General features: G+C 42.8%; 1 protein-coding gene across 2 annotated transcripts; it reads right to left on the bottom strand.

Annotated features, from left to right (window-relative positions):
* Window positions 1–58,381: 58,381 nt before the first annotated feature.
* DNAAF9 (dynein axonemal assembly factor 9) lies at window positions 58,382–137,574 on the bottom strand. 2 transcript variants are annotated; one of them, XM_030007953.2, is made up of 37 exons: window positions 137,432–137,572; window positions 126,797–126,876; window positions 120,230–120,349; window positions 119,259–119,383; window positions 115,538–115,634; window positions 114,144–114,250; window positions 111,625–111,702; window positions 109,288–109,386; window positions 108,610–108,665; window positions 107,354–107,489; window positions 105,639–105,720; window positions 104,568–104,604; window positions 101,902–101,989; window positions 101,410–101,486; window positions 101,077–101,121; window positions 100,570–100,615; window positions 100,117–100,228; window positions 99,143–99,213; window positions 98,315–98,365; window positions 97,403–97,490; window positions 93,629–93,732; window positions 90,034–90,180; window positions 86,121–86,209; window positions 85,792–85,890; window positions 85,409–85,526; window positions 83,468–83,556; window positions 81,997–82,155; window positions 77,197–77,322; window positions 75,146–75,183; window positions 70,043–70,178; window positions 69,631–69,717; window positions 68,402–68,508; window positions 67,612–67,686; window positions 67,249–67,451; window positions 65,432–65,497; window positions 64,690–64,783; window positions 58,382–63,131 (listed from the first exon to the last, which is right to left on the bottom strand). In XM_030007953.2, the coding sequence occupies exons 1-37, from the start codon at window positions 137,515–137,517 to the stop codon at window positions 63,019–63,021; spliced, it is 3,531 nt and encodes a 1,176-aa protein (XP_029863813.1). In that variant the 5' UTR covers window positions 137,518–137,572; the 3' UTR covers window positions 58,382–63,018. The 2 variants fall into 2 exon arrangements, 1 of the variants encoding a protein (XP_029863813.1); XR_003922563.2 differs by lacking the exons at window positions 58,382–63,131; window positions 64,690–64,783; window positions 65,432–65,497 and adding an exon at window positions 67,922–67,964 and having other exon boundaries at window positions 67,409–67,451; window positions 137,432–137,574.
* Between the last annotated feature and the right edge of the window lie 6,605 nt (window positions 137,575–144,179).

Here is a 144,179-nt window from a genome sequence, read left to right as displayed (position 1 = left end):
CAAAGTCTGCTGGAGTTGTCCGTCTTCTCCATCGCAATTGAGGCATGAAGCATGTCCCCTGGGAAGAAGCCTGGGCAAGCATGGAATGATTGCACACCAGGCAAGGGCTAAGTTACGGAAGTCTGGAGTTACATTCTGCCCTGCCACAGAGAGGAAAATTTATGCTCTCCAGTCACCACAGCATTTCTGCTCAGGCTGCTGAGAGAGGGGAATGGAGGAGAAATCGGGGAGAAAGCATCAGGAAAGGGAAGGAGGTCCTGGAGGAGTTTGTTTTCCCAAAGCTATTCACCACATTCAACACTTCCCCTGAAGCAGCATTGCTCCTAAGAGCTATTTAAATCACTGTGCTGAGAACTGGGACTTCTCCTCTGTCATGTGCTGCTATAAACCCACTGTCAATACTTAATAAATAATGGAGATGTATACTGAAGGCATTCCTGCCATTAATCACTAGGAAACCCACATCCCCAGTAAGTGCATTGATAGCACATCTACAATCCAATTTCTGTTTCGAGATGCTTTACAAAAAAAGTCAGACTATAAGGTTTCTTATTTTTCTGGCTTCTGCATGACTGGCTGGATTAGGGGATGCTTAAGAGACCGCTGCAAAATCACTTTCATCAGCTACTGTTCCGTTGGTTTGAGAATCTATTTTCCAGACTCCAAAGCAAAATTACAGTCATTCAATATTAAAGTATTTGCAGAGTGGCATTAAGCAGGGGTGCTGCTGTATTATTTACCATGGCAACTCAGGATGCGAATTTATCTTTTCCCTAAATGTGGAAGAGCCAAGACACTCGGAAATACTCTGCCCTTAATGTGACAAAATGCATTTGTGTTGCACAAAGCATTTTACCTAATCAGAGAAGCCTCCCTGTCATGCCAGGACAGACAGAGCAGGGGATGGCCTGGAGGAATCAGGCCAATTCATCCATTATCTTCCCTCTAGGACTAGGTGGAGAGGCCTCGAGGAGGATCTGGGTATCTTCTGCAGAATAACACGGGTCACTTCTGCAAGGAACCTCGCCCTGGCTTTTGCTTCAAACTAGGTCATTTTGAGTATTTCGCAGTGGGTGTTTTCATACTCGTGATGTTTTTATGAATTCTCCTCAGCTCAGGTACGTCCTGAAACAACACGCTCCAATGCCTAAATTTCCTTTCATTTGATTTAGCTCTGTCACCTTTCAGTTGCATCAAGTGACCTGTTGCTTTCCGTGACTGCTGTCATCACTTGTGGTGCACAGCAGGACATGTGCATATAGAAATGCTGACAACCTTGCTGAAGGAGGCAGTAATGTCCCTATTCTACTGAGGTGACACAAGGTGAAACGATTAATTCAGGTTTGTATGAGGGAACTTTGGAATAGCCTCTGAGTCCCAGGCTGGTGGGTAACTACCCCTGTGGTGTCTAAATATAATTTACCATCGGCCCATGCATTTTTTTGGACCCAACAAGCTTCCCACTACTTTTTTGTCCTAAGCAGTCTTAATATCTATCTCCAGCATCTTCCCATAATGAGCTTTTCCCTACTCATTCTGGCTGTGTCCATGTTACAGGACAGGAGCACGTGCCAGACATGTTGCAAGTGTCCTTTAGAGTACACCCTAGGTCCTTCCCCCAGTAAATCCCGCTGGAGGAGGAACTGCAGTGCACTGCATCTCATCCCATACCTGCATACCCAGATCTCCCCTAGAAACTCAACTGGGCAAGGCCCTGCCTCCTGACATGGAGTCAAAGCATGACCAAGATGCACTGAGGAGCCTGGGGACATTCATGGACCACTGCTGCCCCATAGGGTCAATTCGGTTTCTGTTCACCCCTCCCAAGGAAGGAGGTCAGGACAGCCTGTTCTGCGGGAAAGAAACACATTTTGCAGAAATGGCATGATAATATCTGATTATTAGCAGAGATCTTGTCCACTCTAAACATCTGGTGTGGTTTGTGTAGCGTTCTCCTTCCCTTGGCCACTGGTGTCTGAGGATTAGGCTGACATGCTATTCTTAGCCTAGTTCAACATTTACTTTGGATTTGCATTGTCATTCAATGCATAGAAAGATGTGTCCACAGCCCAACAGTTCATGGCACTGAACCTTGCACATTCCTCTGACAAAGCCTGTGGCATTTTCTCAGCCCTCCCTTGCTGGTTCAGCTCAACATCTTCTGCTGCTCTGTGGTCCAACCACCACCACCACTATCTTGCAGCCTTCTGACCAGAAGCAAGACACACAGGAGCTGCCAAATCACATCAGCTTCTTCAAATCTTGGACTTTCCCTTCAGCCAGGGCCAACCACAGGTCCCTGACTGAAAGGTGGTCCTTTGCCACTCCTGCAAAGTCAGTGGAGTTCCTTGCGGTCATGAAAACCCTGGGCTAATTACACACTCTTGTGAAACTCTTCATCTCTTGTCCGTCAACATAAAACTCAGTCTCCTAGGAGTTATTCAACTGTTTCCCTATTGCCTGTTGTCCAGCATTAACCCAACACCTTATTCCTTCCCCAATGTCTTCAAAATTTTGAGACGGGGTGGGGGGAAGAGCCTGGGGTTTACTTGTTCTGCACACACACATGGGGTCTGGAGGGTGGGTGAGGGATGAATTTGGGCAGGTAAGTGCCAAACAATTCAAGAGACCATTGGCATTCTCCTGGCTTTGGAGCAACTCTTCAGGAGAGGGAAGAAGTAGAGTTGGTGTAGTAAGAAGGCCTGCTGTGGATGAGACTAACGGCTGTAGGGCCAAGCAGAAAGGACAACCCCTGCCTCAAGGGTGCAGGACTGCTCGCTCCAGCTCTGCAGAACGGAGAATGTGGGGGGCACCATGTCCACAGCGTTTCAGCAGCATTCAACCCACCCGTTCTCCCTGTATCCCGTCCCATGCTGGCCATGTCAAATGCAGACCCTTTCCCAGCTCCCTCCTTTTCCCGCTCTCCCTTACCTTAGCGTCCTGCGACAAACAGCCCTGCCTGTTCCTCATCACTTCTTCAGCCTCCACATTCATCTCTCATCCAGCCTCTCTCCTCTTCTCTGAGGGCCTTTGCCTCAAATCTCTTCACCTGCCTCTCTTCTCTTCACTGTAACATCTGTCACTTTGATGCCACAGCCTCTCTCAAACCCTTTTCCTCTTGCCCCTCCTCTCATCTTCTCTGGATCTCGACTCAGCTCTTCTCTCTCATTCCTCTTCATTTAACGAGCAGCCCTCCTTCTACTCTGCTTTTCACCATTTCACTCAAGAGCTTATCCCCTCTCCATCTCCAGCCATCTCCATCAGAGTCCCTCTTGGTCACACCTGGGCACGTTAATGACCTCTCCCCCACCACACACCTGATCCCTTGGCTCCTTTGACGTCCTCAAGCACCACAATCGTCTGCACAACCAGCCCTGGCTCACAGCCCATATCCATCTCTCTGCTATTGCCATCATTCCACCCACATGGCCTTAATCCTGCCACCAGGCTGGCTTTCTTCTCAGCAAATCCATCTTCCTTCCTCCAGCTCTTCCACGTTCCTCACTAGACTGCTCCGCTTCCAAAATTTCTTTTTCACAAGTCACACCCCAGCCCCACGCTTCTTTACCAGCCAAAATAGCAACCACCTTTGCACTGCTCCTTCTCTGCTGCCTCGTCTCTGCTGCACACCCACCTCATCCATGCCCTTTTCAGTCTCAGCTGGAGCGTTCCTGCTGACAAGCAACACAAAGCCCTTTTACATCACTCCATGTGGTGGCCAGGAGGGACTTGCTTGGGAGAAAGGCAACAAAGTCCTTCTCTATGGGATCTACATACACATGGCCCTCACGGCACTGCCAAGCGAGTGATCTGAATGGAGATGCCCCTCGCTGAATTACAACAGCACTACCAACCCCAACCCACAATGTGTAATGTAGTATAAATGTAATCGTCTCTGCAGAATGAAAGGCACGTTGCCAGGCCGCACACAGCTTGGCCCTGGACAATAAAGACATAATTATGGCTTCAGTGGGTTTGCTTTGCTTTGAGGTTTCCACCAGTGGTGAAATGTTGTTCCATCCTAACCTTAGGGAAGCAGATGATCTCATGAGCTGAAACTGCACAGGCCACGCTTACCAGAAAGCCTATCAAAATGGGAGAGCTGGTAGCTCCAGTCCCCTTCCAGTGGGCTGGAAGAAGACAGTCTGTGATACGCCTTGGCCTCTGGAGAAGCCGGCTCTGTCCTGGATTTGTTTGCAAAGGTGCAGACTTCTGGCTGTGGGTTTTGATTTTCCTCTAACCGGGAAAGTCAACTTCCACCCCGCACGGGAATAAAACCAGAGGATCGCTGCGGTTCGCCAGCAGCGTCGGTGCAAGGTACCGCTTCGATCCTGCGTGCGTTCCCATAACAGTGGTCCCCCGGCGCATGACAGCGCTGTGTTCCCATCAGACGACATCTCCGTTAAGCAGCAGGTCCACGCTCACGCTGGGCTCAGCAACCAGCTCTTGTCTCCGATTTCCCAGTACAGCTCCCTTCGGGTTTCCGCGCCCGGGTTTCCGTTCTGCAAAAATCACCGCAGATGGGAAGAAAACACACTCAGGATGCACCGGGAGTCAACCTTCATCTCCCAGCTTAGACAAAGACTCACGGCTCGTATTCAAACCCAGCTGACAAGTGTAGGATGAGGAATGGCACTGCAAAGCTATTTCCCGTTGGAAGGAGAGGGGGAAACCAGGCGGTAGCGGGGCTGGCACGCACGCCTCTGTCCACTCGAGATCTTTCCAGCCACCACTCACATCAGCAGCCCGTTCACCACCTCATGGTGGTGGTGTTAAAAAGCCACCTTCTAAACCTCATCCAAAACATACTCCTCCCCAGTTCATACCACCAGTGCTTGTGCAGACAGTCTGTTATCTTCCATAACTCTTCTTCTTCCCTGTTACTCAACCCAAACACACCCCCTCAGTTCAACCAAGCTCTCTAAAAACAATGTGTTAGGCAGGGCAAAATGTGGATTAGCAAATTAAACAGGGCCAAGGCCTCTTCACCGGCCCTGAAGACAAGTGAAGCAGCATGGCTTGTGATCATAGTCTTCCCCTTTACTCCAAAATAGGATAGTTTTTTCTGTATTTCCTACAGGTGACAGCTCCTGACTCTTGCTGTCCCCTGCAATGTTTCCAGGCTTTGTTAGGGAGAGTGCTAGTTGGCACAGACCGGACCAAAACCAATTGGGGAGATGAAACCATTTGGATGATAATTTGGCAGTTTTTTAATCCATTCTCCACCCTATTTTATTATGCCATTACGTCTACTTAGTGGCACAGCGCGCCCTGTAGACCAGCCAGCTGCTGGGATCTCCCTCATGGCTTTCTGTTGGCCAGCAGACTCTCATCTTTTTTTTGTGTGTGTGTGTGTGTGGTTTTTGGGGTTTGGGGTTTTTTTGTAGAATAGGCTTCCTTTAATGTCATCCTATTACTTCCTCTCTGTGACTCTTTCCACTTCAGTTCATCTTCCTTGAACATGGGCAGGAGGAAGAAAAAGGAGGAAGCTAAAGTTGATGAATCTGTCTAGATGAAATTTCTCCAGGGTGTTGCCAACTACCTGGCTTGGCCTGGTCAGCTATCATTATCACTTATTTGCTGGTAATTATTTATGATGAATTGCTACTCTCTGCAGACCTTCCAAGGTTTCAGTGAGTCTTGACCTTTTTTCCCTGTGCCTTCCCTTAGGTTTGCAAAGGGAGGAGGTATGAACCGATGGCTTGGAGTGCTGTGAATTATACCGTTTGTCTCTGTCACAGGCCAGGCTAAGTTTTTCACTGTCTCAACATGCCATGGGATTCAGCTGAGCTTGACTTCACCATATCACTGACACATTCTGCTTTCCATCTCTGCAGCTGCTGTGACCAGCCTGCAGTGGCCTCTTGTTCTCCCTGTGGGGAAAACTGGAGAAATTAGTTGGATTACATTGCCTGATCCCTAAGGTATTGCATGGAGCCAGGGTTTGGAGTCCAGTTTCCTCTGCCATGCAAGGATCCTGAAAAGCAGGACAGTGAGACATGCTGCATGACAAAAGTCATGGTTTTGCAACCCAGTCCAGGCAACTCCAGTTTGTTTCTAGGCTCTACATTCATTTTCAACTCTGCCCTAAAAGACATGTTTTGTTGTAAAGCTTTTTTCTTTATACGACATTCGGGGATTTTTAAGAGACTACAATTAAAGCCAGCTTTTACCAACAACAAACTATTTCCAACAGCACGTTCATATAGTCAGGCAAACATTCCCCAGCTCCAGTGCTCCTCTCTGGCTGCTTAAATTTACTCTGAAAACAATGTATTTGTCATGGTAAACAATTCCCAAGCTCTTCCCTTTCCACAGATCTGAGTACTGAAAAAAACCCAAAATAACAGCATCAAAACCCCCAAACACAAAGTGGGCTGAACAGAACGTTTTAAGACCATCAGTCTAATGAGTACATTTCCTAACAAGAAAATACTTTTTTTCTTTTTTTTTTTTTTTTTTTTTTTTCCACAAACCCAAACTTCACATCTAAACTACCTAGGTTGGTGAGGAAGAAACCATGGTAACTGCACATTTTAATTGGATGTTTGTTGGCTAGAAAGAATGGGAAAGATTGCATAATTGGTGTTTGGGACATGGTTTGGAGAGCCGAAGGATTCTGCTAAAGGGGAATATGATATAGCACATCTGGCACTGGGGCGTATCTCCTTTATGTAACACAAAATCAGAGGGTGTCAGGAGCTCCGTAGAGCTCCTGCAAAACAGCACAATGCATGATAAGTCAGCCATCCCTCACTGCTGCATCAGCGAGCCGAACCTGGGACCAGACTAGGAAACAAACCCCAGCATTTTCTTTGAGGTCCTCCCCTCTCCTTTGAGCCCTGATCACTTTCCAGCAAGGAGGAACGGTGCACTGGGCAGCCCCAGCACTCAAAACGCAGCTTTTTTGGAAGTTGGATCTAACTGTGGCCAACAGACCTCAGTTTTCCCACCTGCGCAAGATGAACCGTCAAGCTTTGGGCTGGCTTAGTGCTCTGCCCTTGCTTCCTCTAAATTTCTTCTTTTCCCTCTGTTTCCCTCTCAAATTTCAGGCTTCAGCCCCTGTTTCTCAGATCTGGCCCCTGAATAATGTCTCATTGCCCATTTGGCTAAAATACAGCATTTACCCATCACTGTAACACTTCTGCTACAATTCTGCTTTTTGTACACCACCATCTCATTTACAGCTCACACCAGTAAACAGGGAATTGGCTTCAGCTTGGTCTTCACCTCTAAGTTGTGTCTAAACATTGTAGATTAACTGTGCATAAAAGATCTTAAAGATTATGTCTGCAGTGCTGGTTGGGCCATAAGTCCACGTGCATGTACTGGGAAGCTGGTATCAGTCTGTACCACTGCTGGAGTTCTGCACAGAAGACCTTCCAACCTAAAAGGGCATCTGGGACTTATTTAGGCAGTGAGCAGGTGAAGTCCAGCAACAACAGCTCCTATTACTCATCATCTGGATGCCGTGTCCCTTCTTCCCATAGCTGATGACAAACCCACAAGGAGGAACAAGAGTGCTTCCAAGCAGGGCTCTGCCGCTGGAACAGGCAGCACAGCAAGGGTGGCTTTAGCGCACCATGCCAAATAACACACAGCGGGAGATGGCAGCATGCGCAGCTCATAATGGATGAATGTGATTCATCCAAGCCGACCCTAGATATCCACGCAGATCTCCTCAGAGCTACAGCCTTTCATCTCCACCTTCACAACTCGACCTGCCGTTTGGGCTCTCAGGGTCTTTACTGCAACGTTTAGGTTGGACAAACACAACCTACTGTTGCTGATAGACCCAGAAAAGGTAGAGAGAAGGCCAAAATGGAACGAGGGTTACACGAGTCAACAGACACCTCCAGGATCATGAATGGAACTGAGGAAGAGGAGCAGGTCGCGCCAAGAAGATGAACTACAGCACACCCCCGGCCTTGACACGAGAATCGAGGCCGTTCTTGTCCCAGGGTATCTCGCAGGTGCTCAGCCACCCTTTAACCCGCTCGTGACTCTCCCGCGGCACTCGCTGTGCTCATGGAGCCGTCGGAAACGAGCTGGTGTGCTCGTAGCCAAGCCTTGCGTGTTTGGGGAGTGAGCAAGCCCTGCTAAGTGGAATCTGGCTGTGCTGTTTGTGTTGCTAAAGAGCAGCACATGGGCATGGATTCACTCGTCTCCGCCAGTTGGTGAGGAAAGGCTGGAACCCAGCTGCATTTCGAAACACGAGACGTAAACAATGATTTGCCAACGAGAGTAAAAGTAACTGCCTCTCAGCAGACGCTATAAACAGTCTTGCACATTGTATCCAGAACCGTAGGGCCATTAGCCTTGCTATCAATATCCCAATAATGTAAACCGGGAGAAATCACTGCTAAACTCCTCTCCTCCACGGCTGTCCTTGTACATCCTCTCCTTGTAAAGGCCGCTCTTCTCTTCCTTGCCATCGGCAGAAATTTCCTTTTTCTGCTTTTTCTGGTGCCTGGGGTTGGCTCCTCCAATGCAGTTAAAAACTCATTGCAAGGTCTTATTAGATAAAAACTGAAACTGAACCGAGCAGAGGCACCCGATATCTGTCGGTGGAGGATCTGTCCTGTATCGGAGGGGAGGGGGCTGAACCTTTCCACAGTACAGCAGGTTTTAAGACAAATGCTAGCCATGCAAGCGTGGCCAGGTGCCTCCTGGCTTTCCTGCAGCACTCAGACTGAAATCCCCACACTGCAGCCTTATTTATTCTTGGACTTGGCTGTATGGGACAGATAGGCTTCCCAAGACTCAACAATCTGTCCATGAGGGTGACAGCACAAGAGGGGATTTCACAATCAGGCGCTCGCCTCCGTGCCAAGCCCACGTGCTGAAACTAAGGATGACCCTGGGCTAAAGGGAGTTGCTGACTAGCTCTGATTCCTGAAAGCTCCCCTTCTGTTGGCCTTTCCACCTCCTTTGAACCCTAGATCTTCCCATCCAAGTGTAGAAGCATCCTCCCTGCTCCTCACTTCTGCCTCCTTGTCAGTCTTTCTGCTTCATTTCATTACTTATCCTCGGCATCTGGCCCCGTGCTTGGAGGCAGGGTGCTGACAGCCACGGGTGGGGGAGCAAAGAGGCAAGGGCTGCAGACAGGGAGAAGTTCGGCTGATGGGAGACCACCGGCACGGTGCACCTCAAGGGATGCTGCTGTCCATCTTCCGCTCCCTCTTTAGTAGGTTCTCCGCCAGAGCTGGTGCGTTTCCAAGCAGAGAGCACATGAAAGCGAGGGCTGCAGATGCATTTAGGAGACAGAGGAGCAAAGACCAAATTTCTATTAAAGCAACTTAGTACAGAAAGACACAAGTCAGTAAATCCCAGAGCTCCAAGCAGCTCCAAAAGGGGTGGGTAAAGCTTGCACAGGTTTACTTATGACCAAGTGTATCCCATCTTCAAAAAAGTTTGGTTTTAATTCTTTACAGCAGGGCTTCAATTAAAGAAGAAAGAAAAGTAAACAACAAAGCAGAAATGGCTGAGGATTATCATCCAAGCAGGAGACCTGCACAAATGTTTCTCCACACTACAAGATGTAATGCTTTCTTTTACCTAGCTTAGAGGACAAAATAGATTACAGAGAAAAGCCGCCTATTTCCCATGAGAATAAGGCACTTACCCCTTGCTGAAATCCCATGGGTTTTGGTTGTGTCAGTCCCCCTGTGGCTCCTTTAAAGTCCTGTTTACCAACGCAACATTAATGTTGCATCAACTCTGAAAGTATAGGCCCTTTTCTTGCAATTCGGAACTCCAAATGAAGCTAACACAACCGCTGCACTCACAAATGATACCCCAGGGAGATATGGGCTGCATCTACATGGGATGAAAAGAGAGGCCTTGGAGGCCGTTTGTGTGATAAAGAAAATTTCTGTCCACATTACCTGGTCTATCCTACAGACCTGGCTTGAAACAGCCATTTCATTCCCAGAAAGCTCTTGGGATGCCTGTGGAAGGTGCGGAGAAGGCTGACAGTGAGGGCCACGTACATGAGAGTGGCCTACAGAGATGGTTCTTCACATCTGAGCCACGTATCTCCTTGCCACAGGATCGTGAGGATGCTGACAGCTTATGTGGGCTCATAGGGAGACCAGACAAATTAACAGAGGAGAAATTAACTGAGAATTGCTAAATGCACAGAGGCCACATTCAGCTGGGGAAGTGTCTACGACAACATGCCTGGGGGCTGGGAGGACCTTGCTTGGACATGAAGCAGCAGGCTTTGCTCTTCCACCCTTCTCTAGGATCCTGCTTTTGGCCGTGGTCAGACACAAGGCATGGGGTTAGACGGGTGTCCTGTCTGACCCAGCGCTGCCCCTCTTACGCTCCTGTGTGACCTAGTCTTGCCCCCGTTCAGATGGCTCAGGCAGGATAAACGAAAGTACAAATCTGCTTGGGCTTTGCTTCTACAGAGGACTTCAGAGATAATAACGTATGTAACGAACAGCAAGACAGAGGGAGGGCTTGGGACTGCGTTTAGCCAGTAGCACAAACACAGCCCCTGGGATTACGGTAGTGAGAGGCGTCAGAGACAAAAGGCTGGTGCAAAAACCATCAGTCTTAGGCTGTTGGTCGGGGAGCAATGCGTTTGTCAACTGGGTGAAGGCAGGAGCAGGCTCGGTGCAGAGCACTCTTTGCCTGATGGATATTTTGCAGTCAGCAGCGGCTGGGCCAGGGAGAAGAGTAAAGCAAGAGGCTGCTTTGGAAAACGGTGGAGGTTGCCGTCAGAACCCATACCCAAAGAGAACTCGGCTCGCTTGGAGGGTTACCTCTGTGTCCACATCCCAAGGCTCCCTGTGCCTGCTCCCCTGTCCCGACCCACCCCCTGTCCCTGTTCTCCCCGCTGCTGTCTCCCACCACAGCCACGGTCCTGACTTTGGGCAGTGGGGTTTGGTCTGCAAATCAGGAGGAGCCTTTAAAAAAACAATTGATGATGTATGCGAAAATTGCGTTTTCAGACCTCCGCTTCTTGAAGTGAGGATGACATCAGTGGCCCCAGGTCACCAACCTGGTCCCACCTTCCTACCTGAGCTTCCCCACCTCGCACACACAAAGCCTTGCCAGCTTTTTTGGTCATAGCATCACATTGGGCACTGGGACTTAACAGGTCAACCCCCAAATCCTTTTCAGTCACTGCTTCCCAGACAGCATTCCCCACCGTACAAACACGGCTCACCTGATGTTTTCCTGGATGTCCAACATCACAACAACTGACGGTGTGGAAATAAACACATTTCGACCATGAGCCTGTATTTCAGTGGCTTTTCTGAGGTCTCTGAGGCCACTCTTCTGCACAGTACCACGTGCTGCTTTGTAGGACACCAACCTCTTTGTTGAAGAAACTTGTTTCACTCCCTTTGTAGCATGCACCTTCTCGGGCTGGCACAGGAACCCGTTGGGAATAGTAGGACCACTATACAGACACTATGGAAGTCCAAAGTGTCTCATGTTTATTATATATTTCTTCTGATTCTTTCCTTCTAGGGTAGAAGTAAAGGAGGGAGAACAAGATAGAGATATGCTCTTTGAGTGGAAGAATTTGAAGAATTAAGGGTTGGTTAGAAAAACCAGAAATGGCACTTGTTATTTTTATACCTGAGCTCAGATAATTCTCTGTACATACAGAGCACGTGCTCACAATTCCTTCCCCTTCCACGTGTTTTCTCTTTGCTCACCCCTTAGCAGATGTACCTTCTTCTCAGCAAGGGCTCAGCAAAGGGTTTTCAGTCCCCAAAACATGCAACCAGAAAGAGATTTCCCCAAAGCCACATCTGTTCACAGTGAAGCCCTTGTGTCTCCTGCTGACAGCAGGCTTGTATTGCCAAACCCTGGGAGATGCTGCCCATTTTCAATGAAACCCACCCTGACCCTTGGGCTGAGCTCATTTTGGTACCCCAGAAGAGTGAAAGGATTGCGCAAAGACTGAGGATCAGGGAAAATCCATTCATTTATTTCTCCATCTGAAGTATTCAAACCCTGTGGCAGCCGGGGGTGCAGGACCTCACAGGAAAGGGAGAACTTCGAGTTCCACTTGCTGGAATTTTTCATCGTTTGTTCACAGAGAAAAAAAAACAAAATAAAAATTGTTATTTTCTTGCAAGTGTTCAGCCTGAATAATCACAGTTTGGGTGTATGTGCAAGCCTTTCTGTCCCGGGTGGAGGCCACGGGGGCATCCTGCCCTGGATTTTCTTTTTTTTTTTCCTTTAGAAATATCCATTGCTTTGTGATATCTGGGAGTAGCAATAGTGCTTGCCCTCGGTGGAGGGGTACAGAACCCGGGGGCTGCTTGCCTCGTAGCAGGGATGTTGCAGAAACTCTCTGTCCTCCACCTCCCGTTGACAGCAGGTACCCAGGAGAGTGCTAACACCCTGCTGATAGTGGCACAAATTCATCAGCGGTCTGTTAATTAACTGACAACCAGCCAAATTCATTCCCTTATCTCGCAGTACACAAATGAGGCTGGTGAAGCAATTCTGCCTGGGAGTGGGCTTCATTAATGCAACGTTAAGAAGCCAGCCCTGGAAAGAAAGCATCCAAGGTAATAGAAAATATAAATTCTTAGTGGTGTCTGCATCCTTTGCACCTGGGGTGACACAATACACCTCAGCTTGTGTCTGAGAGATTTTATAGAACGAAAGACCAGAGATTTAGCAAAGTTCCTCTGTCCTGGGGACCCTCACAAACATGTCAGCATGGAGAAAATGCCAATTAAAGAAAATTCAGTGCTCTGAGAAATTTAGCAAGGCTTCCCTAACTCTCATCTCACCTTTAGCAAGGGGTTTCTGACCCTATAAATTGGGTCATTCCCCAGCGAACATTTTACTTGCATTTGACACACACACATTCAGTATTTTCTTCTCTTTCTGGGTTTGTGGTGCCTTGTGGGAAAGTTTATCTTGGGCCTTAATGTAAGTCTTGCATCAGAAAGACAGATGCAACATGCAGCTATGTCACATTGAAATGCTGTGGGGATGCAGAAAAGCATAAAACTACAGTGCACATTTTATAGGCATTATGTTCTTTTATAATGGGTATCAATAAAACCTGCAGGGGTTTTAAATTCCTCATTCAGAGGAGAGACTGGATGAAATATCTGAAGAATTGGATGATACAATTAATTCTCCTAAGCAACAAAACGGGAATTGGTTCATGTGGAAAAACACCAAGGATACAGAGAAGGCTGAATTCGGATAAAGTCAGTGACACTGGATGGGCTGGGCTGTGAATTTCTCTGCCTGTAACCTCACAATATTCTGATCCTTGGCTGTTTCTGCTCTGTTTTTTCCTTGTTGAGCCCCCAGTTAGGGCTAACGGGCCACAGAGTCAACCCTGGGGGCTTGTGCATACCTTACAAGCTGCAGATGCGTTGTGCTGGCCACCTCCCATCTCACGTCCTGCCAATACGTAATGGCTCGCTGGTCCTTGCACGGTTTAGGGGCTGGATTTTTTTTTTGGGTTTTTTTTTTTTTTTTTTGAGTTATGAAGTCATCTTTAAAATGTTCATATGCCAAGATATTTGCCAAGACTTAGCCTGGAGCAGTTCTTCCCAGCAGCTGCAGCTTTAGTGCTTACGATGCAGGGGAGAGATTAATCTCTGGCATCGCGTTAATGCAATCAGCAAGTGACACCGTGGGTCTGGACCTGGGCCCTCAAAGACTTTGCTCTTGAAAGATCTCTGAAAAGATGGATATCCTGTGGCTCATTGTCAGATCTGCTGTGCAAAGCCAGGGTAGAAGTCTGCTGAGGAGGAAGGTGATTTCCACAGCAGGTTGAGGGATTCACAAGCTAATCACAAGATTAAGGTTTATCATGACATTTCTTCCTTGCATGCAGTTCATCAGACCTACGGCTGCCCACCAGCACCTGCTCTCCCTCCTGAGCACGAGGGATTCGAAGTGGCTACATTGGATCTTCTTTCCACACCGTGGACATCAAAAACCAGGTAGGATGAACCCCAGTTGTTGTGGTAGGAAATCAGTTGCTGCTCATACAAACATTTGTTACCCGACAGCAGGAGCTGCCGCAGTTGCTTTCCTCCTCCCTTAATTCATTGCCGTAAAACAGTGTTTTCCTAGAAAAGTGAAATAGGAGACATCTGTCTGACAACCTCACTGATCTGTTTGCTGACGTCATGCCTGGCATCTTATTTATTCAGTAATGTCCTGAAAAAGAGGATTTTTTTGGAGTCTCTGGAGATGAGTAAACACCAAGCTGAGGACAGGGTGTAGCCAACACCAGGTTTTGATAGAAGGGGAACTGATGGATGGGTATAAAGTTTCCAATGGAGTTGAAAGGTGAGACATTGGGCCCCTTTTTAAAAAAAAAAAAAGGTATTTTCAGTAATAGTTTTGACTAAAGGGAGAGCAGGGAACTGATGATTGCTGTGGGTACAGAGATAAAGAGTCTGCAGAGGGAAGAACTGGAAATTATCATAAAAGACAAAATGCCTTAGCCTGGGAGCTAAAAAGGGTGGAATTTAATAAGGTATGAGAGTGTGTACTGAGGGCATCAAACAAAAAGTTTGACTAAAAGGGAAAAAAATACAGTTTGGAAATAAAGGAAGAGGAGAAAATGTGGAGATATGGGATATTTATAACCTAGGTAATTGAGGCATTTGTGGAAAATGTCATCCTAGGATGTACTGGGCAAGGAGTTTTAGTGCTGGTAAGGAAACTTTGAAGCCGTTGTATCAGACTTGTGAGACTACAACTGGCGCATCCTGAATAGTTCTGATTATACTTATTTTAAAAGCCTGAACCCGAACTGTCATGCTTGGAGGAAAGAGATGCTGGAGTGGTACTAGAGTGAGCAGGAAAGGTAAAATCTAAGTTTGCAGCAAAGCTAGGGGACTTGGAGGAGCCGAAACATGTCCTCCCTCCATCCCAGGGTGCCTAGCATCCAGGTACGTGCTGCTGCAAGAGAAGCGCGCTGGCTGGGAAAGGCTGCAAGGCATCCATGCTCCCAGCCTGGATGGCCGTGGGTCATCCCAAACTTCCCAAACAAGGACTTAGAAAAGACTCTTTTTTCCCCCAAACCATGCAGGGAAGCAGTTCTGTGTCAGCTAGGGTGAAAGCTTGTTTAGCTGGGGGCAGGCGGGCGTGCAGTGTGCTGGCAGGATGGGAACCTGCTCAAGGGTAGAATATAGGCAGGAATTTAATTGGCAGGAATTTAATTGGGATCTTACACTGGGAGGACTGAGGATCCTCAGCTGCCCCTCCAAGCTCAGTGACTGCGGCATGACCTGAGCTGCTTTCAGCTATGGCATGATGCCTTTAAGTTTGTTCAGCACATTTATCTGTGACAGCAGGGTCTCATCCAGACCTATGTAATCCAAAGGTTCCTATGTCAGGGCACGGGTATGGGATTGCTCCCTGCTGCCTTGAATTGCAAAGCTGTAACTTTGGCATGTTGCCTCCGTTACCTGCCTTGGTCACGGATCTCAGGGCAGTTACGGCTTCTTTTTAGGACTTCATCTACTCTGCAGATGGTTTGCAGGGATAGCTCCCGTGACCAGGCTTTGCAAGGATGTGTCGTGGAGACCTGTCCTCATTCCCATACAAACAGCACCGTTTCTAGCTGCTGTGTCTTCTCTCCGCCACAACAAGGCTTTTTCCTCTGTCCCGTAAGGGTATGATTTTTGCAAACCGATGAAATGGAATTGCAGCCCACACCTCGGCGCCTCAACAAGGTGCTGGTAACAAAGGTTAGGCAGTACCAAACTCTGCGGTTTAGGCTCCAGGCAGGGCTTTTCTCCAGCTCAGGTGTGATCTACTGAAGAGGATGCGTTCTGGGAGAAAGACATCTCCCAGCATGCAACAACTGGGGAAGGGTCAGCAAGAAGCCAGACCTTTGAGAAGAGGTAACACTGCACAAGCTGAGCTTTTGCAGGAGAGGAGCTGCCAGATCATCCCAACTCACGAAACAGACAGAAACTGGAGACCGCTCAGTTTTTTTCCTCCTGCCGTGAAAGACAGATGCGCAAAAGGGGAACCCTGTGAAACCCCCTGAGAAGAACAGGTCAAAGCTTAAATAATCTGTCTGGGTAGCAGTTCCCACAGGCAGAACCACAGCAGAGGACTCCACAGGAAAAGCAACAAGATAGCTCCCTAGGAGTGGCAGGGAAGAGAGATTACAGATATTTCCTCTGTTTGTTACTCAAACAATATAAAGAGACTGGGTTTCACTCCTAGCAGCAACGCACAACTGCCCTCTATTTATGCGCAGCGTGCACCCCGCTGTCCTCGGGTTCCTGGCTGTCCCATGGGGACACCACCGAGCAGACATGAAGATGACTCTAGTGGTTGCACGATGACTTGTGACCATTGCTGATTCAGCAGAGGGGGACACCAAGCCCTCCAGTGATAACAGCTACCCCGCAGGCACCAGCACTTGTGGGCTAAGCATCCTACAGCAAACCTGTCCACGTCTGTCAGACCTGGAGGAGCTGTCAACCCCCCCACGCTCAAGGGAGGTAGGAAAACTCACCTCCTACAGAGAAGAGTTCTCCAGCTGGCTTCCCAGCTTCTCCCAGAACTTCCAGCCAAGTAAAACATGTCTGTGCTGCTTCCTCCTACCTTTTTTTTTTTCACCCAATCTGTGGTGCCAAAAACCCTCCGACCCTTGCTGCCCACATCCCCGGCACAAGCAGGTAGAAACTATCACAGGTTGGAGTAGATCAGGAATCCCTCAAATAATTTTTGTCAGAAAACCTCAACTTGTCAAAAAAAAAAAAAAAAAAAAGCTGGGAAAGCGTGGTGCTGAGCGGAAAGGTCATCAGGCTGTGGGACTGTTTGTGATCCGTGCCAGAGGTCCACCCTCGCTCTCCCAACCCAACCCACGGCCACGTCTGATGGCTGGAGCAGTCGCTGGGCACCAAGGTTCAAGCCCCATCTCCAGAGCAGAAGTCCAGGTCCACCTTAACAAACACAACTAAATTACTGTTTCAGCACAGTATCTACTGTATTATCCTCTTTTAGACATTTTCCACAGCTGTGGAAACCAATAAGGTTGAGGTTCTGCTTGTCACCTTAGGGACCGCATGCAAGGCTTGGAGATCCACTGGCATACTTAATTCAGGAATACCCTTACAGTCTCCATTCATTTGCTTACCCATAGGGAATAATGCTGCTTTGTACATACATTGCTCTTGTTTTAATCCCTGACTATGTTTAAACTTAAACCGGGATTTTTTTAAAGTAGGGATTGTCCTGTTTTTGAATATTTAGAAAGCTCATGCTCCATAGCAGGAACTGCAGTTCCCACAAGCCGGTGATTAAACACGGGTGAAGGTTTGGACTAAGTCACACCTGGATTGTTTCTTTGCCTGTAAAATGGGCATAAAACGGATTGTCCTATCCATCTCCTGGGGGTCTGCAGAGGAGGTGCGTTTACTTCACTGCAAACAGAGTTTCCCTGTTGGCTGCAGGTTTATCAGGACTGCAGCTGCTCAGAAAAATGAAGTTTTGGCAAGACTGAAATTTTCTCTCGGAAATCAATTTGCCAGGAAAAAAAAAAAAAAAGGAAAAGAAAAAGAAAAAAAGAAAAAAAGAGAAAAAAAATTGCACCTAATGGTCTGCCTGGGAAAACAGCTGGGTGCTAACTTCATCTAGGATTTCTCCTGCCTGCCTGCCAGTCCAGCTCCATATTTTTCTGCTTTTATTTTAGCCTGTGATCATTTTTCCACAATATTGAAAGCAGCTACTGCTCTAATGAAACATCTTATCTGCTTGTCTGATGTGTGTCTTGTTGCTAGAAGGGAATTGTTTGACATTTTGAATTACATGGTACAAGAAACTGTTTTACTCAATACTAATTAGAGTAGCAGCTGGTTTGGGGGGGGGGGTTAAGATAACACTAAGAGTAATTTAAAAGAAAAAGAGAGGCTGATCTCTCTTAGAGAAGCTCAACATGCAGTTTTTTAAATAGCTGAGAAAGAGGATTTCTGAACTTTAATTTCAGGATTCCTGTTTTCCTAAGAGTTGGTAATTCTGAATCACTGTTTTCCAGAGAATTGGACTTTGAGCAAAAAGGAATTTCCGAGTTTTGCCTGGTGGTAATTGTAATGCATGGGCACTGCTATTAATTTTCATGTACTCCAAGGATCCTACAGATTACAGTGGGGTTTAATGGGTCCATGGAGATCCATGAAGAACAAGACTTGTGATTACAGAGCTGCTTGTTACACCAGCAACAATAATTAGTCCAATGAAAATAGTCGTGGAGTGTGTATATTGGATCCCTAGCTGGTGCCAGCTGGAATCAGACTACTGCTTTCAAGCACCAAGTAGACACCTAGTTCTTCTAAAGGGGGCAAAACCCCTGGAAAACCTAAGCAGCATCCACACATCCCCACAAACCCTGCAGGACCCAAGAGGAGAAGAACAAGGCACTGCAATAAACTGAACCTTATTGTATGTATGAATAGTAAAAGCACCCCTCTGCGCCGCTTTTTGGCCAGGAGTTCTCTGTCCCAGATCTCCTGGACGCTGATGAGACCATCAGGAGAACATTACTTTGGACACATCTCAGTCCTACAGTGTCAGCAGCGTGTGTGTTGTCCTTGGTCACCAAACCAGGAGAGGAGCAAGTCTCTGGTTTCGGAGCAAACAGCCCCACAACTGCTAAGCAGAACCAGCCAGCCATGGCTTTTGCTCTTCTCCTTTGCCCAGATACAGCATCAGCAAACCACACGCTGCTAAGAAATCACTCTATTTCCTTACTCTATTCCCCAGAAGGGTTTGACCGAGATGATGTTTACCTTGAACAACCCATACTACAGACTCTACCTCTGCCTTATTGCTGGAGAACAGAGACAAGACACTTCATTACCCACCCACTCCAGATGGAAGTGAATTTTTGAGCCAAAAAAGCCGGTCCATTTGCGGTGGTGTATCACGCATGCAGATGAAGCCAGCTTGTCTTCTCCCTTCCTACACCTCTCCAATGCATGGCATCCAAGGTCCCTTCTCTGTTATTTTGGGACCACCAGGCCACCGAGGAAACTGTAAGTCAAAATTACAGTCCAAGAACAGCCAATGCCTGCCATGTCGATGGCCAAGCTCCTGAGAAAGATGAATTAATAACCTCTTGGAGAAGGGCTGGCTACTTATCTCAGAGCTTTCTCCTGCCTGGTGGTTGTGCCAGGGACTGGAAGCTGTCTATTTTTCTTGCAAAGTCACCTCTGAGCCCAATCAAGGCCTAAAATCCAGACTTGCTGGTTTTCAAGCACAATCTTGTATTAAAATATCGTCTACTTTCTCCCTCCCTTTCAATCTGCAAAGATAGATCATTTGTTCTTCCCACACACTCCATCCTTGCAAAGCAGGGATGAATAAAAATAAACAGCAGCACATTTCTTGGAGTGCATCTCTTGTAACAGCCTGCCCTGTCTGCTCTGACTCAGACGTGACCCACGGCGGATGAAAAGGAGACAAGAACCAGTGCAAAACCAGAAGACACGACATAGTCAACATTGCTAGTGCAAGCTGGGAAGTGTATTTATCATTACACACCTGGTGGCATCGTGTGGCCTCTTCTACTGGCAGATTTGCTGCTGGTGGTATGAACAGTTTTGTCTTGCAGACCGTCACAGCCCAACACCATGTCTGGAAACCTGCTGTGGGGTCCACATGGACCCCATGGACTCTCTGCCTTTGTTTGGCAAACAGACCTCAAGAACTCGGAGGTTTGGTCCGTAATTTTCCCCACCTTTTCCCTGGGACTTGTGTTTGGAAATTTTCCCAGTGCTGAGAGCCTTACTAGATACCCAGAACATCTCATATCTTTTGGGGTACTGTGTGATCATGAAGTCTTTCATGGTGCACCAGCTCCTGACTGGGACCTGCAACCGGAGATGAAGGACGGTCGTTCTCCCTGGCAGAGAACCTTAACATGTTCCAATGCATCAGCTGAGCCATGGGGACTTTTTACATCACCAGGCAAACAACCACAGCCAAAAACGACCCTACTGCTGTGTATATTACCAGACCATCAGGAAATCCGATGGTCCATCGTGTGCTCTGTACGGTAAAACATGCTATAGGGTAGCAAAGCATGGAAAGGCACCAGGGAGCGTGTATGCTGTAATCCTTAGCTGTGCTTCCCCTCTACTCCAGCCTCCTCTAAACAAAAAGGTCACTTACATTGTTCCTTCACTTTGTCTGCAGCAGTCTGACAGATTCAGCGTGATGATACCAGGCCAGCTCAGTGATGTCAATTAAATACTTGTCCAAGCTTCAAAGATTTTAGTGTTAGATTGGTGCCAGGAGGCGGGCTTCAAGAGGGGATGGCTCTTAGCAGTGTTATTAGGAGCTCATCAAACACAACGCCGTCGTGGTGAGATGCCAGCGCCGTGAGTTCAGAAAGCACAATGTGCCCAGTCTCTGCGGGATGTTTTGTGCTTTTGATCAAAAAAAAAGAGAAAGATTTGACTCATTTCTGGTTCAAGTATTCATCTGAAAGAAATAACAAAACAAAACAAAACAAAGAAAAGGAAAGGAAACTATGATGGAAGGGAACTGTCAAAAGCTCTGTGTTCTTCCTCAGTCTGCGAAAAATAACTATTCATTAAGGGAAAGCACTTGAAAAAGGTCATCAAAGACAGTGATGCATAAGATGAGGCAACTTGGTGACAGACGTGTCTGATGCATTATTTCCCGTATTGTTCCTTAAGACGTACCTTTGCACTACAACAGCTCCCTGTTGCAGATGGGTGAGCTCTACCAAAGAGGAGCTCACTCCCACCGAGAGGTCTTTTCACAACACTGTAAATCTGTTCCCTGCGCTGCAGCAGCGGGGAAAGGTCCCACCTGAGACTGGATCCCATGTGCCAAGCGGTCAAAGGCACAGGCAGAGCGGGCGGTTGTGAGCTCAAGTCCCCGCAAGCGTGCAGCAAGAGGAGCTGAGGAACATGGGCATTTTCACCCGTGCTCCTCATTTGATTAGGAGACACCAAACCTCTGTTGGTTTATGTTACAGCCTCAGATGAGAAAGCAGGAATTCCAGTTTTCAATTTCTTCTTTCTGGTCTCCTAATTTCTCCACAAATACTGTAAAAAAGCCTTTAAAACACAGTGTTAGAGAGACCTCCAAATCAGAAAACATCACCTGTTTGTCTCTTTTTTTGTTCGTTTTTCAAACCTCATGCTTTCAAAGGCCACCCCAGAACACAAATCCTTCCCTAGCTGGGATTGCTGTAAACTTCTTGGACATGAACAGCATCACTTAGACACTAACCCCAACCCAGCAGGTGTTGTACGAACAGAACAAGGTGGCCCTGAACCCCAAAGAGCGCACATTTTGGCCAACGGCTTTTAAATCAAGCAGATGGATGGGTAACCAGTGTCCAGCGGCTGTCCCTTGTAGACTGGAAAATTGCAGACTCCAAGTAAATCAAGGTTTTTAGCTGCAAGAACAACACAGTGTTAGTTTCTGAGAGCCTGGGGTGAACTCAACCCCTCTTGGATGCTTTGATTTGAGTTGGGGTTCCTTCCTGAAAGACATACTGTCGTTCAAACGCAGCTCACTGCTGGCTGCAAAACCAGCTGTGGATTTCCCTGCCTGCTCTGGGCTTAGGATCTGCCAGGCTAGGAAGGCTGTGGCTTGAAAAGCCAAGCCAGACCTACATTAGGTAAAGGTGCTTGTCTGGAGGATTTTAAAATACTGCCTTTGCTTTATTTCCATGTATTTGTCCCCTCTTTCCAGGGAAATAAACTGGAAAAGCAGCTCGCTGCCAATATCTGAAGAGTGAGCAATTCTCTCTTGTCTCTTAAATTCTGGATTCCTGCTGAGTGCTTTATAAAAAAAAAAACAAACCAAAAAACAAAAATAACCCAAAAACCAGCTCCTGGCTTTTGAGCCAAGAGACTCCCTGAGTCTGGAAGGCTTCACAAGTAAAATAAAAGATTACAATGAAAATTACTTTCTCAACCACACTCTGCATGAGAAGGCTGCAGAATTGCTGCCACGATCCGTACGCCTTGGTCGGGAGCCCACGGCCGGTCCCTCTCAGAGGCACCACGTTCGACTCCAGTCCTGCAAATCCCAAGTCGCTCGTGACTCTGCAGGGATGAAGCAAACAGCATGAGACCAGCCCCAGTTTAGAGAGAGATACTTGTCCGTCTGAAATTTCTCCTTGCTCTGCAATTTTAGCAATGCCGTGGCTCAGGGACGGGTATAGCCTGGGGGCTGCATCCAACGCAACGGGGCAGTTCTATCCGCTCTCCACCATGCCATGCAACCCGGGTAGGGACAGCACAACTATATCTGCCTTGACCTGATCTGCAAACACCCACCTACAGCTACAACTGAATATAGAAATTGACCCTTCCTGCCGTACGTGGATGATTAGGATCAAATCTGTAGCAGCCTTAGCTGGTGTGGGCAGGTTTTCTTAACATAGCTGGAGCCTGGACCCCCTCCCAGTTGGCATTTCAAAGCAATGCCCTCCCCTGCCCACCAGCTCATCAAGGCCCTTGTCCCTGCATGGGGTTACTGACACAGCCTCTCATCTGGACTCGTCTGATGCAAATTTGCCTTCATTGCACATGCAAAATACCTCTCTGCAAGAGTATTTTTAGCTCCTTGCCTTGGTCAGGTCAACTCTTTCTGTGTCCTGATTCTCTTTGCATTGTTTCCCCCTGTGGAAGGAGGGAATAAGTGATTTGCCTTTGTTATCTAAGGCCTCTATGCCCCCTCCTGTCTCAACTCTGATCCCAACTCCATCTCCAGGCTCACCTGGTTCACCCTCTACTAGCTGCTGAATTTCCAAGAAAGCAATCTTGTGCTATTTTCCTTGCCTGTCTGCATTCTGAGAAAAGCCCCCAAATACAATCACAGCAACGCCTCAGCCCTCTGCTTCAAACCCTCCCTGCAAGCTCGCCTTTTCCTGCAACACCTCAAAAAACCTTTTGCCTCTGTTCGATGGTCAATAGAGCTGCCCAGCCAAGGCGACTCGTATTGGCTCATGTCCTGGTTTCAGCTGGGATGGAGTTAATTGTCTTCCTAGTAGCTGGTACAGTGCTATGTTTTTGAGCTAGGTATGAGAAGAATGTTGATAACACCGATGTTTTCAGTTGTTGCTAAGTAGTGTTTAGTCTAAAGTCAAGGATTTTTCAGCTTCTGATGCCCAGCCAGCGAGAAGGCTGGAGGGGCACAAGAAGTTGGGAGGGGACACAGCCAGGGCAGCTGACCCAAACTGGTCAATGGGGTATTCCATACCATGTGATGTCATGCCCAGTATATAAACTGGGGGGAGTGGGGGCGGGAGGATCGCTGCTCAGGCACTAACTGGATGTCGATCGGCGGGTGGTGAGCAGTTGCACTGTGCATCATTTGTATATTCCAATCCTTTTATCATTACTGCTGTCACTTTATTAGTGTTATTGCTATCATTATTAGTTTCTTCTCTTTATGTTCTATTAAACCGTTCTTATCTCAACCCACAAGTTTTACTCCTTTTTTTCCCCGATTTTTCTCCCCCATCCCACTGGGTGGGGGGAGTGAGTGAGTGGCTGCGTGGTGCTTAGCTGCTGGCTGGGGTTAAACCACGACAGCTCGTCACTTTTTTGGTGAATCCCTTGGTCTGTCTGATGTGGTTTTTTTCCTTCTATTTCAATTGCAAAAGCTTTAGTTCACCCCTCAGGCATCATCTAGCAAGAGTCCCACAGCAAGGACGGTGACAACTCGCTGCGTACCAGAGACCAAAGTTCAACCTCACCTTATCTGTCTCGTTGGTGAGCATGGATGAGCCAAATCTGTTTCTGTAGCCACTGGAAGGACATGGCCAGCACCCAGGTGAGATGTCACTGATTTCCCAGACTGAAGAACCAGGGTCCCACTGACAGTGGGCACCACCATGGCCAGACTGCTGTCCATAGGTCTACCTAGAGGCTTGAACTCATACCTTGGCTCCAAAACTACATTAGCCAGGGGGGTGTAATGCCTTTTACAGTGTTTCAGTAGGTCTCTGGACTGGGTAGAGACCAGCGCAGGGTGACAAATAGCAAACCAGACCCATTAGTGACCACACGTAACGGGAAACATCTTTGAGCATCTCGTGTTCTCTCCCCAAAGACCCTGGACTTTCCTTTGCCAGCCTCCCGCTGCCAAAACCCCCTCGCTGTGAAAATTTCGTTTTGAAACCATTTTCTGTAGGTTAGGAAGGTCTCGTTGCTGGGACCCAAATGACACGTTGTGCTCTCCAGCAGCCGGGTGTGGTGTCCGCTGCATCCGAACCAGAGCCAGCCCCGCACCCAGAGGGGAGCTGGGGAGAACCTGCAGCAGCGGGAGGCTGCGGTTTCTGAACCCCAGGTAAAGGGAGCGAACCGGGGGGGGCTAAGATCTGGGGGGAGTTTAAATGAAATGTTTCTCCTCTTTTCCAAAGTAATAATTTTCTCCTTTTTTTTTCCCCTCCCCGCTTTCAGCCAAAAACTGGGAAAAATTCTTCCAAAAATACATTTCCATTCAGTTGGCAAATATGTTTCCTCCCTTATTATTTCCTGTCTGTTTGATGAAGAAAATTTTCAATACTTGGAGACAGAGTTAAGATGAGTGAACAGAAACAAGGGATATGATGCCACTTAGTGGAACATAGTTAGATAATAATAAAGAACAATACTCCAACATCTGTGTTTCAAATTTTTGGTCACCTCTATGAGACAGTGTTCTTAATCCTGATGTGCACTGGGGACTCCCCAGGGTACCAAGCTAAAGACGAGGGCTGCAAAGCAGCCTGTGCTGTGCAAAGCCGGAATAAAAAGTTCCCCTTCCAACCCTGCAGATGCAGCCCGATGGCACAGGGAATTTTGCAGAAGAGTGGGAAAATCAGGGACGCAATAAGTTCAGGACAGGTGCAGATGATTGCAAAGGTGGCGTGAATTGCTTCCACGAGCATCTCGCAAGACAGTAAGATCTTTCCAAGCAGTACTAACGAGCAGAGGGGGAGAGAGGACAACCCCACCAGAGCACAATTCTGCTCTTGGCTTTCCCCAGATCCCTACCAGGGCAAAGCCAGGATGGTGAAATTCAAAGCGCTATAAGGACGCAGTGAAAGCTACCCAGAAAAAAAAAAAAAAAAAAAAAAAAAAACCAAAAAAAAACCCCAAACAAGGCAGGAGCAACCTTGCAGAAATCCCCAAACTGATAGGCTGCACTACCTCCCGCAGGCAGCTGCCCTCCCCAGGCAGGGGGGACAGACTCGAGCCAGACAAGCAGAGCCAGCCACTGCTACCCTGCCAAAGCCTGGCCGCTGATAAGGGAAAGCCTCTTATCTCTCCCTATCCCTCCTGTAAATACACCCTAGCCCCTACGCTCTGCAGAAGTGCCAGGCCTGCAGAGGCTTTGGTTGGCAGCAGCAACATTAGCACGTTCGCCGGCGCTTTACAGTATTTTTAGCCCTCCTGACATTAGCAAAGTGGGGGGAAAAAAAAAAAAAAAAAATAAAGGCGGTCCTGATTTGGCACGTGTATAAAAGGGATGGGGGCTGCCGGGAGCTGCCTGCCTTTTGCAAACGGTGGGGAGCCACGGCTGTGTTGCGAGCAGGGTGAGTAGGAATATGCCCCTTTTTCAAAGGCTTTGCCGGCTCTGCCGTTAGCCCCCGCGCACGCTGCTCTGGGTCTCTCCAGGGACGCCGCACAGGCCCACCGGAGAACATTTCCCTTGGAAATTTCTCTGCATTTATTCCCTCAGTTCCATCCATTTCCTTGCCTGTACCACAGCAGGACAAAAAGTGCCACATTCCCCACGTGGAGTGGCCAGGGTCCAGCGTGGCTCTGCTTTGGTGACCTCTTTATGGTTCTTCCCCATCTCCTGACCACCTCCACCTTCCTCACCCCAAACCCTCCGCACCCCAACAGCTCTTTTGCCAACTCAGCACTCCCCACGGCATTTCCCTTTCCCTCTCCACCCCCCTGCCAGGCCAGTTACCACGGGAAGGATGCTACAGAGATGTCAGACCGTCTCTCTCTGCTCGTCTTGTGGAGATCTTCCACTCGACCCGTTATACCCCTAAGCTGCTGCCATTACAGCTCATAAAGGCAAAGCAATTTCTGTACTCCCAACACTGAAACCGCACAGAGACGCTGGCGATAATGTTGCCCGGGGTACTTGAAAATTCCATTTATCTGTTCGGAGCGTGGTCAGGGCAAACCGAAATGCCTGCCTGGGAATGTGAGTCAAGAGCCTGCTGATAGCACAACCGTCCCGGGGAAGGCATGGGGTGATTCTCCTGTTCGAACCCCAGCAGCAGCCAGTCCTTCTCCCACCCCTCCCTGAGTCCTCTGCAACGGCATCTCCGGGCTGAAATATCCCCTCCGGAGCTGGCATTTCATGGATTAATGTGTTATCACCTCCTGGGCACCACGGGACATGGGAAAGGGGCTGGCCACCCTGCAGGTGCGAGCGGAGGTTGTACTAAGATCAATGCTCTCAAAGATCCGTCCTCTCCAACCATGGATTAAATTTGTGGGGAAAGTAAGAAAGCAGCAGTCCCCTGTTATCCTCTTCTGTCACTGTCGGCGAGCAGTGATTTAGGGATTTCTGAGGTAGGGGTTTTGTACGAAGCATCGTGTTTAAGGCATGGGGAGAGGCAACTGTTTAGGCTAATATCAAAGCGGTGCTTTTGCTTAAATTTCTTTTGAAGCCATAAATACAGAAGTGACATGGAATTGAAATGAAACGTTTGGTCTGAACCCAAGAAAAAGTGCTCAGATTAAAAAATAAAACCAGACAATATAAAACCAGGCGGGGATTTTCACATTTCCAGGCACCTGGAGAGAACCTGTTTTTTCTGAGACTGTGGCTAAGCGCTGAGGGGGCATCTTCCACCCCAGTCCCAAGCTACTCCCCTCCCAAATGCCATGTGGGAAGGCAGCACAGAGACTTATGCTCAGAAGGCACAGCTGTGGAAAAATTGGGCTTAGAGCCCCCCAGTACCTCCGACGCAGGGTACGCTTTGCAGAAGCAAGCCCTGCCAAAGCACGCGGAGAAAGCCTGGGGCTCCTGGCATCTGCTGGGATTTATTTTTTTGAGTTACCACGCTCCAGTTCACGTCAGGTAATGACCGCGAAGGATTCAGAAGCGGCCTCTTGTTGCTCACTTAGAAAGTGGCAGGCAAAATCCCTCTCTGCCTGTGACAGCGGGTGTCTGCGCCTGGGGATGGGAGAGCAGCCCAGCAGCGACCGCAGCTCACACGCACAAGGACAACTTGAACGTGTCAACAGCTGGGCACGAACAATTCGTCTCTTCAGGCTCAGATGTGGTCCGGGAGTAAATAGAGAACGTACGGCTTCGGCGGGCCGTGCAAAAACCCCGTGGCTTGGGCTCCGGTATGGCTGTCCTGCAAAGAAAAACATCCCCTGCAGTCAGGACCTATCTAGGGAACATCCTCCCATTGGGGCATCCTCTGGTTATCTGAGCATCCAGCGCTGGATTAACTCATTGGTGCCGTTTGCATCCTCTCCATGTTTGTACGTGCATGGGTATGTTAATAAGAAAAAAAAAATTCGGCAAGGCTGGAGCGGTCACGATCTGTTATCCCTTCTGGACAAGGCTGTCCTACCTCCGCAAGCCTCAGTCCCAAGCAGGGAGGGGAAAACCAGGGTAGCAGAGAGAGGGATGAGTGACATTCCACTTTCCTGGAAGAGCGAGGCCAGTGCCCCAGTGCGGCTGTTGAAAACCCAGTCTGCCTCCGCATGAGGGAGGCTGGATGAATACGGAGAGTGACATTTCTGGGCTACGCTAAGTGGCTCACAGCAGGCTCTGCTGTTTGCATTGCACAAATAGTCATTTTATGATTAAAAACAACAACAGCAAATAGAAGCTAAACCAAGATAAAACTAGTGAGCGCTGTGCAGATGTTGAGGGCATGCAAGAGCTGGCTGTACCCACAGCTTTAACCCCAAAGCCTCATCAGTCCTGGACTGCACCTCTCCTTCCACTTTTTCACGTATTTTCTCCTGTGGACTTCTCACTGAACACACCTACATTTCAAGTGCAAAGCAATAATAATAAGAACGACGTTTTTCTGCAGATCCTGAATGGCAGAAGTGAACCTGAGCAAAACAAAAACATCCTGGGTGGGAGGTGGGGGTCCTCCTAAAGAAAAGATTTTCTGGCAGATGTACCTCTCTGGAGCACCAAAACGCTAATTATATTAATTCTTTATTCTTCTTGATTCCTGGCTCTGGGGGCAAGGAGAAATGCTATGTGATTAGTTCCTCGTTTCATGTAGGGAATCTGAGGCACCCACCCATTCCCTGCACCCACTTGCAGACCCTTCCAACACATGTAAATGTCTCCTTGCCATTTCTTTGTGAAAGGAATAACCCTGATTTTTCCATTCCTTTCCAGTGCAGAGATGTAACTGCTGATAGCCCACCACTGGATCTTCAACTATCCAGAGAAAAAAAAAACATTATTTGCACTTAGAAACAGGCCAAGGGCTTCTCTGTGGCATTGCCATCCCAACTTACTTCTGGAAATAAGAAAAAAATCAGTACTTTTGGCTAAACCCAGCTGACCAAATCCTGATTTGCTGTAATTAACCATATAGACAAGCAGGCTCCGAAGTAATCGGAGCAGAGCACATTCTTCTTTTGAAAAAAATCAGCTGTCTTTCCACCTGCAGACCTCCGTGGTTTCTTCACCCCCTTACCCACTGCACAGATGAAGACCAGCTATGACAGAGGCAAGTCATCCAAATCTCAGCCTATCAAAGGAAACGAGACGATTCCCTCTCATCGCTCCAGGAATGGCAACCAGCGTGAAAAACAAACTGCCCAAAGCACGTCGAGACGGGCCCATCCCAGGAACAACGGAGAAAATGCAATGCCATGCCAGGCAGAAAACATCTTGCCTGGCTGGAGGGAAGCTCAGATGTCAGACGTCTGTAATGGCAATTTTCCCCTGGGACACATTTCTGGAGAGATCAGCTGGAAGACCTCAGAGAAATTCCCTCACCGAGTCACCAATACGAACAGGAACAAGGAGGGGATGGTAGAGAAAGTCTTGGCTACACAAAAAGTAAAAGATGAGCCCAAGGATTCCCCCTCCAAGGCGGTTTTCACATTTTGGGCCAACAAAGTTAACAGCAGCAGCAAAACGACTGCCTTCCAAAAGCTACTGCAGAAGTCGCCTGTGACCGCGGGAAGCTGCTCTCCAGCCCTCCTTCCCAAGGAAGGGCTTAGCAGCCTGGAAGAAGAGAAGCAGGCTAAAAATCCCCAGAGAAAGACCAGGAGAGATCTCTTCTCTGACTCGAAGGTTTTCAGCCACGTAGATACCCACGTCCTACACGTGAGCCAGCAGGTAGGTCCTGGTGTCCTTCAGTAGGAGCAGAGATGGTGCCATCACCAGATCCACATCCTAACATTCGGCTGACAAGATGGTGCCTTACAGCAAAACTAGGAGATCTCACAAGGCCCTGGGCTGTGAATTTGTCCTAACCATGGCCAAAGATTGCTGTGCTACCTCTGAAGATCTGCTGCCCACCCAAGGCCAGCACCGGTGCGTAGCTACAATATTGCAGCGCTTGCTGCAGCTCACCATGCAAAACTGGGAAGAAGGGCTGGTTTCATCATGGGATAGGATTTTTTTCAGGGTCCCAAACAGGATTGCAGTGGGGTTGAGGGATCCTGGGAAACCTTCCAGGAAGGGTGCAAGGGGGAGAAGAAGGGACTCAGACCACAGGATGCCCGGAGGCAGCACAGGCTGTGTTTAGTTAGCCTAGGAGCTGGTGAACCAGCATGCTGCTGCATACAAATCACGCAGAGCCAGCAATAACCACCCAGTCTGGCTGTGTCCACTAACCCCTTCATATCTGTGGCAGACCAAGTCCTGCTTTTCCTCAAGCAGGAGGCATTGGTTGTGTCCTCTTTTCAGGATATCTGCTGTTATATGATGCTCCCACTTACTGGAAGCTCGAGAGCCCAGAAGGGGAGCGCTGAATTTTGTAATTCCTTCCTGTTACCTGAACCACGCACTGGCAGTGTAATCTCTCCCCCAGGGTCAACACAATTTGCCTAAGCAGCGAAAGCTGAACCAACGCAGCGTTTGCAGCTTATACAGCAACTCCTTAGTGAGAGCGAAGAGGCACAAGGAATAATTGTGCTCTCCGTTACTGTTGAAACCTGTAATTTGTACCTAGCCTGAGGCTAATCTCCCTTGGGAAGAAGGATGCTTGAGGATTTCAGAGTCTACCTAGTCTATTAAAAAGAGAAGAGAGGAGGAGGGAGTTGGAAGACAGGAAAAAGAGAGTAATAAACAACCAAAAATACCTCCAAGGCAGCGAGGAGTCGTGAGAACAACTTGTTTCCCTGTTTATTCAAAGTGCTAGCTGCACTAAAACCTGGTGCGCTTCGTCTCTTCCCCTTAGCTGTGAATTGCTGCTGTCAAAAGCAGTAGCAGAGCAGTTTACTGACCACCTATGAGTAGGGTATTGCGCCCCTGGTGACGGCTCCTGCTTGGCCACCGGTGCTGTGGGGATACAGGATTGTCCCTTCTCCCCATGCATCAAGCCCTGCGGCCGGTCCCCAGGGAGAAGGTGGTGGATGGGAGAGCCCCAGGCAGTGCAGGCACAAAGCCAAACCTGTTTCCTGGCCATTTAGGAGTAGCCTGTGGACTGCTTGCATGTATCCACCTTAATCGTGTGAAAAAGTCTTGGCAGGATCATTGCCTGGGTGGTTTTGGAGAAAACAGCTCCATCCTTCAACTCCAAACACTCAGGTGGAGCCAGCAGCTACTGCAACACAAGATGCTCCGACCCATTTCTTCGGGGTCCTCAGGCATAGTCCGGACCGGGATTACTTGGGAACATTGCAACACTCAGTCTCGGACCTACTTTTTACCATCTCTGACTGAAACAAAGAATAGCATGGACTTGGGCTCAATTTGCACCAAGATGTGCCAACAGGGAAGCAGGTAGCTAGATATTTAATGGCTGAGTATTATTTTTTTTCCTTGGGAATAATTAACATTATTTGTTTGCCTAGAAGCTACATACTCATAACAACCTCATGACAGAAATGCAAGAGACCAGCAGGAGCACCATCATTTTGAAATAGGTGCTCTCCTAGCTGCACTATCATTTTTAAACCCACATCCCCAGGAAAATCTTTGGCCGTTACAAAAACAACATTTCCCACAAGCAAAAAGAAAGAAATTTCCATATATGTGAAACTATCTTACAGATGGTTGGGGCAGGAAAGTAATTGAGGAATGAAATAGCAGGGGCAGGACATTGCAGAAACGAGCTGGACTAAATTTAACCCAGCGAAAGAAAAGCCTGCTGCTAAAAATGTTTGTGCTATCACAAAGGAGGGAAGAGCCCACAAATGTGAATGCGTGAATGGGAGGAAAGGGGCAGAAAGACTTTCTTTGGGGTCAGGTATGGATTAAAAAGTTAGTGAAATTTTAGTGCTAAGGGCAAAAACCTTCTCTCCGCTCATTTTGGTGCACGGGTTTGAGTGAGGTTTCACATCCTCAAAATGAGCATCTGAGCCACAAGTCTGGTCCTCTTCCGCATAAATACACTGAGATGTTAATCGGTGCGGGGCTGGAAACCCGCTGTCCCTAGGTCAGTGTTGCAGAATAGCATCACTGGAGAGACCCACCTCTAGGACAAGACCTTCTGGGCCAGCGGACACGATGGACTGGACAGAATGGGCACCAGTACATCCCAACCAGCTGCTCCACAGGAATGGGAAATGCCACCTCTGTTTCCTCCAGGTTGCAACTCCAGCCCTCGGGCTTTTATAAAACCATGCCTAAGAAAATGGGGAAAACACTCTGCTCTACCACAAACAGTATTTTTGCGTTTTAACTTCTGCGGGGCGGGGGGGGGGAAATGCACCTTTGAGGTTTTTGTGGTGTACATTTTCTTTCCAGTGAGCCTGCCATGTGGAGCGGGCACCCACCCACGCAGCGGTGACACCCAGATTCCCTTTAACTCACCCATCCTCTCCATTGCAGCTGAAGTCTGGGCACGCCAGGTTGTCCGTCCAGGCCATCGTTCCCTTGATCACTGCCAAATCCCAGAGCAAACTGGAGACGATGCGGGCAATATGGTTCTGGCTCTGCCACAACATCGGTAAGTCTGGTCCCACTGTTTTGCGGAGCCGTGAAAAGCCCTTTCTTCATATGCCACCTCCTGGATTTAGGCTCTTCGTGCCCTGCAGAATAGAGACTCCGCAGTATTCCTGCTGCAGTCATGAATTGAATTCCCTCTTGAATTCAGGAAAGTGCCTGGAGTAGGAATTGGTTCCCACCACGGGACCCTCCATCCTGGAAAAGACACCTGCTTCACTGGTACGTGGGTACCAGACCCCCAGAGACCCCGCTAAAGCCCATCTGCCTCCCATGCACTCAGCTTCAACGCATTGCAGGCTGTTTCCCTGATAATGCAAATTCGGTGAGGCTGAGCTACGCTTGGCAGCAGTCATCTGGGGACACAGGAATCTCAGCACAATGCACTCGCTTCGTGCTACTTTACCCTACTACATCCATGTGTGCGAGACAATATGATTGTCACTGTACCTCACTTGAATGGCGCAACGGCTTTTTACATGCACTGGGAACCCAACTCCCCCAAGGCTTTGGCAATTCTTTGCTCGTATGGGAAATTGTCAAACTCTTGAATAATGATGGACAGAAGAGCTGTCATGGCTTCCAGGGTGGGTAGGCAGAGAAATAGGGTTGGGCAGGAGAAGGAATGGGATCGTTATGGAAATAATAAGCCCTTACATTGGCCTGAATTTCATGGTATTCTCCCTTTCCTAGAATATGATGTGGACGGCTTCTTGGGGCTGTCTCAGAAGATCCACATGCCAGAGCAGGTCCTGCAAACAGGAAGAGCTGTGTGTTCTGGTTATGCCCATTTGTGCCAGGAAATGTGCAGGTAAAACTCACCTTGGGCTTTCTTCTTCTGTGCTCTTGCAGATGTGAAGTGGGGACATACATCTGGCACAGGGCTTGCCACACAACCACCATCATTTACCCACCACATCCCCAGGCACAGCAGCTGCCTCCTTCCTCCTCTACTTGGATGGAGGAGTATGTATGGTTCAGACAAATTAACCAGAACCGGAGATCTGAGGGATGAGGGCTGGGAGTAGCTGTGGAGAAAGCGGGGGGGGGGCTGGATAAAAGCTGAATTTGGCCAACAGCTTCCACGAGTGGGGCCCTGGCTTTAGGAAGGAGGAGGTTGTACTTACCATGCAGGTTGGGTTGCTCTCCAAGAAAGCAAGCACAAAGCAGTGTTTGGTCTGCGGTTATCTCCCCTGCTCGCTCTCCCTGGACAGGGAGGCAGGTTTGAGCTGCGTGGAGGTCCCAGGGCTTGGCCGATGCCCAGGATCCCGCGGAGGCCGGTGGTGCCAGCAGCAGAAGAGCAGCCACATGTGGAACGCGGTGGAGCTGGAAGGACAGTGGTGCCTCCTGGATGCTTGCTGGGGTGCAGGGACCGTGGATGAAGAGAGCAGGTTGTTCGTGCCCAGGTGAGACACCCCTGCCCCTGCCATCATTGGAAACGTGGTCCCCAACACAAATGGACAAGGCTTAGCCTGATTTTGGATACACCCCAGAATGGCCATCCCAACCCTTCCAATATACTCCTTAAAGTCTGGGTTCACCTGGCCTTGGGCCCCTATTTTTGGGTACAATCCCAGAGGCTACTTGCAGAAGGTCCAGAGAGCTATTCTGCTCATCCTCAACTACGGCAGGTGCTCAGGGACCTCATGCAAACACGCATCACCTACGTGTAAACATCTACGTGAAGTGCCTTATTCCCTTAGCTGGGGCAGTAACTTTTCAGATGACAACTCCCCCCCGCAACTTGTTTTCCATCTGCAATCAGCGTCACTTACGAAGTAACAAATCCTCATTATCACAGCAACTTTGCTCTTATTTGGTTCCATACGTAATTACTTGAGATTTCTCAGCCCATGCTAAGCAAATAATGACTCTCATGAAAGTTATTTGTAAAATTTAATAATTTCCATTAACTGTCTTATGGGATTGCATTTTTAATTTTTTTTTCCTCTAATAATGCATAATGAAATAATTGTGGAATTTCTAATTGGTAATTATCTTGCTGAGAACAGTTTAAGACACCAGTGAGTGTGGGTTGTTTTTAGCTGAGCATAGGGAAAAGAGGAGAAGGAAAATGAAACATCACCTAGAGCAACAGGCAGAGATAATAGCTTCTTGTTGGTCCAACACAGTGTCCTCAAAACCTTCAGGTCAACAGATGCAACAGGGTTTCACAGGATGACCCCAATACAAGGCTGAGCACGCATCTGCAGGTTGACCCACTCAGCAAACACCAAAGCAGGCGTGATATTTGGAAAGTCAGGTTAGGCACATTCAAATTGGAACCAAGATGCATTTTGTTTCTTAAATCATATGAAAATTCTTGGAAGAGCTTTAAACCAAGATCAGACATCATACTGAAATATATCCTCAAGTAACAGGCCTTGGTAGAGGAGTCACTCAGTAGAATTAACTCCTCTGCAGCTCATAGGGTCATCTTAACCGGCTGCTGGAAAAGGTCTGTTACAAGGCCGGGGACAGCAGTTTCAGCTCTGGGCATCTCTACAGGAAAGAGAGAGAGAAAATAAGGGCAGCAGAAAATGAAATGCCAAATGAGGGCTCGGTCCTCCCTTACTGAAGCTGGTGCAGCTCTGCTGGTGTGGAGGAAGCTCCCTTCCCTTAGAGTCGTGCGTCGTGACCACTCGGGATGCTAAGGGTGTTCTTGCTCCTTCCGTGGTGTCTTCTCCTCTCACCTTGCAGGCATGATGATTTTTTCTTCCTTACTGACCCTGAGCACTTCATTGAGACCCACTGGCCAGAGGACCCCCAATGGCAGCTTCTGCAGCCCCCCATCTTGCGGGAAGACTTTGAGCAGAGAGTTTTTAAAACTTCAGAGTTTTTCAGACTTCAGCTCTGCCTCCTTTCTCCAAACACTTCCCTCCTCAAAACAGGTAAATGCAAAGCAAGGGCTAAATTCTGGGAATATATAAAAGCTCACTTACTTGCTTTTGAGAAATAAGTCCGGGTTGAGAAAAACATTTCTCCTTCAAAAATGGCCCATCTGTCTATTTTTATGCACGTGTTTAACATCTAGTGGAGCAGAGGCACACATTTAAGCAATTTCTGAAATAACAGCCATTGTGTGATACTGTGATTAGTAAACTGGGAATTAGGATTCATAAATTATAGTTAATTGAGCCGAATCACTTAAGCCCTTTTGTGCCTGGCTTTTCCCATCTTAATTCACCAACGGTAGCAAAGTAGCTTCAACGTACCTGAGACACAATCCTCATTGTGTTCTTATAAGCTGGGGAGGGAGACTCCCAGATAAAACATGGCCTGAGATGTTCATGTCCCATTTTTTGAAAATGAAGGGAGGGGGGTGGAGTTGGTTTTCCTTGATTGTAGTTTTATGATGATTTTTTCAGGTTGGATACAACATCATCTTCTTTTTACCTGGACACCCTTTGTACACCCAGTCCCATGGATGGTCCCAAGAGTATATGGATTTTTCCTGCAAGTTATTTTATCAGGACAGCAAGCTAGGAGATAAAACAATCTCAGATTGAGGGGAGCCGTCAGGCTTACAGAAAATGAATATGACAGACAAGGCACACTGTAAAGCCTTTGATTGAGAGAGGTTATTACTTACCCAGAAATCAAACTCCTCCAGTATTTCCAGGATGCTGGGGCTTTACCAAGATGGGCTATCGTGGACCTTTTAGGCAGTAAGTGGTCTGTGCAAATCAAATTAAACTGGGAACAGCTGAAAGGTTGATGCTGATTTTTATGCAGCATTATGGGGACTTTGCCACGTAGGTGCTGTGTGACCTTGGGTAGAGGTAGACCAAGTCCCCTCCCCAGGATGCTCTGAGGTTCTGCGGTGGAGAAGCACTATGAGATCTTTGGAGACTTGGAGAAACCCCTTTCAGGTTCAGGCCACCAGGGAGGGTCCAAGGCATAAACCGAAACCCCACCATGTTTGCGGTGTCAGAGGAAAACCAGGAGATCAGTAGTCCTACCAGTCCCTTCATCTGTGTGCCAAGGCGATAAATTGCAAAACATAGACTCATACCAAATATCATTAGGGGTGGTACAGAAGCTCAAAGGGAAGAATGGGGAAAAATAAGTATTTCATTATTCTCCCCCACACACCCCGCTTTTGATAGCCAAAAGACATAGAGATGGAGCTCAGAAGCAGCTCAGGGCTTTGGATCCTCGCTGGCCACTAGCTGCCATGAGCCAAAATGGACCTGGGGAGAGATGTTAGGGAAGCAAACGTGCCTGGCACATTCCAGCTACATCACTCCTTTGCACCCCCTTGGCTGGAGGAACTCCTGTCCCTCAACCACAAAACTCACTGGGTGACCTGGGCTACCAGGCACAGTTTTCTTTTTTCCTCCAAAACTGAGATGAAACTAGATTTTTCCATTAGAACAGGAAAAAAAAATGCCACCTTTTCCCCCCTTCTGTGAATTTCTCATCTTGTGGAGGGAAAGAACTGTATTCCTGGACCTAACCTAAACAGTTTTACTACTGCAATTAGCCTCAACAGCCAGCCTCATATCAGAATTGTGCTTAAAACACCAAATTGCAAACCCAGATTGTGAACCAAACCAGATGTCTGCTTTTGTTGATGCAAAACTTTGGTTATATTGATCTAGTTTGATGGAAGTAAGCCATCAACTTACAGGGTACACTTAAGCATCTAAGGCAATCTCAGTGCAAAAACGCTCGAGATCTTCGGTGCAAAATCAGCCTATTTTCCCCCTTTGGCTACTGTGGATCAATTCCTGCTCTATTATATTTGAGCAGCTCCCATCTGCTTAAAAAGCTTAAAAGCTTTCAGCCAAGATTCCTCCCACAAATCAGTACCTGATGGAAGCTGAAGGTAGGACACCTTGCAAAGGGACCTGATTTTCAGGAAATACCTGGCACCCAGCCTTTTTAATTGCTAACATTGCCCAGGCCGTTAGGGCTGGTAACCGCAGCGAAGAAGGGTATTCAGTCTTATGGAATTAAGACTTTTTTTTTTTTTTTTTTTTTTTTAATAGAAAGGCAGTCATTGGTGGCATGCTGTAGATACAATAGCTAGGGTGGGAGAGGGGAAGGGAAGCCTTTTAAACAAGGCTTTCAGAAATTAGAAACATGCCTGCACTTTAATGGTGGTTTTTTCCCCCAAACAATTAACGCAACATACGTTGACCTCCTGCAGCACTGAGCGTGCTGACATGGGAACACATCCCCAGCTTCACCTGGCCTCCCTGGAAACCGGGAATCTCTAGCGCATGGCTTGAATTAACTCAATAAAACAAACAAATGTTTGTTTTAAACGTAGCCATTAATTATCTCCTTGGGTCTCCTTCCCAAACCGAAATGCATTGCTGGCTTCCCTATCTCATCATCGCTGGCTCTGCTGCATACAATGTTCTGTTCTTTTCTTTCTTCCTAAAGATCCTAATATGATGCAGCCGGCCAGGCCAGCAGCTTCGGAAACTAGCATAGAGCGAATTTAATAACAAGCAAACCTGCAGTTAATAAAGTCTGTCATCAGTAATGTCTCCGCTGAACACTTGCCAGGAGAGAATTGTTTGCACTTACTGTGTGAGCCAAGTCACAGCTTTAACAGGCAAGGCACAAATAAAACCCAGCCTTCCCATTCTTTTCACATCTCTGTTTCAACCTACCAACAAAAACTGTGGGGCAAACAATGAAAAAATCCAGATTCAAACAGGGGAAAAAAAAAAAGTCATCCCCCCCCATTATTCATTAGATTATGAAACACATTTCATAATCTAATAATTAGCAAGGGACAATTTTTTCAGCATGAATCTGGAGTCTTTTGTCATTTTATGTTAGCACCCAAAACAAACGAACATTGTGCACAGCACGCGTGCTGATACCAACCGTAGGCTCCCGCAATGCCATTGCTTGGTATTCTCTCCACCAAAAACGTGGTGAGGATAGGGCGATACAGAGCAGCCGCACTCTGGACGTGAGACAAGCCATCCTGGGGCACTTAGGGACCCTGGGTAACGAAGAGCAGGCTTAATTTCCACAGACCTTGAGGATGGCGGGTTTAAGCACGCATCTCAGTACATCTATGTGCCGGTGCCAGGCTCTGTGAAGAACTCTGGGATCCTTCAAGGGCAAAAGGACTCAAAGTCTTGTTCTCTGTGGCCATTTTTCTCATGCTTTCATCTATACCTGGAGAAAAAAAAAGGTGTAAAATACCATTAAACCGGGGTTTTCTAGCCAGGCTGCCCCAGTACCTGTGGCTTCACATGGGGTGATGTAGCTCACCTCGTGCTGAAAGCAGCCTGCTGGTTAGACAGTCCCGTCTTCTTCAGGTCCAAGACTTCAGCGCTTGCAAAACCTTGCCCTGTCTCCACTGCAAAAAAATCAACCAACTACCCCTTCTGCCTGGGGGAGCAGGTTGGATGGTGGTCCTGAGCAGGAGATTGCTTATGTCCACCCGAGGAACAAAAGTCATTGGGAAAGAGCCCCAGCCCTTACCCACCAACCATGGTACCACCACCAGGTACCTATACCAACGCACGTCTCCTTTGGACCTCCTGCTCTCCCCTCCTCCCTGGTTAGCACACACTCTAAGCCACAGGCTTGTGGATTTTTGTGATTTGGTGAGGCCAAAATTTAGAAAAAATATTTTAATAATAGTAATAATGGGAAAAATTAAATTCATTCCTAAAATGCGGCAGTGATGTGGGATCTCCTACCAGCCAGGCTGGGACATTTTGATCCTCCAGGCTGCTTTGTTGGTTTGACACCACAGTATAAGACCTGCAGCTTAGAGGAATGAGTCCACCTCAAGAACCTATGCAAGAATTACCCCATCTGGGACAACATTAGCTTAGTTTTAGGTGTCTCAGGGCCCAAAGGATAACTATTTGTACCTGTCCCCTTCATCTCCAGATCTAGTGGTATCATCATTTCTCTTTCAGCAAGGGGAGAAAAATGGTAAAAGGTGAGGAAGAGTCTTGCTCAGGTCCTTCAACAGGTAGAAGCAAAAAGAGAAGGAGAATCAGGTTTCTGTTTCCCGTGCAGGTGATTTGGTTCAACACTGCAAAAGTGAATGTGTTACGCTGCAGATGAAGAGGTTGTAAAAGGTATTTTGTTCACCCTTCTACAGCCCATGGGGAGGTATCAGTGATGCTGGGGAGCACCCACCCAACAGAGTTCACCTACCAGCTCTCCAAACTCCAGGGCTCCAAAAACGGAGAGGATGTAGGCGCAGTTCACGGAATGATGACGGTGTCCGAGAACAACACGACCATCAAGGTGACTCCCCCAACCGAGGGCTTGTTCGACCTCATGATCTTCGCGCGCCACGCCGACTCTCAGGACCCTTACAACTGGGTGTGCTCCTATCAGATCCAATGCCTGGAGCCACGCAATGGAGAGAAACTGCCTGAAAACCCTTTTAATTTCTGGGGCCTTCACCAAAAGGTGAGAGATTTTGGCATCAGGGAGAGCAGCCACAAAGGGGAGCTGCTTGTTGCTCCACAGGGAGCTTTGCTCTTGACTCTCCAGACATCCCGACCCTTGCTTGCCACGTATGAGCTGGTTAATAAAGATTTAGACGCCGCTCTGAGCAAGAAATGCCTTGCTGCTCAAGCTGAGGAGGAGAAACTGAGTTTCCACGTGCTCTGCCCTTTCCAAGGTTACTACCGGCTCTCCGTGTTTGTGAAAGATTTAGGAGGCATCACGTTCAGGAACGCCGCCAATTTCCTCATTCGTTGTTTGAGGCCCGTCAACCAGAACGAGCTCTTCCCCTCGGGACTGAGCCTGCACTGCGGGAGCGGGATCAGTTCCAGCAGCCATGGCCTCTCCAACCCCAGCCACTCGGCCCCCGTCATCACCACCAAGCTGGGGAAGTGCAACATCACCTTCCACACGCCCGCCGACCTCGAGGTGACCGCCAGCTTGAGTAAGGACAAAGTCATCCGCACCACGTACCCCCTGGAGAGGTACCTCCTGGTCACCCACCTGAGGACTAAAGTCAGCGTGTGCGTTGCGCTCCCCGAGTCGGGCACCTACAAAGTGGGGCTTTTTGGGAGAAGCAAGGACCACAAGGACTTCGTCCATATTTGTGACTACGTTATACGCTGCTTCTCCGATCCCAGCTGGCCTCCTTTCCCCAGGGTGTACAGCCTGTGGAGGAGAGGGTGCGTGTTGCTAGAGCCACGCACGGGGACGCTCCGAGAGCGGAGCTGGGTCCGGTTCAGGGTCAAGGTGCCGAAAGCCTACCAAGCTGTTGTCCTCGGGCAAGAGAAGACGGTGTTGCAGCAGACCCCAAACGCGGTCTGGGAAGGGGATGTGTTCACCGGGGCCGTGGGGACGCAGGTCAAACTGGCGGCCAAGTTCAGCCAGCGCTGCTCCTCCCTGGAGGTCATCCTGGCGTTCGAGGTGGAGGGTGGCTCACCTGCCTCCCTGGGGCGTTCGGGGTAAACCACAGAAGGGCTGGATGTGCTGGGAAGGATTAAAAAAGCCAGGGAAGGAAGCAAACGCTCTCAAAACTGGAGGATGTTGAGGAGACAAGGAGAAAACTCCCAGAACTTTATGGCATGTCGGGGGGAGTCTGGGTGTTACCCGCAGAGCTTTTCTTCCCGGAGGATATCCAGATACTTGCTGGGGCCTCCTATCCCACTCGGAGATGTTGCCGCCGTTTAAATCAGCACCAACACATGGAAGGCTCCTAATATTTTGCTTCTGTCAGAGGAAACCATTGTTCAGCTTCTCTACAGGAAGGATGTCTCACTGCTTATTACCAGCTTGAATAATTGTTTGGAATGTTTTATTTGACATGTATTCAAGAACTTGGAAACCCACATAGTTTCTTTCTCTTGAGAGGATAACAACAACAACAACAACAATAACAACACACAAAAAAAGCCCAAACTGGAGCCAACAGCTTCAGATGGTAGGAAGATTTTTAAAACATAAATATATAGTAAAGCAAGTAAGACCTCCTTGCAGAGGGACTCTGTGCTTGGGCAGAGGAAAGGGGAAAGGAAGTAAAGAGATGCTGTACTTCATCATCTTTGTCTTTAAAATATCTTCCAGGTCTTCATTATCAAGAATAACACGTAGATATATACTTAAGAGCATTGAGGTCTTGAAACAAAGAGAGGGAACAGGTAAAGAAGCAGCTCAGTAGCCAAAGCATCACTGAGCAGAAAGCACAGGCAGCTCTGCTCTTAAACACGCCGCAAGGCACCACAAACACCAACTTGCTGAAAACAAACTCGATTTTCATACTTAGGTAGGCTACAGGATACACAGCGGAAATACTTCTCCATGCCTGTACTGGATTGGTGCTTGAAATGGGGATTCTGGTTGCAATTATGAAGAACAAGAACTGTGGGTTATTTTTGGATGCTGCGCAAAAGATAGTGGGGGAACACTGTCTGCTTTCTTCAGGTTTGGCAATTTAAATTTGACTTGTAGCAAAAGTTCAAGTAGATTTGAACCTTTTCCGGGCCTGGAAATCAGTTAATGTCTCAGGATCCACATTTCACACCAAACTTGCTGGAACCGCACTGATGCGTTGGAAGTTTACCCCGAAGAACAAATGACAAGGACTACTTTGAACTAAGGGAAGCACTTGCAATGATAGACGCAGGCTGAACTCTTGCCTGTGGTGCTAGAGAACAATTTAAGAAGTACAGATCCCTAGATCTTTCTCTTCTGACCCATGGTCTGGCTACTCCATATTGGGCCATCTACTTGGATAGATAAGGGAAAGAGAAGGGCCATCCACTTGGATGGGTAAGGGAAAGAGAAGCACAGTGTGACTCAGCTCCCTTGTGTGTCTTTCAGAATAACCATAGACAAAAAAAAAACCTGTTTCCCCTGAGGCTGAGCAGACAATCCAGGGCCCAGCCCCAAAAGTCAGAGCCTGGAAAGCTGCTGGTAGTCGGTGTTGTCCTCTGAAGTCCCCCTACCAGCTGAGGACCTTTGCACGTACCTTCCACAACCAACGATCTTCTGACCACGCTGTGCCCCCTGAGTAATGAGGATGCTGCTGTGCAACTCTCCGGACCTCCTCGGTGCTTCCCAACCTGTGCATTGACCACAGACAGCACCGGTACTGAGATGAGCTCTGCAGACCCAGAAGGCTCCCAAAGACTGTATTTTTGTTTATGTTTTGTGGAAGCAGTTTGGCTTGGCAAACAAAAATGACTGACAAGTGAAACGACTCTCAGTTCCCACTGCTATCTTCCTCTCCATGTCCTTTTCCCTTCCAGTCAGTTTTGCTGTTAACTTTTCTCAGCTGCGCCGCTCTGACCCTCTTGAGCCATTCTACGTATCTGTGTGTACACACACGTTGTTAGCTGAAACTGTGCCATCTTTGCCCAAATTTAAGCAGGCAGGTCATGATCACATGCCTCCAGGGAAAATCCAGATTCCAGCTCAGTGATTAATTCCTCTTTATCCATCATAATGAGGTCCACATTAGAGTTACCTTGAATTGGGGTCCAAACAACTTATGTCAGAATATAATTACCTGGAGGTGCTGAGAACTTTAATGATACTCCCACGGGGGATTTTTTACTTCAAGGATCTGAAGTCAATCTATTCATATTTCCTCTCTGTGCACACTCGGGTATAGCATGTAACCCATTTTAAATGTCATTCTTATTTAGATTTACATACCTCAAAGCCTGTGCCCAGAGCTCTAGGAGTCTTTGCAATAAACACGAGCACCAAGTCTCCAAAAATAACAGCCCTGGGGCAAGTGTCACTCATGAAAAAACAATGATAAGCAAAAGAACAAACCCGTATGTCTCTCCTCCTCTCACCCCCTCTGCCCAGCAGGATTAAATTAGGTAAAGATAGATTACAACACATACCTGAAGCTATAAAACACACCTAGTTCTGAGCAAACTTGGTTCAAAAAGTTATTAGGAGGCTTCCAGGCAGGCATTGAGCTGTGGATTGCCAAAAACTCAACAGGAGTGTGGTGGGTTGACCCTGGCTGGAGGCCAGGTGCCCACCAACACCGCTCCATCACTCCCCTCCTCAGCTGGACAGGGGAGAGAAAACATAATGAAAGGCTCGTGGGTCGAGATAAGGACAGGGAGAGATCACTCACCAATTACCTTCATGGGCAAATCAGACTTGACTTGGGGAAATTAATTTAATTTATTGCCAATCAAATCAGAGTAGGATAAGAAAAAAATAAAACCAAATCTTAGAACACCTTCCCCCCACCCCTCCCTTCTTCCTGGGCTCAACTTTACTCCTGATTTCTCTACCTTGCTCCCCGAGCAGCGCAGGGGGACGGGGAATGGGGGTTGGGGTCAGTTCATCACACGTTGTCTCTGCCGCTCCTTCCTCCTCAGGGGGAGGACTCCTCACTCTTCCCCTGCTCCAGCGTGGGGTCCTTCCCACAGGAGACAGTCCTCCATGAACTGCTCCAACGTGTGTCCTTCCCACAGGCTGCAGTTCTTCACGAACTGCTCCTGCGTGGGTCCCTTCCCCGGGCTGCAGTCCTTCAGGCACAGCCTGCTCCAGCGTGGGTCCCCCGCGGGGTCACAAGTCCAGCCAGCAAACCTGCTCCAGCGTGGGCTCCTCTCTCCACGGGGCCGCAGGTCCTGCCGGGAGCCTGCTCCAGCATGGGCTTCCCACGGGGTCCCAGCCTCCTTCGGGCATCCCCCTGCTCCGGCGTGGGGTCCTCCCCGGGCTGCAGGTGGAGATCTGCTCCCCCGGGGACCTCCCTGGGCTGCAGGGGGACAGCCTGCCTCACCAGGGTCTTCCCCACGGGCTGCAGGGGAATCTCTGCTCTGGCGCCTGGAGCATCTCCTCCCCTCCTTCTGCACGGACCTGGGGGGCTGCAGGGCTGTTTCTTTCACATGTTCTCACTCCTCTCTCCAGCTGCTGTTGCTGTTGCACAGTTGTTTTTTCCCCCTTCTTAAATACGTTCTCCAGAGGCACTACCACTGTCGCTGATGGTCTCAGCCTTGGCCAGCGGGAGGTCCATCTTGGAGCCGGCTGGCATTGGCTCTGTCAGACATGAGGGAAGTTTCTAGCAGCTTCTGACAGAAGCCACCCCCGTAGCCCCCCCCGCTACCAAAACCTTGCCACGCAAACCCAATACAAGGACGCTGCACTCAACTCTATGAGCCGTCTTGGTTGAGAGACTCCCTTAAAACCAAAGTCAAAGCAGGTAAGACCAGGAATGGCCGAACCAGAAACCTGCGTGCTAAAAATGCAAGCCTTTCCTAAGTATGGTAAGACAGCAGTCACCAGCTGGACTGAGCTTTTATCCTCCTCTGTGGACCCATACACGATGTCCACCAAACGTTGTGCCCAGACTCCTTGGCTTTACGTATTTCCCTGTGCTGTGCCTGTGTTTATCTTGTCATTAAATTATGTTAATACTTGTTTAGGCTGAATTTATCCAATGAGGCTGTACCATTGAGGTGTCCGTGCAAATCATGTTTTCTTCAGCTTCTTCTTGTGCTTCGTCACTTCAGTGCTATTAAAACCCGAGATGGCCATCCTTTCCAACCTGTATGTGAACTTCACTGAGTGTGTTGGGTGGGGAGCGAGGGTCTTGGAGTTTGCAGAAACAAACAGAGATGTGTAGTTAGCTGTCAGACTGCAGCAAATGAACAGCAGGAAAATAGGACATGAGTTAAAGTCTTCCCACTTGCACGCTACAGTTGGGATGAGTTGTATGCTCAGAGTACAGCCCTGTCCATATCTGTCCATGGATTTTCTACACCAGGAGGTCATGCCAAGGCTGCGGTACTGCAAGCCGGCATGGCAATACAATGAGGCTTCTTCCACCTTTGGAGCAGATCATGGCTGCATACGTACACCTACATGTGCACTGCATGTCTGTGCACATCACGAACCAGCCTGGCTCAGCTCCGGCATGGACATCCTTGCATCCTGTGCTGCTTTTACAGCTTCGGTATCAAGGGTAGAATCCAGCTGCAGGGTATCTTCACTGGGGTAGGATTCACTGGCTGTGAAATACATGACCAGATTAAATGCCTGCACAGGATCAAATAAGTCCCACAACGAGTATGAGAATAGCACAAAACGTGCTGTACTTTGGTCAATCAGGTCAGAGAATATGCCAGGGAAAACAGGCCTTACGTTGCCCGTATGTCTTCAAAATATGGAAAGATGAAAATAATAATCTACTTCAAGTAAAAAAATCAAGTAGATTTCAGATTTTTCCTCCTTGGCCTGACAATTGGGATTTCATGGCAAAGATGCAAGAAAAAAATGGGTATAGACAAGAAGAATATATGTAAGAAGTGTATTTCTCAAAGCAGAGCTAAGCTCTTTCATACCGTCACAAGAGACATGTGAAGTGAGACCAATCTTGTTCAGCAAGTCCCTGGGGATCTGGCTGGGAAGACGAGTGGGAGGGAGGAAGGGTTAAAAATATGTTTCAGAGAAAGCTTGGCTGCAGCTTGTGTCTCTGCAGGCTGGTGTACAAGAGGGACTGGAGATAAACAGACTTCTGCTGGAGGTACCGTTCCTCCTTTCCAGACTGGCAACGTAATACTGATAACGCAGAAAAGATGAGTCTGGAAAATCCCTGAAGAGGAGTACAAGGATATAGCACAAGCGACTCCGGTGGTGGAAGTCTCCCTTTGCACAGAAAAAGGGAGGAATTGATGAGCAGGCATTTCTGCACACGGCAGGAGAGAGACCTTCCAGAGCTGAAGGCTGGTGGGAAAGCCGCAAAGGGCATTTCTATAACAACAGAACCGAGAGATTAGCTCCTGGGTAGGCTAAGCACTGGGCAAACATATCTCCCAAATCCCACATTATTAAGGATTTAAGCTACAAACCCATTTTACAAAGCTATCCAACCATGGACACCTCGTTAGCATTTTCGTGACTGCAGCCAAAGATGTTTCATCTCTAGGAGCTGCAAAAACAAATCGCCACGGGACGTAAGTTGGGCAAGAACAAAAGAGAAAAGGAACAACTTCCCATTGTATCAAAGAGCCGACCTCCTTAGGAGACACTCACTAAGAGCACTGGAGTGATGAGAAAACCATGACATCACATTTACAGCATTTTGCTTGCTTTACCAAATTCTTCACTGCCCTGGCTCTGCTGTTTTCCGTCTGTGGGTACACTGCGTACTCAGTACATACACAAGAAAAGGACTTCTGCTATCAACCGCTCTGTTTACCGTGAATAAAAGCGTGGTAACCAAGGTTACTTGGGTTTTGCTCCTGTGATTTTTGTTCCCAGAGAAAGCGATATCCCCCCTCCCTCTTTTGGTGGTGCTCTGACAGCATATCCTCGGATGGAGCAGGACTCCATTGTACCAAACCCTGAGCGCGGGAAGACGGGGGCCCCCCAACAGAGCTTGCAGCCAAGAAATAAGCAGGTACCCTGGGGTGAGATGCTCCAGAGGTTGGCAGCCTTTACATGGTGGCCAGTGCCTCCTGGGCACTTACCTCCAGGACAAGATCAGCTGTCCCCTAGATGCTGCTGCAACATCTCCAGGAACGCGGCCACAGCCCTGGAAGATCCTCTCAACTCTTCCCAGGACCTGCGTTTGCAGAAGGACTCCTCGGCTGTTACGGCCGTATCGCTAACTAGCTTTTTGTCTCGAGGGGTTTTTGATGCAATAGCTGTCTTGGATCAGACCAAGGGTCCACCAAGGCCAGACAGGAGCCAGAACCAGTGCTAGTGGAAAGACCACAGCCATATGGTGATGGTCACCTCGCCTTACCCTTCTAGCTTCCAGCAACCTGCAGTCCCCACCCTGGCAGACACCAAGTTTGCCTCTCCGTTATCCTTACTGGCTCTTGGTGGAACGTTTCTTCTGCAACTTTTGTGTAACATGGCGAGGAGTTCCTGAGTTGAACTGCAGATTGCTCAAAGGAGATCCCAAAGAGGTTCCTGGTAGCTAAACCCAGCCCTGCTGGGAAATCCTGCACTGCTTCTGCAGGTCAACCACAGTGGGGTCTTCTGATCTCAAGGGAGTCCCCGCTGCAAGGAACACCAAGAACTGACTTAGTCCTTGCATGTAATGATGGATTAACAGCAATGCTGACTATCTGGCTGAAGGAGAGCGTGTTGTGTTCTCGTTACTTGGCATGACGATGAGCTTGGCTAGTAACGGTGCTCAGCTCCGCACAGCTGAATGCGATCTAGCGGTAAGGACCAAGCACCCCTGAACCTCATGGGTGGCAGATCTCAAGCAGCAACAAGGGAGCCAGGGGTGAACAAAGCTCCTCGTTAGACTTTTTAACCCTGAAGGACCCATTCTAACCTTAGACTCCAAGGACACCCAAGCATATGTCCAGTTTCCCCTTTCCAAGAGCTGAGACAGGACATAAGGGAACATCCAGCTTCTGTACACAGACCTTTCATTCACCTATGCTTTATAAACACAGCAGAAAGGATTTTGGTTGTTTTATCGTAGCTGTTAGGCTTTTCTTCTCCAGAAATGCTCCTTTCCTTAGAGCACTTGGTCCCTGTGGTCAAGGTGGCACCACAAGATAGGACAGCCAAGCTCGGGGTCCATTTTCAGGGCATGTTATTGTCACAGTCCCAGCTCCTGTGTAATATAGAAGTTCAGTTTTTATTTCAGTATCTCTTTACTAGAAATGTGCTTAATCTGTTCTTTTTTTTTTTTTTTTTTTTTTCCCCCTAAGCATTCCCCAAAGACAGTCTGAATTGAACATTTCAGGTATCACAAAACTGGAACAAAACATAGCTCAGATCCCAAAAATAGCTGCCATCAAAGAGGCAACACAGAAGCAAGGAAACAGCTGGGCACTTTGTTTTCTTTCTCTGCCTTCTTTTTATCTTCACTTGGGAGGAGAACAGAGTAACCTCTGCTCCTTGCCTTGCAATACTCTGCTAATCTGGGGGAAGGGCTCCATGCAGGGATCTGCAGCCCCACGTGAACTTCAGACGCGTGCTGGGGTCTCTTGAGCACTTTGACCTGGATTTATCATACTGAATCAAAGCTACCACCTTCTTTACATCATCTGTAGGGTCAACTAAAAAGCAGGATCTGGTAAAAGGGCTTTGGTGCTCAGAGTGTTCTTTAGCTGAGCTTTTCCTTCCCAGCCAGAGAGGAGATTCTCTCAACAGCCTTTCCCCATTATTTTGCTTTCTTTCCTGCTTTCCTCCTATGGGAGGGAGATCTACAGCAGCATTCACACTAAGAGGATATTTCTAACACAGCAGAAGTGATCAGAGCCACCTCTCTGTGGCATGGCTGTTTTAACACATCCACATAAAGAAGGATGAATCTTCACGTGCACTGCAGATGAGGGGAAGCAGAGAGGGAAGGATGAACCCAGAAGGTGGCAAAGCCATCCGAGCTAAGGGCAGCCTTCAGCAGCCCTGGTGCTACCAGGCAAGCCATGCAAACCGGGCATGATACAGCAGCAAAAAGCTGGTGATGAAGCAAAGGTGCAAACAGCTCAGCACCAGGGTTGTGCTTTGAATCAGCAACCATCATTTCCCCCAAACCCCAGCAGCTTTTTTTTCTGAACAGAGTTCACCAGCTCCCTTTTCTTCCATTGGAAATGAAAGAGGAAATCTGGCTGCATATGATACGTAATTAATTGAAAGACTCTGACTTACAAAAGAAAAAAAAAAAAGAAAAAAAGCCAATTCAATTAAGTTACAAAAATTAATCTGTGGCATGATGCCCTAGTTGACAGGTTGAGGCCAGCTTTCTGTAAGCTTAAGTCCTGTGTAGGTATCAGTTAACCCTTCAAGGGCTGACCGACAGCTTCAAGGCTTACCGCAATGCACTAAGGAATGCCTTCCCCAGGTAAAGCTAAGAGCATCCTTCACGTTTACTGAGCTTCCCTTTCGCCTTCAAGCATGGCCACTTCCAGCAACCCCCGTACTTCATGGCAACAGGCTTTGGCAGCAACGGTTAGGAAGAAGAACATGGGTAGGGACAGCATTGCATGGACATCTGCTTTCCAGAGCAGAAAAACAGGGAATTAAACAGTTACAAAACCTCTCAAATATCCAGATCACAAAGAAAATACGATTTGCTCCTCACCATTCTGTAAGTAGGATACAAGTGTAGCTTGCTAGCCTGGACAGCAACGGGAAAGGTGCCGGGAGAAGACCCACGAAGACGACCATGGGCCCCAAAACCAGCATCTTCACGGCTCAGCCTTTGAAGGTTGCCTGCAACAGTGCACAAATCGTGCTTGAAATGTCAGATGGACAGGACTACAGAAGGCAAAAAAGGGATGAGAGCACCTCCGTGGCGAGCAAGAGACACTTGGCAAGCTTGCTGCAGACAATCAGAAATGTTCGCTTACAACAAAGAAGTTGACCCAGGGCAGGGGAAAATGCCTTCCTGGCCCACTCCAGTGGCTGTCTTCCCCCGCGGCAGGCTTTGCCAAAGGAATCCTCTGGGCTGCTTTTTGCACACATTAAACTTTGATTGAAAACGATCATTATTTTCCTACCCTCACCAGCTGCCAAAAAAAGCGGCAGATGGGTGAACTCAGCGCTGTCTGTGAGCCAGCTGAATCAGAAGCTCTCCGAGAAATGAACTCCTCCATGCATCCCAGAGGGACCAGCAAGTTCAGGACAGAGCTTAGTGTATCCTGGATGACATTGATGTGTCCCTCCTCTGTTACCATGTCCCACAGCATCGGGTACTGGGCTGCCATCTAGCACTGGAAGGAAGGAAACTTGCAGTTCGAGTCTGGTTGAAGCAGGGAGAAGGAAACCCCATGGCTCTAGCCACATGAAAAGACATTCACCCTGCTTCCCAGTGCCGTAATCCCTTCCGAGATATCAACACCCTGGGCTTGCAAGGTTTCTGGTTTCCCTTCCTCCTACTGGAGATGAGCTCTGCCCTTCACCGCTACTTTGGGACGGCATGTCCATCCCAACAAGGCACCGCCAAGGCAGGCTCCCACCAGGCTGATGCTGCCCACCTCAGTGCTTCTAGCAGTGGATCCTGACGTTTTTCTTCCCCACACCTAGCGAACCAGCCCCACTGGGTTTTCCTGCAAGGGGAATCGAGGCAGAGATTTTCCTTGCTGGGGTGCTTTGATCTGGGCTTGGCCTCATGCTAGCATCATTGCAAGGTGCTGGGTAGAGGCAGTTATGTAGACAGTCATGTCCATGGGTTGAGCTTTAAAGGTCCCTTCCAACCCAAACCAGGTAAGACCATGAAAACACTGGTCCCCCGTATCTCACGTTACTCCGACAAATCTTAGCAATTAGCCATACCTGACCCACCGTGGCCAATCTGCCCCTCTTCACTCCAGGAATGTTGCTCTCATCTATTGTCCACTTTTGGCAGATCTGCACCAACGACGTTCTCACATCTGGAGCACATTTCCACTTCATTAGGGAACGAAAAAATAGTTTGCTCGTTCATGCTGAAGTCGGCGGGAAGCAGGAGCATGGAGCTCCTCGGCGTCCCCAGCAAAACCTGACATACAGCCCCATCGCTGGGGGCTCAGAGGGGTCACACCACCCTCTCCCAACCTACACGGGTGATATTGCCCCAGCGCTGATCTATGGGTGTTTGTCGAGGAGCGGCATGAACGGTTTGTTATTAGTTCGCAGGAGCTGGGCTGCTGTGTGCGGTGGGGACTCAAATTGCTTGGCTGTACCAAAAAGCCCCCCTCCTCCTCCTCCTCCTGGGGTTTCCATTCAGCTCTACCGTTCAAGAGGGAGGTGAGTCAGACACCAAGAGAAGCTTTTTAGGGAGGAATAAGGCAATACTCTGTTCAGGTGGAGAAAATTCCACACTTGGATGCCCCAAGGAGCATCTCTTGGAGCAGACCTTCTCTTGGGGCAATGGGGCTAAACCAGATGACTTTTCATGGGTCTTCCCATCCTTCTCTTCATCCCTTCTCCTCTCACTCTACACTGCTTTAAGCCCTTTAACGACCACTTAGCTTGGGAGAAGAGGCTGAAAGGACTCAAGAGCCGAAGCAATGCCCACCACTGCCTGCAAGATGGGCAAGATGACAGACAACCCCCAGGGATGGTGGGAAGGAGCACACCACGCTTCTTTCTGTGCCCACCCCATCTTCTCACATTCCCCACAGCATCCCATGCACTGGTGCTGGCTTGTTCCTTTGCTTTGACCTCTTTGTGAGCCGTCGTGTTCCCAGGAAAGTTTATTATTAGAGCTTGCACCCACCTAACCTAACCAAACAAACAGCCGCTAGCGGAAAGGGACACCCTTCCCAAACCAAGCCAAACCTAAAATGTTTGTGTTTCATTTGCTTTGCAGCAGCGATTTTAATCTGCACAGATCAAGCAAGCCCAGCCATCCCTTCCCTGTTTCCCTCTCCCATTTTAGGGAGAGGAATTTAGGGATTTTAGTTATTTCTCCGGTCTTGCAGCCAAAGAGAGAAGAAAGCCGTAGGCCTCTGCTTTGAGAAGAGAAATCTCCTATCAGTCCCACTCCGTCATGACCCTGTCCCACTGCCAGGGCAAAGGTCCTTGGGCAGGGGGACAACATTGCCTTTTAGCAGATAAATTTTAGGGAAGAAAAAAAAAAAAAAAGCCTAATTCAAGGAGCTTTTTAACCTCATCTCCTGAAGAAATAAAGCTGCAGGGACTGCAGGGAATCACAGAATGGTTTGGGTTGGAAGGGACCTTTAAAGGTCACCTAGTCCAAGCCCCCTGCAATGAGCAGGGACATCTTCAACTCGATCAGGTTGCTCAGAGCCCCGTCCAACCTGACCTGGAATATTTCCAGGGATGGGGCATCGACCACCTCTCTGGGCAGCCTGTGCCAGTGCCTCACCACCCTCATCACAAAAAATTTCTTCCTTAAAGAAAGGGAGGGGTTTGTATTTTTGCCACTCTGCATTAATACCTTCCGAGCTCCTGGCCAACCTGAACCTGCAGAAGAAAGAGATCCGAGCCGTGCCCACCACTGGGGACGCAACGCTAAACAGCAGACAGCCCGAGCCAGACACCCTTACATCCCTGCCGCAGGCGTGGGAGGATGCGAAGATGTTTCCCTCTGAGCAGGATGGCTGCTGCCTCCTCTCTCTGCTGGGCTCAGGACCAGCCAAATCCAGGAACAGCAAGCAATTTCTTCATTTTCTTCCTAAAATTGAAAGCAGAAGTCTTCTGTTCTCCCCAAGGCAACTTCTAATAGCATCTGTAGTCACGACTGCACATGAAAATGTGTGTGAGGTAGATGCGTGTCATCCTGGTGGACCGCTCAGGATGGAATACACCGAATAGGGGCAGGCCACCTCTGACAGTGCAAGGCGTATAAGAGGCACTGTAATTTGTAATTCTGTCTTTGTGTACTTCTTCGTGCCAACAAAGGGAGAAGGGATGTGTCTGCTGGTACAGGATGAACTTCAGCCCTTATCTCAAGAGGTTCCACAGGGAAATACAACTAAATTCTCTATTGTTGCACAGGAAACACATCTTTCAACAGTCTTCGGCATCAAACCTGCCTCCGGGACCTTCCCCGTCTCCTGGTGACAACCCTTCTGACCTCGAGCAAAGCTCTTCCTCCCCATTTCCCCACGACGTGGCGAAGCCTGCAAATATCCCCAGAGCATCGGGAAGGCAGCCATCCCCAACCCAGCGCCACAGCCAGGAGAGCGCGCGAAGCCTCCGCGTCCTACGCTGGGTTTTAGGGAAGAGGAGGCTGATGTAGGGGGTGGGCACGTGGGGTTAGGACCTGCTTTCCTTCCCGTGCTCGTACAGTCCAAGCTCCAGCAACAGGACACCGAGCACATCCCGCAGGTTGGCAACCCTTTGACTTCAAAGACAACCTGGACAAACCCACCCAACTTCTCATTTGATGCACGCGAGCCACCTTAGATATTCTGCATCTCTCTCCAGAAGATCCTGCAACCCATCCTTACCTTATATCCCCCGTAGCCTCCCCTCTTTGCCAGCTCCTCAGTTATTTTTGATCCGGGGCTTCACAAAGCAAGCAGAGGCGCAAGGGAAGACCGTGGACAAAACCAGCTCTTAGGCTGACAAGATAAAGAGTTAAAGCAGGCAAAGCAAAAGCTTTGGAAGAAAAGCAGTTATGTAATAAATCAGATATTAGAAGGCAGGAAGGTGCGCTATATAGAGGAATCAAAGTCCGGAACAGGATGTATATAAAGCAAATATTGAACTAACTTTGATAACACAGAAAAATAGAAGATTTTTGGTGGGGTTAACTGAAGGCTCAATTTTAACTATTATAAATTTCCTGTTTTACTCGTGTCGGGCGGTTTTACAGTGATCTATACAATACATTGTGTGCCTAATGATTTCCTAGCCATGAATGGGTCACTCAGATTTTACTTTCCATGCTTTTTTTTGTCTGTCCTGGAGCAATAAAGCTATTGAAATCCTCCAGGCCTTGCCCATTGGGTGTTTTCTTTCCTACCAAGACATCAAACTACCCCGAAGGTTTATTTTAAGCAAATTCAATAGGAGGGATCACACAAGCACCTTGTTGAAAGTGTACAATGGGAGCCGAACCCAGGGCTATTCAATTAACAAGTGCTCCATTTTCATGCAATTCCTGTTGTGAATTCATTACTTTAATTAGGCTAGCAATTTATGAAGCTAACAAGGCACCATTTGTCTGCGGACACGTAGGTGAAGAAATTCCAGATCAATTCACATTGGAAGGCAGAGGAGCTCATGACAAGCTAAGCAGAACTGGAAACCTCTCTCTACAGATACTACCAGACTCGCCAAAATGAAAGAGATAACCGAGAGCAAGGAACAAGACTAAAAACCCTGACCGAAGGGATATGTTCAGATTTATTTAGGAAAACCTAACTCATCTCTCTTTGGAAATGAAATTCTTGGGCATCCTTATGATCTACTCCCCTTCAAAGAATTTTAAGCTTTACATTAGTTGAGGGGTTTGCTCTTCAGCAACTCCTATTAGTAAGGGAGCACGATGTTCCCGCTGGTCATTTGAGACCTTCCTCCCAGCATCTAATCCGTGTTTATCCTTGGCCACTACATGCCCCCTTTGTTGTCAGGCCAAAGCAAGGCTCATTTTTAGTGTCCCTGGATGAGACAGGATTTCCATCCACCCTGGTCACTCTTGCTTAGACGTTTTTGGAGTATTTCTTTCCTGAGCACTAGTGACCAGAAAAGCACAAGCAACCAAACCCAGTGATCTACAAGTGTCTGGGTCACCCCCTACCACATTGGAAATACTGGTACCATTCACATGCCAGAACCTATTTGCATTTTTCAGAGATGCTTTTGCACCAGCCTCACATCCAGCTTTTCTTTCTCGGTTCTTTGAGTGGCAAGAGCTCAAATCCCTCCAGCAATATCTTCATTATGTGATTTTCAGTGCTACCCCTGGGTCCTCTACTTCATTCGCTACCATTACTTGACCCTCCTCTGTCTATAAAAGTCCTCTCTACTTCACATCCTTAGTGAATTTACTGCATAAAATCTCTTATGACGAAGATAATTTTCATTAAAGTATTCACTGTGCATGTTCCTCATGAGCTCCACCATGAAACCTTTCTTCAGCCCAATTCTCCTTGGAACACTGACCATCACCATCAAACCTTCAGATAATTCCTAACTGACCTTGTGACTCTTCCCACAACCCCCTTGGTCTCCAAATTAAGAGTTTCCTATCTTGACAACCTACCAAATATACTGCCCGAGTCCAGGTAGATGAGATCTTCCACGTTTCCTTTGCCTAGAAAAGGAATTATTGAAGGAGCAACTCAAGTTGATAGGGAACAGTCCGAATGATAAAGGGGACAAACCAGCCAACCTCATGAGGTCCTTCCCAACCGAGATTTTGCAGCTCCTAAGACACCCACCTGTGCATCCCTTCCATCCATGCCTGCAGGCAGCAAGAAGTTATTTCAGACCAGAAAAAAAAACCAAACCAAACCAAATTAAATTTTAAGGTTTTTAAGGCAGAAAAGACCTTGAGAGTCTCAGCTTGATCATGCCTGACCTGCCACAACAGAAATTTTACCCGTTACGTTCCCTGCGTCAGCACTGAAGTGCAGGCATAAGACACGTTACGTAAATGAACGTCTCTCAGCCGGGCAGATTTGGAAGCAGCTGAAGCCCAGGAGCCTGGGGCTCAGCGTCTGGCATCCACCCTATGGGTTAGACAACTCAAGCTCTGCCTGCAGATCCCACCAGTTGAGATGACCCATCTGAAAGAGAAAACAAAAGGACAGAGGTTGAAGTGGGGAGATGCACAGCAATGCCCAGAGATCCTCCTTTGATGAGGAGGAAAGAAAAGAGTCCTCGAGTTTAAGGGGACTGGAGCAAGGATTTGGGGGTGAATGGGACCCATACCTTTGAAGCTAAATGGCAGAGAAAAAAGAGTAAATATACATTAGCTGGAAGGTTTGATTCTGCTCCACAGTAAGTAGAGAATGAGGGAGAGGAGAAGAATAAGCCACTTAAGTGAAAAAGGATTCATCTCCACAGCCCCTTACAGGAGTTGGATCACAGAAGAGACCTTCTTTGACCTTTATATTTTGTTTCTAAAAAAGGAGACCGTAAAAACAAGCAGCTTACAAGTGTGCTCACAATAGTTCAAACACATTGCACGCTCTCCCTCTAAAGTTTTGGCTGCTAAAAATAGACCGACATTTCAACAGCCTCAGCCTGAAGAAGAGAGCTGTAGATTAGGGCTCAACGCGAGGGCAATGGGGCTGGGCAGCGAGTGGGAACTGCAGCGGGTGAGATACAGCACTGAGTCAGCACCGCCGGTTTTCCTAGAGGATGGGCAAGGGTTTTAAAATCGGGAGCAGATAAAACAATCTCACCTTGCCTACTCTCCTGCTCAAAGCTTTTATTGCTCTTTATTTTTTGCTAACGTGCCAACGCAAGGATATTTCCTCTGATCCTATAACACAGAAATTTCCCCCACTCTTTTCTTGTAAGATTTGTTGATGCAGCTTTATACTTTCACAAGCAACTTCAACCCAGAGGGCTTTCAGGAGCTGCGTTAGCGCATGTTCACAAAACCGAGGCCACCAGGAGCAGAATCAAACCTGAGTCTGCACGGAGGAAGCACCACTGGCCCGTCGGGTGATTTAAAGCTTATCAGTTACGACCACCACTTTCAGAAAGTTTTAAGCTAAGTATTTTTGAGATGGAGAAAAAATGATTTTCCCTTATTTTTGCCATGGAAAAATAATCCAATAGGATGGAGCACCGCAGGATTACAATACAGGAGGCAAAAGCAGTAGGAAAAAAGGCACGTGTCATATGGAAGAGTCATTGGAAGCACAGAATTGGGAGGATCAGTAGCTAGCAGAGCACGTAAAGAGACAATACGGTGCTTGCTTTAAAAGCTTCCCCACCAATACTCTTATGGTATGTTGCAAGTGTATACAAGTAATAAAACTGTAAAGACAGAAATCGGTATCTAGAATAAAAAAAACTTGCCCTGTATTTGCAGGTGATGTTTCCTCCTTTAAGTCCTTCAGACAACTCTGTTGTCATATGCCTTCGCTAAGCCCAGGGCTGATATTTGCAACACGAAGCACGAGAGCAACAGATTTGAGCTCTCGACTTTGTCAAGCACCCCGCACAGCTGACTGCACCTCTAGGATACAGCCAAACGTGTGCCTACTAGCACATGGAGGCACAAGAAACCGGTCATTTGGGGTTTTGTGGAGGAGAGCATCCTGAATTCAGGCCAAAATAATTGCTGAACACAACGTCGTGTTCATGGAGGGGGCGATAGTTAAGCCAGTGGTCTCCAACACCAGATGTTCCAGTAAGTCCAGTAAAAGACGCCTCACTTCTAGAAAAATATCCCAATACTTCTGTATTGGAGTAGTTTCTAGAAATTCCTAAATCACAAACAGCTTGTCACTGGTCACAGAGTTTTTCTCTTTACACTCAAGCTAAAGAGCTGTCATGAACAGAGCTCTAGAGGGGTACTCCTCCTGGCCAGAGCTCCAAAGCACTTACACATCCTGAGCTGACAGTCTAATTCCTGTAGCCTTTCTGTAAAGTATTTCTTTGCAAAGAACATCTCTTAAAATCCTAGGAAGATGATGACCTTCACATTTCAATCATCAACCACAAATTGATCTCAGGTTAAATCTTGAAAATCCAAAGTGAATGGAAGACGCAGAAACCAGTGCACAAAGGCAGAGAGCAGTTACACACCAGAGAAACTTGAAAGATAATCCAGGCAGGCTTAAAAAAAAAAAAAAAAAAAGTAATAAAGAAGTTGCTTTTCTTTCATCGACCTTCAGCAATTTAGCTGCATATGATGAGCATCTTAAGAATAACCACATGGTAAGACATGAATTAAGCCACGAGCTGAGACTCCAGATTTCCCTACTCAAGCACCCAAGGGATGGTGGAAACCCTTCTAGCTGCTTGGCCAGCGTAAGATCTAGCCCAAAGGCTGGTTTTGAGAACACGTGCCCATGTGTGAGCAGTAACAGGATCTGAACGCTCTTGGCAAAGCTGACACGTGAACGATTTTGTGGGGTCTGTAGTTTAATACTGAAGCGATAACTGGCTGCTTCTCTGAGATGAGCAGTATATAATGATAGGGAAGTTGTTTAGTGTTGCATTGACGGCATGTAACACAAAGTCAAAGGAAACTGCATGTACTCAGCAGTTCAAGAGCAGCTGATGCAGCCCAAGTGCATTTACAAGTGGAAGAGTCCACGCTTTCCAAAACTCGCAGCGCAGCAAGGGAAGATTCCTGGATTTCAATCAAAAGTCCATGCATCTGAGGCTGCTATTTCTTGTGTGCATACCTGGAGTATGCAATACAGGCTGAATTTAACATGCTGTTTCTATGTAAACAGTTCATAAACATCAATCGAGCACAAACCTTCCTGCAAAAAAAAAAAAAAAAAAAAAAAAGCAAAAGCATTGTCCAACTGAGACAGAAATGTGCAAACTGATCTGACTCATGCACAGCCTCCCACTCAGCAACCAAAGCAGAAAAAAAGAGGGTAAGGTGGGATTGCCCTCCCAATGGCAGCTTGATTTTAGATCAACAGAAGTTGATCTTGAAACTGCATCCTCCTTTATATGAATACAAGGAGTAGGATTTAGCTCCTGCATTTCTGTATATGCAACTATCAACTTACCCGTAAATACAACTGCTGAAGGACAGAGATGGCAGGTGGGAAGCCGATCAAGGTCCTTCATCCTACAACTGGTTTTAAGTTTTACCCAGTTAGAAATCCGCACAAGAAGATCTAAACCTAAAATAACAGCTTAATCCCCGTCAATTTCCTTAAATCTTACACATTTTTGTTTGAATATAAACTAGTCACCTTTCTGCCAGTTTAGAAAACTAACAAATTTTAAAAGAAAACTGCTCAAAGCTTAAAAAATCAAGTTTAGGAAATAGTGAGTTTATTAAAGAAGTCAAAGACAGACAGCAGATGGATACTGTTTATTGGTTCTTTCCATCACATCTGAGTTACAGGTGTAAAAGTCACACAAACTGCAGATATAAACATGTAAAACAATACAAAAATAAATGGAAAGGTAATTTTTTATTTACTGAATCAAGTTGTGTAATAAATACAATAGGCAAAAAGCTTCAATCACACAATTCAGTTTAACTGAAGTTACAGTAGTGTTTGTAAATACAAGTTTTTAACTTAAAGTTGCAAATATTAAAGCATTGAGAACTAGTATGAAAGTGAATTTTGGCACATTGTAAAGTGAGAAGTGTTACATTAGTATCTGACCGTTGTGTAAAAATGATGTAATTTCTCACTAGCTTTCTGAGGTACATTTTTAAACAATCTAAAATTAGATCAACAATGCGGTTCTAACAACTCACAGTTTACAATTCACTATACTAGTTACAATTTTTCCCTTTTAAGAATACCAAAGTATTCCAGAGCTTAAATCTGTGCAAATTCAGAAAAGTTTCAATTAAAAAACAGTAATTAAAAAAAACTTATTAGGGAACTTTTACATGCAACTTAAATCCTCCCTGCAATCAGTTTTGTTAATTGCAAAGTGTAAAATTGGACTAATAACAAATTGCACAGCTTAATATAAAATACTCCGAGATTGCAGCGTGGTTCAAGTTGCAAATGTTCCTCTCCTAAGTTTATCACATTTTTCTCCCTATAACTTCAGTAACTTCTGACCACACTCATTCTCGGTGAGGAAAAAAAAAAAAACCACCACCACAAGCTGCTAACATGAAGGTCAGCAAAGCACGTAAACCCCTTGAGGACTCTCAGCACTTCTTCACAATATCAGAAATGCCTGGACACAAAGTTACTGTTTCCAATTTTCAAAATACAGTAAAAGATAAAGGAACAGTGTAATGGCACTTTTTCTGTATCCAAACATTTGCGGTTTAGAAATGGTGCTTTTTTTTTTTTTTTTTTTTTTTTTTTTTTTTAAAGTTTTACAGTAGCTAAAAAAATTTTCAAAACTAGATCCTTAGCAGTATCTCCATCCTCACCTTGACTTCAAAAGTGAGGAACCAGATTACCCTACAGACGGGGTTTGATACAGTATAAATATCTCTGACCAGAGTACAAAAGTTATGCTCTTCTAAAAAAAAAAAAAGTGCTGCTGATTGTTAGAAGTAACTCCAAAATAATCAGCAACTGCTATTAAACTATCAGCAGCATCAGGCATTTACACATTTTAGTCCTCAAAGAGTTTTCTTTTAAACAGTTTAACCATTTGTGCTAATATTCTTCACTAGGTTAATTTTAAGTCCTTTCACCAAAACCGTTTTTCCTTTAAAAAAAGAGGGTGCAAGCAATACAACCCATGACATCCATTTATTTTATGCTTCATAAATAAATGGTGCCATCTGCAAGGCACTACTATGTTTAAAGGATACCATTGTCACAGTTTCACTATTTCAGTATTTTTTCTGTTTTAAAGTCACAGTTAAAAACTAAAAAAAAAAAAAAAAAAAAAAAAATTGAGGTAATCAATTTATTTCAATACCAAAATATATTAATTGAAATAGTACCAGTATGGTGAAAGGTCTTCATAATACACAGCTGTTACCATATAGCATGCAGTACGGTATATAAGTATACTAGGCCTTTGTTCTGAGCTCTTCTGCTTCAGTTTTTAAGGAACAGCTCAATTTGCACAGTAGCACACCAATTTTGAATGCTTATTTCCTTTTTGTTCACAGGGCATCGCACTTGTAATTACAACTCGCTATGCCAACCCCAGATGAATTAGCCCCATCAACATTTATTTTCAAGAGCTGCACAAATTGGAGTTCTTAAAAAGAGTTCAGCAGAGCAAAATAAGCTACAGTATCTTCATCTATCGTTCAATCAATTGCACTTAAAGCTACTCTGTTATTGACTTACAAGTTGAGACAAAGCATCACCAAAGTGCCTGCTGTCCCAACCACTGGTATTTCTTCTGACATTACATAGTCATACCACTATTCTAGAAATATGGCTTTGCAGATTAGATAACTCGTACTGAAAAGGAGCACACTGGGTTTACACTAAGTTTATTGGCAAAGAACTATAATTTGTTAAGAATTCTCTAATGCCCCTTTTTATTGCAGTGTTACGACCAGAATTTTGTACTCTAATAATCCTGGTCTGATAAATTGTTTCATGCAACCAACTGTACTTAGTTTGTAAACACCCGCTAGCCCCTCAAATCCACTGCTAGCTACGTTTGCTCTACCAGGCACTACAGTATATTAAGACTAAAGTATAGCCATGCATAGATAAACTCACGAGCCTTATCATGATGCTCTATACCTGTAATATGGGTTACCCCAGAAAGCCTAGAAACACAAACTAATCGCTGGCTTTTATTGTACTTGAACAGGATACAAGTAGTTTATAAACTCTCGTGGTGTGCAAAAAAAATTTCTTAAATTCAAACAGCTTCTTAAATCTAGTAGGAAAGCTAGTAACGAAACCTTATCAACATCTATATCCCAATCTGCAGCACCTGGAATTCCACCTCTGCACTGTATAACCACCACAGCACAGGCACTGAACCAGCTAGTAGCAACATGTACTGAAAGTCTACCTAAAAGGTGTTTCATTTTTTGACAGGCTTACTGAAATTTCAGCCATTTCATTTTCCAAAGGTAAAAAACATATTTCTTAAGTAAGGCATAAAACTGTATCTAGCCTTAGGTTTGATGGCAGGAGTTAAATCTCATTTTCCTGCCACAGAAAGAGACTGCATGGACACGTTACAAGTATTTTAAGTGTACTGTAAGAAATTATTCATTCCGTTTCTTACTGTGTTACATATATCTGACCAAAACCAAAAGTTGCAGTTGTATTAAAAGACGGAGCTGTTCCTAAGGCAAAGGAATATGAAAATAAAAAATTCCTCCTGAACTGTTTTCACTTGTCTAAATTCTGAACACACAGCATGCTACAATAATCTGCTTATTCAAATAAGCTTGAATAATTACGTCTAAGTAGCTGCTAGGGTACCTTATAATCCTTCAGTCAGTGACCTATGAATTCTCACTTAAAATTGTACTGAATTAAGTTAAAGGACAAGTTGCCAGAATTCCTATTATAGTATGATTTGGTAACTATAAAGGTTTTGTTGCAAGTACTTAAAACCTGGTGTATCAGTTTAGTGAAATGTTACGGCATGCAAATTTTTCTGAAAGCTTCACAAAAAAAGTTCTTTTGGATTTCACATGTATCTCTTGGTATTTTTCACCTTTGGAAATAAGTCATTTTCATGAAAAGGAATTCCTTAGCTAAAGAAGCTCCCTCTTCCCTTGCTTTGCTTAGTTTTTAGTACTGAAATAAGAATCCTTCAGAGATATCTTCTAAGCAACAGCAAGTTGCAGATTACTACCATCCATGTCATGTTTTCTAGAACACCAATAACAACACTGGGAAGAAAGCAAGATATCTCTACTTATCTTGTTTCACCCTAAAATGTATAAAAATCTTTTCTTCAGAAAATTCAAAAATTTTGACTGCAGATTCAAACTGTGCAGAGGTTATGAGACATACTGTCCCCTCAGAAAAATGCAGATGCCTAAGCGTTCCCCCATTTCTCGCTTTGGGAACACCCTAACAGCAGTAGGATTAGGTAGGTACTCTTCCGAGCTTTTTAATTGTTCCCCAATTTCTCGCTTTGGGAACACCCTAACAGCAGTGGAATTAGGTACTCTTCCGAGTTTTTTAATTGTTCCCCCATTTCTCGCTTTGGGAGCACCCAACAGCACTAGGATTAGGTACTCTTCCGAGCTTTTTAATTGTTCCCCCATTTCTCGCTTTGGGAACACCTAACAGCAGTGGGATTAGGTACTCTTCCGAGCGTTTTAAATTGTTCCCCCATTTCTCGCTTTGGGAACACCCTAACAGCAGTAGGATTAGGTACTCTTCCGAGCTTTTTAATTGTTCCCCAATTTCTCGCTTTGGGAACACCCTAACAGCAGTAGGATTAAGTACTCTTCCGAGTTTCTTAATTGTTCCCCCATTTCTCGCTTTGGGAACACCCTAACAGCTGTAGGATGAGGTACTCTTCTGAGTTTTTTTTAATTGTTCCCCCATTTCTCGCTTTGGGAACACCCTAAGAGCTGTGGGATTAGGTACTCTTCTGAGTTTTTTAAATGTTCCCCCATTTCTCGCTTTAGGAACATCCCCCAGTCCCACATACTAAAGTATACCACTGCTCATCAATGTTCTTGTGCAACAAGTTTCAAGGGACACCCAGAGATTAAAGTGGTTTGATTATCTGCACAATGGACCAATTCCATGATTACATTCTGACCTACTAGGAAATACAGTTTTGCTTCTTTTCTTCTTATTTTTTTAAATAAGTTTCCACTACTAGCCAGAGATTCCAGGTGATGCTTTTTACAGTCTGGAATTAAGGTGAAGTGGAAGCAAACCTGACAGTACAAACAGCTAAGCAGTTACCATATTAAAATGCCAACCTTACAGGAATGATCTCTTAGTTTTAAAAGGAGTGCTGAAAACTGACATTTCACTTAATTTTCTAGTTAACCAGCAAGGACAACAGCATTTTTGGTTACTGACAGTGGTTCAGAAATGCACAGAACACACGTGCTTAAGTCTTCTGCTCAAAGAGATCGTGATACTCTTGTTCTTCTAGTTCTCTGTTGTACTTCTCTATTTCCCTGTTGGCTTCTTCCAAGTAATCATTCATGAATTGGTCCATTACTGATTTTGAAAAACTAAGGAAAAACATTTGTGCAAATAGCATTCATTAGAAAAGAACATATAGGTTTGAAGGATGTGCCAGTTCAGGGACACTTACTGAAAGCAGAAATTCAATATATTACCTTCCCAGAGTCCTGCAGTCAGACCTAACCACAGCTACTCTGTATTACTCGGGAATAAAGGAGTCGCACAATAGACATTTCCCAATCAAGAAGAAGAATATAAGAACAGCAAAACTACAGCAGGTTTGCAGATGTTTACAGCTATTTTGGTTAAGTGGGAGTCTAAAAAACTGCCCAAAATTCAGATCATCCAGAAGTGGTTAACCAGTACCTGTGTATTTTACTGCCAGACACCAAGACGGTGACAGAGTAAAGGTCCAGTGAATATTGGAGTCCAAGTTTGCTGTTAGGCTATTTTCTGCCAGTATACCATGACTAGGAGCTTAACCTGCAGACAGAAGTCTGCTGGTTTAAAGTTGTCCCATAGGGCACAGAAAATAACTGTTTGTTCTTATTCCAAAACAGAATCATAGAACCCACTTGGATTTTTGTAAAGTTTGTTGAAGTTAAAGTGAAAAAGTAAACTGGGAATATAAACCCAAATTTGAAATTTTGGTAATAAAACAAAGACAAAAGCAATAGAAAATTATGAAAACGGGAAAGGAGAACAGGAATACACTAGAAAATTAGTATTACTCTGGCATTCCTTGCCAAAGACAAAAATATGATCAGGTTTAAAATAAAAAATAAAAGGAATTTTTGGAAAGAAACCCAGAGGACCCTACTTCAGCTCTAGTTCATGTTCTGTAAACTGACACCAAACAAGACCAGCAAGGACAGTTCATTTACAAATGTGTATATGCCACGATTTGATAAGTAAATCATACTTCTTGCAAGCTGAAGTAGTTTTAAAATAAGGTTTTACTTGCTTAAGTGAGTTTAAAAAGTGATTACAAAAAATGCACCTCCACACCTAATTCTGAACAACCTGTTCATACTACTGCTTTGCATCCAGTAAGGTTTTTCTCATACCAAGTTACAAAATGAGAGCAATCATTTAATATCAGGTTCACTCCAAAATATGTGGCAGAAAAAAGGATACTGTAGTAAAACCTAAAACAACTCTGATTGTTTTTACTTTAGTGTACGCACGTACATGCATGCACACAAAATTATATTCATTTGGAAGTTTTATCAGTCATGACCAGGCATTAAGCAATACTACAGCACTATTTGGTTTGAAAAATAATTCTTTGACAAGCTGTGGTCCATAAATTCTTCTCTGCGTGAGCTCAATGTACAGTTTTGGGATTGATTTGTTGGTTCTATTCTGCTTCTTAGATCATATATCTGAAAAAGCGTTTTAACAGTAAGCTTTAAATGGCAAGTAGCCCACGCACAGATTTCAGGAACAAAACTTTTCATTTCGTATTACCACCTGCAAATCAAACTGGCTCTTCACCGTATCTTCCGCTTTGACAGTCTACATTTCAGGTTTGCATAGCCTGTTGCCTACCTAAACCCTTCACCGAAACCCCCCACGTTTTAAAGGATACATGGATGGTAATCCATTTTGTCACCAAAAAAATTCACAAATTGAGTCCCGTTGTAAAAATAACCAGCTGGAAGTGGATCCAAGTGGCGTTTCACCTACATTAAGAAAGAATATACCATACATTAAACATTTAAAACTCAAAACTGCTTAGAGACGGTCCTAACATACTTAAAAAGATAAAAGAAGAATTCCTTCTGCTGAACTTAGCAAGGGAGGAAGGTACGGCTCCTGGCTATAAAGGAGCACTCTGAAAAAACAGTATGACAAATGACATCCATATGGACTAGGGGAGTTAGGTACAGCGACACTAATCATAGCCATGCCAAACTCTAAGGAACCCAACTCCAGAGACAGCACTTACAACCTAAAGGTAGTTGATGAGAGCAGGATTAGGCATTTGGGATCCTAATTTGCACGTGACAACCTATGCAGCACAGAACAGGGAAAAAAGAGGGGGAAAGACCGTTACGGTAACCAAAAGCGTATGCTTGTCCAACACCTTACACCTCCCCCTACTTTTCAGAGCTAATTTGAAGCTCTGAGCTAACACCAAGATTTATATCTCAAATCCCTCCTGGACAGCCTCAGTTGTGTTTCAAGTATATCCAAAGACAGTAAGTGCCATAATAATTTAGCACTCAGCACACTTGTTATGGCAGGTATGGGAGGTGCTCTATCATACAAATGGATTTTTAAGAAAATCAGCCGAAAAAAAGAGTTTGCTATTAATTGCTTCTACTTACATGAATGTTTTTTATTTCCTGAAGGGTTAGCATTCCTCTGGTTTTCAAGGCTTTCCTCTGAGGTTTCTGTATGAAGAATTAGAACCCAGTTATATACCTACTGAGTGACAATGTGATACTACAGTTTAGTTTAGTTAAAAAAAAACACCAAACAAACAAACAAAAAAAAAACCCAAAGAAAACCCCAACCCATACCACAAAACAGAAAAGTTTTTTCTTGAAAATGTGGATAATGGTAGTGAAATCTATGATCACATGCTATCATGCTCAAGCCCAGCACAAAAGTACTCCTTTTAGGAGCATGTATTTTAAAAATTAATTTCTAGACAGAATTATTCAATTATATTAAAGCACTCACAACTATGTTCTGAAAACAAAAGTAAAAATTAAGTGATCTTACATAAAGCATCATTAGAAATGACAAGTTCTGAAACTACCTCAAACAATACAATTTAAATACAGCTTTACTGTAAAAAATGAAGAAAACTGGCACAGGAACCGAAAAACCATCTAGTTTTTAGTCTGAAAATTTTTATAATTAATTTCTTTCACGCAGCATGCAGTAACTGTCAGAACTATCTGAAACCCTAAATTAGCCATGACTAGTGAGACTGTACAAAGACTATTTGTAGTCTTGAACTGCTGAAAGAGGAAGCACTTCACACTTGAGATAGCATTTAAGTTCCAAGTTTTCATAAGATTAAAATAGTATTCCATAGAGTGCTGTCTTACATGTCAAAAGCATGTGTCTCCATATATTATCCATGTGAATCATACAGAGCATGAGATATGATCACAGAAAATGTATACTTCCCTGAAGTAACACAACCTGCTAGAACAGAGGTAAGAACCTGAAGATCCTTAGAAACAGCTCCAACAATGGTCTGCAGGAAACTTTTTTCCCTTCCTACACAGCTTTTTAGAGATACTATGCAAATCCTAAGCCATGAAGAAGTAACCATGAGTATTTTTAACTTACAAATGTTCCAAAATGGGCATCACAAAAGGGCACAACTATAGGCTCAGGTTCCAACTAGAGTGCTAAAATATGCAATTTGTATGGTTGAACAGTTTCTGTCCAAGTATATTTCTCCATCAAGCCTCAAGACTCACTTCCTAAGACCTTGATGTGCAGCCTGGCAAAAGTAATACTCGCTGGTATTACTTGGCTATGTAGCAGGGAACCATCTTGTCCCGCACTCCCGGTCAGGTCGTGCCAGTAAGACACCACAAGTGCAAAATGTGCCTTCTAGACCCTTACGATGTACATAGTCCCTGTTCCCTGCTCCAACTTCTATTGCATAGGTACGTTAGCCATGCAGAAATACGTGAAGCCTTAAACAGCTGCACAGTTGACAAATTAAGTAAGACAAAATGAAAAAACACTATACCCTCCGTTTCAGTGGATTACTTTCAAGGAGGTTTAATTTAGTGAATCGAAACAAGTTTTCGGCTTTGCAGCGTTCAGGTACTTCAAGAAGATTTATTTCATACTACACTTTAGCTTTTGGCAATCATGTCTCAGCTAAATCATCTTGTCTTTATTCTGGACATACTCCATTTGCTTAAGCGTTCAAGAGCAGATCAATCCATGAGTAAGCTGTAGCAGATATTAAAACAATACAGAAATTACAATACACATTTGCAAACTGTTAGTCCTCTTTCTGAAATACATTTACATCCTGGAATGCTAATACCTTGGTAGAAGAGAAAGGAGATTAAAAAAAAAAGTTTCATTGAGACACTCGGATTTCTCCTTTTGTTGTTAAGAAATGCCAAACACATCACACTGAACAAAAATAAACATGCCCACGAACCTGTTTTGCAGTTTCTCTGAGCCAGTCTTTTATATCCTCTTCCTTAAGAGAGCAGCCAATGAACACAAGGAAGCACTCCTGTTGACTGCTGCAATCTCTGTTATCACTTCTTGAATCAGGAGGATTTGGCCCCTCCTGAACAGGCACAAGGCTTAGTGAGTTAGATGATGTGTTGTGACAGACTTCAATCACTCTATCAGAATCTAAAAAGGAGAAGATGGAAGAAAGAAATGTCCTGATAATCATTAATCTAATTAACATCAACACATTGGTGTAGACAGAATACAGTACATACAAAGTTTTCTAATACATGTACATGCACTGCCATCACAAGACAACGTGCAAACAGTAATGTGCCCTTACCTGAAAACTTAACTTTGCCCATGATGTGATAAATGTTTCCAGAAAAAGGACTTGGCTTGAGCAATGACTTAATCGCTGTTCGAAATAGAAGACAAATAGATTATCTCAAGTATTTTTCTTCTCCTTGGTGTAATTCTGGTCAGACCTATGCTACAGGTCTCTAATCCACATCCTAGTACTTCAGGGGGAAAAAGCTGCAGGGGGAAAAGGTGTCCCCCAGAGCCCCACTACGTAACATTTCTATATGTTCTCATTTCTTTGCTATGGGGTACGTGGGAAATAACATGTGTTTGGCATAATGAACGCTTACAGTGTGTGTGGAAAGTAAAATGGTGCTCCTTAACACTGTTTTGCTAAGGAAAGAAGCAAAGGCATGATTATATATCTACTCTAGTAGCCTAACACAGAGCTGAGCCTATTTTCTAATAACTACAAAGAATTATTTGGCATAAAAAGTAGAAGCTGATGGTTACTCATAAACTGTATTTCGACGCTACTAAGTAAAATTAAACATAAAATAAAAAGCAAACATATGAAGATACGTGTCTCAGTCTCTAGAAACAGAAAATTAAATTAGATTTTAATCTGAACAAAATCATGGGTCAATTTTCCAGAGCAGACACTTAAGAAGATAATTTACTGTATTTTAAGGAAGGAAAGCTGAATTTTCAATTAAAAGTTTACTTCAGCAGTAATTAAATAACTGTGCTACGTCAGTGCCTACCTTCCCCTCTATTCCCCAGTATTTCAAACCTGGATTTAAATCAAGTCAGTCAAAGTTCATTTGTACCTTTACATTTGGTCACAAATCGTGTTTTTTCTAGAGGACGATTAAACCATACACAGATCTGAACCATTGGAGGGAAGAAAGACCCAGCTCCGTATTTGCCTTCATACCTTAAGACAAAAACACACACACACCTTCAACATACAGAATACACAGGCACTTGTGCTTTTCATCTAACAGACTTCTTAAAAGGAACAGTTATTATTTCACCACAGGTAAGCCTTGCTTATGTGAAGCTTTCTTCTCCAAGACATCCATGAAAATGTGATATTAGCAGTACTAGGTTTTTCAAAGCGCTCAGGACTCGTTTTGATGCTCTTTCTGCTGCAATTTTTTCTTCTTGCAGACTATCTACATAGTATTCTTGCATACCATCATCAAATAGATTAACAGTTGTCCAAGAGTTTTAAATATGTTCTTTTCCTGCTTTCTCTCTCTCCCCTTCTCTCTCTCTCTTTCCCTCTCTCCACGCAATCCATAAGCAACTCTGACATCCCAAGCTTTGTGCCAGTTTACTTTAGGAGCCTTACTTGCATCCAATTTAGAGCAAGAATTATGAATAAAAAGATATACATACATACAGGACTGGCAAGGTATGGTAAATAAATCATGCTTCCAAACCTAACTAGGAAACAGTCAGCCAGGAGTTATAATGGCTGACAGGTTTACATTTTCTGCCAAATAGGTGCAGCACAGATAACTGCAAAAAGATGTGTAAAGAACCCTGAACCATGAAAAATATCACTCAGCATTAAATGGAAAGCTTGGTACCATGTATTATTGTGCCCTGAGCCTCTGCCAAGACTGTCAATAAGGTTGCTGGTTTTCATGAATAATTGCTCTGCTAATAGCTAGACTGACATAGCAAGTTCATTCCAGTAAGGCTGAATAGCTGTCAGAATGAAATTACTCTAGTCATTATTGACCTCACCCATCCCAATCCTTCCCAGCTTATTCCCAGAGGGTTCTTTTCTATTCTTCTGAAAAGCAACAGTAATCTTGCCATTGATTTAAATGGTGTCCAGAAAGGATCTTTTTCCCCATAAAAGCACAGCAATCATGTATCTACTACGAATACTCATCAGCTCTCTTTTAAAAATGATTTACAAAGCGACTCCCTGTTCCAAATGAGTAGTCTTGAAAAAAAAAAAAATAAATTAAGTTTGTGAGACTTCTTAATCTTCAAGTTAATTAGAAAAATAGTTTTAAAATTTCTCAGTCTAGATACTTGCCAGCCAGGATACATTAAATATCGTGCTCTCATCATCTGAGGATTTGAAAAACTGCTTTCTGAGAGAATTAATTCAATATCCTCATTCCTACAAAGAGAGAAAGAGGAAGATTTTTAATTTTGTAAGTTCAATAAAATGGCCACTATCTGTATGCTACTTACATAAAACAGAATGTGTTAGTCACAGTAAAATTAAGAGTTTTTCCCTTAGTATGACAGTAACGTAAGTCATACCCTGCAAACAAAACCATACATTTCCTAATCCCTACATTTATATGACCACAAATGAAAAGTGAAGATGCCTTTTGCATGATAAGCAACTAAGAAAAATCTGCATCTCCTTTGTACAAGTTACCAGAGTAAAACAAGAGAAGTGCCAAAAGTGACAAATACTAGACAGTGATTAATGTTACCTAGTTACAACTCCATTTTCTGCCAAGATGAATGAAACAGCAGGATTTGCCGCTCGGATAAGGCTCTGCAATTGCCTAAGGAGTGGATGCTTCTGCTCTGTAGCATGACTTGTGAAAACCACGTTACTCACTAGTCCTGTGTAAGGAAATCAGAGGATAGTTTACAGAAGTCAGGCATGCAACAGTGACTAATAAACTATTAAGTGATATAACAGCCATTCTTCTCTTATTTTCCTTCGATCTCACTACATTAAAGTTAGAAAGAGAGAGAATTAAAGAGAAAAAAAAGCAACAACAAAAATACCCCAAGCAAGGAACCTTTCATCTAACAGAAGCAATTTAGACTCAATTAATCAAAAGAATCAAATAATTAGAAGAATAAATTCATTGGAGAATCAATTTAAGAAGGACTAGTTTCATAAAAAACACTAACGTTTAAAGCCCCCTGGCAAATTCAATGTGTAGAAAGATAGACTAAACAGCTAAAAAACAGTATTTTGGACCCTGACAGTTGTCACTTCTAAAAACAAGAGAAGGGTTTTGGTTTTTTTTATCTCTGTTTTTAAAGACAGACCCCAAAATGGTATTCAGACAGCAAGCCTGAACCCACAAGGCATCAAAAATGGTAACAGAGAAAAACAATGGGATAACTATTTGTACCGAGCCCCCATTCCCAAAAAGACTCCGCTGTGTCACCAGAAAAGCGATTCCTTTTTCAGACTTAACAGTACCCCTTCACCTTGCACCTAGTGCCACCAATTTCATTGAAGACATGGTTACTCTTCTTAAGCAAAAACTTCCCAAGATCTGAAGATGGCAACACAGTCTTTATGTTATACCTGCTGTCTTGCCAGGTACAAGTCAAGTTTCATGTTAAATGAGAACCAACTACTGCTACTGCAGATGCTGCCTCTGAAGGAGATCAGAAATTACACACCAACGATCACAGCCATCAAGCCTTGGGCACAGGAAGGGTTCTCATTTAGGAAATGATGACATATTGCACTTATCCGACTAATTTCAGTGTTATAGAGCCTCTGCTTTCCACTTATATCAAGAAGGTGTTACATCAGAATGAATTTCAGCCCAGTTCCTCAAAGAAATTGCAGTGCCAACTCTTTAGGACTCCCTAGGATGTCAGTATTGTCCAAAATGTGTAGAGAATGGAATTTCTTTGCACAAGGTGTGCAGCTCATTTCAGACACTTTCCCGTAACTACAAGTAGGGTGTAAGACAGAACAGTAAACTTTCGAATATCCATGAACAATTGAACCAGGATGCATTTGCCCTTCCCCCAACCCATCACTATTTAAAGCAGAGTATGTAATGAAGCTCACACCGTGATCTGCTGCTTACAGTTATTCCTGATCTTTACAGAAGTCATTAAAGTACACTAATCCTTGCAGAGGCTTCTTTACACAGAAATTTCTATACCAAATGCTCCAAGTCACTGTTACTTGCATCATTTAGCAATAGCCCAAGAAGAATTTTAGCAACAGCCCAAGCAAATTTTCATCATTAGTATTTCTCTTTTTTTAATCTCCCACAGAAGTTTCCACTCCAATTTCAAAAACATCTAAGTTTTCTCCAATACACAGTTGCTCTTGAGAGAGATAGGGGGAAGGGGAAGAGCAGCAAGCACACTTAGAAATTTAAGTCACACACATGCTTGAAATTATTATGTAGATCATGCAATTAAGATGAAAACTATGAATAAGCTAATCAACAACCACCACACTGTGGGTGTGCTACACGCGCAGTGGTTTTTTTTCTTAATATCCCCAAACTTGATATTGATTTAAAAGTCGAGTTTAATTAAAAACATAGTTATACTTTCTGTGAAGTTGGCACAGAACAATAAAAAGGCTGCATAACATAAATGCTACAAAGCATATATTACAGTTAGAAGCACTATGCCTTGGAGAGAATAGGTATTTGTCAGGGACTAAGCTGGCAAAGCTTAAAGTTAAGAAAAAGATTCAAGGAATAAAATACCTAGCAAATCAGAAACCTATGCATCTTGTCTCACGTTCATCACCCATACTCTTTCTCCATCAATCTCCGCTTCATTCGTGCTTGTCTAAGGGGAACAGCTTTCGGGCGCTAGCTGTCATTCTTGCTTGTAAACTCCCACGCAATCTTGGAAGTAACAGAACACTGCTCAGAGCCTGGGGAACCTGCAAGCTTTGGCTCTGCACACACCTATACATAAATCTTGTAAGCACCAGTATCGCACAAGAATTGGCCCTGGGTTAGCAGGCAACAGTCCATGATTCTGAATTGAGCGACAGGCAGTGTAAACCAGAAGAAAAACAGCTTTCTGAGAACTGGAAGATGCCTACATAGCTTTAGTAACAAATAATTTTGACCTTTACTATTTAAATTGCCACTGCCATCTCTGTTTCTGCTGCATTTTGAAGACCACCCAGTTTTGTTTAATTCCTTATTTATACACTCATCTAAAGGAAAAAAATCTTCGCCGCCTAGGGAATAGCATGTTCAACAGAAGCAGTAAAGAAACAGGAGGGATAGATTAAAAATACGTATGCTTTACAAAAATAATGGATCCTCTTTGCTCCCAAACATACAATGGGCGTATTTAACAACAGTGATGTCTTAATCTGTAAAACAATTTAATATACAACACAAGAGATGCCAATGTGCCCTTAGACTAGTAAGGTGTCATCTTACAGCTTCTGCACAAGAAAAAAAAAAGAAAAAAAAAAGGCACATTTAGGACGAGTGAGACAAAAGGAAATTACAGCACAGGGATGGCGGCAAGATTTTTTTTGGAAAGTTTAAACAAGTATGCAAGGGAGAGACAAAGCAAAACTGCTAACGTTGGTCACTCTACTCAAGGCTTTATCAGTTCGCCCTGATCCTGATCCACTTCTCTTAGTCTTGTGGCTTTCCAAACAGAAAGTGTCACTCGTAAAATGATGTCATGTTGCTAACATGCATAGGTACCCCTTCCTTACAGAGAAAGCCACAAAATAGAAGAGACCCGGAAAGCAGCAGCAAAAGGCTAATCCTACTCACTCCCCAAATTTGCGAGATAGTCATGTGGACAAGATAACCACCCAAAAGTCTAATTAATTCCTACTCGCCTATAGCCATACTTGTCTTTTCTTACACACTCATTGCAAGTTTCTGTTTTCAGACTTGTACAACGCCCGGTACGACACTGTCTTGGCCCACTGACGCTACAGTAACACAGACAATAATATTGGGGTGCATGACACAGAAAAAAAGTAGGACAAATATCTGTCAAAGTGAATATCTCATTAAATACTGCTATTGTTGCACCAGAAATGAATTCTCAGTTATGCAGAAGTAAATTCTCTACTATACATGTGATACAATCCTGCATTTGTCTGGAAAGTTTAAGAGTGTACCACATCTCAGTTCAAAGCATACTTTTCCTCTTACAACTTTTTACACAAAAATTGCCCCTATTCATGTGAAACAATTTGCTTTACAGGAATAGACCTCTAGGCTATCTAATGTGACATTTTATATCTGAAAACTGGATGACAAAACCTTGCAACATGCAGAAATAATTCGCTGCCAGAAGAACATTCTTCTAACCTCCGGTATTTTTCCTTCTTTCAGTGTTTGAACCATAGGAAAATTACCTATACTTGTCCTATGCATTTTCTAGTTCCTCCTTTAACAATGACAAATTCTCACCCAACCAGGTTTGTACAACTGCACTTTAAAAAAAAGATAGCTTTGAGCCTCTTCTTTTTTTTTTCATTGTCACAAAAAAAAAAAAAAGCACACTTGCACTCTTAACTTCTCAGTAGTTATTGATACTTTGTTATATTCTTAATTCTTAACATTCTCCTGCTCTCTTCAATTTCAACCATGGCTATAATCATGGTAATTATCTATTGGTCGGTTCCCCGATTTGTAGCACCAACATTTTTCTCCAAATAAGAATAAAATAGTGATTTATACAATAGCACCTACGTTCCAGCTTGTTCACAACTTCATTCTTTTGGTTCTTTTGGATTTCATTCTTTTGGGCTCCCTTCACACATGAATAAGAGGTGGCATAATTCTGGCAGCAAAACTCTACAGAGTATTTAGACTCTACAGAGTCTAAATAGCCACAAGAAGAGTGCAGCATCCTACTCTGACAACTGCATTTAAATACAAACACAAAAATTACAGTCCTGCAGTTCACTTGGGAAGACATAAGCATTAAGATCAGAAAGTCACATTGCAGTAACTGCAGTCCAACAGCGACTTAAAAAAAAAAAAATCTCAGCTGTCATTGGTCTACCTAATTTCAGGTTGAGCTTACAGCCTGCCTAAAATGATGATTATCTGACTGGAGAGATCTGTTCTCATATATACACACACACCCCACATGTACTGGTCTCAACATTGTAAATCAGCTATACAATTGTTAAAAACAACTGTAAAGGTGCTATAGCTGAATTTGCTTCTGCTCTTGAAACTTTAAGAACTTAGTTGATGGTAGGTCATGAAGGATGGTATCCCATTTATGCCAACAGCTGCTCTCCAAGCCTGACAAGGAGGATGATGCATTTCATAGTCAGGATATAAAACTGAATATACAGGTAAGAAACAGTTCTTCTGCAAGTGAGGTTTTTTTGTCTGCTTCAGTGTCAAATGAACCCTGCGAGGATCCTCCACACTGCATTAAGAAGAAAATATGGGGAACAAGGGAACCAGCTCATTTTTCCCTTTCTAAAATAGCAGAAAGGAGAGCTCTATTTCCTCATGCCTTGCCAGAAGAGGATGGAAATCATATCCAATCCATTTTGCTCCTAGATTTACAACACAGCATGAGTTACAACAGTTCATGGCAAGCAGTTTAACTTATGGTCCTGGGAAACCTATCCTCCAGATGAGGACAACCAGAATGCATCATGCTCCATATTCTTACATCTTCTCCAGGCACCTATGGTGTTTAATAATGTCGGCAGAGAAAGATTTTTTCTGCACAGATAGTTCTTACCTCGAAGAGTTTATCATGATCCTTTGACTATATGCATTTACAGTGTATTTATTTGGCCATATGGCTCAGTTACTCGTTCTGTATAGCTAAAAGTCGAGAAAAGTGACACATACCTTGTGAACACTGGTCCAAGAACTTGGGAAAAAGAAGCCTAGAAAAACCAGAAGTTTGTACATCAAGAATGGATATTATTATTTAAGTAAAGCATTAACATTCATTTGGACACTGACAGCTACAGTCTTACTATTCAACCCATTTTCACGTTTCCTTTCTTCAGTCCATGTAACTGGAACATCCCTATACGTTATGTCTTTCAGGAGTTCTTCCCCCAAAATTAGTTTTGTAGATGGTTTTAATTCTTTAATGGATTTCAGACCTAATTCCCACCACGCAATTTATTCTGTATTCTAGGAAAACAGAAAGGCTTCAGTATTATTTTAATTCCTATTTAAACAATAGGAATTTTAAGCTTGCCCTACAGAATTGTGTCTTCCAAACATGGTGGGAACTCTTCATGGAAAGATTGTATGTACATAATGCTTTCTGTAGTACATATTGTACCAATTTCTGCTAAGTGTCAGACAACTGACAATTAAAAAAAACCTCTAGAGGAAAGGGAGTACTTTACCTGCGCTCCTTCAACTACCTCCCCCCTGCCCTGGCTTACTATTCAACACAGGGAAGAGCTTCATCCTAGGCTTACAAAAGAGCTAGATCTCTACAGTAATGAATTTTGAAACTTTAAGAAAGAGTCCTGATTTTCGTGACTGCAAAAGTTTCAAGTCAGACATTAAAATCACTCTTCTCGATTTGCACAGTGAAATTGCCAAAGCTTCCCAACTGAAAGATTTGTCATTGGCAGCACATGGCTACTTGGTAAGTTCTTATCAGAAGAAACTTCAAAGCGAGACACAAATAGTCTACAGCATAGGCTATGCCTCTTCCTTCAATTGCTACTGCACTTCAAGAGACAAACAATGTTAGTTAAAGGACTGCAGGCTACTGCTGCTATAAATACTACTCAGTACCATGACGAGTAACACATTAGTAAGTTTAAAAAAAACCTAGGAATGGAACTTGTCTTTCCTACAATTATGGAAAGAACAAGTTAAAACAGCACTCCAGCATCAATTCACAAATATTTTATGTAGTCTTTATTATTTATTTACAATCTTTGTCACGGAGACAAAAAGAAGCAGTAAGGTAATGTCTATTTATTGACTAGTGCAAAGCACAAGAAGCACAATGGTTAGCGTTTTAAAAACAGCTAGGAAGTTTAAGGAATGCACTTTTACAAAATGATCGGGCAGTTCACCTCTAAGCTGCGATGCAGAGCATTTTATCACAAATAGCAGCAATGCTAAGAACTCTGAAAATTGTAACTGCTTTAACTTACTTTTACCAAATCAGCTACAAGGCATAATTGCAAAATTTAAATATTACAATTTTACAGATAGGTCTATGAAATCAGTTCCATGTTTGTTTAAGTGTGGAGCACATATATATATACTATATATATATACTATGAAACAGCAACCATACTACGCTATTTTAAAATGCCAGCGACTTGGCTTTGCTACTGTTTCCTCCCCACCCTGCCTCTGCAGTAACCCAGGATATCAGATTTTAATATTTGCAATGCTTTTGCTTCCGTGCTTTGTCATTCTCTTCAACAAAATTATGCTTCCCATAAGTTCTATATTTTAAATCTGTACAATCTTCATTTAATATCCCAAAATAGTGACACGATCAACAACCCAAACTGAGACACGCATCTCAATTTTTAGTCACACTCACAAAAAGATGTCAAGAAAAAGAATGATTTAAAAAGCACATGACAGGACAGTTGACTGTCCAGATTTTACAAAGACCTTAGCCAGAGTATAAGTATTTAAGCAGTATGCTAATGACAATCTTTGTTTATTCTTCCACAAGTTAAACTTCTATTAATATTATATATAATTATATCCCTAGTGGAAACCAAGCGTCATCATTATAAACCAAATCGTACTTCAAAGTTCATCCAAGATGGATTACCTACCAGTTTTATGAGTTTTAAGACAGTTCAACAGCATTTAGCCATCATACATCTCTAAGTATTACAAAAGTGATCTCACAAACTTCTATATCTTTTTCAAACTAGTAGAAATAACTTAAAGTATACCTATGTTCCATATAGCAACTCAGTGGCTCTACACAAGTATTAACTGTTCCAATGATGAAAGACGACTTCACGTCTGGGTCAGGATGAGTTTGCAGAGCCTGTACAACATCAATAACATCAGTGTATCTGTAAGAAAACGAAATAATGGTTTCAGAGAAACAGAATGACGCATTTCAACATCTAGTAAGAAATCAATTGCTTGCAAGAAGGTTAGATTTCTAAAAAAGCCTACCAAAATAGTCATGAAGCAGTTCAAACTTGGCAAATACAGACAAATAAAGCTGACTGCAAGTAACGTTAGAAATAAATTGACAACTACAGAGAACAGCAGTATAAACTTTGCACTGAACAACTGAAAAGTCCAGCTTTCAGGAAGCACAAAAGGCATAATCTAATACAAGCATGTGATGCCTACTGCCTAGCATATTAAGCACTAAGTATTATTCAACTAAAACAAGAAATTAAAAAGCAACACCTCTCGGTTATCAGCATTCCTATTTCAGCATGCTTCTACAATTAATGTGTCCATTTTTTATCAGTACTCCAGCCACTGCTCTATTATACTTGTGTATGATAGCAAAGTTTAAGTGAACCTGAGTTTTTATTCCAGGTGCTTATTTCTCAGCCAGTTGCAATCTTCTCTCAAAACTGTACTGTCAGGTATTAAGTTAATGGATTATTTAGAAAACTCCAGCTACTTTAAAAAGCTGTCTATACCAACAGTCAACTATGCAGAAATAACAGAAAACCTGTCATTAGCCATTCCTGAAGCCAGCGCTGCTACCAGAATATCAGTCATTTTGCGCATCACTGGACTTTATACCACTCCTATTAACTTTTAAAAAAAAAAAAAAAAATCTGACTCTAACATGGAAAAAATTATGCTTTTTCGCACTATCAGAATGGAGTGTAGTGAAGAAAATGCTAAGCTCCATATATATTCCCTTAGTGAAAAAAATGAATACTTGGTAGCCTTGGAACCAAAACCATTCCAGCTAGGTTAGGGTAGCACTTCCCTCACGCTAATTTATGTTACCTGCTAATGACTTAGAGTGGGCAAGCATACTGCAGACGATACTAGTTCTCAAATGCTACACTTGAGATGGAAACGTCAAACAGATGGCTCAGAGTCTTCACCTTTATTCCACAAGAAAACCGGCATTGATCCGAAACATATTAACCAGTCTTGCTTCAATATCGCCTGCTGTATGAAGTGAATTGCATATTTTTGACAGCCTGCTTTCCGCTAGTAGTTTTAGAGATCATAATCACAGAATGGTTTGGGTTAGAAGGGACCTTTAAAGGTCACCTAGTCCAAGCCCCCTGCAATGAGCAGGGACATCTTCAACTCGATCAGGTTGCTCAGAGCCCCGTCCAGCCTGACCTTGGATGTTTCCAGGGATGGGGCATCGACCACCTCTCTGGGCAACCTGTGCCAGTGCCTCACCACTCTCGTCGTCAAAAATTTCTTCCTTATATCTAGTCCAAATCTAACCTGTTGTAGTTTAAAACCATTACTCCTTGTCCTATCGCAACAGGCCCTACTAAAAAGTCTGTCTCCATCTTTCTTATAAGCCCCCTTTAGGTACTGGCAGGCTGCTGTAAGGTCTCCCCAGAGCCTTCTCTTCTCCAGGCTGAACAACCCCAACTCTCTCAGCCTGTTCTCATAGCAGAGGTGTTCCAGCCCTCTGATCATCTTCATGGCCCTCCTCTGGACCCGCTCCAACAGGTCCCTGTCTCTCCTGTGCTGAGGACCCCAGAGCTGGACGCAGCACTGCAGGGGGGGTCTCACGAAAATGGAGCAGAGGGGCAGAATCCCCTCCCTCGACCTGCTGGCCACACTGCTTGTGATGCAGCCCAGGATATGGTTGGCTTTCTGGGCTGTGAGCGCACATTGCCGGCTCATGTCCAGCTTTTCGTTCACCAGTACCCCCAAGTCCTTCTGCTGAGGGTGCATTCGATCCCGCTGTCTGTCATTGATGGAGATACTAAGCAGCACTGGTCCCAGTATGGACCTCTGAGGGACACCACTCGTCACCAATCTCCATGTGGACATTGAGCCATTGACCACTACCCTCTGGATGCGACCATCCAACCAATTCCTCATCCACCGAACAGTCCACCCAACAAATCCATGTATCTCCAATTTAGAGAAGGATGTTGGGGGGGACTGTGTCAAAGGCCTTACAGAAGTCCAGACAGACGATATTCGTAGCTCTTCCCTTGTCCACTGAGGTAGTCACTCTACCATAGAAGGCCACTTGGTTGGTGAGGCAGGACTTGTCCTTGTTGAAGGCACGCTGTGTCGAATCGCCTCCCTGTCCTCCATGTGATTTAGCATAGCTTCTAGGAGGATCTGTTCCATGATCTTCCCAGGCACAAAGGCGAAGCTGACAGGTCAGTAGTTCCCAGGGTCCTCCTTTCTACCCTTTTTAAGAATGGATGCAACGTTTCCCTTTTTCCAGTCACCAGGGACTTCACCTGACTGCCATGACTTTTCAAATATCTTGGGAGAGTGGCTTGGCAACTACATCAGCCAATTCCTTCAGGACTCTGGGAAGCATCTTGTCAAGTCCCACAGACTTACATGTGTTCAGGTTCCTCAGGTGGTCACAAACGTGATCCTGTCTTACACTGGGAGGGACTTTGCTACCCCAGTCCCTGCCTTGCAGTCCATCCACTTGAGAGGTGTGGGAAGAGAGGTTGCCAATCAGACCGAGGCAAAAAAGTTGTGGAGTACCTCAGCCTTCTCCTTGTCCACTGTTACCAGTTTGACAGTCTTGCTCATCAAAGGGGGTACACTTTCTTTGGCCTTCCTTTTCTGGCTGACACACCTGTAGAAGCCCTTCTTATTCTTTGCATCCCTTGCCAAGTTCAGCTCCATCCACACCTCGGCCTTTCTGACTGCATCCCTACGCAACCAGGCAGCAACCCTATACTATTCCCAGGATACCTGTCCCTGCTTCCACTGCCTGTGCATTTCTCCTTCTTGCCCTTTAGTTAGACCAGCAGGTCTCGACTCAGCCATGCCAGTCTCCTGCCTTCCTTTCCCAATTTCTTACACATGGGGATCAAGAGCTCTTGCACTCTATGGAAAGCATCCTTAAAACATCTGCCAGCTCTGTTCTGCTCCCTTGTCCCTGAGGGAAGTTTCCCAGGGAGTCCTATTGACTAACTCCTTGAACAGCTGGAATTTTGCTTTCCCAAAATTCAGGGTCCTGACTTTACTCTTTGCCTGACCCATATCCCTCAGGACTGTGAACTCCACCAGTGTGCGACCACTGCAGCCCAGGCCGCCTCCAGTCTTGACACCACTGATTAGCTCACTTGCGTTGGTGACCATCAGGTCCAGTATCGCATCCCCTCTGGTAGGGCTGTCTATTACTTGGCTTAAGAAGTTATCCTAAATGCATTCCAGGAGTCTCCTGGATTGCCTACAGCTTGCCATGCTACTTTTCCAGCAAATGTCAGGGTGGTTGAAGTCCCCCAGCAGGACGAAAGCCTGCGAGCTCTTATGGAGCCGTTCATTCTGAAGTACAGAGACTCAGAACATACCACACGAGAAGTGATGTGCAAAAATTGCACAAATATTTATTTGGATAGCAACTCACATGCATGCAATATTGCCTCTCTATCTCCTTATCTTTCATCAGCTGGAACTTTGAAAGCTTGTGTCACATTTTTTGTAGCTAATACTGCCAAAGAATCAAAGCAAGGACTACCAGAAATGCAAAGAAAAAGCAAGCATCTATGCACACAAAGATGCTAAATCTTGCAAAAAAGCAAAGATTGGTTCCTATGCTTACTGTAGCACACTCTTACTGAATTTTTTAAACAGGGAACGAGTCACAGTAGCTTAGGTTTTTAAGGTTCTATTTGGAGGAAAAAATATTGCAAACTGAATGGACCATTTAATTCTGGAAACTACGAATTTATTTATTACAGATTCTCTAGCACTCTTTCAAAAGTTTAAGGTACTGTAAGCACTTGAGAAATATAATTATAGTCTTTATGTCACACCATATCACACTTCCTAAAATTAATTTCTATTCTGAAGCAACTCAAAATTTACCAAAATGTGCTCAGTCATCTAATGCCTTAAAGACAAGAGATCTTCCTCTGAAAGAAATAGGGTGGTGGCTCCACCCCCATTTTTCATCAAAACAATGTCAATGTTCTAGCAAACTTTCAAATAAAATTATACATGAAAGGTAGGGCGAGAACTCAGCTAACATGTTTCTCTGCATTCTGTAAACAAGTTGTGCATTTATTCCATGGTTTTTTGTTTTGTTATCAGCAAAATACAGGTCTGTTGGGAAAAACTAGCAATAATTAATTTGCCAGCCTTTCAAGGGCAAATGCCTCTCCATCTAGGACCTCCAGGGGCAGGGGAAAACAAAAAACAAAACCAAACCACACGCAGCTGCACCAATAAATAAAGTGGCATTTAACACCAGTCTAAGATGCTGCTGGGAAGGGCAAGAAAACTTCTTCTGAGAAGCCAAAAGTCACAGTCAATCTCCTAAATACGGCAGAACCACCAAATGCAGTCCCTCCTTCCATATGATTGAAGGAAGACTACTGACACCTTTTTTCCAATGGAGTAACAAGCAATAAAGTTAACAGGTTGCAGAAAAGCTGAGTTTAGTACATACGTACAACAGAATTCAGAATACAACGCTTTAGCACAGAAATGTGACTGTTTCAGAGTGATGGGAAAGTTCAAAAATGCCCTGGAAATAGGAAGGGAAGACAAATCTCTTATTCTATGCAACAGTTAAAACAGTTTCAAATATTTACCCTTGCAAGACCACTAAGAGACGCTTGTTCCTTTTAGCGTAAGTGGACTGACGGACGCTGTGGTTTTGCTGAGCCTCCAGGACACTGGAGAGGTAACGCTGGAAGTGGGTTGCACTGAAACATTCAGGACTATCCATAGTTTGCCGATAAACTAGCCACCTAAACAACAGAAAACAAGACAAGAAGTGAATATTCTATGACATAATATTTCTATTTTCTTTTTACTTTGAAGCAACAGACCAAAAATAAATTTGACAAGCTCTAAGATTCCACATCTCTCACACCACGTGGGAAAGAGGAATTTACTTGGCTTTCTATCATTTCCAGCTGAAGCACATTCTTTACATTACTGCCAAAAGGCTTTGTGGGGTTTTGTTGTTGTTTTTTAATAAAACAATGTTCAACATCATCTTCAAAGCAGCACATCACATGAGTAACTCTGATCTTTTTTAGCAATGCAGTAAACTAAAATTATAGACTCTGGGCATGAAAATATTTCACTGCAAAAATAAAAAGTAACAATGACATTTGCAGGAAAACGTGATGAAATGTATTATTACAGAACACTCAAAAGTCACCTTACACGCTTGCCCTAAAAACAGAACCACAAAACTGTTCTGAATCGACTTGCTAATATCTAGACACTGAGTTAAAAGTAATACAAAAAATCAATCCAGAACATTACTAAGATTAAATGCTAAGGTGTTTGGCCATAAGATTTAAAAGGGTAAGAATTTTTTATTTTTTTTTTTTAGTTTTCCAGAAGCTATATCAACAGACAGAATGGCTAATTCCTAGAGCAGATTTATCTTACTGCCATACAACAGATGTCCTGAACATATCTCCTGCTATTATAAAATAGAAACCAGGTCATATTAAAAACAATGCTGTAGCAAGGACTGTTAGTATAGTCTTTTCTCCAAGCAAAATGCATTTTAGACTTACTACCACAAGTCAGTAAATGGAAGCTCTTCACCTGTTTCCTTCAAGTTGTGACGACTTCCATACTTGCGTAAGGCAGGATTCATGTGGCCCTTCTAAGATTATTCTTAACTGTTTGTAGCATCAGTGATAGTTCCGGACACACATCATAGATCTACAGTGATACCTGTGGTATTCTTAACATGGAATAGCAACAAAGAAATCTCCTGTGCTATTTTTCTTGTCTAATTGTCTAAAATCTAAGGGCAAATCTACCTGGCATAACACAGTTAAGTGAGATACCTGAAGTAACAGAACTGAAGTAATATACCCTACCGTACAGTGTGCTATGTAGAACTAGTTAAGGTTCCTCATAATATTTACTGAATTTATTCTTATAAACACATCTGTTTACAAATTAGAAACTAGGATATAAAAAAATAAAATAAATAAAGTGAAACACTGATAGTTTCATTTCCTTCATGCTGACTAGTTCTTTGGTGGTTAGTATGACCACTGCTTTGGATTGTAAAACCAGAACTGTACGAACCTTCCACGCTCCTTGTTAAAAGTTACAAGAAAAGCGCACAGATCACTGCAACGACATCCCGGAAGACCAGTTATAATGGTGATAACCACCTAAAACACAGGGAACAGGTAAGAAGGGGGGCAACTTGAAGACTACAAATGAGCTACAACAATTACACACACATAAGGCATCTCACTTGATAAAAATCTTAAGTCTAAACACAAAATTAAGTGACACTAACCACAGAAACAGCGAGATAGTGTGGAACTGTAATTGCGTTTATGCAATTACTCAGATATGCATCATTTTAGAAAGATGTATTCACTCTTGCTTTTCATACCTTAAATATAGTGAAAACTTAATTAACAAATACAGCAAACAGTATTATCAAAGCCTTTACATTACAATATAGTCTGCAGTATCAATGCCGATGTCAGACAAAACACTGAGAGACACTAAATAGGTTACGTTTCCTGTGATGACAAGGGTACGTTCAAATGCATAGAACAGTATTCAGGCAAAATGGTTCAAAAAGTGATGGTGTATGTCATACAGTCTTGTCAAACACAAAGAGCAACTTTAGATTTCTGATACTGAACTGAGCATGCTATACACAAAGTTTATTCCAGCAAAGCTGCGTTTTGAGTAGGATTGGTAAGAGGCTGCACACTAACAGCTCTAACATACCAATGCCTTTTCTGCAGCAAGCACCTCTGTTTCCATTATGTGTATTTCTTGTGGTATTTAGACAGGCATCATAGCAAAGAAACACTGAAAAGCAGTCAGACCATATTTCCGAAGTGTGTGCATGTGTATATATATTTCTACACTATATACTGGAGTGTGCTACAGAAGTATGCAAATAAGCTCTGGAGGAAACATGACTGAAACAACATTCTGTGCTGAACTTGACGTAAGAAATTATGTCACACTGGCAACCAGTCATCATCCTGCTACTAACAGACAAATTACCTCTTCCAGCTTCTAACTACATGATATTTGAAGATAGCCATCTGCAGACTATTTGCATCCTAACGTCAAAATCACTTTTGGATACTCACAGAAAATGAGTATTCATGATAATAGATATAGGGAAGTAACTCAGAAAACTCTGAGGTACTAAGTTTACATGTTTTATAGAATTTGGTATGAACATTATAAAAAGATTTTTCTTTCTTTTTCTTTTTTTAAACATACACAAAGACAGTTAAATCAACCTTAAAAACAGATTAAAACATTCATAACGGTTTATTAATTAATACTTAATTTTAAGTGTCAGTATGGTCTCTGAACTAGCTCCCAGAAAATGAATCTGGTACCGTATTGCAATATGCAAAGAGAAAGACTATATTCCTGCTGCTTTGACTTTCTTGCTTACAGCAGACTTCAAATGCTGGAAAGTTACAAGGAAATATTTTCTCTGAAAATGCTATTTAAAGCACTCCTTAAGTTTGACAATTGTTATTGCCCCTATAGAGAACTGAGTGTTCTACAGATAATATCAGCAAATGTTAAATATCATGTGCTACCTCTATGCTATTTAAAGGACTTTTATGTTCCAGAGAACAATTCAGTTAAATTATTCAGCAATTCATAAAAACAAGCTACTGCTTTAGGGCGAACTCTCTCTGGACATTAGAGAAAACTGTTCACTTGAAGATCTACGCCCCATTTTCTGCCTCTATTTTACCAGGCTGAAGGGCCATTAACATTTCCAACAGATTGTTTAAATGAAAAAAATTCAAGTAACAATCAGGAAAACAGGGCAGAACAATTTATTCTAAGAAACAGACTTGAAGCAAGTTTAGTGTGAACTGGTGGCACTGGAGAAGGAGGCAGAGAGCATGGCTAAACATACATCAGTACTTTACTACATTACCTGCAACAGAACTAGTGACGGACAGAATATTTGCTAAATATTCTATAATAGGGATAGGAAGTATTGTTGGGTTGGTTCCTTACCTTATCACTTCCTGCTTTGCTATCAGGAATGATTTCTGACTGTTGCAATAGAATAGGAAGATGTGCTCTCATTATTGGCTCATGACTGACGCTGCTGACTGTAAAATGTTGCAGAAACCTTTCAAAAAGAAAAGTTTTATTTTCTTACAATCAAGACCAGAAGATTTCATCCATATAAATAGTTGGGAAATTGCTAAAGTAAGATTGTTAAAGGGTCAAACAGAGGCTTCCTAGAGAAGAAATAATTAATCTCAGATTAGAAATATCTAATGTGAAGACAGAGTTATTAATAAGCAATTTTTAGACAAGTATTACATATACCAAAATATTTTTGTATTATTTCTGACAAAACTGATCCCTTGAAAACAAAAATAATTTCTCACCTCTCTAATTCTGGAAGGGCAGCAGATATTTTCAACTCCCTGCATCTTTCCCCAGAAGGAAAAGACAAGGCATTAAATAGCTTCTGAACACTGGAATGCCTAAAACAAGCAAATTAATTGGTTAGTTGAAGGAGAAACCTAGAAATTTATCTTCTGTAAACCAGACGGCCACATATTAACTAGTACAAAAAAATAAAGCAAGTGTTGCATTAAGAATGCAACAATTCCTTTTTGAATCATTATCAAGACCTTCAATGAGTGACAGCATTTTTCTAATTGTAGCACACAATTAATGTATAATTGCACTAGAGTAAGTGGCATGAACTTACAGTCTCTTTTGTTCCACAGACAGGAATTCTTCCTGGATAACCGTTAAAGATAATCCTGAGTTTGTCTGGTTTTGCCACGAAGAGAAAACCTGGAACAAACCAGACCTATGCGTAAGCATCATTATTTTGCAAAATTTGTTTTGAATTTGTTTAGGAATTGTTTTTGTTCACCGAAAAAAAATACATGCATTTTAACCAGCCATTAAATATTTCACAATACTGGCGTGGCTGCAAGAATTCAAAATATGGAAGAAGACGCCACAGATTAGATTTTGTAAGCTTCTCTTTGGCTAAACTGGAACTGCTCTAAGAAGTAACTTTACTGAAAAAGTCTAATTTTTCCCCCCATCTTCATAGCTGGGGGAAAAATTGTAGGAAAAAAATTTACCCACCAAAGCAACGGTACCATTCATGTGTATCTTTTAGTCACAGCGTGCTTCACTGATAAAAATACTAGCTATTTCTAGTCCAACTGCTGTAAAGCAGGAACTGAATTAGTCTAAGTCTCCTTTAAGTAGTATTGTAATTTTCATGAGGTAAGATTGCAGCAATCATTTCTAGAAATTTAAGAAAAACTCCATTCCTTTGCAAAAGAAAAAGGGAGCCCTTCGTTTCTCTAGGGAACAGAGTTTTGGCTCACATCCTATTGCTCTAGCCAAGTCACATTAATATGAATGGCACTCTGAACCTAGAAATCAGATTCAGATGAATCACACAGTCATTTAAGTGTTCGGTATTTCCCTTCTTTTAATAAGTAAAGGCAGTCACCATCATCATTTTTCATAATAATTTGCTGCAAGACAAAACAACTCAGGGACAGGGGAAGACTGCTTTCCATTAACAAATCGGCATCCTAAACGCAAGGGGACTGAGATAAAAAACATCAAAATAAAATAAACTGTTGATATTAACAAAGACAATATTGCTTGTGTAGAAGGATCCATGCAACCAAACAAATAACCACTTCAAAACACATATAAGAGACTAAGGAAAATGCCCACAAGGGATGGAAAGAAGGACTGGTCAAAAGAAAATTGTATTCTTTAGAAGTCAAAGGGCTAGGGATAAAGTGAAAACACAGGTCAGACTGAGACAGAATGCTATGGAAATAAATCAGTCCTTTTTGTATAACTTCATGAACATTTAAAAAAAGAGCTGCTATGGCATTACAGAAGGTGAAGAAAACCAGAGAAGTCAATACATCCCAAAGCCTAAGCAAATTTTCCTCCCCTACCAGTTAGAGTGAGGATGTGAAAAGTACTGTCCTGTCTTTGCAGGATCTGCAAACCAGATTCCAGTTCTGTGTGCTCAAAATCTTGCAACCATCTCAGTTACAAGGAATTTAATACACTCACATCTGGAGGAATGGGTAATTGTCATTCCCTATTTCAAGGAGGCTTGGAATAATTAAAGCATAGGTCCAGTAAGCGAGGTATCATGCCATATGATTGCAGAAGAGTAAAACTAGTGCCTACACATTAGTGAATCTTTGTAACGACAGGTCTGTACAATGACTACTATGTCCATGCAACTTCAACAGCATGCAGACTTTCAGAAAAAAATTTGGAGGAAATCAATAAATACCTGAAGGTAAATACTAACAAAATACAGTAATAATATGTTTCCATGGCTCACACAATCAGGTACACTCGATCTTATGAATAGTTTTTGTTCATGAGATAACATCTTTGAGACAAAAGACACGTTTCATCTACTTGAACTTGAGCAAAGCAACTGGTATGGTGCCAGATGAGAAACTGCAAAAACTGAAACTTAGTATAGAACTGTTCAGCAAAAAGCTAATTCAAAGGAGACCAGGAATAAATATTATCGAAAAAAAACAACAGAAGTCTGGGGACATTCACCAGCAGAGTCACTTAGGCAATGACCCGTGACACCTTTTGCAATTAATTTGGCATAGACTGAAGTGAATTGACAACATTTTGGGGATCTAAGTTGGGAGACAGTCTACACAGCATTGAGATGCTCAGTAGAAAAATTGATCTAACTGTAAGAATGGAAGAAACAGAAAGAAAAATAGGAAGAAGTTAAGTATAAAAGCAAGAATGAGCACACAAACATTTCTAGAATCAAGCTGGAGCATCAGTGGGTAGCAAAAGAGAAAGGACCCAAAGGAGTTTCTCAAAAAATGAGCACCATTTATTAATTCAAGGCAGCAATGAAAAGTAAAGGCAAACCAAGGTTTTGAACCAAGGTACTTTCTGAACATTTTCAGAAGAGAAAACTATTATTGCCTCTGTACAAGAAACAAATACCCTCGTCTCAGTTTGGATATCTACAGCCAAAAAAACAGATCAAAAGAAAACTATTACAACTATCAGAGGAAAAGAGAACTTTTAATAAGCATAGATTAAAAAGGCTCTGGTTTTATTTTATTAGGCCAAATAAGTCAGAAAGAATAGGTCTGAAATTTCCAAATACTTCAAGGATGTCCGCTGGTAAAGCAAAAGAAGAACAGATATAAAATTAGACCTAATAAAATAGGCTGAAAATTCAAAAACAAACAAACAAAATATTCCCAACCATTCACATAGTGGAACAGTGGGAAGAATCTAAACACTTAAGATAAAAGGAAGAGAATTTTTAGGGTAACATTAATGCTACCAGTGGGGACTGCTCATGAGCTAGGTGGTCTTTTCCAGTCCAGTGTTATGATCACATAATAAAACCCTTGTGAAGTCCTAAAATGTCCAGGCTTATTTCCTCAAAAGTGCTATTGTTATTAAGTTTCGTTTATTAAAAGCCTCTGCATTACAATGCATGAAGCCAATCCACTTAGAGAATAATACAATGCCATATGGGATACTTAAAGACTTCAACAAAACTTCCCTAAGGATCACGATCCAAATGTGTCTAACCACAAAAAAACACAATAGAACCTCTGCCACTACATACAACTGCTGTAGCCAATTATACACCAGTGCTACATTTAAAATGCAACTACTAGAAAACAAGCTTTTAGAGCACTCACTGGCTTCAGAAGACAAAATGAAAGCACATGGTGAGCACTAAACTTAACGAGCAATTCAATCACTAGAAATGCATACATAAGTTAAAGTTTCTCACACAAGCAAGTTCCTAAGGTCAGGAGCAATAATGCTCCTGGGAAGGTCTACACAGCAGGGCAGTCCACTCCACAATAAACTCAAATCTGCAAGGCAGATGCCATAGGTCCCACAGAGAATCAGATTTTCTGGTTGGAAGGGAGTCTCTGGAGGTCTCCAGACCCACCTCCTGCTCAAAGCAGGACCACTGCTGGCAGTGCAGATCAGCTCAGCCATGCCTTTGTCCAGCCAAGTTTTCAAAAATCTTCAAAGGTGGAGATTCACTGTCTGGGTGACCTGTTCCAGTCACTGCACCGACCTCCTACTCACATTCAGTCTGAATCTTCAAAGCTACAATCTATGGTTACTGCCCCTTGTTATGTTATCGGCCACTATTGAAAAAGTTATCTGTAACAGTCCTTCCTACTGCAACACCCTGATTTTATATCTAAGATAAACAGCCTCAAAATCACATCAGCCTTCTCTCTCAATACCCTCCATGAATCCCATCCAGCTTCACAGAGGAGGTTTTCAATGCATTTCCTAACTTGTTGCTCCCTCAGTATTAACTGCGCCTTCTTTCTAAACTGTGCCTTTCCACCAAGATATAGGAAAAGGTTTTGCTTGTGAAGACTGATGCAAGAAAGACCTTGAACTTTAACCCTTCCTGTATTTACTTATCAGGTGACAAGCTTTAGTGGCTCAACTAACACGAGAAATAAACCTCCTCTTTCCAAATTTAATTAGTTAAGACAGACATTAACAAATTCACCCTTGCCTCTCACCTGAAACACAAAGAATAATTGTGTGGTTTTCCCCCCACCCAAACCAACCTTTTTTTACTTTACCTGTGAATAAAAAGCTTTATAAATCTTTGTTTTGGGGAAAAGTGCAATCATCAAAAAATTGTCTTGGGTATGAAATTCAATGGGTAGATGAGCAAGCAAAGAACTTTTGATGCCTATAAAGAGAGCAGCAACAATACTGGTTGAATCCTAGAAAAGGAAGAAACAGGACAAATTATAATTAACAGTTACTGAAAGTGAAAAAAAGGTTTAACACATTAACTAGCAGAGATCAGAAAAGAACTACTACAGTCATAGCTAGGCACGCATAAAGATTTCAAAATCCATTAGCTGGTGTAGTGCAGGTATGGAGCAGAAGGATCAACTGCAGCCACCTACAGTACTCCTCAGTTTCTACTCTGCAGCTATGAGAGCTATCATAAGCTTTAAAGGAAGCATCTGAGATTGTTCTAAGTACCTATGCTTTGTCTTGTCTTGAAAAGAACAGCTTTCATTTTAATATCTACTCTTTTCCCTCCACCAAAAACTAGACCTTTAGCCCTTTCCTCTGCTAATGCTTCACAACAAAGCCACCTTCATCTATACCCACACACCTCCTCTGACACCAATGCCCTGGAAGAATGAATTAAATGTCAGCTAAAAAGATCAGAAGGATGGCATAGTGCTATTGCAAACTTTTTTTTTGTACCACGCTCTTGAGTTTCTGACCTGAAAGGAACCATGCTGCAATAAGATACAACTATCAGACCTGCAATTTAAAGTGTAGGTCACTTGTATTTTGGAAGTGTCCTCTTTCTCTCAGATTCTTTAATGAGCACAAGTTCTATTAAATCCATTGCTTCTTCACCTGAATTATGTCTTCACCAACAGGAAGCTGAAGAGCCCTCAAGATCCATCTCCCTCAGAAGAACTCAGGTTGTCCAATTTTTGTTCTAATAAAACACCACCTACCCTTGGTTTTCCACATTTCAAGACAGGCATTTATGCAGAGCTTTGCAGGATGCCGAAGTGGTTTATGCTCAAGCTTTGACTTGTAACTCTTTTCACACTGCTGAATTGTACTGTTTTTCTAATACTTTGGTGTGAAACATCCCTGGAAAATGGGGATTCCGTTACTTAGGGTTCAAATCAGAAATTGAGTAGCATCCATCTCCCTTTCAACAGGAGAAGTGGGCAAAGAACTCTACTTACTAATTTTCGAGAACAAAAAGCTCGAGCTGGGGAACACTTACTTAAGAATTGGTATTAGTTCAGAGACATTTGCAAACAGAATTTCTACCCTTTGCTGACTGAGGGATTAATTATAAAAGTAATCCTCTCAAAGTTATTGAAGTTACTGAAGAACATACAAAAATGTTCTCCTAAGAAAAAAAATTTTTTCTTAAGAGCAAATGGCTTTCGGAACATGGTCCACAGGTCCTGGATTCTGCAAGATAGCTTACAGATTTCATGAGAAGCAACTAAAAGGCCAACTCATACATGCTGCAATCTGCATGTGAAGTGTCCAACAGAATGTGCTCCTCCTCCTGGAAGATGTTTAGGATTCCACAAATTGAAAAGAGCTGAAAAGAAGCAGCAATAATCCCCACGGACATTAGGTTAAAAGAATCCAGCTCAAAGTTTTACAGGATGTTAATGTTGTGAAATCCAAGTATTACTTAGCAGTATTTGTTCACTTGATTAATGGCCAAAATGAATGCTGGATTCAGGTACTGAAAATACAAGCTGAAATACCTGGTCTTAAATAAGACCTTAAACCCAAGCACAGAGCATCTTAAGCTCTATACAAAAAAGATGCCTTGATACAGTTTATTGAGACACCGAACAGCTACACAAGAAAAATAAACAAACCTGGGAGTTTGGAGACTGCATGGCAGTATAGCCTATTGGGGTTTCTTTTACGCCCAGGATGGCTGGTACTAAGCTGGAATAGTGCTGCCTTAGGAGATGGGAGTTTTGTGTTTGACTCTGCTAAGATTGGGATGGTTTCTGCTTTAGACCTTCATGGTACAGCTGTGAGGAATCTACCCTGCCCACCATGCTCTCGATGTCTATGAGCCTCAAGGACTTCAGGAGCTTAGGTGGCAGCTAGGTGCCCAGCTTCTCAGAATAGAAAAGCCTGCAGCACATGTTGGAGGCAGAACAGCAGATGTTTTCAAGTTAAAAAGAAAAGCACTTAGCAGGCATGGTGATAGAGCTGCTAAGAAACTATACTTTGCATCACTTAAAAGTCTTTGTATCCTTTATTTTAATCCTAACATTAAATTATCCTTTATTTTCCATCAATATTGTTGTTGCAATAACTTTCAGAAAAAGCATACTAACAATTACCCTTCTTCTCCTGTCACTTCTTAACATTTTAAGCTCTCCACCCTTGCATTATGCCAAGTCAGTTGAACAATAAAACGCTCTCTGTCAAGGTTTAGCTTTACACAAAAATCTGGCATCAGTTCAAGAATGATAGCCAGGTCCCATAAATAGCTAGTTTTATGAAAGTGAGTGTCTTGAATCAAACAATAGAAGGAAGGTCAGTGTTAAAATAGCTTCTTAAACTACCAAGGGGCAATCAATATGATATACAAGAAAAAGGCAGCTAAGGTAAGATTCGCTTCACTGTTGTGTTTTCATCTCAATTGAATCACACACTTCTATTGTATTTTACTGGTTTCCTCCATTATATGATGAAATCATAGCAACACAATGCTTTCTGGAGGTCACTAAACAAATGGGTAATACTGTACCTGAAGAAAATAGAAACTAAAGGAAACTGACATTTTTCTTTTTTTTTTTTTTTTCTCCAGTGCCTAGGAAACAAAAACCAACCAAATTAATCTCTCTTCCATTCTGAAAAAGTGATAGTTAACCCAGTGTGTCTGCCCTGAAGAGGCTAAAAAAAAAAAAAAAGCAGCTGAGTTGCCATCATTAACCTAACTCTCAATTCCAACTAAGCCAGAAGACCAAACTATTAGCATGGCAAGTTGGCCAAGTGAAGTGATATAAGTTGATCACAGGGATAGCAAAAGCCTACATCTAACAATGTGTCTTTTACTGTAATTACTCAGAATATGTGTAATTACATGCAACATGCCTTTCCTTCTCACTTCTCAGCTTGGGAAACATGAACCAGTCATTCCCTTCACCCTGTCAGTTACACAACATTCTACGAAAGGAGACAGACACCGCTCGTGACCTCTCCAGAGATAAGTAGTACGCTGCCATGAACATTCGACTGAAGATTAAATGTATTTTGAATAGAAGGCAGCATTTCACCCTCCAATATACCATATGACTTCACAATGCCTCGAACTTTTCTTTATCCATCACTAAGACTGCTAGATGTTCTATGAATGCTATAGTATGCAATTTTTCTTTTAATAAAAAGCCATTTTCCTTACTATTAAGACCACATTCATAATTCAGTCTAATACAAAATTCTCTCTTCCTTACAGTTTAGCTAATCAGTAATTGGTTAAGCTAACCAATACCAAAAGTGTAGAGATTTGCATCAGTTATTACAGCTTTACGCACACACTTATGAAACTGCAACTGGAATCAAAACTTTGTACTAGTACCCTACAGAAATATTGTTAGAAATTGATTAAAAGTTTATGACAGTAGGAACAAACAAAATACTCACCCCATCATAGAGTGAAATGGAACTCATATGGTCCTTTGAAATGGAAATGCTGCCATGGTGGGGATCAGAAAAGAGAATGCCATCTGAAAAGAAGTACAATTTGCCTAGAATTTGAAAGAAAAAAATTGTATTAGGTATATATCAGTATTTTAGCATCATATGATCAATGTCTCTTCTTTCTGAGGAAGAAATCTATGTTCTTGCAGAATTTTGTTGTATTTAACATGCAGTAGTATGTTCAAGTAAAGATTTGGGATAGTATCTAGACAGCATTCAGAGCACAACCATTTGATCTTCACTGGATCTCACTATCGAGGGCAGGAATCATGACTATGATTGCATTTGACTTAGCCTTATCCCCTGGAGCCCACTTATCGTAAATATTCGGCGGCCTTTTTTTTTTTTTAAAGCCAAAAATATGTCCATCATGTTGAACAGGGAACTTCCAGAAATGTAAAACTGACAAAACGAGAACATAAGAAAAACTTAAATCCAAAACAACGGAAAATTTGAACATTGTAACAAATTGGTCAGATTTTCAGCAAAATGTCAGTATACTAACACATATCATGCAGACAGTTAGAAAAAAAAAAAAAACCAAAACCAAACCAAAACAGTATTCCTTTCACTTCCTGACCAAGACAAACTTTAAAACAGAAAAGCCCTTTACCTGCAGACTGGCATTTTCTTTTGTGTATAGAGACAACTGTTACCGGGCTAGCAATTTCCCTTGAAGCTAACAATCTAGTGACAGCTAACAGAGACATGGCATTCATTCTGTCTCTGTTTTTCTTGCCATCTTACAGACACTTTGGTTCTTAACAAACCTGCATGACCAGGGAAAGCAGCTGGAAAATGAGAAACATCAAGGCTAGATGGTATAATGGATAAAAACAAAATTCCATCAAAGTACTAGAAACTGACATCAGCAAAAAGCTACATTTCCAGCAGTCATAAGAAAGCCTTGAACAAATGACTAAGCGGGGGCTGCCAGTCTGTTACCAGTGGTGGACCACGCATTAAAAGCAGGATCACATCCCACACAGGGAAGCATGTGAGTCAGCAAAAGGGAAAGGTTAAATTTTTTTTTTTTCTTTAAAGAAAATAAGACAAAGAAAAATACAGCATTAGTCAGTTACATTTCAAAAGCAGCAAAGCCAAGCAGCAAATTAACTAAAATGTACAGCTAAACGTGACCACACATCTAGCTCAATCTATCAAACAATGCTCAGAAGAAATAACAAGGAAACTAAGAGGTTTTCCTCTTGAAATGGCAACTTAGAAGATCTTCAAAATTGTTCAGTATTAAGGCTTTGTTTTAATAAAAAAGAGCTTGATATGAAATCAAATCACCATACCTAGATACGCAATTTCAGCAGTTACCTAAAAAACATATAGGCTTTTCTAACTATGAACATTAACTGTTTTAGACTGAAGCTTCTAATTAACATAAAAATTGCACTGGAGAGACAGCTACTATTAAATTGGGAAACACTACGATCACAAATTCAAGGTCCAAATTCACAGCAAGCAAAATGGAGACAAAGCTATACATAATTACATTGATGTATATGTAAACTATTAAACCTCCACAAGATGTTCATTGCTGATGCTTCCAGTGCTCACAAAATCCAAGCACAGGTATGTGCCTTCTATTGAGTGGTCGAGGAAGAAACATGCAAAGTACAACACTTGAAGTACATTTCTGTCAAATCTCACAGTATATCACACTTCACAGATGGGTCAATGGGGAAAGAAAGGAAATCAGAAACGTTAATTCTTTTCTAACAGAAAAAGCAAGCCAAAAAGAGCATTAGTTAATCCAAACTAAAACGGCTTCCTTTAACTTGGAATTCAGTGAATTATATCAAGAACAACTGGATACACTACTTGTATATTTTCCAGAAGTGATTAATCACAAAAGAGAGTTTCATTGGCAAGACTGATTGACTCAGTTAAGTTCATCCTACAAAAATCTGTAACATAGATGTATTAGCATACAAAGGAAAAGGTTTAACAGCCTGAACTTTCCTAATGCATTTTAGTCATGAATGTATACTTTATTACAGTAAGACACAAGTGACAGAGAGAACATGAGTGCCTGTCTGAAAGCACCTTTTGTACCTAATCTTGCCAGACTACATAGCTGCAACCTCAGTAGAGCCCAAATTAGAGCACAGCAAACAGTCTTGCAGCGTACGTGAAAGGGAACGAGATCGAGTTCATTTTCACTTGACACCTAAGAAAATATCTCGCTCGTTGAAGTGTTACATAATAGTCCTTATACCACCTACTTATAACTCTCCATCCCAAGAGTTATCAAAACATGTAACTTCACAAATGTCCCCAAAAAAGGGAAAAAAGTAAATTGCTCCACTGGGGTACACAGAGCCAGTTTTCACAAAGTTGTCCGTCCCCCCCCCCCCCCCCCCCCCCCACCAAAAAAAAGATTCACCGTACTCTAGTTATTTACTGAGTGAACATGTGCCCACAGCACTTTATTGCAAAATAGCTAAATACATTATTCTGCATTACCCTTCTTTCTTTAAAATCTGTTCAATTAGAGCACAAGCAAATTCCATGATGTGAAGGTTGCTGTTTAAATGCCTTGTACATCATTATTTATCCTTAACACTACATTGCATACCTACAAAAAAAAAAAAAAGCTAAAGATTTTCCTCTAAAGATCGTCAGATTATACTAAGGACTTAGATGTCAGATATTAGTTATCTTCTGTTGTACATCAGTACTGTGACAACAGTACCTTCTCTGTACAGTGAAATATAAAAATATTACACCTGAAGTAGTATCTATTGGTTCAAGGCAAAGCAAGGCACGTTAACACAAGGCTGTGGAGGGAGGAAAACCCCTCCCAACAGTCCTCCCAAATTGTCTTTAGTCATATTACTGAGATATTCATGTTACTCTAAGTCATTGAAGGAAAAGGCACCAAAGGAGGAGGAATGATCCAAGACTGTTGCTAGTGATCTCGTGTCAGAAAGCAGTAACTTGATTGAATCTGAGAAGGACCAAGATCAAGCAACTTTCTGTAATATGGTGAGCATCTGTGCTAACAAGCACTGAAGTTCCTGAGTGAAAATGACAATGGAAAAAATCTGGAACAGCACGTCAGCTCCGGGAGGAGGCTTTGGTAGGAGCAAAGAACACAAGGCTGTAAATAAATTTAGAAGCAAATCATTCCAGTCCCCTCCTACATCACAGTCAGCATATCGCACTGCCTGAAAGGCACATATTTGCCTTCACTTCTTGAGCTGGCAGCCCATGGCATCCTGTCACTACTGTAATGCCCAATCTTTCCAACCTAACGTTCATATAGATACAGAAAACATATGGCACATCATCTATTAAGGATAGACGCAGCCAGTTTGTGCATGCTTTTGAACATTAACTATGGATAAAAGCCATCTCCCAGGTCTGCAAAGGCTGATTGTCAATCATGTAAGAGTCCCATATGCCTCAAAAGCAAGCCTATGGCTCTGACAGGAATCCTTCTTCTAGGATTAGGAGTTTCAAGCAGAGATTGGGGACAAAGAAGTAAGACACAGAGTTTAATAACAGAGAGTTGTAAAGGCAAATGGAAAGAAAGTTCAAGACGATGGTATAGGCAGGCTCACCAGATGTGTGAATCCCAGAAACAGTGCATCTCTCGTGTTTAAAAAAAAAAACAACACAAAAAACCCCAACCAAACCCCCAAAAACCCCACAAGATAAAGTGGACCAACTCTATAAGCAATTGAAAAAAACACATCTCACCTTCTGCAGGCATGGCCTGCGGATTGGTAGAATACATATACGCTCCATCTCCTCCAGTGAGTAAAGTGCCCAGAAAAGATCTGTCTTCCTAAACAGGAAAAACAAACAGTAGTATCACAGAGTGGATCAAGAACTGTAAGCCAGGAAAGAGTATTTTCTCATGCTTTTGCTTCAAGAGAAAAGAGTTTTTAAAACATCATCTGTCAGACCTTTATTTAAAAGAGTTTTAAACTGCACTGATACAGAAGAACTAGTGAAAGACAGCATGTCAAGAGTATAATTTTTAAAAGCACTTCCCCCCCATTTTGGTTTTGCCAGCAGCTGTTAAGTTACAAGTTATTGTCACAACCACAAGGCATAGCTTTTTGTTTTTAGATTGTCAATTTACTGAACTAAAAGTATATTACAGGAAAATAAATCTATTTATAATTAAGATTTCTGGTAACCACAAATTAAACCACAAATGTGAAACTCATGTGGTTTAAGATGTTCCCAGACCCCAAATTCTTTTTTCATAGTGCTTAAAGTGTTTTCCTTTAGACATTTAGCATGCTAATTAAGTTAAAAGAAAGTTGCATGTAGAGTGGCATTGAGTTCGGGAGGGTTTTTTTCGAAACACATGAGCTCCATGGGTAATACTTGGTGAGACTTCCATGAAATTGTAGCTTTATTAGAATTCTTTTTGCTCTTGGGTTTTGTTGTTCTTTGAAATAAAGAAAACCTCAAACTTTTACACACAATGTATTTCTTTTTTGTAGGTCAAAGTTTAAGAGACAGGGTAGAACAGGCAAGTCTGTCATAGAAGAAGAGTAACAAGCTTAGTAAAAGCCAGTTTTGCTAGCAGCTAAAATTTTTTGAATACTGGTTCTTGAAAGCGTAACTTCTGTAGTTTAACAAAAACATTGAATTTACCTTCAATACACACTGTGCTTTTTCAGACAGTTTCACATCACTATCTTCAACCTGTAGCCAGAAACAGTTTTCATTTATATTGTTAGTAGATAAAGCAAGTCTAACATTAAATAAAAAGCATTAAAGAAGATTGAAGGCAAGACAAGAACCTTAGGTACCACAGATAGATAAAGTCCTGAAACCTGAGCGCTTCAAAGACAGCTTTGTGCTCTTCAGTACTGTGTTACCATGGGACTGAAATAGTTCCCTGAAACACATTCAAGGGGATACTCCCCATTAAATTGTTTTATAGACTAAAATAGCATTATATAGTCAAAGTAGTGTATCCCATTCAGTCTTATTTTTTATTACCGTTAAAGTGTTTAAGAAGTATGGCTTGCCAAAGGCCATAATGTCGTCCAACTTCATAACTTTCATTAGAATTACACCTCTATCACAGTGTGAAACATTAGAGGTCTGGAAGCAGACCTTTCTTTCTGTTGGGGCAGACATTTAAGTCATCTAAAGTGCCCCACAATAAACAGAATTTTCAAGAGTCACACTGTGTGCTTGAAAAACACCCACACCTTTACACAGCTAAAAAACTAAAGTGGTGAAACTGAAATAATTTAAAACTTGTGCTATGAATGGAACCATTAGTTTGTTTGCACTTACTAGTTTTTCACTTCATGTCCAAATTCAAAAATCAGAATAGCATTAATATATTAATATTCTGTTTCAATGCCCAAGTTCCATACTTTTTCCTCATATATCCATACTTTTATAACAAGTTTTGATTTGTGAATCTGTATGTATTGAAACAACTCAAGTAAGTTTTTGTGTACTAACCAGCCAAGAAGCATATCTTGGGATAGCTGCCGTCAGTATTATATGGCTGGTTTCTGAATTAATGCTGCCACCTGCAGGGAAGTAAATGGAAAGCAAAGTAGTATAATACCACCCATATACTTCGGACTGTTCAATAAGTTACTTTTATGACGTGAAACTTCTTTACAAAATATGAAAATATCCTCACTATTTTAAGGACTTATTAAAGTGAAGCTTTCACAGCAGACTAGCTCCCAGTCTTCTTGTGCTGTAACATACACAGAGCTGCTAAACAATACCAAAGAAAGTCTGCTTTTATTCTGGTCTTAGTATATGGCTTCTTCCTTTGCTCTCCTCCCCACCAAATGTCTTCCAACTTGCATGGTAAAAAACCCACAGCCTGTCTGGATACAAGAGTTCATAAATATTGTTCAGACAACCTCAATAACTATCTATCTTCGTCACATGTAAACAATCTGGAAAATAAGCACTTGTCTGAAGTTCTGGAAATTACTCAGTATCCTTTATTTCAAATTTAAGACTGTTGCAAAACAAGCTTTCCAAAAATCACATCCTTTTTTAGTTTTGTTTCAACTCTTCCAAACAACGAGCAATTGAAATGAAAACATATCATATAAAATGAGTGTTACAAAAGTGATGGAAAGACCTGTTCAAATTTCCTCATGCAATAGAAAACATTCACTAAGACTGAAGAAAGTTTAGGAAGGGTACTATTTCACTTGCATTTTTTACACCTCAGCCCTGCTCTATAACAAGGCAGCCATAAAACCCAAAGTCCTTTCAGTGAGATTAAAGGAACTTGACACTTCAGGTATTCATTACTAGCAAGCTAAAACATTTAGGTCTTTTAATTAACCCAAAGGCTTAAAACCATAATGGTAATGGTAATAACATCCATCAGAAGCCCTTTTGCTCTTCTATGACATCAAAGCTAAAAGCATGACAACACTGGTGTTAGAATTTAAAATAGTTACCTTTTTCTTTTACTTGTATCTGTGATGTTAGAAAGGACTCTGAAAAGACAACAGATCCCAAGCATCCTTTTTCTGTGAGCAAGTCTGGAATGTCAAACACCATCATAGACGCCTACAGCAATCACACAGTTGGACAGAAAGGAAGAGAAAGCAGAACTTGAAACGCTTGAATTGAAGCAGCGAAATCCAAATTTTTTAAACCTCCTAAAACACTGCTTCTATATTGTGGAAAGTCTGAGATCACAACTCCATGTTAATGTTTTATTCCAAATTCCACTATCTAACTTGATGTTAAAACTCAATCTTACCTTGGTTTCAGCATCTGAAATCTCTCCCATCTCTCCCCTTACATTTGTATTCACACAGATAAAAATCTCAGCATGCCCCATAAAAAAAAGCCACTTGAGTTCTATTCTCTAATAAAATGTATAATCAGAATACTGAACAGCTTACCGTTTTAATCAAACTCAGGCTATCCTCATTATCTAATGGAGTAATTCTAGAACAATAATGATAATTAAATATTTAAAGGTTAGATCATTTTGAGTGACTTCATAGCAGCCAAAAAAGCTATTTAATTTTAAAATAAACCCTTATTTGTGTAGGCCATTTCAGTCAATTAGACAGCATGGGGATTAAAAAAAGAACAAGCTTGTGATATCAACGAAGTTAAAAGCACAATTTTAAAAGGAAACTCTTAATGGGCTCATGCTGCTTCTACTCATTAACAGTTAATAAAATTGGTCTGCCCAGTTGTTCTAGTTTTTTTTAAATGTTTTTAAGATTCCACAGAATTACAGATATGAAATCATTAAACTGTCTCATACATAAAAGCATTTAGTACATCTTGTATGAAATAATCAAATGCAATGTTTTCTCAGAAGTTCCAAGAAAAATAAACTTATTACTGTATAAAAAACCACTACTTAACAACAAGAAGTGCAAAATAGTTATACAAACCTTCCATGATTATTCACAGCCTGAATTTGAAAAGCGATTTTGGAGCTGTAGAACAGAAATTGTACTGGTGAAAAACGTGTTTTCTACTTCTGCTACATGTAAAAAATAAGCAATAATAGATTTAAAGCAAAGTAACTGCTGAAGTGATTAAAGTGGGAAAAGAAAAATTGAATCATTATAATGATTTTAAAACTCTGAATGCATTATGAAGTCTTGGAATTCGGTAGTCATGCAAGTTCAGTTTAAAATTAACATTTGACATATTTTTTTTCCTCAAAAGAAGCTAATGCATTGACACAATACATCAAACAATAAGTATTTGAAAATACATACCGCAATGCAGTTTTAAGTTGTGTTAAATGAAGGGTATCTAACACAGACATAAGCATCTGCTCTGCTACCTCTTTTGCCTGAAAAAAAGGAAATTGAGAATAAAATAACTCTGCCCATACTTCCAAATCCCAGCAACTACAGGAGCACCCTAAGATAAACAAGAGACCATACACTAAACAATAACACACTGATGCACCAGGCTAAAATTTGTTCTTTCACATATCCGGTTTTCCTTACTGTAAGGTTAGGAAAGTTCATGAAAGACAGAAAACCAATTGTAGATGGGTAAGATCAGATAAACTCTGAAATATCTCTGTTTTAAACAGAATTCAGAGAGACTGGTTGGAGGCCACGGTATTAACTTCATTAATGTTATGCAGTTCACCGAAACATTTATTTTATTCTTTTTTTTAATTTTGGTTTGCATGTAATCTTATATTGCAAGCAATCCAAATCAACAATTACAGTGTACAGAATTGGTGCTTCATTTACCTTGGATTCAGTGGAAGTTTTAGCATAGCACTCAATGCCAGCAAGCACAGCCTCTACAACAGCAGTATATATTTGCGACAACAGCGTACTGAAGAGAAATACAAACACAACATTTACTAGACAGATAGAGTTTTCTTTCTCCTCTGTTTAAAGGAGCAGTTTTTCCTCTCATAACGCAACACCCTTATACAGAAGGGGTCCTTCTTCAAATAAGCATAGAAATAGCTTTATACTTAACCTTTCAGTTTAAAAAAAAAAATAAATTACAGCAAGTAAATTGCTCAAATTACAGAGTATCTTGGGAAAAAAACCTCTTGGCACAAATGTATCCCTGCTGTCATCAGTCAAGAAAAAATGTTTTATTGTTGACCCTCCCTGCAGTTGTGTTGAGGATCACATCCTAAATATTCCAACAAGAATAGAATGGTAGCCCCGTATACCACAAAAGTAAAACTGGAAAACAGAGTGAACTGACTTCAGAGACTGACTTGTTCTGGAGCATGTCAAGAAAAAAAGATACCAAAACAAACCAGTCACCACAACCTTTTGAGCACATCTACATGACAGCTCAGTCCGATTCCCTTCTTAAAAGGGAATTGAAAAAATTGTACAGAAATAAACAAAGATTAGGTGAAGCCAGAAGCGACTTACAGCTACTGACATATTTATAGCTCCAGAACTATTGGGAAAAGAAACAAACCCCCACACCTGTGTCCAACTAAGAAACATCAGCTTCTGTCTTCTAGCTAAATTGCAACAAGAAAATAAGTAGATCAGCAAAACAGTCCTACTTCCCCAAACTTTAACTCCTCTCATTACTTCTCTGCAACTGCTAGGTGTTGAGGGAGGGAAGAGAAGGGAGTAAAGAGAAGGATACAGTATTTAAGCCATATGCAAAGCATTCCTGAAGGATGAAAAAAAGCATTTGAAACTCTCAAACATGGCCCAACATGGAGGAACCTCAAAATGCACCAATGCTTGTCTTTGAACTTCATCCCCAATAGCAGTAAGAGATTTTAAAATTGAGCCTTCTTACTACTTTGAGGTTTCTTCTACGTTATTTCATGTACTAACACATGCATTTAACTTCTGTTTTCAGTACACATTCTTTACAGGAAAATGTTTATAATTCTTCCTAACTCTGTAACCATTCCTATTTTCACTCAAGTTCACATATATATTTGCAAGAAAACACCTCACAGTGGGCTGTGCTTTACATTAATACGCTACAGTTACCTTACTCTTATTCCCATTTTTAAATTTTAATACTAACAAAGCAAAACAGCAAATGGTATTTTCTTAAAAAAGGTAAAAATACGAAGTTTACCCCTGGGATACTTAAAGTTACACAGTCGGTTTATGCGCTCCAGCCAATCTGCACTCTAGGTTGCAGTTCTGCTTCCTAAACGCAGCCAAATGTGGACTGAAAAGTGCTTATGAAATATTTTTCCACTTTTTACTTCACTGGAAAACATTGACAAATATAAGAACCAGTTACAGGACTTAACTGCAAACTAATTCCAAAATCATGAGATCAGACTTGCCAGAAAAGCTAATTTTGCTGCTGTCGTTTAGAGTAGATTACTTGATCCAATACAGGGATGCTTCCAAGAAAAAGATACTCTCATAAAAAAGACTGCCTCTATCAATTGACCCCTGCTTTGCTTAGAACTTCTCTAGCCATCTCGGTTAGAGCTGTATTTAGTACAAAGTCTTTTAGAAGTAGGACAAGAAATATTCTATATGTTTGAGCAGAACATATATGTAAGCAAAATTACCTGCCAAAGTTAACTTTACTATAAAAAATGAAAAATCTGCTGCTCAGTCTATAACTTCACTTTTACGTCTTTGAGAACCATACCACAATTACCAAAAGTCAACAGTACTTAGCATGAAATGTCACCACTACTGGCTCCCTCTTAACATCTTTAATATCTTGCAAACACGTCATGCAGGCTTGCAAACTGCTCCGCTGCAGAAGCAAGAACAGGTTCCTAAAATTATCCTGACTAGCAAGGAGTGCAAAATCACTAAGGAAAGGTCTGGTTCATCAAGATTGAGAGCAGTACCAAAGCAGATTATCTACCATGTTCTTAAAGCTCGACAGGTATCTACAACATGCAGAGAAGTGGGCATCAACATGGATAAACAAAGTCTGAGTTTGTGAAGGTCGAAATGTCCAGAAGCTTTGTAGCTTACTAACAAAAAAAATTCAAAAGTTAACTTTTATTTATCCTTTAACATCGTGAAATTTCTTTACAAGTTTGAGCGTTCCCTGTTGGCATTTCCACTAACCATTATAAATCTCACACATTGTTTAGCTTAATGAAACTAGACTAAAAATTACTTTTACTTCTATCTGTGGAACATGCTCCCATTCAGTTATAGATACTTCCCCCTTTAATACAATTTAAGCAAAATTTACTAATATTTCCTTTCATACTTTACTGTACAGCAGAAGGGATGTCACTAACGATTCCTAGTTTGCTCACTGAAACCCTCAATGAGCAACTTGCCTTTGAAACCCTCTCACATTCCCATTATTCTAAATAAAAATGTAACTCTGCAAATGCCAACAGTCACTGCTGACTAAAAGCAGTTTTGACCTACTGCCACAAGGCAGAAAGAGTGAAGAGTTAAGGAATAATAAAAAGTTGGCAGCTTACACTTGTTCAGCTTGCTTGTGCATCTCATTGTCATTTCCTGTATTAAAAACAAAAATATTTGTTTTAAGCACTTTCAGAAGCAGTTACACAGAATTTCTTGGGCATAACATTTCTTCTGCATATCTTACATGACATTTATCCAGTATTTTATATAACTGCAGTTTGTTTGCAGATTTAAAAAAGCACAAAGCACAGGTTAACTTATATCGGTACAGCCAGTACCTACTAGGGCCAAGACTAAGAGCTGCATTCCCTAAAACCAGCTGCATTGGATCAGAACAAAGATCCCTCTCACATTGTATCCTTTCTCCCAGAGTGGCCCTTCCTGGATGCCCGGGAAAAAGCACAACTAGAGCAAACATATGCTATAATTCCTTCCATTTTGCAAGCCTCCAACCACCTTCTCTTTAGATACTTTCTGAGCTAGATATGGTTTCAAGATACAGAGTAACCCTAAGGAGACTGACTTTACCCATGGACTCATGCAGCCATTTAAAGTGGGTAAAAAAATTGTTTTTAAAAATTTCACACGGCTTGTTTTTATTAGGGAATACAGCTATTATAACACATTGTATTGGACCCAAACCAGAGCATAAAGGGCAAAAGTCAAATAATTTTCTCTATCCTTTTAAGAATCCTCAATTATTTTGTTAAAAAAAAAAAGCAGGCTTATTTGACAACTACCACTTTGAATTACTCTATATTTTTGGGGAGTGTTTTTCTATCAAACTGTATGGAACATGGACTTTAATGTTTATCTTTTAAAAGGCCTGCACACTGAGGTGCTCTCTACCTTCACACTGCCTTCTGATGCAAACACAAATACACTTCTTGACCTTTGAATTATTCTTTGCGAATATCTGACAGATTTTCACACACGAAAGTAGGATGTGCAATGGAACAATGTTCTGCTATGATTTCATGCACTGGCTACAGAACTACACAGTATCTGCTGCTCCATGGCCTAATGCTCAGCAAGGAATCAAAGCCATCTTTTAATCACTACAAATTTTAAATAATCCAAGAGAATAACTGTCTTAGATTACTGCTTGGTATTTTTACTATACTTACCCAGGAAAGGAATGTGAGTGGTTCCAAAAAAATAGGTCCTTGAGCAAGCCAGAGGTCCCTTTGGAGATACACACTGCACTACCTAGTTGTCAGTATTAATGAGATACAAAAAGACCTTAGTAAAAAAAAAAAATGGTGCAATAATTAACAATAAGCTAAGTTCCCCTTAAGTCTTCTAACCACTGACATACTACAGGAAGTGTACAACACAGACTTAACTGGATTTTAAAAAAGCAACTTACGCTTTCAAATGTATATTTCACTTTTGACTTGACCTGAATGGTTGAAAGACTTTGGAAAGGAGATGACCTCTGACTTCCGTAAGCGTTAAGCATGTGTTTTCAATTTCCTATGTCAACTGCTCTTTTCATGAAGAAGAAAGTGTGTCAGGTTCCCATAACTATGCTTGCACTTGGTCTTATTTGCTATTTTCATGACACCCTATTAAAACAGTATCACCTGTAAATAAACCACCTTTTTAAGAACAGTGTCAGAATCCGAGGACAACAGATGGAGCAAGTACATCACAATAAAATTGTACTTGCATTTTGAAAGATATCAAATGGTCTTAATGGGAATAAGGGGATAAAACACAAATTCAGAAGTGTTTTTACAGAAATAGGGTTAGACAGAGCAGCAAATGGAGGATGAGATTTCACCGGGGTGCTAAAACAATCCTTTCTCAGGCTTGCGACACATGCAATGTGTCCAGAATACCCACGTCCGTCCATCCATCCCTGAGGCAACTATGCATGAAATGTTGTCATGACAAGATCATAAACTCATTCCCTCAATCATACGTTCACTCCACAAAGACCTGTACTCCACCACATCCACCTCCTCAGCAGCACAGACTCTGGACTCGCACAACTGACGGACACTCCCAGAGCCCGTGGAAGTCGGCTAGCAGGGAGAACTACACAACGCAATCTGCACGCTACCTCTCCTCCTTCGCTGCGAGTTACCTTCTTGATGCACCCAGCCCAGCCAGCCAGAGGATCTGAATTCCCTGGGGTCGCTTCCCCAGTTACGTCCCCTGCGCGGCAGTGCAACAAGCCATCGACCTCATCATATGTTTTAAAACTAAGCTTTTACTTGAAAATGGAAACAAGTTAATCTTACAACTTGATCTTAACATTGTTTGAACACCAGAAAGATTTTCAGAGTTTCATGAACTGTTCAGTTGCTGAAGCATACACTGAAATCTGGATACACTTAAGTATCCTGTGTCTATTCACAAAGTCATTATCAAAAAAAGGGTCTTTCCATTTCTTTTTAAGAAATGGCTAAATAATTCTGATTAAAATAAAATCTGTGTGTCAGAGTTAAGTACATCATATGCTACCATCAGGAAGATTTTCACTTTATGGCTAGGACAAACGTCCTCACAAACAGCAACTCCCTCTCCCCCACCCCACACATTTACAGCACCACAAGTGTTTAAAAACTTGTCTTTTTACAGGGGACAAAATATTTTAACTCATTCAGCAGTCCCTGATTAAACATCCAGTATAGTTTGACTTGGAAAGAGAAAGAAAAAGGAAGTTTGTTCCTTAAACTGACTGATTGTTAAGGTAACGTATGTTTTTATACGTTACAAAGAATTGGGTACTTAACTCGTGTAAAGTAAGCATTTTAAAGGGCACAAAAAATACACAAAGAAAAAGAAAATATACACTGTTTCAAAATATCAGATAACTACTTAAAAGCCTTACCATATGCTTAGCAGTGCTTCCACCAAGGCCAGTGTTTCGAACAAGATGTCCTTCTGATGGAAAATTAAAGTTACCAGAGTTCAAGTTTTCCTTAGTTGAGTGGCTACCAAACAGAACAAAGGGCTGCCGGCTAGGGCTAAGGAGAAAAGAATGTATCACCACCAAAATACTTGAAGAAAACTTACAAACAACAAATGAAATCAAAGCTTTCAAGTCTGATGGACCAACTACTGAATTTCTCATGAAAAAAGTAGGACAAAAAAAAAATTTACTACAGCTGCAGAAAGCTTCCCATTGAAAAGACCAAGTTCCGGGGGGGGGGGGGGGGGGGGGGGAGGTACTTGAATTAACAAGACTATAATTTCTTTCATATACAAGAACATATCTCAAGGCTGTTCCCCAAATGCTATTAAAGGGTTTTTTTCCTCTTTTTTTAAAGTAAATTGCCTTGAAAAGCTGACTAGTTTAAAATTTACCATCTTGAAAAAAAACCCCAAATTACTATATTGGAATTAAACAAAACTATTTTGGTTTTAGTTCTGGCTTTGGGCCCAAGACTCAACTGGAGAGGTCAAGGTTTTTCTTTTCATCATTTAAATGCAAACAACATAGGATGCTGAAAACAATAAAGGACATTGAACTCCACTGTTTAATTCCAAATAAAGAAGAATCTGAAGACACAGTCAGGTAGCTAAGCAACCTTTACTTAGCTCAGAACAGCAGAACGCTTGGTTTTGCTAGATATGACAAACAACCTTCCTCTCTCAGTTAAAATTCTATTCTGAAATAAAATAAAGCTGACCTGTATTGTCCAGCTTATATTGGCTTAGATTCGGGTTTTTAACTGCCCTGCTTTAAACATTGGTCTTGTGCAAGTTGTGACTCACAAAAGTATACTGACCTCTTCAGCCTTCATATTTTAATTGGTTTTGAGTATCATATAAACAGGACCAACATTTTCAAACATAGCCGTCCTGTGTATTGAGTTCATGAGTTTGTTTAGATATCTGACCATGAAGAAATTGATACTAGAATGCACAAGGTGGATGGTTTCAAACATACTGACATTGTATATGTAGAAACTACAGTATTAAATCCCATGAAAATTCATCTTATCCTTCCCAGAAGTGCATTTGCATGTTTTTTTTAAATATGCAAAGATGATATGTGATATACTGAGATGGTCCCAAAAGGACTTATAAGCATTATGGCATCAGAGATATGGAAAGAACGTATTCACAGGGAATGAGTAATACCTGTTATCTGTTATATGGCTTGAGATCATTCCGTGACTGAAATAACTTCTGAAAGGCTGTGAAGAATTAAAAACAAAACAACTGATTAACAAGTAAATGAACAGAAAGTGTGATATATCCTCACTATCATTAAGAACACACCTGAATTGCCCTTCTCGGACAAAGCTCCTGAACCCTCAAAAACTACTTCCAACCTCCATAAACAAATCCAAACACCATTAAGTCTCATATATGCTTAAAAAGCAACATCCACTACCAAAAATACTGTGCTATTTTCACCCATGCTGTATGTTACCATCAGTTATGTTTGAGATTTGACATGTGCAACCTCAACTTGTTGGGAAGTGCACATACCAGAGCTTCCACCAAAATGAAAGTCAATCTACCTACAAATAGGGATCTGTTGCGCAGACGTAAATCAACTAAGCTCAATCATCAGTGAACAAACACTCAACTGAATTACACCAGGTAGTCCTAAACCATCATACCATGGATAGGTAAGGTGGGTGGTGAACTTAGAAAAAACAATAGGTTTCTACTCATCAAACATGAAAGCTGAGATGGGCATAGGGAGAAAATAAAACAAAACAACCCCCCCCAAAAACCCCCAATGCTCAATACTTATTACTTCTGCATGGATGACACTAGCCTTTCAAAGGATTACTGAAGCAGGCATACCTCCCCCGCCTGAGATTCTGATAGTTCCAGAATGAAGGGAATTTCGGTATCAAAATTAGCAAAAAAGTTGGTCCACTGGTGTTCAAAAATCATTAAATCCTAGAAGAAGAATATCCAACATTACTTACTAAGGCAAGTGTTACACCAGAGAAAGGAAGTCACAGGTTGCACTGAATGAAGTCAAATTACTTTAGAACAACATAGATGACATTGCACTGTGCAGTATAGAATACAACCTGCCCAGTGAAACAGTAAGTACAAGAAAAAGATAAGGACTTTCTACTGGATTTTAGGGGGTCTTTTTTCAGTGTGTGGTTTTTTGTTTGTTTGTTTGGGGTCCGTTTGGGGTTTTTTTAGAGAGAGAAGAGGCAGAAGAGAGAAAGGGACCATAGCCCTGCACTATCTGCTTTTAACCCAAGTACACTGTTTTGAGATCATTCATAACTCAGATCTCATGTTTCCCATTAGACTTCCAAAACAAACACTTGGAGAGATTTAATTTTCAGTTCTTAAATCTTTATATGGTTCTGCAGTAATTTGTATCTGATGTTAAGTAAGCTTGTGCACAGAAAATGAGGAACAGGGTGGGGAATTTGGGAAGCTCATGGTATTCAAGTGGGAGACAGTCATTTCTTCATTTGCATTTGTAAAAAAAATTGTTAAGTGGAAAAGGAAATAACAGTAACACCTCACTAAAGCAGAATAAAATAAGGAAGATGACTATAGGTAAGTGTTGCATTCAAATTAAAAAATCAGAGAATCAATAAAAAGAGTGTGCCATGCTGATAAAACAGGAACCTTACAGAACTAGGCAATTTTAAAATGCTCTCAAGATTACTTTCAGTTACTTGTCACATACTATCTTGGAAGATGAGAGACGTCCTGATTTTAGACAGTGTAGTTTTTCAGATATATATAACAGGCAAAACCAGAACTATGATTTTAGCAGTGGTGTAAGTATTACACAGTATTTTACTTCAGCCACTTCATTAATGCAGCAATGAATGAAATTTAGAGAGTGAATGTTGATGAAATAAGCCTTATAAGCCTTATAAGCCTTCCAAAACACTAATAAAGCCTATATTAGAGGTTTAAAATGAAGGTTAATATTTAGAGGGAGGAACATATCATTGGAGACTATTCCAGTCTCAAATAAGCTTTTCATAGAAGCTAAGAACTAAAAAGTGCTTTTCTCAATTTTTTGGAACATGCCAATATTGCACAGAACGTTTTTTTAAATCCCAAGTAGAGGTCAAATCAAAACTTTTTGAAATCAAAGCTGTGTTAACAAAAAAGTATAAACATATACCAGCTCCAAATGTTCTTTAAGATCACCTAACTTCATCCTCACTGAAAAAATTAATCATTTTTTAAATCACCAATTTCTATGAAACCAGAATTGTATGAAAGCCCCCCCACTTTTTTTTTTTTTTCCTCCAGAAAATCTGCAGCCAATTTAACAACAACTTTCAGGTTTAAAACTTCAAAATCGGGTAAGTAAGTCTGTTTCAGGGTAGACTTATCAGGTACAAGTAAAGTCCCAAACATTTATCTCACTTCCACAGAAAGGGGGAAGTGAAGCACCAGAGAGAGATTACACTGAACGCCTTGTAAACTGTATGACGTTTTAATTTTAATTACAGCGGTTGATTAAATCACCAAATTGGTGTGACCTACCAGTATTCTATTAATAAAGGATACTTACTGCTGAACCTGCTACACATTAAAAGCCTATTTTTCTGCCAAGTTAGAAACCAATAAAAAATTAACAACAAAATAGTATATACTAATACTCATACACTGCTTTCTTCTCTAGCACTGAGATCAAGCCATCGCATTAAAAAGAGGAATCACTTTACACTGTGTTTGTATTTCATAAAGCATCAGGGCAGCCACTGTGTGTCACTGTTACCCACTTAAAGTAGTTACAACGCAATCCTTAAAGTGTTTTTTCCTGGAAGAATGGCTGTATGTTAAAGTGGATTTTTTTTTGCCCCCCATTGCTCCAAAAGAAGTATTATCACACACAAACATACCAACTTGCTGTACTTTGTACATAGTCCTATGACCTGAAAAATAGTCACACCAATTAGAAAAACTTTTAGGAGAATTTCAGCCAAATTAAGAAACTCAAGGCAATCGCAGACAAGCCATTTTAATGTTTTGCGGACTTCGTGGTAGTTTTGAGGAAAGGAATGAGACCTTGCGAACAACAGTATGCAAAGCCAGTAGATTAAGTCCGTAAGCACTATTAAAAGCAAACAAAATCACAACAATTTTGCTCTGCAGCTATGCTAACAGACTAGTAGCTGATGCAGAGTATTTCACCTGCATTACCTCAAAGAGCAAGTCCTCCAAGGAAACAGGATCCATTTTGCTGTATGTCTTCCACAAGTCAACACTGACATCCATTAACTGAAAAATATTTTAAACACACTTCTGTGAAAAACACCATGAAGAATGCAACAGATTCAGGTTTAAGCCACACTGAAACACTTGCAGCACACTGCCCAGCCTAAATCCTCCTTAACTCTGAATTACACTACTGGTTACAAAAGAATTGACCAGATTCAAGTGTTCTGGATGCTTCAGAGACTCATCTCCTCAAGTGAGGGTTTAAAGTATGTGCAAAGTTTTGCTTGCAGCTTTCAAAAAATAATTTCACAAGGTTTTTCAAATTGAGTTAATAGCAAAGAATAGTATCAGCTTGTGCAAGCAGAAGGGAAAGATCAGTTTTCTGAGAAGACAGACAAGAAGCAGACTCCACGGTTACTCATCCCACACACCAGCCAATTCTTGCTGTAAGCATAATGTAAATTTAGGCTAAGCTAGTTTAACTTAGCAATTTGCAATACCTTTTTCCAGTAGTAAGATGATGCATATAAGAATATATTTTGAATAGTGTTCTTAAGGGACACTTGTATCTGAATAATTTCTGCATTTACAGGGTTCCCCACCACACACTTAATTAAAAAATGCAACACTGACTGGAATTTTCTTAAACCTTTGCTTTACAGTTATTCCAGTTACTCGTATTATTAGATACGGCAGTAATGATTTCCCAGACATCACTTCCATTCACTTAACAGTACAGTAAATTCTCTTAATTACAGCACCTTGAACAACTCTTGACTTCTGTAGTAAGAGAGCAACTGCCCTTAAAATATTGGGGAAAAAAAAAAAAAGTGAATGTTATCATCATTAGATTATCTTCAAATCTAACAGCATAAAACGCACAACAGAAGGAAAGTCAGTTTGAGGAGCTAAAAATGCACAGAGAGTTCCCCCTTTTAATAATGGCAGAAGTATTCATTTATAGATCATTTACAGTGATCCCAAATGTACTTCCTCCCATAGATTGTTTTTTCCTCCCCATCTGTGACATATAGCAGCTGCCTAACATAGAACCATGCATAAACAGTTACGTAAAAAGTTAAGAATGTCACTTCCCACTTGAAACCCCCTTATGACTTTAAGGAGGAAGAAAGCAAGAACTCAAACTGGAACTGGCTGAACTGCCAGAGCCAACATGCTTACTCTTAAAACAGATACTGAGAATTTTCATTGCTCCTTTTTAAGTCTGCAAGAGTGCTATTAAGACAGTATCAACTCCCACAATGAAAGAGCAGAGGCTCTGTCTTTACAAAGTCATTGCACACTGTTTCTACACATTTTCTCAAAGCCTCTATGGATTCATGAAATGAATTGGCAAGGGCAGTTAAATAGCCAAACAACTCCTAAATTCACAGTCAAATTTTCATTGACTAATTTCAGACATCAAGCAGGGCTATTGATACTTAGGCAGACCTCCACAAGGATGCTCATCTACTTGCACTTTGTATTTAATGGCTTTTACAGATTCACACAGCAAGATGATTACAGTACTAGTGATGGAATGAAGAAAGAAAAAGCATGAAAAAACGGTATCAGTGGGAAGAGTACAGTGCTCAGAGAAAGGCACTCTTGAACTCACATAATAGATTTTTGAGCAAGCATGTACAGTACTACATGTGATAAGACTTTAACAATGGTACTATTAATTCCTTGGGTTTTTTCCAGTTGTCAGAAGTCAAAGAACATTGTGGCTGTAAAAATAGAGGAGTGACAAGAAAAACAGGACATCTGCATTTCTGTGGCAGAGGTCCAAGAAAATTTAAATAAAAGAAGCTTCAAACAAGTACATAAATACAAAGCTGTCCTCTGAAGATGCTGTTAGAGTATATTTAATAACTAGGCAAATCCAATGACACAAGTTGCTCAGAGTGGAACAGCAAATCATTATTAAAACTAGGAGCATCATCCAAAATCTTGACTGTTGCCCTATTCAGCAGGCTATGACGACCCAAGAATATACAATGTTGGTAAGAAAAGTAGATGCATCTCTTGTGTCAAACCCAGTGACGCAAGAAATACAGTCACTTCTGATTTTCTCAGTTCGCTTCAAGGTATTTGTCACTAACCAGCTTCTCCTGCAAAGCTCCTGAAGATCTACACCCATCTAGCAGAGTTCAAAAAAAGTGGTTTTGTTATTGCTAGAGGAGGCTCTAGAAGACAAGCAAGAAAGTTCTAAATCACAGCAGTGAGGCTGCGGGGGGACCAAACAATCATGGTTTATCCAGGACAGAGTGCTGTGTAGCTCATAACAGTTTCTCAGCAAGACTGTGGTGTCTCCATCCTTGCACATTCAAAATTCAGCTTCATAAGAGCCTGAAAAACTTCATCCAACTTAGAAGCTCACTTGAGTGGTGAGTCAGAACTAGATGATCTCAAAAGGTACTTTCCAAGTGAAAAAATTCCATGAATCAATTTCTGCTTCAGAATGGAAATGGAAGAAAATGAAAAATGTAACTACTTACTTCATATTTCATTGTAAAGAAGCCATCACCCCCAATTCCTTCCAGCGCAAAAGCCTGCACTATTGGCCACTTTTCAACAATGAACATATCAAATATCTGCAGATGACCTGCAAAAGAAATGTTTCACAGAGACATTCTCTCACAAATACTGGCAGTTTAACTTTCTATGAGATCTTAAGAGTTGTTCCGAGATTCTAATAAAGGATGACAATTTTCCTGTCTTTGTACAACTTTAAATCTGCAACTGAAAAAACTTTTTTTGTTAAGACGGTAGCTTTTAGAAACTCCTTTCTCTACACCCCAAATTTTGCCTGTTTTTTCCAGCTATCGGTCTAGTAAAGGATATTGTGTCTCCTTGCAAATTTCATTCCAAGACCATTACCAAAATTGTGCCCTTTAAAATTCAAGATAATAAACAGGAAGCTTTGCTTACTCTAATTTCTTCAAATATTTGGCCTTAATTAAAATACTGTCGACATAATCCCCATGTTAATCAGAATTTTAAGTTGGGGTAGAGGACAACTATTCAGCCCGGTACTCATCGGAGAAGCTGTAAGCCATCTGAAGTGAAGTGTGATTATCATCCTTAACCTACACACCTTCTTTAGATACTTCCTAACAAAGAACCACCATCGTTCCCCCATGCCCTGACCCATTAATGATTTTTCAGGCAGTCAGAAAATATCATTCTTTCCTCAAGAGAAGCAATGAAGAATTAGGAATTAAAAAAAAACAAAACCAAAACAACAACAAAAAAAAAAAACCACCCTGAATTAGCTTGGTTTGAACATACATGGTTCAAAAACAGAAAGCTTTTTTTTTTTTTTTTTTTTTTTGGTTTGCCTCTCGCCTAGTGTACTAGGGAGCAAAAACCCCACATGCTTATGCTGCACAGTGAAGTACATGCACTGCATTACTTCTGCATTATTCACTGTTGGGGATACTGCAAAGTACACTTTACCAAACAATGTAAGATGACATTGTTCAGGCTGCAAGGCTGGCTACAGATCATAACAGGAAGTCATGCAGTCCAGTTTTTTCAGTGCTAAAAAAGGAAAGTTGCATAACGAAATGTTTAATTTTTCCCCACATAAAGAAGTATTTATCTGGAGCTCCCATCTGAACAGAGAACTTCTGTAGCAGCAGAACACACTTCTCTGAATGCAAATTACTTCTTTGCCTCACGCTGTGAGCATTCACACTCTTCAGATGAAGTCTAAGGGCTTACATTTTTCAGAAAGAAATCCAACTCAAGTGAAAAGAGGCTAAAAGGAAACTATTGATGTATTAATCCTTATTTCTTACCAAAGGCAAGGAAATCTTCATTCCCTGAACTGCATGACTTGCATGCTGCAAAACACTTTACACTATAAGCATAAAACAAGCTAACCTACCTTGGCAGCTGTATGGAATACCAATGCGACTGCAATCTCGAACCATGTCTACAAAGCTGGAAATTTTGAATTCCTCTGCAGCTTCTTCATCTTCATACTGAAAGAAGTTGTTTAAAAAAAAATTTGATAAGGCATGCCTAATTTGATTGTCAGTTTTGCTCTAAAGAGAATATGTATTCTACTGTTTTAATTCCATAGCAAATGTCATGTAATCCACTAAAATATTACCTACAGCCTCCAGAAGCTAAAGAACCTCTTGAGTCTCTATCTTTTGGAAACTCCATCATGGCAGTGATGTATTCAAGCCAATGGAAACTGTTCTTTAAAAATGAAACTTCAGAGCAAGGTTTTTAATAAGTTTATATAAAGACATAATTATACACTTTATTTTCAGCTTTCAGTGAAGTCTTTCAACATCATCTACTAGATTCTGGACAATTTTCAAACAATAAAAGATATTTTGAGAATACCAACTGATGTGCCACAAAAAACTTGCCGATGAGGAAAAAAAATAAAGTATTACCAGCCTAACAACACTAAACCAGGAAAGCCAACTGACAAGATATGCCTCAGGTCACAGAACAAGCAATGAGAACCAATTTCTGTCTGAGGGAGAGGTATATGTAGGAAAAGGAATAGGAGACACCACCATGTAACACCATCTTGCTGTTTCACACTAGTAGCAGACTGAAGTTGTCAGAAGACTTCAGCAGGCTGAAGAGCAGGAGTGAAGAACAAATATCATTCCTGTGGCTCAGAAAAGCATAAAAACTAGACCAAAGAGATAAATCACACAAAAAACATTTTTTTAACAGAACAAAAACCTAAAAATGCTCTCCGATTTTTATCTGAAAAAGTACAGTTTAGCAGCAAGTCTGAAACCAACAGGCCTAGCCCCGCTGGGTACTTCAAGAGTCACTTGCTTTCTGGAGCAAGATCAGAAGGCAGTAGTGTTTTGTCTTTATTTATTTTATTTCATTTTTTTATGTACAGTGCTCTGAACTTAATATCAAGGTAAATTACGTGATTATGAACTTTTTGTATATAGCTCTTGTAAGCTTCAGGGTACACCCAACAAATTTATTTTAAGAACAAGTTCTTTTAAGACAAGCCTGAATTTAAGATGCAGCCCAAGTTCCTCCATGATGTGTTCTTTCTTCAATCCCAGGAAGCCAGATCAAAGTTTCAGTTCAAAGCCAAGCCCCAAACAACTGCCAGTTTCTCAAGACTTAAAATGCCATTAGAATAAGAACTTGGTTTTTGGCAGGGTGCTAAAGGCTTGCTCACTATCTGCTATTGCAGGTATAAATACAGCCCGTTCCATAAACAGTACCGTCAGGACTCCGAGAAAGCTTATACAGTATGCATCAAATTTCAGTACTTTATCTTACTTGGCCATTTTGAAAATGGGTATTCTTTATTAATATGGTTTTTCTCCTAATAACCAGGATATTCACTTAAATTCCTATGGTCTACTTAAAGGCAAGTAGGAAAGAAGAAAGGAAGGAGAGGCTGTAGGTTTTTCAGGTTCCTCAAAAGCTGCACAGAGCCAGGTATGGCATTGCTTGCTTTATTTCTAAAACTCTTGAGCTTTTTTGGTTTCATTTTTACACAAGCAAGCAAAAGTTATTTCTATCACTAAAAAAAAAAAAAAAAAAAAAATGCTTAAAAGCTACCACAGGCAATCCTCCTGTAAACAGGATGCACTTAAGCCTGACACAGCAACATTTTTTTGTTTCTCTTTCAGAAGCAATCTAGGAAACTGGCAATTCTTATACATTAGAAATGTGACTGGAAGTGCATCGCTCAGGTCATTCACATGAAACAGCAATGAAGTAAACTTTATACTTTCAGCTTCAGAAATCAAACTTTTCCATTCATTTCCACAGACAGCAAGGCATATGGTTTACCTTTCTAGTTACACCCTTATTTCAATCCAGTACTGTGTGATTAAGGTTACTACTTAGCACGATAAGTCATATAAAAGCCCATAAGCAGATGCAGCTTAAAATTCAGTAGCTGAGACTGCAGTTGTGCTAGCAATAATGTGTTAAGAACAACTCTACTCTTGATTCCAAAATGCATGTGTTTTACCACCGTTAGGTATGCTTCAAGATTTGCCCTTTCAGTAGGAATTTTGGCAACAGAAAAACCTTATGAAGCCAGGCTTTAGATTTTGCTACAGCATGCTTTAACCTTAGCTCAGCTGCTTACATCTTAACACGAAGTAATTATCCCCCTCTAAGCAGCACTCATGGGATGGTATCTAGAACACTGTATCAAGTTATGGGACCCACGTACAACGGACACTGACAAACTGGAGCAAGTTCAGTGGAGGACCACCATGATGATCAGTGGGTTGGAATGCTTGTCCTACAAGGAACGGCCCACGCTTGTTCAGCCTAGAGGAGGCTATGGCTGGACCTCATAGCTGTCATCCAACTCCCACAATAATGTTACTGAGATCGTGAAGCCAGGGTCTTCACAGTGGTCTGCAGTTGCAGGACACATGGCAAAAGGCACAATTTAAAAGAAGAGAGGTTCAGATTGGATAAAAGGAAATACTTTTTCACTGTTAGGACAGTCAGGTAATGGAGCAGATAGCCAAGAGTTCTGCAGTCATCATCCTTGGACACTTTCAACATCCAACCGCAAAAAACCTCAAGTAACCTGATCCGATCTCATTTCTAACCCTGCCTTAAGCAGGAGGTTGGACAAGATGATCTCCAGTGGTCCCTTCTAACCTGAATTATTTCATAATTCTGTGATCTGAACTATCAGCCAGCCACATAAAAAAAACCAAGCAGTCTATCATAAGCCCCATTGCTTTTAAGCTGGAAACTCAAGGGAACAAAGGGTTTCTCTCCCTAACCTCCCCATGCATTCTTCCACCAGCTTCACGCATTGACATTGCAGGCTCCTAACTCACTCCCTTCAGATTTCAGTGTAATTCTAATTTAGAAAAGGAACTACAAAGAACTGAACGGGGTTGGCGGGGCAGGGGGCCCGGAGAGAAGCTTCTCATGATGGCATTTAGGAAGAAGCATTTCCAGTCTCAACTGCAATAAAAGGGTTCTTATTCTATACCTAGACAAACAGTATTTTCATTTTTGGCTCCTCTAAGAGTACTTCACTATGATAAACATAGCTTTTCTAAGAATACCTTGACTTCTAAATGCAAGATGAAACTCACATCACTCACACAGTCCAGTGAAAGACAGGTTAATACCTCTTGAAAGGAAGACTTGAAAGTCAAAATGAAAATACATAATGAAGTTTCTTGATTTTAAATGGCTTACTAAACCGATCTTTTCTAGTATTCTAAAACTATTGGCAAACAATGCATTAAAACACTGCTTTGGTAGCAAATAAGGCCATCATTGGAAATCTCAGTGTTGACTGTGGTACTTGATTCAGATTCTTCATTTCTCACAACCCACATGTTTTTCCTCATTAAAAGATCATTGACTCATGTCAAAACAATAGTAATTAGTGGGAGAGGGGAGCAATTTGTCTTCATGGTCCAACAAACACAAAGTATTAAAAGCATATTCTTCTTCCACACATTAGCAAAATGATTAATACCCATATATATACGCAGATTACTCCCCTGCTGAGTATGAAAAAGAAAAAAAGACTTCTGTAAGGAATGTTAAAAAAAAAAGGCCACATTGAATGTCAGTTCATTAGCAATTCTCATCTGCATTCATCTTCCACTTACCTCATTTTCAGTTAGACAGTGAAAATGCAAGTTCCTCCAGTATGCCACATATGGCAAAAGATGATTATAATTCACAGGGTTACAGTACAGATGGACACTGTCACGTTTTATTAATATGATTATATCTGCAACAAGCAGAACAAATATTATTCCAGCATCAAGACTCCATACAGAGAAGAATCATATGGGCACAAAAAAACCCCCACAGTAACTGTATAGAAAACACTTTTTGTATAATGCACCTCATGAAAAAAAAAACCCCAACTGTTTAACTACTTGAATACACAATCATTCCTCACTTTTAAAAAAAGAAAAAGAAACAGTTGGCAGGCATATACAGTTCCAAGTACAATAGTACTTCTTACTGTTCCAAACAACTGTGGGTTTATTCTGAAGTCTTGCAAAGAACTTGCATCAGCCTGTCCTTTGAAAAGCCAAGACTGTCAGTGATGAGTCCTTACAGAGCACTTAAAAACTGTAAACTATAGTTGCTCTTGCCTGATACTACATCAAAAGGTTGCTCCAACTAAAAACTAGCACTACAGCTTATGGGGTAGGTATTCAAAGTTTCATGCAAATAAGGGAATAATAATCTATGATCATGGTGATTGGCCACCTTCCAAATATTACAAGAGTGAGTTAATATGTTAAAGTAAAAAAGAGCTCAATTATTTTAGAACTCCAGACGTGTGATCACACAATAATTGATAACACATGTACATACATACCATGGCTGAACTCGGACTTCTCATAATGGACTCCATTTGTTTAGTTTTAGAACATTTCAGGGAACGTGTTTAAAAACAAGAGTTCTTCAGCAGTGTTTTTAAGAACTGTTTTTCAGGTGTGTATACACACAACTACAGATTTACAGACTTTTTTTTTTTTTTTTTGAGGTATGCCCCTTTTTCTGCTCACCCTCCCTCCAGAGAAACCGAAGAATAGGTAAAATTGCTGAGTATACTACTCACCATCAAGAACTTCTTCAGGAAACCCAGTTCTTTCAAAGTCATTGTTATTCTGGTTATACAACCCAAAAAGCAGATAGTTTGCCAGTTCCCTGCAACCTTCATTGTACCGACTATCTATTCCTGCAAAAGCAAAACCATATGTGAAGTGTTACACGTCCTAACATTGTACACCTGAAAAGTTTGGTTTTATCCCTAATACGAAAACTTTAAAACAGGAGTATTAACTCAACTCCCTCACATAGTTGGTGGGCACTTATGCCTGTTGAACATACTGGGAAAACAGGGTAGGGAAAAAGGAGTTTTTGCAAGTTCATTGCCACACATTGACATTCCACTCTTGACCTTAATCCACAGGCATTGCTTAAAAAAAAAAATAAAATAAAATAAGTCTAGTTTTCTGCAGTGCTCTGCATCGACAAAAGTTCAATTTTATCTAGTAATTCAAACTTAAACATCTGTCTGTATGCAGTATGCATTCTAATTAATATGTTCTTGATTGAAGCTTCCTAACAAACTAATCCTGTGACCTAAATCTCCTGCTTTAGAATACATGATTAAACATTATCTTATCAGTATTATAGTGCAATCCCTGAGTCACCAGAAAGCCAGTGCGGACTTCTAACAAATCACGAAAAGATATTCTGACAAAACATATGGTATACGAACAGCTTCCAAGGAAAGCCTTTTCCGGTCCTTGGGAAAATAAAATTAAAACAATCGAAGATCTGGAGCATGAAGAGATAGAAGATAAATACAAGGAGAAAGGAAACAGGCCACAGATTTAGGAAATGTTTTAATCTCTCTTAAAGACAGTCACAGTCAAAATTCCTAATTCTACTGTACTAAATCAAGTTTTCTCCACAAGTAAAACTATGCATGAAGCAGCATCCTTGACATCCAAACACGACAGAGGCCACCAGTCTTGACTGTTACAAAATTTCTCATAAACACCAACATCAAGTTTTCCTACCAAGTTATATTAGGGTACAGTTGGATGGTTGCCAACAAACCAAGATTTGTTACTACTGTCCAAAGGAGAGATCAGTACACTGATAATGTAATAACACAGCCTGGATGTCTGGCTTTCAGGACTTGCATCGGAAACCAAACTACTCAAGAGTCACCTGAACTTAACAGAAATTGGAACAAACCCTAGGTTCTCCTAATTATGTTCCTTTTTTTATGTTACACTTCAGCTTTAAAGTGCTAACAAGATGCCGCGTCTGCATCCAGCTACTGAATCCCACATCTTAATAAACTCCCTTGTTTGCTTAGTAACTGGCCTTTGGATAGATCACGTATATTCCAAGGTATCAGACATCTGATGTAAGGCTACAGAAGAGACAAATTCAAATCACTTCAAATTGTGCTGAAGCTATGAACCTCTGTAGTACTGCTCCCCGCTCATGGCTTCATGGTTATTAGCACCAATAACACACTATAGCATTGCATTCCTTGAACTGTGTGGGGAAAGGGGGAAGCTGCATCACACCTGCCCCAGCTTTCTCAGTCCTCAAAAATCTTTCCTACCACAATCTTTGAATCCTCATTCCTCTGCTATCTAGCTTCTAGCACTGATCTCCCATTCATATACATATGACCTTGGACCATGCTCTTTTTAACAAGTCACAATTCTGTGGGTTAGGAGGCATCCCTTGACAAAGGGAGTATCAAGAGCTTTAGCAGTCAATCTGTAACTCGGATCATGGCATCGATAAGACTCAGCTAAAGAATGCTCAGACCCAGTCACTCATTTCCCCCCCCCCCCCCCCCCCCCCCCCGCCCCCGCTGCAATGTTCTGTCTTTGCTGTGCCAGTAACTTTCTGCATAACCAGGTTGCCCTGGATCTGGGAATTCTGAGAGACAGAGCGCAAAAGAGGGAGGAGAGGGAGAACACACTGTCTCTATTTACATTTCCAGCCCCATGAAAGCAGGCATACCGATGTAATATAGAATTCAACGGGACTCCACACACTAATATTGGTACCAAAGCCCCTGTCTCCAGGTGGGATTTTAGTTACAATCAAATGTGGAGACTCCATTCTTCCAGGAAGCAACCGTACCACTGTTGTAGGGAACTCCATTTAAAGGTAATCAGTCTCCTTGAAACCAGCTATAGCCTTAGAAAGCTAGCACACACAATGTCCTGAAGATAATCTATTTCACTGATTATTTGCCTAACTAAGTCAACTTTTGAAGGCAATCAGATGAGCAAAAATCTGGCACAAAGCAGGAGTTAGGATAGTCCCTTTCAGTGACAGCAAGATGTTAGATCAGTTGGTCTGCAAGCAGCATTACTTATGTTTTGTAAGCAAACATCACCCATCACATCAAATGTTAATCTCACAAGACACCCTCAACTACAGGCCAAACAGCGTGGATGAAAGCGGCCATGGTATTTGCACTTTTTCCTATCAGGCTCATTGCTAGGGTCTCCAAAGCCTAAGGTGGTGTGCTCAGGGACAGGCTAACAGAATAACACATAGTGAAGCAGAAAAACAAACAGATGATTATAAAGTCTAGAAGATCAGAAGAAAAAAAGAGAAACTGTCCTCATAAAAAAAAAAAGTTGTCACCATCACTTGAAGAGTTTGAGGTTTCATCTGGGTGCACCAGCTCTTCAGGTTTGAAGCAGAGAAGATCTTCAAAGCTAAACACCAAAACCCTGCTTCTTCCATTAAAGACAGAAGGAGGGGAAGAGAAGACTAAAATATGTTAACAAGGGGGGCTTAACTCTTATAACAGAGGACATGGGTGAATTTAGTGCTTGCAGAGCTCTGACAGGCTAGCAGGGAAGGCATTAGCTTACCATAAAACCATTAACTCTGCAGAATACTTGGGTTTTGTGGTTTGGTTTTTTTGTTGTTGTTTTGTGGTGTTTTTTTAAGTATCCAGTACAGACAGGAGCTTTCATACTAAGGCTTTAATACTATCGTACAGAAACATAGGGAGTTAAATGAACAGATACAGTTAGAGGAAAATAAACAGGAAGTGAAACAATGACAAAGATAAGATACCTCCAGAAAGCATATGAGGAGTCCTCAACAGAACAATAGGGAAAGCTATTAATTAGGAAACCCCCACGCCTGTCTCCAGCTGAGCTGGGAGTTTAGTAACTCCCAGCCTGTTCCCAACTTATCACAAGGGTGTAGTTAGACAATGACTCAGTCTAACATCTCACTGCTGCCCAAAGAGCCATTCCTGCTCCTTCTCCTGCAGTCAGTGCTCATCTGACCTCTCAGCGAGCTGATTCACTTTGCTAAATTGGCAGAAAACTAGTCTGGCCAAACATGGAGGGGAGGCGGGGGGAGGAAATAAAAAAGAAAAAAAAAAAAAAAATCTGTCCGCTCAGTAGGATGAAGCGGGTGCAAGATATCAAACAACCACCAGCACTGATGCAAAAATGCATGTGGGGATAAAAGAGGGGAAAGGAAAGAGGAGCAGTCTAGGGGCAGGCTGAGACTCCCCTTTTGTGCAGCAAAAAGTATTCAGCTCAACCATCTCCTGTATCTGTGATTTCACAGTTGCTAAGCTGACATAAACGTAGCCTACAGGTAAAAAGTTCTGCTTTTTGTCCCAGCCATGAACTTCTGACATGCCCATGAGGATCAAAACAAAGAACAGTTGTTCCATAACACATTAAACAGCCATGTGAGCACTAGGGACACCAGGGAGGTAGCAGGAAGGTGAGGCTGGAGAGAATGGACAGATCACCTTTAGACATCTGTCCAACATGCAGTTGTGGAACTGCCATCAGAAGTGGCACAATAATCATTAAAATAGTCTCTATTTGGAAAGGAAATAGGATGAACAATCAGTGCAATGTACTAAATGCTGGTGAGGTTTCTCCCACATCCGAAGAGGAAGAGCTCTGTGTAGGATGGATATAATGGAGGAAAAAAAAGACATTTAAAAAAGTAGATAGTAATACATGAACAGAACCAAGATAAAATAAAGATTTACTGATACAGCCTCTAAAGTATTCCTATCCTCTTCAGGGACAATAAAAAGTAAATGTCAAAGTCTGTAAAAAATTTAGCTTAGCTATGCTGACCTGTGAAACAGTGTGTCTACAATCAGAACACCTACAATGCCAGGCAGATTTATAGTCATACCCTACTGAAACTAAACACGTATCCTCAGAAATCAGATCAACTTAACCATGAGCTGAAAATCTCTGTCAAAAGGTAAGATGCAAGAAACACCGCTCTTAAAAAAAAAAATAGTGTACAACTTAAGTAGTTCAATATACTGTTTTCTTAGCAGCTTTAACAGCAACGCGCTCCAGCTGAGACATCACAGCTTTTTAAAGACGTCTGACATGCCAACCTCTAAATTCCTTCTTCCTGTCAGTTGTGATGCCTTTTCTCCCCAGCAAAGAATGCAGGAATGCTACCATTCAACCACTTTAAAATAACATGACAGGATTCTTTAAAAAAAAATCAGCTGTAACTACATTTAAATAGTTGTATCAATAATTGGTCAGTCCTCATCTCTGGAATCTCACAACGCTGTTTTTAATTTCAGTGTAAACACTAATCTACTTGAAGCGAAGCTATGAAAGTTTATAACATTTTTATCTCACAGCCCAGTACGTATAATTAAAGCTGGGGCAAGGGAAATACATTAACTCTAGGTCATTAAAGACAGCCAAGTGAAATATAACATGCACTGACTGTAAAAAAAAAAAAACAGTTTCGAGTATCTGCTCTCCATACAAGTCAACAGGACTCAAAACGTAAGACTACATATTTTCTGTCATCTGAGGCTTGTACTTGAAGACCGATTTAACGCATTTATAACAGAGTGACATGCCTACTTAATCAGAAGTTATGCGAGAAATTCTGCAGGCTGCATTAGACAGGTCAGATTAGACAACAGTCCCATTGTGGGTGCTGAAAGAGATTAGTGCAAAGCACAAGTCTAATAACAAGACATACTTCCTATACTTCCATAGCAGAAATGCTTATTTATTAAGAGGCATGGTCTTATGCATGGACTTAATACTCCACATTACACTGAGGATTACACAAAGCAATACCTTTTGCCTGTAATGCTTTCCCTAAAGCCATACAACGTTTTGAGGGACTGTTCTTTGCTTGGGACTCAGTGCAGCTCCAGAGTCAACAATTGTCAAGAAATACTACAGTGTCAATGGCAAGATGGCACAACTTGACATTATTTTATGAAATTAGACTAGCATCAAAGGCAAAACCCAAGTACTTTACCCTGTATGATGAAGTTTCATTGGAAGGTTGACGCAGTGACCTTATAGACCTTCTAGCTGTAAAGTTACTACTTAGCCAAAGACTTCTTAAACTGTTACACTAGAGAATATGGAAGAGTCATGTTGTACAGTTAGCATCAACCAAAAGAGAAGTAGGTTATACACACTTACAACTTCTTTGTGGTTCAGTAAATGAGCTTCTTCAAGTTTTCTTGCTACTTCATTAAAACAACAAAACCCTAAAATACAGGTTGTTGTATCATTTCTTAATGCAAGCCTGTTACTACACATAGCTTCTTTAGAGCTACATTAGATTCCTCCATCTTTAACTGTAATACATTATTTAAACAATCACTCCTTAGTCCTTTTCTCTAAGGAATTTCAACCATCATTCCTGAATTTTTCCTTTAATGTCTTGATACTGATATTATATAATAAGAAACAAGAGTCAATGTTACATACAGAAATTATATTGAAGCAGTATTAAAAAAACCTGTTACTTTCCTACAGAATACTTGCACATGCAGCTTTATTTTGTATTGCCCTTTTCTCCCAACCCCAAAAGAAATAAAGCACTGAAACCACGTGCTGTTTATATACCACCATTTAACTCATAACTGTGTCTTGGGTTTCTCATGCAACTCTTCAAATGCATTTTGAATTACTTCTCCTGAGGCAAGACCTCCCTCCCCCTAAATTCAGGTTTTATTAATTCTGTCAGTTTTCTGATTACTCCCCCCTCTCCCCGCATCTCTTATAAGCCAAGCCTGTTCTCAACCACCACCCTCCATAGCTATGCACATCATGATCCCTAACCTCAGAGCTCCTCTGCTCTTCTCCACACCCTTAACCTCAGCACCTTCCAATCCCTTCCACTTCCCCCCCTCCACAAGGAAACCAGCTGATGCGCATGTGCCTTCAGCCTTGAGCTTTTACGCCAAGCACCAGCTAGAAAGCAAACAGTGCCTAGACAGCTGAACGTTTACTCTAAATAGATATGGATTAAATTATCTCCATCTTTCCTTCAACTGGACATTAACAAAGATTCTCTGTTCCCTCCAGCCACTGAATTTTCGTAAGGCTTGCAAACATGTTGATCTTATTACTATTGTAGCAAGTTTGCCTGAAATCAGTAAATAGGCCTAAAAATTATTTAGGGAGAAAAGAGTGTAACAATCAGATAGCTGTCCATTCACTGAGAAACAGCACTAGGGCTTGGGGCAGGAAGGAGATGATCATCATCTTTCTGAAACTCATGGTTTCAGTACAGTGAGAACGAAAAAGGGCGGGGGGGGGGGGGGGGGGGGGGAAGCAGGGAGGGAAGGGAAGGTAAAACTAACCCAAGATGCAAAGGATTCCATCAGGTTGAGATTTGCTGCTCTGTGTCAGGATACTCTGAATGTTTCGAAGGCGGCTGCAGCTGCAAAAGAAAGAGAATTTGTCCTTAAGGTCAGTGTTTTGAAGTGCTCAAATTCGGTAGGCTAAAGAGTTGACCTAGCTTTTTTTCTTTATTATATAAACTAAGTGGACACGCTTCAACTTGGGTATCTTTTGTTTGAAATACATTTAGATCTCATATCAAACCATCCCCAGATTACTTATTTTTGTCCACTAAAAGATGAAGTACATAGGCCTGAGAGAAGACTAGAACCGGTAACTATCCCTTTTAACCACGTGCCTTCTTAATCTCTAACCTCTAGCAAAAATTTCTGTTCAAGTTTCCTCTCACCAAGCCAGCAACGCTCATTTCTCTACCAGAGAAGTGGAGAGCAAAGCAACGTGGTGCAGATGATGCCCAAGTAAAAAGCTGACAAGGGAAAGTACCGCAGTAGCTCCTACACCCCAGGAGGAGTTTCCAAAAGGTGAGTTTCAGCACCTCCAGCACCATCAGACCTCTTCCACCCTGTGTAACTACATAACACAGACACATCCCAGACCTCTTACAAGATCAACGTGAAAAGCATGATATCTGTATAGGGGGGAAGGCACCGAGAACTCTGCCTCCACTCACAAACCTGCAGGGTCTCATCCACGTCCTCGGATCAGTGTCATGCTACTTGCGGTTTTGCAGTGATGCTTTTGCTTACCAGTATCACAAAGACTCAAATGGGTCATGCTGTCATTATTACAAGCACACACATAAGCAGAAATGCAGAATCGAGGGAACTTTCAGACAGAAAAGAAAAAGCAATTTCAGTGAGCGCTCCGAGACAGACAGCTCCTGACCAGGGGGGTTTCTCTCATTATTTAAGCTTCAGGTGCTACAGTTCTTCCTCGCATCTGGTACTACTCTCTAGAATTTTATTTAGTCTGTAATGGAAAAAATATAGTGCCAATGCTCTCATTTAACATAACGAAAGCGGAACTCCAGAAGAGTGTCACTTCTCAAGAACAATTTTTTTCCTCCAAGACAAATTAACAAACTGAACTTATACTAGTGGGTTTCCAGTCAGAAAGTAAACCACAGCTCAAAACAACTCTAATTGACTAATACTTAATGTGATCACAAAAGCAGGAACTTTTTCCTCTCTATACCCAAATAAATATCTAGATCATTTTCATAAGATGCACGTTACCTCTCTCATGACTTCCATCTTAAAACCATGAATTTTTTCTAAAATGAACAGTTTGGGAAAATAAGCTTAAAGTATAATCTTGGATAGTCTACATTAAAAAGAAATTGAACAATACCAAGTCTCACCAAGATTTTCATAATCAAAATGAATTGTTTATTATATGAAGTTTAATTCAGTTGTCCAATATGCATCTAAGCCAGGCAAAAAATTCAGCTACAATAGCCAGAGAGCAACATAATTCGTGCTTCTAGGCAACATTTTGTGATGTTGTTTTAATACAGATAGAAGGCAAGAAATTTCACTGCTGATATTACTGAATGTGTTTTCTTGTTTATAGTTTTGTTTATATAACTATGAGCTGTTCAGCTCTAGGAAACAAACATCTCTTATAGAAACACTGAAACAGAGCTAAATTTATGATCAGCTCAAACAAACAAGTAAGGTCAAGTATTCCTATTTTCATAGTTACTTTAAGCCAAGTAAAAAGCAAATAGATCTTTTCAGTAATACTACAATTATCATGCTCTACTTTCTCCGAAAGACAGAATGAACACGAAAGGTTTGCATTATAGCTAATCTAAGTGCAATTCGAATGTCTGCAGTAAAGGCAACATTTGAAGACACTTTCATAGGAGCTACACTCCAGCTCTATTTTTTCCCCGTTTTTAGGTTGCCTATTTGAGTTCTGAATCCCTCAATTATTCTTTTTGCCTGAAACTTCCCAATTCAGATTATACACTGTACTGTATCACAGTCCACTGTAAGTATGAATAGATACTTTGACCCAGTCTTAGATACCAGAAACAGAAATTAAAGCCACTGATGACAGCAAAAAGACACCTAATCAGATACTATCGAATGTTGTTGCCCATGTAGGTGATGCTATGAAGTCTGTGAAAGAAACATCAAACTTTATGCTGCACATTTTAGCAACTTCTCATTATTAGATCTTTAAAACCTAACCTAAAACTGAATCTCACAGCTGTCCAAACTTAAGGTTTTGTATCTTATTCTGGGACGATTTTCATCCCATCATTAAACAGCACCCCAGATTAGCTAGGTGAGAGATGATCCCCTATGGCAAGCTATACAGTGCTTGTATTTTTATACTTCCCATGTCACAACATCAAGAGTAGAAAAAATTGCTAGACTCTTCATTGTGGGTACAAAATAATTTGACTTATTTCATATGTTCAAACAAGCCTACAGTTGTTTAAGGACCAGCTGCAGGCAAGTAGAATTGCTACTGCCTCTGTAAAACACAAGACAACGGAAACAACTTTATGTACAAAGCTCGCATGAAAACAAAAACACTTCTTGACCTATCTGCAAAACCCTGTTTAGGAGAAACCCATGCTTCCTGAGACGATCTGAAGGACAGATTGAAAGGACTGTGAGAAAGCATGCCCAAGGACTTCTGTAATGACACAACAAGCAGCTTCTGGACTGACTTTTATTAAAACACTTACTATATCAGAGGATGCATCTTCCTGCTTCTGCTCAGAGTGAGAAAAGAAACTGTCATCAGAAAAAATATTATGAATGCTTCACATCTGAAGGCACAAGAGGTCAATTTTCATTCAACTTCTCTCAGAAACAAGATGCAAAAAATCCCTCTACTACTCACGTTCAACTTCTACTCTCAAGGCAAATTTAAGCAATTCTCCAGCCAAAGACAGGTTTTTCTGGATTGTAAAATATTTTTCAAACCTCTTATGCATTATAAACACAGCAGGAATACATACCTTGATTTTGCTATCATTTTTTTCCCCATATACTGATCACTTTTAGAAGAAAGGAATGGTTAGGGCTCGGTTTGACAAAAGAACAAGTACGGAAACTCCTTGTAAGGAACTTGCGGGACAAGATACTCCCATTTATTAAAAAGCATTATTATATGATACAAGGTAAGTTATTCCTAAGATCTTTAAATTTTAATTTCACACTAACAGCTTCAATGAAAGGGAGACCTTATCAAGTATGTTTATCATGTAAAATAAAAGGTAATGTTATGAGCCTGTGCAACAAGACGAGAGCAAAGCAAAGTAAAACACAAGTTGTTTTTGTCTTCTTGAGCTCTGTGAAAGTATTTTCTGATCTGTTCAAGTAAACTGGGGGGGAGGGGGGGGAAGGGAAGAGGAATTGGGGGAAGAAAGTATTTGCACGTTTGCTCTGGATTGGGTATTTCTTTCCTTCCTTAAGTTTTGATTTCAGGTTAGGAATTTTACTCTCCTAGAATTACTTTCAGTACCCTCCACAGGAACTACAACTTTGGTGCACCCCTTAAAAAAATATGAAGTTCTCAGATTAAGCTGCTAGGAAACTTCTGCCAAGCAAAGTTGAATGTCAATGCTACGCTTCCCTCTGGAGATAATCCTGACATAAAAGGAAAAAGCGTAGGGCAAATTATACGTTCATTATTTCATAATGAGATGTATGACCACAAAGATGTTTATTTCAATCTTAATATTAAACAGCCTTCAGCAGAATATTTTTCCTTGCCTCGTTTAAAGAAGTGGTTTCTATGAAAGAAATCTTTGAAAAAGCTTCTTCACAGAAATATTTTCAACGTCATCTCAAGTGTGTATAAATCATTACATTCAAAGGCTGACATTAAAAACAGAAGACTTCTGTGTCTGAAGAAAGACGTTATTCAGAAATAGTGAGGAGAATAATTAGAATTCTTACTACATGCTTTTAAACAATACAGGCTAAACTGTGTATAAAGTCAGAGAAAAAAATGGCATCTTCTTGCATTTCACATTAAACAGTCATCTGACAAAAACAAAGAAACTGTCCTGGGAACAAAAATCCATGACTGTTCCCGCCTCCAAAGCAAGAGCCCTAGTAAGGGTACTGACTTTTTACTCCTTTTCATTTTGCCACAGTAACACAATTTCAAACAGAAACAATGAAGAATGACCCCAGCATAACAGCATAACCCTCTGGGCTTCAGGATGCTTTCCTGGAAGATGTGGCTCTGGATCCACCCACGTACATAACCACAACTAAATTTCACAGTAGCTTGCTGCTGAAAAATCAGCATTAGGTGTGTTCCAAAACACAATTACATGAAGCCCTTCTAAGGAAGCCCCAAATTCCTGGGTTTCAATGAGACTTGGACAAGACATGAGCTGCAAACTACTTATCCAGCCCTATTCAACAAGATGACCACAGACAACCAGGCTGCTATAGAAGTGAATAAGAAGTTGAAAGTAGGTGAAAAGTGAGAATTTTTCCAACATGCACTTTTGAACAGAAGATGTAATTTCTACATCGTCTTAAGCCAGTGTAAGAGACCAGGGTGCTGCAAGGGACAGTCTCACCCTTATCACTGCCTTTGTATCTTCACTGATGATCTTGAAGCCATGTGCCAAGTCAGATCAGTTTACTGATCCAAACTCTAGCCCAGGAATTAAAAAAAAAAACACACAAAAAAAAAAAAAAAAAAACCAACAAAAAAACCCCCACACTTTCAAACATCAGCAAGCTGATCTGACTGCTGATGAAGGCAGGTCAGAAGGCAAAGCCACATTTTGAAGTGGCATCTGGCAGTAAAGTGTGCTTGGGCCAATTAAGAAACTATACGTTGAGGGTACTTGTTATTCTGCTAATCTTGGACTTGATCCAAAAAAAAAAAGGGGGAAAGATAATTGACATCATTAACTTCTAAGAACTAATGCTCATCTGTTCACATGTCTTCATACTAATTATGCAAAGTACCTTGCTTTACAACAGTCTAGCCTGTCACAACTTAGTAACAGACACTGCACTACAAGCCGTGTATGTTGGCAAATAAAGAGAATATTAACAACTGTGCTTTTCTCAACCAGAAAGAACAAATACATTTTTTAAATAATGCCACACAGTATTTTAATTTTTATTTCATTTACGTTTCCACAACATGCTACTTTTTTCTGCATCTCTTGTTGCTAGCTGAATTTATTCTGGCCGCAAGCTTCCTTTTCTTGATGTTGTAATCCAGTGGTACTAATGCAGCAACGATATTAGCAATGCAGCAACGATATTAGCATTGATCCCTGATTGATTGCCAACTGATTCCCACAGGCTGGCTTACCATACGTCTGGGATGGCCACAGCTGTGGTTAACATGCAATTCAGCTGACAAAGGATGTGATTTCACTGTGTTGAGTATGTTTTGCTTCATATTGGCAGATGTTACGCTCCTCCCCCACAAAGGCTAGGCAGTCGTAAAAACCCACACGTGGTAAAGCTTTGATAGATCACAGCAAACGAAGGGAAAAAATCTGAGACCCCCCCGGCAAGATTGTGCAATTCCTCACATTAACACGGTTCATCTTCAGGGAATGACTTGAATAGATTCATGCTGGCTACCCAAGACAGACACTGGTTTTAACGTGAAATACTTTATTTAATACATACATACATAAATAAATAAATAAAATGGAAAGCTAAAACAGTTTATCTTTTTCCAAATCTCACTTCTTGTTAACTTGCTGCTACTACCATCTGTTTCCCCTCTACCCCCAAAAATTCAAGTTTATTTTTCATGGGCCTTTTGTTGACCTCACAGTTTCTACCAGAAACATTATTATTGTCTGCTTATATTAGAGTATGGGGTTTCCCTGGATTTCCCACAGTCTGACATTATCATCATTTAACATATTTGTGAAAACAGAAACCAGAAGTCAGCCCGAGTTAGAGACTCTCAGAATTTAATTAATTTCAAAAGCAGTTTACTTGAAATTTACTATCTAGCTTGAACAGTAACATGCTCTCTCAGTTTTTTGGTTTTTTTCTTAGCTCACCAAAATAACTGTTTTACTGCTTGGCACTCACAGAAGACAATGGCATTCACCCACCTTAAAATACATGACAATTTTCCAGCTATTTTCAAAATTTCTCTACAATGAACATAGGGACTTGACTGTAAATAGATCTAGCCACTTTAAAGACACTTAGCATGTTCAGCAACCGTAAATTGCAAATATTAAAACTGGACATAAAGGAAGAAATTTCAACTCCACGTGCATTTTACAGGACCAAATTCCTTGCTTCTTGACTTCAAATGGACAGTAATACTCAAGTCTGTAATTCAGAGACCTCAAAGCACATAAGAACAAGCATGAACCTCTCCTTACTAAACATTTGGGACTACCTGATGCCTTTTGCAAATTACAAGCTTGTTCAGGATCTTTGGCACTTCAGCACATCTGAACAGTAGCACTATTTATTAAGGATGCACATCAATATTCATACCGGTATTTTCTGTAACCACACTGGACAGTGTAGCCTTTAGGCATACTTGTTTACTGTGAGCAACTCACAGACTGGACCTCAACATCATCTACTGGGCTGGAAACAAAGTGAAGTTCTTCCATGGGTGCAATCAAATGATAGGTTGTCCATCACCTACACACACATACGTGCCAGTTAGACCTGCAGCCTTAACGCGCTCTCTGTTTAACAGGCTGATTTACAAACACCAGCTCTGTATTTTCACTTTCTTAAATTGCAGCATCTTATCGAGGATGCCACCTATTCCTCCCAAAAAACATTATCACCTGAGAAAATGACAATATTTGAAGAAGTAGGAAAGACTAGCAGCTCAAGTGTAATTATTCTGCCATCAGTCAAACTCTGATAAGAAAGACAAGGCAAGCATCTAGCACTTCAGCAGAAATCTGAAGTTAAGCTACAGTGCCTTAAGACTAAATTTACTTGCAGAGCACATTACTGGACCACAACCACTGCAGCCACATGGCCAGAAAGCACCAAGCCAAATGCTTTGCCATCAGTTCAAGCTGAACGATCGCAAAGGGGTAACTTCAGCTGAAGCTCCACAGACAGCTGAGTTAACACAATAGCTCTGCTCCTCTCCTTGGCAGCTTTTCCTTCCCAAGCACTTATTCTACCTTTCTATTCCTATCAACCATATAGGTTGTGCCACATCCCTCTTAACTTTGGCTGCAGCCTAGCACTCAACAGTCTCTAAGCCATCTTAATTCCCTAACGTGGTAGAAACCCATCCATACTCAAGGAATGGGGTTTGTTTCTCCCTTTTTTTTTTTTTTTTTTCCCCTCCTGTACTTCAGCAAGTTAAATTAGCTCTCTCCTTGCATATCTAAAATACAGTGCATTCCTTAAAAAAATTTCGATGAAACAGTGCTATTACAAAATCCTGAACCTCGGCATAATTTCATAAGGAACACATGGATACAAACTGTTAATCTTTCAACACAGACATGTCCCCTACTAAAATTGGTTGGGAAACCACAACAACTCTTTCATCCCTGCACCACCATGCTCCCAAACACCCCACCGACTGCTCCTCCAAAGCCATAGGAAAAAAAGCCACATACTTAACCACTACGTGATTAAAAACAGAATGGTTTAGAGGATGATAATATTAGGCATATAGGCAGAGACAACATAAAAATGAACCCAAGTACTCATTTTGCATTTCCCCACATAGACCCACAGCTAGAACTAATCTTTATTATGTTACAAACATGGGTAATTAATAATGAGAATTTGCCTGCTCTATTTATATAAAGGTAATGCAAAATTGGGTGGCTCCAGAACCCTACCAAATAGAACAAATTAACATTGGTTTTAGATGGCGATATTTAACAAAAGCATTTAATAGAAATTTTGTTCAGAAATGCATGTATTCTTAAGGAAAACACTCCACTTGCCACTAAACACAGACAGATGAAACATGACATCACCTTCTAAAAAGGCATACCCTTTTTCAGGCAATACTCATCTCTTAGTTAAGGGATTTTTTCTTTTTATTTACAAAACCATTCTTTTCTTGCTTTTGTTGTTACAACGCGGAGGGTCGCCATGATAAACGCCAGCTCCCAACACACCATATGGCAGACCAAAACTCTGAAGTATGTGGAAGAACTCCAAGAATTATCTCTGGCCGTTTCTCTATTCTTTATATAGTGTTAAGAATTTTTCCATTCCTGTTTGGGACTTGGGGGCAGGGGGAGGAGGGTAACGGATTGTTTTATTTTTATTAACTGCCTGATATCTGCTGACTGCTTGGGAAATTTATTGCAAACACTGGCCTCCCTGCCTCCATCTGGCCTGAAAAAAAAACCTGCACAAGAACGAATGTTGAGGAGGAAAAAAATTAACGGATGACATGCCTCCTACAAACATGCCAAATTACAGATGCTGTCTGGATCTCCCAGTGGAGCTCAAAAGCTTGCAGATGTTCACAGAGAGTCTGAATGTTCTCATGACAACTCTAAAACAAGATCTCAGATTACAAAAATCACTCATAAAGAGAGAGGCTCGAGTGGAAACCATTTTCTTTCAGCTCTTTTTTTTAGCGTCTTGGTATTTTGTTACTGATTGTGATGAAATTTAGATACTTTCCAGCTATAAACAAATACTAAGCCTCTTCTAAACAAATAAGATTAATTTATTCAGTGAAAAAATTATTTGAAAAGGTCACTTTTCCTTCCCTCTTACGATCAGTTCAATTTCTAACTGCAGGCAGAGAGGGAACATAACCATTACAGAACAGCCATGTTCATTTATTTCAGGCAAACAGAACGACCTCCATTTCTCTCTCACAGTACAGAATTTCTCATTTTACAGGCATATCGTCTGAAAAGTGAAAGTGTTTTTATTCCCTTCTTGTACAAAAGATAAAAACCTTTTTTTTTTTTTTAATTGAAAATCCACAGAAAACAGACAGATTTTAATACCCAAGTAGTTTGGCCAACTGTTTGTCTGCAATTTACATGCAATGTCCCAGTTACTCTATTATCTGACTTCACACTGGTGAATACTTCCATGCATTGTTCTATAACTATTGAAAGCATCAAGCACTTCAGTTCCTGCGTTGTTCTTTGTGATATTATAGAATAAAATCATAGAATCATTTAGTTTGGAAAAGACCCTTAAGATCATCGAGTCCAACCATAAACCTAACACTGCCAAGCCCACCACTAAACCATGTCCCTAAGAACTACACCTACACGTCTTTTAAATACCTCCAGGGATGGTGACTCCACCACTTCCCTGGGCAGCCTGTTCCAATGCTTAACAACCCTTTCGGTGAAGAAATTTTTCCTAATATCCAATCCAAGCCTCCCCTGGCACAACATGAGGCCGTTTCCTCTATTCAGACACTTCAGATAATACCCTGTAGTCTAATCCACACATGGGTACACCTTAAGTCTTTAAAAGGAAATAGAGCTCTAGCAACCTAACGATACCTGAGCTGACACCCGAGCTCCCACAGAGCCAACGCTATCATCTAACATGTCCCCAGGCCCCATCTCTTCTCAAGCACTATCCCCAATATTTCTGAAGCTCAGACAACGTTACTGCCTTCATACCCTCAAGCAATTCTCCACAAGCCACCCAACAGATGCCCACACAAACATGCAATCTCCTTTCCCTCCATAATCCCTCAACTCCTCCCAAATCTCTGCCATCCCTACCCTAATTCTGCTTTCCTACCTTTCACGAGCCCTTTTTCCCTACTTCCAAGGTAGCCCCGCATCCATCCCCTCCCAAACCAGACCCAGGCTTAGCTTCCCACAGTAACACTACCCCAAGCCCACTCTCTCCAGACCAGCCCCTCTCCAAGGTCCCCAAACCTCCCTTTTTGTCCCCAGTCCATCGCAGCCTCCCACACACCCTCCTCCAGCAGGATTCAGGATTCGCCAATCCCTACACCCACAAGGTCAAGTCAGGCCCCTGCCTGCCGTCCTGTCAAGGCCATCAACACTTCTCTCCCAGTAGCCACCTGCAAAATTAACCCCCCTGCCCCTTCTCCCCACAGCCCCAGCCCCACAAATGCTGCTCCTAATGCTCCAGCCCCCCACAACCATTCCAACCTCCTTCATGACTTCAAGTCCTCCTGCAACACCCCCCTAAAGTCCTTAATACCCCCCGCACACCACAAAACCTCTCCTTAATGCCCCCAACCCCTCTATCCCAGCCTACCTCAGCACCTCCAAAGCCCTTAACCCCCCCCCCAACCTTCCCACCAGCCCACCCCAACGCCCTTAACACCCTATTTTCCTCCCAACCGCTACCTTCAGCGCCCACAGCTCTCCGAACACCCCAGTTTCTCCCCCAACCGAACCCCTTAACCCCCCCAAACCCCCCTCCCACACCACCTCCCCCAAAACCTCTACATCACCTCCCCCCCTCCGATACCCCCAGCTCTCTTAGCACCCCACCCCAGCCCCTTCAACGCCCCCAGCCTCCTTCATCCCCCCTGGCCCCCTCAGTGCCCCCCAAAACTCAGCCCGGCCCCACCCTACCTGCCCCCTCAGCTCAACCCAAAGCCCGGCCCGGCTCCTCCCTGTCAGCTCCTCACCCCCCCCCCCCCCCCACAACGCCCTTCCCCGGCGGACTCCCCGTCCCCTCGCCCTCCGTTACCTGACGAAAGCCTCGGCGGCCCGGGGGCGGCGCGGCGAGGGGCGCGGGGGCGGCAGGAGGAGAGCGGAGCGGCCACACAGCGCCATGGCGACAGCGATGCGGCGGGGAGGAGGGAGCCGGCAGCACTGCGGCCGTTGCAGCCCCGCCCCGCTTCGCCCCGCCCCGCGCCGCGCCGCACCACCGCTCTCCCCTCCGTAGGGGGAGCCGCGGTACGGCCGAATCCGCTGCCTGTGATCTCCGCCTCCCCGGCCGGGCGGGATTCACAACACCGACCTTCTTCTTCTGCTTTTACACGGCTTCAACCGCCGGCAACAGCTGAGGGCAAAAACAGCGGGGGGAGACGGATGGCTCCCCCCTCTTCGAGGAATGGGCTCGTCCAACTCATGCCCCCACCCGCGCGCACACCCCCAGCGCAGCGGTCGTTCCACGCCCCCCCCCCCCCCGCCCCGCAGCTCATGGGCGCGTCCAACCCCCCACCACAGCACACACCCCTTAATCCTCCCCCCCCCCCCCGCCCGCCGTGGCGTGAGCTCGTCCGATCCCCCCCCGGAGCCCCGCGGGTCTGTGTGACACGGACCCCCCCGGGGTGACACGGACCCCCTGAGGTGACACGGACCCCCCCCGGGTTGATACGGACCCCCCCGGGGTGACACGGACCCCCTGAGGTGACACGGACCCCCCCCGGGGTGACACGGACCCCCCCCGGGTTGATACGGACCCCCCTCGGGGTGACACGGACCCCCCTGGGGTGTCCCGGACCCCCCCGTCCGTCCCCTCCTCAGCATTGTACCCCTCACATAACGCCCCCCCCCGAATTAACCCTTCCCCACACCGCCGTGCCCCAAGACCGCGGCCGGGCACCCCTCAGGGGCGAGTCGCCAGCACCCCTGCTATCTCCCACGGTCCCTCTCTTGTTACCCCCCCCCAAAACACCCCCCCTTTCCAACCAGCACCCCAAAACAGCCCCCCTTTCCAACCAGCACCCCCAAAACACACCCCCTTTCCAGCCAGCACCCCAAAACAGCCCCCCTTTCCAACCAGCACCCCCAAAACACACCCCCTTTCCAACCAGCACCCCAAAACAGCCCCCCTTTCCAACCAGCACCCCCAAAACACACCCCCTTTCCAGCCAGCACCCCAAACTCCCCTCCTTTCCAACCAGCACCCCCAAAACACCCCCCTTTCCAACCAGCACACCCCAAAACACCCCCCTTTCCAACCAGCACCCCAAACTCCCCTCCTTTCCAACCAGCACCCCCAAAACACCCCCCTTTCCAACCAGCACCCCAAAACAGCCCCCCTTTCCAACCACTCCCCCAAACTCCCCTCCTTTCCAACCAGCACACCCCAAAACACCCCCCTTTCCAACCAGCACCCCCAAACTCCCCTCCTTTCCAACCAGCACCCCCAAAACACCCCCCTTTCCAACCAGCACCCCCAAACTCCCCTCCTTTCCAACCAGCACCCCCAAAACACCCCCCTTTCCAACCAGCACCCCCAAACTCCCCTCCTTTCCAACCAGCATACCCCAAAACACCCCCCTTTCCAACCAGCACCCCAAAGCACCCCCCCTTTCCAACCAGCACCCATCTGCCCACCGCCCCAGCCTCTGCTGACTGTCTCCTGGTACCAGCACAACCACCCTCACGGACCCTTTTTATTCACTTTATGCCAGAAATTTGGCAGGGGGGGGGAGAGCAGAGCCCCCAGCCCCTCGCCCCTCCTGGGAAGAGACCCGAGTTTTGCCTCCTCCGTCCTGCCCAGCTCGGAGGTGCCAGCTTCGCCACAGGCTCCGGACTTGGACCCCCCCCCTTCCCCAGTCTTTCCCATTTTACAGTTATCGCATCTTCCCGCCATCCCCTTGGGCCTGTGTGTTGCATACCTTGCAAAAAAAAAAAATAAATTAAAAAAAAATAAAACCCCAAATGAGGCAGCACACCCAGCATCCAGCACCGTGATTTTAGGTCCCGCACACACCAACACCTCCAAGTATCTCTAATTAAAGGACCGAGGTCAACACGATGCAGGGAAGGATCTGAAGCCGGGGTTTAACGAACCGTGCCGGGGCACACGGCTTGAAACCTATTAATCACGCGTGTCATCCCCCCCCCCCGGCCGCGGGGAACACATCCTTCTCCTCCTGCGTCATAGCCTGGCAGAAAGGAAAGCTGCCCCATGGCATGACAAGCGGTCGAATAAGCGTGAAGGAAAACTGAATTTGCTGTCGCCGCTCTCATCCCACCCCAGGGTGCTTTCCCCCCCCCTCCCCGGCAGAAAGACCAACGTTAATCTGTGATGGCGGAGCTCTCTGCCCTCGTTGCCGTCCCCATTAATCACCCCGGCTCCTCATCCCAGGTGGAGAGTGAGATAAGACCGTTTGTCTGCATCGTATTTTAATTACGCTAGTGTTTGGCAAGCGCAGCATAAAGCCCTAAATCTGCAGCTTTTGGGTGCGATGGAGACGCGGGCTGCTAAGAGCAAACCCCTTTTTGCTTTGCAGTGGACCCCAATGCAAACGGGGGGGCACACGGGGAGGGATTAAGGGCTCTCACGCACACCCCGCTTTTAACTCGGTGCAGGTGCAAACACGTTCCAAAGCGTTATTTCTTTTTTTCCCCCAAAACCAAATTGGACTTTGCTCACTGCCGCGGAGCAGAGAAGACAAGATAAATATACTGGGCCATGACCCAGCTGCCCTGGGGCAACCGGGAAGCGTTTTAGCTGGCCTCACCGATAAAGCCCAGATGGGTTCGATGTACAGATGTCCCCAAGCCATGGGTTACACCACCCAGCCCCGTCTCGTGCGCTGATGGGGAGTTGGCACCATCTCCATCCCGAGCTCTCCCTGTTTTTTGAGCCCCTGGACGTGCTAAGGCAACATCTGCAGCGGGAACTGAAGCACTGAAAGGAAAAACAGACACCTTGGTGTTTGTCAGCATTGCTAAAAACCTTCGGCTTCCCTCCAGAAAGCCCCTAAAACGCATCCCTCCTGCCTCTCTTGTCGTATGCTGAATGGGACAGTCTCCTGCAGAGCTCCTACCAGTTGCCCCCATCCTAGGCTGCGGACCACCAGCCTCCGAAAGGCTTTCCCAGGCTCCATCCGCATCCATCGCTCGTGTTGGGAAGGGGACGTGTCCTAAGAGCGCGTCCTCGCTGTCTTTTCCCTGCAACAAGCACCGTCCTTAACATTTGGGTGCTGTGTTGGCTCCTTCCATCTTCTCCTTGGCATGCAACCGAGACCCTGATGGCCATGATCTATCACCACAGGGCTGTTCACGTGCCCAAAGCCCCAGAAACAGATCAGAAAAGCAGATCAACAGCCTGGAAAACACCCAACAGGGAGGTCAGACTTCCTGGAGAAGGAGCGATGTGGAAGGGGAAGGGGTGTCTGGCAGCATGGCTGGGAAAGGACACAACGTCAACTATTGTTCCTGCTCCCCAGCTTCCTGAGCTTCGCTGTCCCACTATTGTTCCATGTTTTGAAGGCTGAAAAAGCTGAATGAAATCCATAACAATTACCAAAGAAAGGAAGAGGAAAGCAGAGTGCTTTGGAAAAGGGGGAAAGCTGCTGCTGATGTTCCTTGGTGGGTCCTCCTGACCTAGATCTTGTCCAACAGTAAACCACCAAATCTGGGTTAAGTCTCTGTTCACTTGACCTGACAGGGCTCGCTCTCACTGTGCTTTCAGCTTGGGTACCTCAACATTGGCATCTGCCTATGGAAACAGCTGCCTTCGCACCCTCTCCCGTGAATACCTGCTTATTTTTAGTAAATCCCTGCTGCACCGATGGAGAAAACAACGTTGGACACACAGAGGCCAAAAATAGCTGTTGTTCGCCCCAAGACGTGCACCTGGAGAGGTCCTCCATTCCCCCACCCGTTAGGAATGCCTAAACTTCTCACCCTGGGCTGGCGGCTGCTCGGAAGGCTGGAGGCTGCATTTTATTAAAAAATTAATGCATACATCCCGTGCTACCGTCACGTGCACGACCCTCCCCCGTGAAAGGCATGGGCTGCTGGGTTTGTCGGCTGCGGGAAGGCTTTGATGCCCTGGTGCACGCCAAGCAGCCGTCCACAAGCCATCCGGGAGGACTTTCCAGGATGGTGGAACCCCCGGATTACCAGCAGGAAGACCAGTCTCCGTCCCTTGTGTTCGACCAGGCAAAGACAAGCCCAGAAATAAAAGCAGAGGATGGCATGGCATGGCTCCGGCTCTCGCTATGGTGCCAGGCACAGCTGAGATGCAGCTCGTAACTGGTAGCAGTGATAGCGCAACGGCTACAGATAAAAACAAACAGAAAAGCTTTATGGCTTACACAAATCCCACTGCCAGCTTCCTATGAGCCAAGCATCCACTTTTGGGGGCTTTCTTTTTTTTTTTTTTTTTATGCCTATGTAGCATCAAGAATACAAGGAGCCATTTTCCCGCTGAACCAGCACTTTTAAGGAAATAATTCAGACTTCTCAGAGAGAAATAACGAAGGGTGCTATGTTTGCATGGTAAACAAACAAGGTAGTCCCCTGCTGTGTTTCATAAGAATTGTTTTCCCTCCCTTCTGTTCAGATTTATGGGATCCTGTTGCCTTCATGGGATCTCGTAAATGTTTCAGCAGAGTCCACCCTCCAGGCAGTGTCCTGAGAGCAGTGGATGTTCGCAGCGAGAACAAACTTGCTGCCTACAGAGTTCTTAATGAAAAAATTTATGAATAGCACCAGTCAGGGATAAAACAAGACAGTAACAAAAGTTTCCCACTTCTTACCTCAGGAGGGAAAATTAAATAATAAATTATGATGTTGATAAAAAACCTCCTACTCCATTTATCCAAGTTCTTCAGGCTAAAAGATTCTCAAGTTCTTCTCAAGTGCTATTTTGGGAGGAGAGATATTAAGATTTCCTCTACCCTGAAATTATTGTTTTATCCTCATTGCAAAAGACAGCCCCCAAGTCAAAGAAAATAAAAAGGCAAGTTAGTTTTCCAGCAAGCTGAGGTCTGCGTGTTTATACCACGGTGAATCTGGCACCACGCGCCCATGGGACGCAGGGTGGAGATGCAGGAGATGATGGAGACACGACACACCGACATCCTGCAAGCACAGGAAACGTATTGCAAAAATAGCAGTGCTGACCCAGAGTTACCCAGACTTTTTTTCTTATAGCCACTGCTCTTTGTAAAGGAAGAGTTTAGCTAAGAGAGAGATGGGGCTGAGGGCGACTATGAGCTGGAAGGGGTTTATTAGATGTTCTGTTTGCAGTAGCTAACTCCACGCAAGTAGGGAATTCAGTGCTGTTGGTGGTCATTGCTGAAGTTGCCCTTGACTTCTTCAACGGTGGCTGGAGCAGAGAGATGTTGCTGCCAGGTGGGCGAACCGCCGTCCCCGAGAATAGTGTCATGGCTTCTTAACCTCAGCACGGTCTGGGACATCTCCAGGTGCTACGGTATGACACTCCTTGATGAAAAAAGAAACATTATTCTTTTCCAAATTTCTGCCCAGCTTCATTTCCATGGTGTTACTCTGTCTGGCTCCATAGAATAAAACTCCGGTCTCATCTACCCACTCACCGTGTGACCCTGGAGGTTAAAAGCAGCATTTTCTAAAGCTGTTTGGCAACATCAGATTTACCAGTTTGGGATTTTGTTTGATGAAAGAAAGGAAATAATTGTCTGGGGTGATGTGCTGGCTTCTCTCCTCTAACCCCCTGGATGCTCTAGAAAGGCTCTGCAAAGGGGGAATAGCCTGGATATGTCTTAGGATCATGGGACTGTAGGGAAATTCAGGTTGGAAGGGACCTCAGGAGGTCTCTACTCCAACCTCCTGCTCAAAGCAGGGTCAGCCATGAGGTCAGAACAGGTTGCTCGGGGCTGTATTCAGCCTGTTCTTGAAAACCTCCAAGGATGGAGACAGTGCAACCTCCCTGGGCCTCATACCCCAAACCTCAAGGATTTCCCTGGGACCTGGTGGTAGCCAGCACCTACCCACACTCAGCACTACAGCTGTCCTCCTGTTGGGTGGCCACCAGCTCTTGGAGGCAACCAGCCCTACACCCATCTTTTTTCCTTCCCTTTGATATAATCGTTTCAGCCTCAGATGAACGGAGGAAGCCAGGACTTACAGCGCTTGCTGTGTGGCCTCCCCTGTGTCTCATTATCTCCAGGAACAGCTTCCCACCTCTCCCATCTCCCTTCCTCCGGGGCTCAAATGCCTCCCCTCACAGTGCTTCGGTCTTCCAGGAGCCTCCTCTCAACGCTGCCTGGGGATACACTTCTTAAAACAGGATTTAAGCCAACAGCATCTGATTTTACAGCTCTCCAGCTCGCTCTCAAGTCTCTACCTGTTGGCCTCAACCATCAGGCTGGGGAGAGGCTGCAACTTCAGGCAATGAAATGTCTTCAAAGGCTGGATATGTAGGTGAAGAGCATCTCTGAGCCTCTCCACGTTTGGCATGGATCCTCCGCCGCTGGTCCTGGAGAGCTCTGGGGTCCTCCTAAGGGATCCACAGAAGGTGACTAAGAAAGCAAAGTTGTCAGCATGCTTATATTCACTTTAACTCCATTGCATCACTGGAAAATTCTTAGGGGCTCTGTGAAGATATGAATGAGCCATGCTGCGGTGGTGCACCTCTCCTCTCTGTTTTCCTCTCCTAAACAGACTCCCAGGAGCTGTTTCTCACTCTCTGAGACCATTCCCCTCCATCTTTCGCCCACCACTTTTCCCAAAATAACAGCCAGAATTTCTCCTTATCTGGAGTT

The sequence above is a fragment of the Aquila chrysaetos genome, chromosome 1, assembly GCF_900496995.4.
Source record: "Aquila chrysaetos chrysaetos chromosome 1, bAquChr1.4, whole genome shotgun sequence".
NCBI classification, from domain to species: domain Eukaryota; kingdom Metazoa; phylum Chordata; class Aves; order Accipitriformes; family Accipitridae; genus Aquila; species Aquila chrysaetos.
This window is presented reverse-complemented; position numbering and strand designations above follow the sequence as displayed.

Coding starts and splice junctions, on each gene's coding strand:
- DNAAF9 (XM_030007953.2), bottom strand. CDS start 137,517: ATGGCGCTGTGTGGCCGCTCCGCTCTCCTCCTGCCGCCCCCGCGCCCC. Junction 85,891..86,120: donor TCTGTGGAACAAAAGAGACT/GTAAGTTCATGC, acceptor TGCTTGTTTTAG/GCATTCCAGTGTTCAGAAGC. Junction 63,132..64,689: donor CAAAATGGATTACCATCCAT/GTATCCTTTAAA, acceptor TTTCAAAATCAG/TAATGGACCAATTCATGAAT.